This window comes from Ictalurus furcatus, chromosome 16, assembly GCF_023375685.1.
Source record: "Ictalurus furcatus strain D&B chromosome 16, Billie_1.0, whole genome shotgun sequence".
NCBI lineage: Eukaryota > Metazoa > Chordata > Actinopteri > Siluriformes > Ictaluridae > Ictalurus > Ictalurus furcatus.
The window spans coordinates 23,218,226-23,327,551 of record NC_071270.1 but is presented as its reverse complement, the minus strand read 5'-3'; the positions used below and the strand labels follow the sequence as shown (position 1 = coordinate 23,327,551).

Here is a 109,326-nt window from a genome sequence, read left to right as displayed (position 1 = left end):
TTCCTTCTCGCTCTCATTCTGTCTCTCTGTCTCTCGCTTTCTTTCTTTCTCTCATTCTGTCTCTGTCTCTCTCGCTTTCTTTCTCTCTCTCATTCTGTCTCTCTCTCGCTTTCTTTCTCTCTCTCTCATTCTGTCTGTCTGTCTCTCTCTCTCTCGCTTTCTTTCTCTCTCTCATTCTCTCCCTCTCTTTCTGTATGTCTGTCTCTCTCTCTCTCGCTTTCTTTCTCTCTCTTATTCTCTCTTATTCTGTCTGTCTCTCTCTCTCGCTCGCTCGCTCTCTGTCTCTCATTCTGTCTCTCTCTCACTTTCTCTCTCTCTCATTCTCTCTCTCATTTTGTCTGTCTCTCTCTCTCATTCTATCTGTTTCTCTCTTTCTCTCTGTCTCTCTTTTAATCTCCTTCTTTCTCTCTGTCTCTTTCTCTCACACTCTCTCCCTTTCTCTCTCTCTCTCTCTCCATTTCTCTTTACTCTCCCTCTCTCATCGTCTCTCTGATGCTCTTTCTCTCTTTGGCTCTCTTTCTTTCATCCTCTCTCTGTCTCTCTATCTCTGTTTCTGTCTGTCTTTGTCTGTCTCTCATTCTCTCTCTCTCTCTCTCTCTCTCTCTCTCTGCAGGGTGGAGTTTCAGAATAAATTCTACAGTGGTACAGGTGTCAAATTTGTCCCGTTTGACTTTTCCCTCCTCCCCTCAGTCTTCGAGCAGGACGGACTACTGTGACAGGAGCGGCTCGTCCATCGTGACGTACCGTCGCTCACACACTTCCTCGTTACAGACCTCAGCTCAGCCGGAGTGAAGAGAGCGTCCGGGCGCTTCGTCATGTCTCCTTCACGCTTTTTTAAAACCCCTCACGAGTCCGCCTTCACTTCATGTCATCCATATCAGCCTTATATCAACGCTGGTTCCATTCGACACCTCAGTCTGTTCTATTGCTCTTTAGACAGCAGACTTCAGTCCATCACCTTCATCCAGTTCCGTCATATCAGAGTTTCAAAGTGCCATCATGTATTTTGCAATAGACAGTTTTATGCGTCACATGTACTGAGGATATGACGGTTAGCTGCGGATTTTAAACACACACACACACACACACAGTATCCAAGGAAAGCTTGTGAAAACTTTTGTAAGTAGAAAAACATCACAGCATCGAGTGTATGGAGTTCACTTCCTGTTTAAAGTCCGATGGCAAATGTTTCGGGTTTTTTTTTTGCTGTAAAGACGGAAATGTGATATGAGGACTTGTTCTCCCGACATTTTTACTAGCCACAGTTGCAGATTTACAAAATCTCATTGTTGAATTTATGTCCAAGTACTACTGACAGGAAAATAACTACATACAAGTGTCATCCACGCATTCAGTGAACTTTTCATTCGTTGAGTACATTATTAAAGCATAATTTCCCAAAAAAAGACATTCCTAATGGCTGGTTATATTTCTCACTCTAGTCTAAAGCATGTGATAGTGTTTCAGTTTCTACATCATTACAGAACTTTTTTTTTTTATACCATTTGACTGAGATATTATACACTGATCAGCCATAATGTTAAAACTACCTGCGTAATATTGTGTAGGTCCACCTTGTGCCTTCAAAACAGCTCTGAGCCGTCGAGGCATGGACTCTACAAGACCTCTGAAGGTGTGCTGTGGTATCTGGAACCAAGACGTTAGCAGCAGAAGCTTTAAATCCTGTAAGTTGTGAGGTCGGGCCTCCACGGATCGGACTTGTTTGTCCAGAATGTCCCAAAGATGCTCGATCGGATTGAGATCTGCGCAATTTGGAGGCCGGGTCAACACCTTGAACTCTTTGTCATGTTCCCCAAACCGTTCCTGATCAATATTTGCAGTGTAGCAGGACACATTATCCTGCTGAAAGAGTCCACTGTCATTAGGGAATACTGTTGCCATGACGGCATGTACGTGACCTGCGACAGTGTTTAGGTAGGTGGTACATGTCAAAGCCAGGACCCAAGGTTTCTCACACTTCCTCCGCCTGCTTGTCTTCTTCCCACAGTGCATCCTGGTGCCATCTCTTCCCCGGGTAAGCGACGTACATGCACCCGGCCGTCCACGTGATGTAAAAGAAAACGTGATTCATCAGACCAGGCCGCCTTCTTCCATTGCTCCATGGTCCAGTTCTGATGCTCATGATCTCATTCTACGCCCTTGTCAAAGTCACTCAGATCCTTACGCTTGCCCATTTTTCCTGCTTCCAACACATCAACTTCGAGAACTGACTGTTCACTTGCTGCCTAATAAATATATCCCCCTAATACCCTTGACGGCTGCCACTGTAACGAGATAATCGACGTTATTCACTTCACCTGTCCGTGGTTTTAATGTTCTGGCTGATCGTTGTCTATATTTAAAAATGTGCTGCATTGGTTCGGCATTTTAATACAACATTCCCAGCTAGGCTTTTAAAACATATATATTTTTTTTAATCTGGTTTTGCGCTCTGTACAGACGACCCCATTGTGTTGCTCCTTTACATTTTCTTCAAATAACAGACCTCAGCAGACAGTTTTGTTAAATGCTGCTTTCTAAATCAGGCAACTTCATCTCAGGAGCAAAAAAGAAAATATGATGCTTCCCACCACATAACGCGTCATGTGTATCATATTGTATGATATTGTATTATAACAGGTTTTGCCTTTATTTTAAGGATAAGTGTGCTAACTCAATATTCAGTTTATTGTAAGTGTGCAGTAGAGAAATTTGTAGCTAGTTGTTTTGGTTGCTTTCAGTTAAGTTTTTGTTTTTTGTTTTTTTTTTTTTCATACGAATGGTTTAGACTTTATAAAATAGCAGACTCAGAAAGAAAAGCTTGATAATTGCGTTAGAAAGTAGGCTTTGCAAATTGTAGTTTTTATATCGCTCATTTATTTTTTACAGATGCATATAGATTTGATTCGTTAATCTGATTGTTAGCTACATTTGCCTTATAGGTCCAGGGCAAAATTAAGGACACAAATGTCAGGCACTAAACGTGTCTTGGCTATGTGACTACATTTTAGGTAAGGGGGAAATTATGTGAATTAAATTTGTTTCAGGATTGTCCATTTGGATCAAGATTGTTATAATTTTTATAGTGGGGCAGTAGCAGCACAGTGATTAAGCCATTGGGCTACTGATTGGACGCTCAAACTTCAGCACTGCCAAGCCGCCACCGTTGGGCCCTTGAGCAAGGCCCCAACTGCTCAGATGTATAAATGAAATAAAATGCAAGTCCCCCTGGATAAGGGTGTCTGCCAAATGTTATAAATATAAAGTTTTGTTTTTTTATATAGGTTAATATTTGATATTTCAGCGGTCATCCAAGGTGTTAGGAAAAATGGGACTCTCACTAGTTGTCTTCGCATCAGTACATAATTACACCATCCTGGTACATGTACAAAACAGAGGAAGGAAGGTAAACAAGAGAGAGAGAGAGAGAAATCTAATAGATAATCTAAGAGACCATGTCTACATATCATTCAAATTGGCTGAATGAGTCTATTTTTGTCTTCTAATTTAAGCACAATTACAAAACTACAACAGTTTAAAGTCACAAAAATAAGGCATCCAAAATCAAATTAAACAGGCTATGTGATGTTACTTATAACAACATTTTATTATAATTAATCTCAATACTATACAAAACAGTAGTTCATTAGGCTATACTTTTAAATGAATACTTTTAAACATAGCCCTCTTTAAATGTTACAGATAACCTTTCAAATATTAATGTAGACATTAACATGGCAAATCTATTGTTTTGTTGTGAAGCAGGAATAAATCTAGTTGAGATTAAAGCAGCTAGACGCCTTTATTCCAGCCAGATAGGGTTCACACTTGTATCCTAAATAGTATAAGGGAGAGGAATGTGGTAATTACGGTAACATACTCTCGTGGCGTACTACTTAGTAGGCTAGTATGCGTTTTTAATAACGTAGCCTGGATACATGTGGCGTCATTACGGACGGGTCCATTCGAGATTTTTTTTTTTTTTTACGACGGTAAATATTCACCAAAAATATTGTTTTAAAATGCGTTTTGAGCGATTCTCGTTTTTAAAGCCAAAAATAAGTTACGTGCGTGTAGGTAAAAAAAAAAGTGACTATGTTTAAATCAATTTTTATAATGTCGCATCGTGTGGGAATGGAATCGTCCTGTCGCCATTTTCACGCATGCGCACTGGGTTTGGTAGCTAACAGAAAAACTCAAGTCCACGAAATGGCGTCTGCAGCAGGTAATTCAAATGTTGTATGGATTCAATAAAACAAACCGTTTTTCTTTTTCTTAATAGAAGGTCATGCTAACTGATGGGGAATTTTACGCGCGATTAAATTTCGTCGATATTCTTAGTAATAATGAGCTCAAGTACGTTTATATTTATCTGCATAACCCTTTTTTTTGTTAGATTAGCTAACCGGGATGCGGTTGGCTAAATCCCAAATGGCTCCGTACTTCGTACACTAGTGCCCTACGTCGAGTCTCAAATGACTACTTGTACCCCCTAGGTAGGGGGCTACGGGCAGGTATTTGGGATTGAGCCCTTGTTATATTGGGCCGGTTGCTTAGCTGGAGAGGGATGAATTGGTCGCTTTAAATATTGAATAAGCTATCTAAATTAGTAAATCCCGAAGAGGGGTTTCTTTTGTTTTTGCATAAACGTTAGAAATGCTCTTACGGATGTAATAAACTGTGTATTTCCAAATGCTCATAACAGTCGAATAAACAAACACAAAGCGCTAGTTAGCTGGATAAGTCGGTTAGCGTTGAGCGTTTTAGCCGTTCACGTGGTTCAACAGGCCGTGTGTTGAGTGTTAATGCTTAACTGCTTAACATTTCATTTAGTTGTCTGTGTTTTCGTTTGTTTCACTCAGAAAATGTAGTATAATCAGTCACTTGTAAGTTTGTTTATTCGTGCATATGTTATAACTTAGCAACGCATTTAAAAACGACAACATTTGGTCTCTTTGTGTTCAGGACACAAAGGCTTCTGGATTTAGCCTAAATAACTTCATTTTCCAGCTTGTGATCCAGGCGTGGATTTTAAAATCGCATTAAATATCTTGGGATAAGATTTACAGTCGAAGAAGGTCGATATTTGTGTTACCTACACGTTTAAAAATACCTTATTGGGATTATAAACAACAGGATTAGTGGCGGTTATCCTTTATCAAAATGAATCTCTTTTCTTTTTTTCCCCCTAGTCGTGTCTGTTTATAATGGAGAATGTTTATGCACGAGGGGGAATAACATTCAATTGTACGTAATGTACAGAACACAGTGATTTTACTGCAACCTGTAAAGATGAACAAGACCTCGCTGTGTATCTGAGCACTAACAATAACGTTATCGCGGCCGCCATCTTGAACCGCCTGAGTCACCTTTTGTGTCTCCTTTAGCGCCTTCCAGCATCTTTCAATCAGCAGAACAGCTGCAGTACTGACCAATATAGATCCATTTAGGGGTGAGGGATGTGACACAAACACGACATGCATCACACTTTGTAGGTTTGTAAAGAAACCGCCAGCAAAACAAAAAAAAACCGTATGCAGACGCTGCTGTTGAAATTCTTCAATCTGATTGGTCAGATTTATTCTTCAATCTGATTGGTCGGGCGAACTGTAGTTCAGATTGCAGGTTTATATTAATGCGCTCGTTCAAATAACTTACGGTTTCTGTGTGAATGTTTAAACAACAGTAAAAACATCATTATTATGGAGTTTGTCAGTAAGGAGCCATTTATTGAACATTTTATGGAAGGAGTCTCTAGTGTCAGCACCCAGTTGTTTGTTTATTTATTTATGTCGCTATGGGAGAGTTGTTTATGCTTTCTGGTTCCTTGATAAACTTAAGTTTTATTATTATTATACATTTTTAAAAAAACGTTATCATGGATTGTTTTCCAAGAACAGAACCTTTTGTTGTGGTTTATTTCTTGCTTACCGTCTTCAGAAATAGACATTAGCTATATTTCCATCCAAGCTGTGGGATGGGGGTTTCAGCAGGGGGAGGTATCTGTAAAATGGAAGTTGTTGCAACCAGGGAAGCCCCTGTGGCTCTTTTTTACCCCCAATATAATAATAATAATAATAATAATAATAATAAATGACAACGCTATCACAGACCTCATGTGATCCGAGGCGATATTTGGGAACAGAATCATGTGAGACAGTTCTGGGAGTTAACTATACCAAATCATTTCGATGAGCGATTTTGGCTCGGGCGTTTCATAATGACAAAAACAATATTTTAGATGCTGTGCAACGAGATCGGTTCAGATCCAACAGAGCCAATTATCCAATCACATGATTTGTTGAGACAAAGTCACATGAATTTTAAAATATTTATTTATTTATTTTTTATAAATGCGCATCGAGGTATTTATTCGGTAAATGTGTCTTTATCATAGTTTCTGCGCATGTCGTCTTATTGGATTTAAAAAAAAATCCTCAATTGAGCGCACAAGGTGTTTGTGCATTCTAGAGATTTTATTCACATCTGGTGTTTCCATCCAGCATGTTTTTTTAAATTATTATTTTATTTTTATTTTCATGCAGTATCCTGTTTGCAATATCAAATTCATATAAAAAAAAATCAGTGGAAACAGCTATTGAAAAGGGGAGAAGTTTTGAAGAAAAAAAAATCTAATTGACTGCTTTCCATCAGCATTTGGAAGAAGAAAAGAATTTAGATCAGTGTGTCGTGACTTAATTTGAAAATACTGACTGTGAGCAGGTCTTTGGTCCTTTTGCGGTTGGTATAACTTTTTTGTTTAAAAAAAGAAAACTAACGTTGAGTGTTTTTTGGTTGCTGCAGATTATAACAGTTACGGACAGGCTGGAGGCCAGCAGGGGTAAGATAAAATTTTCTCCGTGTTTATTTATTCATTTTGCGGATAATATTTTTCTTTGGTTTACTACTGGCTCGTAATGTGTTGTCTTGCATGCTGTGTCATTTGCACTATACGTCTTTTGTCTATACTCCTGAGATGCTGCTGTTGCAGTGCTGTTTCCATTTGCTTTCCCTGTGTAGTAGTTTTATTAATGTGTGTGTGTGTTTGTACAGGTATGGCTCCTACGCTGCCCAGCCTGCTCAGGCCTATCAGCAAGGTACCCAGGTAAATCACTCTCACTCAGTGCTGTTTAGTAAAGTCTTCTTTTAAAGTGTAAGGAAAACAAACACCTCAGATCTATGGGAGATGGCTTTTAAGCTTTGGTTTTGTTTCAGGTGATGCAACCGTCTCTTAAAATGTCTGTTTTTAAAATGCCAGTTCATGGGCCCGCCCACTTTCAGAGGACTTTTGTCCAGAAGCAAATTTCCCACTCGTTTTCTCCATAGACTCGAAAGTTCTTCTACAGTAAAGAGTTTAAAGCGTCAAACCGAGACTGCTACGAGATGACCTCGTAAATTATTTCAAAGCAAAAACGTTTTGAAAAAGTACAAGGTTGTGCAAGTACAAGGTTGTGTACTTATTGTCTTTTCCAAGGGTAAGAACTACCATTCCCTTAACACATTCTGGACGATTCAATATGGATCGCTTTCCTCCACTTCTAGCCTAAGAGGACTACTAATTGGTTTCCGAGTCACGCTTCATGTTCACAAAATAAACGTTAAAAAGAAAAGGAAAAAAAGACAGAACAATCCCTCCCTAAAAAAACAACGTGATGTTAATTCACTCTGTATTCCATGTTTACAGGAAAGACTGTGGTGAATTTTTGCTTTGGTGTTCTGGGTAATATAGTATATACTGGACTTAAATATAGCTGAAATCAAACAGACGTGTATTCTACAGGAGCGTATACCATTTCGTAGCTTGTGATGGATCTCTAACGTCTTAAATTTTTCATCATCTTTCATCTTTCCAAAAAAATAGAGAGAGAGCCATGTAGAAGGACATTTCTGAAAAGTGGCCTTATCATTGGTTTGTGTGCTTAGCAGTCATATGGTCAGCAGCAGGGCTACAGCTCCTACACCCAGCCTGCTGATTCAACTTACTCCCAGAGCAGCAGCTCCACTGGAGGGTACAGCCAGCAGGCTTACGGGTCTTCATACGGACAACAACCACCAGCCAGCAGTGAGGGTTTTTATAATGCTCGTTTATCTATTCGACCTGTTGATTTGTGCTGAGATTGCTGATAAATAAGCAGCATGGAGTTGGATAGATAAGTCCAGAGTATGGGACCATAAACATGTAGAAACCTTGCTGTGTTATTAATTTAAATTGTCTGAGCATGTGTGTGTTTTTAATTGTAACCCTTCCCCTGTCTGTAGGTGGCTATAACGCTACTCCGACCGCCCCTCAGGGCTACTCTCAGCCCGTCCAGGGTTACGGAGGCAGCGGTTATGATGCGTCCTCTGCCTCCTCCAGCACTAATCAGGCCTCGTACGGCAGCCAGGCTGCGTACGGAGCCCAGCCTGCTTACACCGGGTACGGGCAGCAGGCCGCCGCTTCTTCAGCTCCTCCCAGGTACTGCAGCTATTTATAATCACGTTCTGTTCAGAATTAGCAGTGTGGTTCTCGCCAGCACAAAGTTTAGAGAGCTCGCATGTTTTATGAATAGCCATTGCACTTTATTAATCCCAAAAGACATAATACGTTTTGATGTCCCTGCTTTGAATATAAGAAGTCGGCTGTATTGTAGCCCACTTCTGGAATAAGAACATGTCCTGTCGTGAATGATTTAAACTGCATCTCTTTATTTTGTGTCAGTTACAGCTCTGGTGGTCAACAGACTCCGGGATATGAACAGAGCTCGTATTCCCAGCAGCAGCAGAGCGGCTATCAGAGCCAGCAGGGCGGCTACGGACAGCAGGGCTCCTACAGCCAGCAGGGCGGATACCAGCAGCAAGCCCCGCCCCCGCAGCAACCTCCACCTTCCAGCTATCCACCACCCTCTGGGTCCTACGGACAGCCTCCTGCCAGTCAGTATGGGCAGCAGGGCAGCAGTGGAGGTGCTTATGGACAAAACGACTACAAACCACCTAGTCAGTATCGTAGGGTGGGGCATACATGGAAGTGGTTTCAGCCTAAGTCAGCTGCAGCCACAAAGCCTAATGCTGATTTTTGGGATTGATTTATTTTTTTTTTCCTCCTTCTTTGTTTTGTTTGTTCAGGTAGTTACAGGCAGGACCACCAGAACGGCAGTTACGAGTCCGGTGGTTATGGCGGTGGAATGGGAGGGGGGGAGAGCCGCGGGCGTGGCAGAGGGGGGTTCGACCGGGGCATGATGAGAGGAGGAATGCGTGGGGGAATGAACCGTGGAGGCATGGGGTAAGTCTGTGTGTGTGTGTGCGTGTGCCACTGTCACTTTCGTTCCCTTACACAGGAGCTGTGAACGGCCATAAAGGGGCTGAGGGCTATGCTAAATACACCAACACGTTTTCTCCTGTGATTGTGTGAGCTGAGTTCAGTTACTCAGAGCAAGGCTTTACTAGAATGTAGGCCAGAGCGGATTGTTGGAAGGCTTGCTGTTGGCACTAGTGTTGGGTCCGAGTCCACCTTTGTCGAGTTCAAGTCAAGACCAAGTCCTTAACCAATAAGGTCTGAGTCCAAAAGGGGCCGAGCCGGACTCGAGTCTGAGTCGAGTCCGGAAAGTAACTAAATTGAAAAAAAAAAAGATTGAAGCTTGCATTTGTAAACTCAACACTGAGCCATTAAAGTAATATTTTACCAATCACCAACCAATGGCAACATAAATGTAACCAAAAAATACCACTACTACATCTTGCCATTGCCATTTAATATTTTTATTTCATGTCACCAGCACCTCAACTAGTTTCCTATCAGAAAAAGGTTTCAAAGGAAAAAAAGGGATATAGTTATATGTAGCACTTCTATTATATTGCAAGTGTATGAAAATGCAAATGTTTTGTTATTGGATCACACTATATTGTGTCCTTCAGCTAGAGTTGACCTTTCAGTTATTTGATGCGCCTCCCTTACAGTTATATCAGCTGAGAGAGAGAGAGAGGGAGAGAGAGAGAGAGAGAGAGAGAACATTGTAGAGTTACATTCAGCAGCATGTCATGATGACGAGCTTCATGCTTTAGTACTCCTTTTAATCTGTTTATGAATGAAGACAAACTCATTTGTAAACACAGCTCTGTTCTTGTTATTTACTACATTAAGAAGTACTTTTCACGTTTTATGTGAAATTCAAGACTGGAATCACCAAATGGTAATGGTTAGGGGCGGGCGATATGACTACAATCTTATTTCACGATAACGATACGTTTTCTCAGGTAGGTCTATCCGTAGTATTCAAGTAAGAAGTACTACGGAAATTGAACAAAGCAGTTAAAGGTAAAATAAACGAGACTTCACTGTATGACACACAGTGATTATGTTTGCTGAGGTTATTCAGGTAAATGAGTGAGTGAGTGATTTTTTTTCTTTCTTTGGTTGTTTGATTAACATTAATGAAGCAGACAGCAGCAGGTTTATTAGACTGCCGTCACTTTAAGACCGAGTGCACAGATCCAATATACTGTATTGACACACCTCCGATTTATTTATCCCCAAAAAAAAAACAACAAACTGTTTACATTCACTTAAGACATAACTGACTGTATGTGCATGAATACTGGGTGTGCTTTTCAAATGTGTGTGCGCAGAAAGCCCCCTGGTCAGGCAGGGACACATTCGTTCATTTCTTGCTTTCAGGGGCGATTCTAGAGTCTGTCGAGGCCCTAGGAAAAAAAAATTCAGGGGCCCCTTCCCTAGTTTTTGAAATTATAAATACAAAACAATAAACTTGAATGGTCAAAAGACCATTAAAAATTGTACATAAAAATACAGAACAAAATGTATAGAATGATAAAATATTTGCAAAACATCTCAAATAAAAACCATGTAAATAGTACAAACTGTATCTAAAAACTGTTGGGTTTTTCTGTTTGTTTATTTATTTTATAACTCACATTAAGGCCATCACTCATTTAAGCATTGATTCTACAAATGCTGCTTACGGGCCTTGGCTAGTGCAAATGCTGCCGCTGTGTCCTCCATATCTAAATACCAACATTCATTTGTTTACTGTTCTACAAAAACAATCGCCATTATCTGATCCAGTTACCATTGTCTTGCTTTCTTTTTTCCTCATTCTCTTTTACACTTCCTGACAGAAAAGTCCTTCACTTTCCTTCATTGGTGTTTTCTGAAAATTTTACCGCCGAAAAGTCGACGGGAATGACACGGGGCCCCTTTCAGGAGGTTTCCCACGGTCATGTCACTGCAAGTAGTCACTGCAGTTGCCAAGCTGCTCTCCTGTTTATCTTAAATTACGTTGTTTTTTTTTTTAAATTTCTTTTCATGTTACACATGACGTGCCAAGTTTGAGTACAAAATTACTCGAGTGCGTGAAGAGTCAGAGTTCGTTCATAATTGGACTCGAGTCTGGAGTCTGAGTACCCCAACTCTAGTCGGCACCTTTTTAAAACTCCTGTTGTAAAGATCATGGACCAGCAGTAATTGGCATGAAGGTTCAACTCCTAAATGAAGTTGGGTATGAAAATGGAAAGTGTCGCTGGTTTTGAATAGCTCTCAGCCCTTAGCTACATGGCCGAAGGTAAGAGGTTGCAGAACTGTTATATTGGGGGGAAAATGATCAAAATCATTTCCACATCAGTGTTTACTTATTAAAAGTTGATTGTGTGTCACAGAATGTAAGCTCTATTCTGTAAACAGAAACCTGAATAGATTTGGCTTTGGTTTGCCACATAAAGACTGGGTTAATACTAGGGGTTTTAGACTAATTATTATTATTATTATTATTATTTATTTTTTTAACCAGGTAGTCAATGGTCATATTTTTGAGGCACTTTATCACCACGGTGATATTAGATCGTGTTATTAATTTCTCTCTATGTATTTAAGAACATTTTGCTATTTGCCACCATTGCAGTTAGATGCAGAAGTGCCACAAGTAAAGCTTTTAAATTGCTGGGTATTTTTTTTTTTTTCCTCCCTGTATTTCTGTGTGTCTGCAAAATGGAATCACATCTTTTTATAAACTTTTAGATGGTTTCTAAAAATATTTTCAAAAACATAAATTAATCTAAAACTCTTTCAGTCTGTTTTTAACAAAAACGATTTATGTATCTTTTTTTTTTATTCCCCTCCAGATTAAGGGTGTATAATGGTCTTGGTGGGCAATTCTGCCAATGTTTTGGTCAAAAAAGAAGCTCTCAAACGTTTCCAAAGGGTTTTCTGTGATTTCTTTTTGTTTTTTTCAAAGGTTTTGCCGATAATCCAGTGACGAACAGGTGGTATTTGAATTTTGAAAGTGAATGCAGTGTTTAAAAAAAAAACAAAAAAACATTTTGATGCATTTTCCTGGTTTCTGGGTTGTCACCTTTTATATAAAGTTAGATGATGTCTGTAGTGTCTTCAAAAAAAAAAAGTCTAGTAGTTATTTTTAACTTTGGAAATGTGATGAATCTTTATATCAGGTCTGTAAAAGGTCCAAGAAGTGTTACTACTTACACAAGTGTTAAACATTTAAAACGGTATGTGCCTCAAATAGCCTTTTTTTTTTTTTTTTTTTTTTGGTGTAAAGTAAGGGTATGGTTTTTAATTAGGGCAATGCAAAAATATTAAACCCTGCTATAATGTTGCACTCTGCACCAGTAGTCCTGGAAATGAATCGAATGAATCAGTTCTTATCCTTTTGCAGTTTAAGCTTTACCCAAATTAGAATTGCAAAATGTTTGCTCTTAGGCAGGAGTTTCTCCTGCTTCTTTTCTTTCTTTTCTTTTTTTTTCTTTGGAAAAAAAAAAAAAAAAAAAAGTGTTTTCTGTTTTACTTCCAGAAATTTGCCCAAATACACTGCATCCATTTTCTTTTCTTTTTCTTTCCCCCCTTAATGAGTTCTGGTAAAATATCTTTTAAAAAAAATAATAATAATTTTCATATGGTTATTGCATTTGTCTCTTCTGAATGAATATGAGCAATTCTGCTTTAACATGCTTTGTCACATTTATACGCTGCAGGTAACAAAGTGAGAGCCATGTTAACACAGCAATACATTTACAGTACCGCTACTCAGTTCAGTGTGGCCCGGCAGCCTTTTCAAATGGGGACATAAAGAGTTGGTGGCATCATTTAAAGCGGAGAGATTCAAGTGTGGTTTAACCCTCACGGGGGTGCGGGATTGCAGAGAAAAGAGTCTTGTGTGTTTATTAACCCAGAAAAAAACCAATTTAACTGTAATGCTGTATTTGAATGTTTGATAGCATTGTTTTACTTTGTATAAGTAATTTCTTAAACGTATTTGTAACGGAAAAGAATGGTGTGTGTTTTTTTTAGTTTAAATGCTTTTAATTTATTTATTTGACTGAAAGTGCATGTACCAGCTTTGTGTAAGCAGATTGTTTCAGATGCAGTCGGAAACAAGACTCATTTTGGTGGTTTGAGGTGGGCGATGCGACGAAACAATCACGTGAGACTTGTACAGCTAATCCAGATGTTTAAGGGTGCTTTCACCAGTATGTAGACGGCTCAACCCGAGCCGTGTTTTCCTAGTCGACGGTAACGCGTGCGGCGTTTTAAATTACTTTTGATTCCTATTGAAGCATCGTGATTGGCTTCCACTTGAAACCTTTCTTTTCATAAGATGGATGTGGCCAGGTATGGGCGGAGCGTTTGTGTTGATCACGAACATCCAAACAGCATAACAGTGGAGTCATTTCAGCGACGATCTCAATCCTGATCAGGACGTTGTATCGCCCACCTGTATTTTTGGACTGAATTCACTTTACATACAAGATTATGCACAGGTGTTGTCGCTGCTGCTTAAAACGAACAAACTGTTCTAGCAGAGGTTTACATTTTCCCCATACAATAATCCAGCTGCTGGGCTGCATCTGAAACAATTTATTCATTTTTCCTATTTTGTGTATTCAAAAAAAAAAAAAAAACTGTGGTAGTAAAGCAAGCTCCCTGTTTTATTTAACTATTGTTCAGCCACAAACATGTAAAGTACTTTACGCCATTTGAACACCTTCTCCCCCCCTCCCCTCAAACGAGTGTTAATGAAACAGTGTTGTAACTAGTCTGGGGGGGATGTTTGGGGCAAGTTGTTGGGGGTGTGTAGAGTCAGACGTTTCCACTCTCCCCCATAACCCCCCCCCCCATTTTGTGGTACTGAAGTGGCTGTTTTAAAGGGAAAATCGCCTTCATATCTCCGCTTATTCCCCCAGCATCACTGGAGACAGAGGTGGCTTCATTAAGCCTGGTGGTAAGTTTTAATGAGAATTACCAGAGCATACACAAACTTCCTTTTGTTCCACCATATTCATGGATTATTGATATTACAGAGGGGAAATATTCCTTTTTATTTTATTTTATTTTTTTGCCTTGCCATTCAAAGACACAAGTCTGCCGGCTAGAATTTTAAGGGTTCTTATGAACAATTATTTATCGGTTGACGATGGGGTTGGTTCAGTTTAATAACAGAAATATGGGTTTAAAAATTTACGGACTCCTTCAAAGAGTTTTTCACATTTTTTAGGGTTTAATGGTAACTGACCGTGTGTCACACACAATGTCGGGGTTTACTGCATTTTTTCTATGAAATTTAAGGTACGGAGTCCAATTTGGGTTTGTGGTTTGGCACGTTTTTGCTATAAACGGCACACTTGCAGAAGCAGTTAGGTTCAGGTGTACAGGTTAATTTGAGTAGATTTAAAACTACTACTACTAATAATTTCCCCACAATATTGAAGCACAGTGGTATTTTACTTCTCTCTTTTTTTCTATTTTTGAAATACTCAGAAGAGCAAGTGTGCCTGGGAAATCTTTACCTGGAGTTGGTCATGTCAGTGCTCAGAAGGTGAAGCGTATAGACTAACTTGTTTTTTTTCTTTCTTTCTTTCTTTCTTCGTCTCTCTGTCATCATCTTTAATATCAGGACCAGATGCAGATATGGGTAAGTGCAGCTTTTCTTTGGAGCGTTCTTTTGTTTGTTCGAATGTGTCCACGTGTTAGAATAATAATAAAGTCATCAGAACTCTGGAGTAACACAAAATGGATCTATGGGAATTATGCTGTGATAAAAAAAAAAAAAAATCCAAATTTAATATTTTAGCGTCTTCAAAGTAGACGCCCTTGTTGCCGAGAATTTCCAGAAATGTATTCTTGGCGTTTTCTCACCCGATTTCTTGAGGAATTTCCCCGAGATGATTTTTAAGCAGTATTAAAGGAGTTCACACCGACGCCGGACTCTTATCGGCTGCTTTTCGGAAATATTTCCTCAGAGTCGTCCGTTTAAAAAAAATTTCAAAAAAATTTGTAAATAAAATGTTAATGTTCTAATGAAAGAAATAAATATGTCAGCACGATTATATTTTTGTCTACGACACCGATTTCACACATTTAATCACACACCTTCAGATCAAACGGTTTTTTAAAGATCATGAGAAACATTTCAGTCGAGTGTCCACAAACTTTTGACCGGTTGTGTGTGTGTGTGTGTGTGTATATATAATTATAAATATACTTTCTTCCTTATACCAACTGTGTAGTGTACAATTTATTTAACCCAGTGGTTCTCATCTGGTGGGGTGGAGGGGTCGGAAGGGGCGCAGATTGTTTTCAAGAAAGCGTGCCACATGATAGGGGATAGGGCTTGGGGGGTGTTGGTTACAAAAGTTTGAGAACCTTTGCTTTAACCCAAAGCCTACATTTTGTGTGTGTGTGTGTGTGTGTTAGGCCGCCCAGAGGAGCAGGATGACTCTGAGAACAGCACCATTTACATCACCGGCCTGACTGAAAACGCAACAATGGACGAAGTGGCCGAATTCTTTAAGCAGAGCGGCATCATTAGGGTGAGGGAACAGCGTGTGACTGAGACAGTCCATGATTGAGAAAGGAATCATCATATTAACTGGGAATGGATAAAAAGACCAACTGCTAACCAGAATCTGGTCAGTTTAGACGAATTGTTCAGTGTTCTTCAGCAGAACTGATGTGAGAATAGGAATGGGAACCACACACGATTTGCTTTTGATTGACATGGACCGTGTGGTGTTTTTCTTTTTTCTTTTCTATCTATTCATTTATTTAAATAAAAGGTATTATAAACAAGTTTATTAACATGCTGTGTATCTTCTCCCCAGATTAATAAACGTACTGGCCTCCCTGCTATAAACATCTACACAGACAAGGACTCGGGCAAACCGAAGGGTGACGCCACCCTGTCTTACGAGGATCCGCCGGCTGCCAAGGCAGCAGTGGAGTGGTTCGATGGTATGTTTTTATTACAGTTCCTTCACTCCCCACACATAAAGAATTTTTTATTTTTTATAAAAAGTGAGAAGTGCTCTAACTGAATCAACAGCTCTCTCTCAAATGACAATTGCCAGGGGGTTAGTAGCATGCAGGGAGTATTGTGTTCACCCTGTGAAGTTTGGTAAGCACACTTAACATGCAAATGATGTGCTATTGTGAAATACTCTGCACCTTTTGAACAACCTGCTGTATGTAGTGGAAAGGGGCGGAGCCGTCAGATGTAACTGCTGTTAGTTTGCTATATGGTGGCTGCACCACGTGTGAAGTTTTTGGGTTCTTCTCAATGCCGTTCTGGCAGATAGTCTACTAGGTGTTCAGTTACATAATCAACAAGTCTTTTGTCAGATTTCTAATGAATAAAACACAACAGGACATGCTGTTCTAGGAAAATAATCAGTGACTGGAAGATGCGACTGCAGACCAGGGTCAGCAGATTTGGGAATTCAGAAGCTTTAATAAAAATATATTTTTTTTATATATAAAGATATTAAACGTGTGCACAATGTTAAGAGTGTACATTACAATTTTATTTAAATGCCAGTGTCGTTTCTGTAGCAGGGGGTGGAAAAAAAACAAAAACAACTTTTGCCAATGAAGAACGTATTTTTTAAAAATATCATTTAATTTTTTAACAATTCAAGCTTTTGTCCATATGCAAGTTAAGTAGTTGAATGGTTTTTCTTCGTTCTGCGCAGGTAAGGACTTCCAGGGGAAGAAGCTGAAGGTGTCTATGGCCCGGCGGAAGCCCATGATGATGAGGGGCGGTATGCTGATGAGGGGAGAACGTGGGGGCATGATGGGAAGAGGAGGTGAGTAACCAAGAGGTCTTTAATCTATGTAAACATGGCGCTACAGCCCAGCTTTATGGCGCTTCGTAGGATGAGTAGGTACACATTTGAAGTGTCGAGCCTTATAACGAATCTGTTTTTGAACCCGTAGGGATGATGGGTCGAGGTGGTATGGGCCGTGGTGGAGAGCGCGGAGGCTTCATGCCTCGAGGTGGACCTAGAGGAATGGGCCGAGGGGCACCGACTGGTGGAAACATGCAGCAGCGGGCTGGAGACTGGCAGTGTCCTAATGCGTAAGATTTCTCCCCACCTCCTCGCCACCTTTAAATCTTAACACCCCTTGCTTAAAAATGCTGTTCTGTCATGTCTCGCTTCCCGTGTTTATTTTACTTCCTGCTTCTCTCGTTTTGCAGTGGATGTGGAAACCAGAACTTTGCTTGGAGAATGGAGTGTAACCAGTGCAAGGCACCTAAACCCGAAGGTTTCGGTCCACCTCCTTTCCCTCCAGGTAACGGCATCTTTGGAGATCCTACTTAAAGGATGGATTTATTTCTTTTAAAGGTTTATTTTTTCCGACCGGTCATTTAAATCGTCTAGAAGCGCAGACCGTAAGGCGTGTCTTTAAAACGTCTCCTCCGAGACTGAAGTTGATCTTGCTTTACTTGTTGTTTTCAGGTGGCGAACGTGGCCGTGGCGGTCCTGGAGGCATGCGCGGCGGCCGTGGCATGGACAGAGGTGCACCGGGAGGTCCCGGAGGATTCCGGGGGGGTAGAGGCGGAGACCGTGGCGGCGGCTTCCGTGGCGGCAGGGGCATGGACAGAGGTGGATTCGGCGGGAGGGGCCGAGGTGGGCCTCCGATGGACGACATGCGTGGAAGGGGCCGGGGAATGGGACCACCAGGGAAGATGGACATGAAGTGAGTTGTGAAGTGAAACCTGGTTGATGAGAAATGGGCCGAGTAGACTCGTTTCGCATCTTGCTTGGTATTGTTTTCTGGCTTTACTTTTCTCAGTGTGATCAGAGTTCATTGCTGGCGGTGTCGCTTATAAGGCTGAAGGAACTGAAGCACATTTTAGGGTTTTTCTTGCTTTAACACCTGCATTTTAACATCAGAGGCACTATCAGGTGTGCTTGAGGAGGAAACTGTGAAGTTGAATTAGCGAGGCTGGATAAGTGTAAATGACCTCATTGTTTAGAAAGTAAAAACAAAGATTTTAGCTCAAGGACTGTGTATATACTAAATGATAATTGTGGTGTTCTATTTTTTTTTCTCTCTCTCAGGGGAGATCATCGCCAGGATCGGCGGGAAAGACCATACTAAACCTCCTCACTATGATTTTCATTCAGATTTTAAACTTGTAATTCCATATTTATAATGGTTAGTGTTGGAATTGACCGGTAGTCCTTTTTATTTTTAAGTTTTTTAGATTTTGTTTTTGTTTTGTGCTTTTTGTATTTTTCGCTCACAAATCCAGATGCCATGCATGCTGTCCTGTGTACAGATCGAGTCTGTGCAAAATGTTTAATTGTGGAACAAGCTTTTGTGTTTTTGGGTTTTTTTTTTAAAGCCCTGTTTTCCTTTAGCCCACCCCTCTTCCTGTATAAATTGAATTAAAAACGATAACAAATTTGTTGTGGTTATTTTGCTGTAACGGCTCATCGTATGTGGATAGGACTTGTGTTCATTTACCACACTTGGAGAAATCAGGTATTCATGAATATCCCATAAACTCAAAAAATTTGTATCCTGAGTGTGTGTGTGTGTGTGCGCGCATAAATCTTGACTTGATTGACTTCAAATCTTAATTTCCATGGATTACTAAACTTTTAGATATGGAATATAGTGTCAAGTTTAAACATCAAATTTTTTTTATTCTTCTTCAAAATCTTGTTTAGCAAATTTCCTTATCCAGAGTGACCTATAGCTGTGCTTTGGCGTTTCTATTAGAAAAAGATCCTCATACTAGTTCACTAGGCCAAGATTAACAATACAATTGTGAACATTTTGTCAGGGTGGGGAAAGTCACTATGTATTATTGACATTAGTTAGTTTTGATGTTCATTAATTAATCATTTGATTATGACAAAAGAAATGGCGGTGTATAAGTGGAGGATGGACAGTCTGCACAGAGCTGTAAACAAACCCACTCCGCTGATTGAAGATTTCGTGCTTGATTATTGTTTTTATTATTATTATTAAATATTTTATGGGCATAGAAATGAGTCTAAATAACTTCCCTCTCTTATGTTTTGGACATGACCCTGATAGTTCATTTGAGCTCTGAGCTCTCTGTGCACTTGAAGTCACTACATGCAATGCAATATGAGCTGTGTCAGGAATGCGCTTTGCACCATACAGACAATCAACATGCACGAGTGTAAAGAAGAGACAGTGGCGGCTTGGCGGTTAAGGCTCTGGATTACTTCAATCCCCAGCACTGCCACTGTTGGGCCCTTGAGCAAGGCCCTTAACCTTCGCTGCGCCATATCATGGCTGACCCCAACTTCCTAACAGGCTGGGGTATGCAAAGAAAACAATTTCACTGTGCTCTACTGTAGATGTGACCAATAAAGACTCTATCATTAAATCTAGTGACTTTGTGGACAAACCTTAGTAACTTTCCAAATGTCACCAGTACTGTCCTGCAAGCGTGAGGTCTTGCTTTCCCGCTGCACTCTCACCTCTCTCTACGTCTGCTCTGTTCAGTGCGAGTCTGAGAGCCGGAGATTTAACAAATGTCATGGATAACAAGACGTGCCCTTCGTCCACATTTACATCATTCATATGCGAATGTTTTTAGAATGCAAGAGGAATGGAACGCAGCATGCTTTACATGTAAAACAGTCCATGTTATTACAGCCTAGTTCTCTTGTTCAAATTGTTATAGTGTTCAGGAACATTTTTGATCATTCATGTCCCATACCTGTCCGTTATATAGTTTTATAAAAGTTATCAAAGTTATTCAAAGTAATTTTTAAAAAGTACAAAAGCAAAAAAAACAAAAAAAAAAAACAAAACAACTATCTATCTATCAAAACAGATTATAGATTAGGTTACACATAGATCATCATTATACCTGGTGGAGTGCCACATGATAGGGGAGGCTTGAAGGGCTTTAGTTACAAAAGATCGAGAACCTCTGGCTTAGAGGTAAATCTGGCCTCTTCCGATATGGCGGACACGCCGCCGTGTGGCAGGAGCTAGCAACAGCTGCTGTTTGGAACACACCAGTAATGGCGGCCAAAAGTGCGCAGGTGGACGAACGCTGTAGCTTTATAACACACCACACCACACAGCTGGTCTGACAGTAACAGCGACGGAAGGAGCTCCATGCCTCCATCATCATCCGCGCCGGGAGGACATTCATCAAGCTTTAACAGAGCCACAGACAGGGTAAGGTTATAGAGAAACATGTCGCTGGGCTCCATGAAGTCGTTAGGAGGTTATTATAAGATGCTGGGGCTTTTTAAATGTTTATTTACTGTTTGTTGTTTTTCTCCAATCCGCGCAGTCAGGGTTCGGTGTGTTCACGCTATAAATGTAGACGTAACATTAAACCACAAAGTCTCTCTCTCTCTCACACACACACAACCGTTAGCTGTTTTCATATCATGTAGTTTAAAAAAATATATATGTATATTATATATATATATATATATTAACAGTGTTATGAACGTGTTATTACACTACATTATAATGATATTCATGGTGATGAGGTGCTTTTCCCGTTCCATCATGATAATACCAAGGAAAATAATAGTACATAATTTTTCATGTTATATTTATATTTCAAATCATAAAACTAAGCTTGCTAATTCATAAAATTGTACATTTTTCAACGTTCTTTGTACAATCGATGAGCATATATAAATATATATATATGGACCGGTGTTGTGTTGAGCGCGCGTGCACGAAAAACTCGCCCCCGAAATGCTGCGCTCGTACCCGTCTGTGCGCGTACCGCTGAGGTACTATGGAAAGCCGTAAGGCTCAAAACTAACGACTTTTTTTTTTTTTTTTTTTTAAACGACTTGTGTGTGTAGAATGTTGTATCCGTGAAATATGCCTTTCACTTCTGGAATACATCCTACAGATAGAAGTCATTAAAAATGTTAGTTTTGAGCCGTAAGGCTTTCCATAGTACCTCAGCGGTACGAGCATAGCATCTCGAGGGCGAGTTTTTCGTGCACGTGCGCCTTTTTTTTTTTCGCCGTTTGGGCGGAGGTGGAGTTCGACACAACACCGTCCTGGAAATGGTATAGCCCAGTGTAGGGGTGTGTGAAAGTTTCCTTTACCTGGACTCAAGTTATTGTAGTGTTTACTCGTGACACAATGTAGTATTTGTCATTTTATGAACCCAGGAACATCAGTCTTATTTATGTAGGTGAGACTCACACGCACGAGAAATACAGCAGTAGTTTCTGCGGCTAAGCTACAGGTGGCGTGAATGTGTGCACCCGGCTGTGAATGTCCTAATGCATCAATGTTTTGCGTATTATTTGTTTTGCAAAATGTTAGAGCCTTGTTAATAATAAGAATTAGGGATGCACCGAATGTTCGGCAACCGAAATGAATAATTAATAAGTGAAAAGGACGAATAAATTTGACCGAACAGTGACGTGTTTGATGACGCGACCAAGTAGCCTAGCAACCAGAGTGAGACGCGCGAAGCTTTAATTGCAGCAAACATGTCGGCAGTGTGGAAGCATTTTAAAGTGTCAGAGAAAGATGTAAGAATGGCTTCGGCCAAGAATTTTCATTTCGGTGCATCCCTAATAATAATAATAATAATAATAATAATAATAATAATAATAATGTACATGGGCGGAGACTTCAGAAACAACAGGACGTCCTATAAGCTCCTCCCACCGCCGCAGGTAACGGTTTTCGCGTGTAGTTTTCGAAAACGAACAATTAAAAATGTTGACGTTTCTAAATATATTCTTACCATAAATCGTTCTCTGTGATTCGCTAAGGCCATGTTGTGTGTATTCCGTGAAGGTTCATCCCAGTAATTCCTCTCTTAGGAAATTTACTTCCGGGTTTTAATTATTCGGAATATTTCTGATTGACCAATCGCAGACGAGATCGCTGGACAAAACAAATGTCTGTTGTCGTTCCTGAAACCTGCCCCTTCCTCATGAATAATAATATATTAATCATTATGAAAACACCTGTTGGGAAGGCAGCACGCGGTGCTTTCTGGGTCAGTTTAAGATCTGACTTATCCTCCATCCTTATTGCCTGCAGCTCAGGTTCCCAACCCTGGTCCTGGAGAACCCCCTGTCCTACACATTTTAGTGTTTTCCCTGCTCCCTACTCACCTGATTCAACTAACAGTCCTCCCTGAGTTGAAGTGGGCGTGTCTGAGCACGGAAAACACTGAAATCTAAAGGACGGGGACGGGGTGGGGGTGGGGTGGGGGTGACTCCAGGACCAGGGTTGGGAACCTGTGGTTTGAGGAATGAACGTGCTGTTATTTTCCTTCACAAATTCAAGATGCGTTTGCTCCAACAGAGCTGAAGATGACGCGAACATGATCAACGCCGATGATGGCCCCTCCGAAAGCGAGAAGACCCGGGACGCCGGGCAGAGGAGGACGCGTCCGCCTGAAAACCTGCACCTCCTGTTGGCCGTGGTGGTGTGGCTGGTCACGGGAACCACCATCTCCAGCCTGAACAAATGGATCTTCGTGGTGTACAACTTCAGATACCCGCTCCTCTTGTCGGCTCTGCACATGCTCACGGCCATAGTCGTAGGAGTCATGAATTACTGGTTTGTTCGAAACCAAGGCGTGGCAGAGCAGGATCTGACCTCCAGTGCCAAGTGCAAAGTGTTCCTGCTGAGCCTCACCTTCTGCGCCAGCATCGCCTTCGGAAACGTCGGGCTCAACTATGTGCAGCTGTCCTTCGCGCAGATGATCTACACCACCACGCCGATCTTCACTCTGGCTATTTCGTCTCTGGTGCTCGGCAAACAGCACCACATCCTTAAATACACAGCCATGATGCCCATCTGCCTCGGGGCTTCGTTCAGCATCATGGGCGAGGTGCAGTTTGATCAGATGGGCTGTCTGTTCCTGCTCGCCGCCACCATGCTACGGGCAGTAAAGAGCATCCAGCAGAGTGAGTATGAAAACCTCCATGAGTCAGTGTGAGAAATTTATAGCAACAAGACCTTTAGCGTGTACTCTGTTTTCTATATCGTGATGCGTATCATATTGTAGAAATGTCCTCAGGGATCGTGATATGATATTTTTCCATAAATGATGCATGGATAATCAAAGCTGCATCTGATTGAGCTGTGGTTAGAGATTCGCTTATTTACTAGCGATGCTTTTCTTCAAGAGCGACGAGAGATAAAGTAGCTGGTTATTTAGATGCTCTTATCTGTGATTAAAAAAAAAAAGATTTTGCTCGTTACTTAGCTAGTAATATAATATTACATCTTTAGTGTTTACATTAACTGTCAGAAGTGTTTATGTAAGATGTGGCCGTAGCAAGTATGTACACACACACACACACACACACACACACACACCAGGTATCATCATTACTCATGTCATAACCATATTTACCTCAGCGAGGCTACGTGCCAAAAGGGCTGTTTTGTTTTTTTACCCAGCTGTCAGTGTAAAGTTTCTAAACGAACGTTCTTTCCCGAGAGACGCCGTGTCCAGGAACGGAAGCCGACCGACGTATGAACCTTCTTTTTCCGTGCCCGTGACGTCCCAGACGGCTGTTCGAGCTTGCTGTGGAACCTTTTTGTCAGAGCATAGCACGGACGCCCGCTCTGTACGCGTCCCGTTTTAGACCAGGGGAGCGTAGACGTCCTGCTCAGACACTCGTCTCAGCTCCGTTCGTGTGATCGGATTTATTTTCTTTAACATATATCTCACTACATGCTGAAATTGTCGATTTATTACCGGCGCCGACGCGGAGCTGAGCTCTAGAACACTTGATGGTGTTGTGGTCACATGTGCACATACCGATGAGTCATCGATCTCATGACGGAAACAGACTAAGATAAATAACGTGCATCGTTACGTTGCCCAGCATGCTGGAATAGAACAAGCACCCTCGCAGGAAGTGTAATCTATTTTTATTCAGTATCACAAGGCGCACAGGGGAAAAACGAGTAAATGAAATCGTCCAATCCGCTGCTTGTTGCTATGTGACGTTATAGCCACGCCCACATTTTTCACACGCCGTCTATAAAGTCTCGTTTATGGTCCATGCAGTTCAGTCAGTACTCGAGTATGGTCATGATTATACAATAAACCTGTGTATACCACAGCGCTGTTGGATTCTTGCTTCTGATTGGTCAGAAGCTCAGACAGTAGTGCCGGCTATAATCCGAACCAAACCTTTTTATTAATACGCTTCTTTTTTTTTTTTTTTTCTTGCCAGTACCGTATTGTATTGCGGACGCTCCACGTAAACAGTTTAAAAACCCTTACGATTGTTGATATATATGAAATCATCTGTAAAGAGACGTTTATTTAGGGTTTATTTATGAGTGTTTTCCGGTTTCTCTATAAGACGGGTGTTTACAACTGCTGTAATGCAAGCGATAACCGGAGCGAACGTACATTTTCAATAGCTCTGATTATTTTCCTATAACAGCATTGCTTGAAGCGGTGCTTGAAACTTCATCGAATACACATTACACCGTTTAAACGTCGTTTAGGACGCTTCAGTAGAGTTATGTAATGTGGACAAATCGCTTTCAGCTGGACTTCATTATGTTAAGTGGTGTCCACAGTAGAGTAATTAAACCAGAGTTTTACACACACACACACACACACACACACACACACACACTGACTGATGTACAGAGAGAGAAAGAGAGCGAGAGACCTGGTTTCATTAAACCTTGTGTCACATGATTCTACACTGAGACACATGCACGTCTGAAACACGTTTATTAGCTCACTGCATGTGAGTTTTCCTTTTCCTGAAGCTTCCGTACAGCTGAGTAATCGGGCACAAATGCTCATCTGGGTCGGCGTGTTAGTGTCACGTTTCAGTGGGTTATTTTTGCAGGCTTGTTTACGCCGTGTGCCGTACACCAGGAAGGCACGTGTTCCAGCACACGGCAAATTCACCTGCTAATATGAAGAGATCACTGTGGCGTTTCTGTCTTCATTCCTGTGTCCTCCTTTATATGTGTGTGTATATATAACGTATACAGTGTACTGTGTGGATTATAATTCCCACGACCGTCTTAATGTACGTGGTTTTCATTTCAACCCAGCACTGTCGAATGCTGGCTTTTAGTCAGACGGTGCTGATTCATTTTCCGTATACCAAAGCACAGTTGAATTCTCACATCTGATTGGTCAGAAGATGCGCATTGTTTTTGCATAGGTTCGTATTAATACACTCACTCTAATAAGTTTCCCAAAGTCTTCAGGGCTGAGGGGTTTACGCTTACCCATGACAAGCTATAACGTAAGTGATAACAGGAAGTAACTTACCTCACAGACGAAAATATATTCGACGATGGGGTTTGCATCGATGAGTCAGCAAAAATGGCTCTTCTAGACCTGGCCTACTCAGTGGTAAGCCAAAAATGAGCAAATATTTTTGAGCTGGTAAAAGCAAGAGCCTAACGTACACTATACGGCCAAAAGTATGTGGACACCTGACCATCACACCCTTATGTGGTTCTTCCCCAAACTGTTTCCACAAAGTTGAAAGCACAGAATTGTATAAAATGTCTTTGTATGCTGTAGCTTTATAATTTCCCTTCAGTGCAACTAACAGGCCCCAAACCTGTTCCAGCCTGACTATGCCACTGAGCACAAAGCCAGCTACATGAGGACATGGTTTGCCAAGGCTGGAGTAGAAGAACTCGAGTGTCCCTGACCTCAACCCCACTGAACACCTTTGGGATGAACTGGAACGCCGACTGCACCCCATTCCTCCTCATCCAGTATCAGTTCCTGACCTCGCTAATGCTCTTGTGGCTGAATGATCACAAAGCCCCACAGCCACACTCCAAAATCTGGTGGAAAGCCTTCCCAGAAGATGGAGGTTATCATAACAGTAAAGGGCGAACTAAATCTGGAATGAGATGTTCAAAATTGACATACGATTGTGTCCACATACTTTTAAACCTTTAGAGAATGTGTGTCTTTGTTAACCTTTTGTGTCTTGTACTTTTTCAGGCATTCTGCTCCAGGAGGAGAAGATCAACTCTGTCTTCCTGCTCTACCTGATGGCCCTCCCCAGTTTCTGCATACTGGCCGTGGCAGCTCTGGTCCTGGAGAACTGGGCTGCTCTTCAGTCGCCCCACAACTACGATGGCCATCTGTGGGGCTTCATCATGCTCAGCTGCCTGGGGTCTGTGCTCTATAACCTGGCAAGCAGCTCCGTGATCAGCCTCACGTCCGCTGTCACGCTGCATATCCTGGGCAACCTGAGCATGGTGGGAAACCTGCTGCTCTCCCGGCTGCTCTTCAGCAGCCAGCTTTCTGCGCTGAGCTGCGCCGGGGCTGTGCTCACACTCTCCGGCATGATCATCTACCAGAACTCGGAGATCATCGTCGCATACGTGGATGCCCGCCGTGCACGAGCCTCAAATGGCAAGATCTGCACCAATGAGGCGGAGCCTTATCCTGAATGCACTTACGAAACTTCGTGTCTAGATTCGTCCCAGGAGCCATCTTTAGAACTTTCTTCAGAAATATGCCATTCTACAGAGCCATCTCTAGAAATTTATGATGATTCTGAACCATGGGAAGAACTATACAATGATCTAGAACCACCTCCAGTAATAGAACATGGCCTAGAAGCATCTCCAAAACTGTACATGGACCTTCAAACACCTCCAAAATGGAATCATATCCAAGAACTACATCCAGCACTTGATCATGATTTAGAACCATCTCCAGACCTGTGCCCTGACCTAGAACCATCCTCAGAAGTAGTCCAGGTCCTAGACCCATCTTCAGAACTAGAACATGACCTAGAACCATCTTCAGAACTAGACCGTGACCTAGAACCATCCTTAGAACTAGACCATTGCGTAGAACCATCTTCAGAAATAGGTCATGAGCTAGAGCCATCTTCAGAGTTAGACCATAAGTTAGAACCATCCTCAGAATTAGTCTATGACCTAGAACCTTCCTCAGAACTTGTTCATGACCGAGAACCATCCTCAGAACTAGTCCAGGACCTAGAACCATCCTCAGAGCCAGTTTATGACCTAGAAAAATCCTCAGAACTTGTTCATGACCTAGAACCGTCCTCAGAACTAGTTCATGACCTAGAACCATCTTCAGACCTAGTCCAGGAACTAGAACCATCCTCAGAACTAGTTCATGACCGAGAACCATCCTCAGAACTAGTCCAGGACCTAGAACCATCCTCAGAGCCAGTTTATGACCTAGAAAAATCCTCAGAACTTGTTCATGACCTAGAACCGTCCTCAGAACTAGTTCATGACCTAGAACCATCTTCAGACCTAGTCCAGGAACTAGAACCATTCTCAGAACTTGTTCATGACGTAGAACCATCCTCAGCACTAGTCCATGACCTAGAAACATCCTCAGAACTTGTTCATGACCTAGAACCGGCCTCAGCACTAGTCCATGACCTAGAAACATCCTCAGAACTTGTTCATGACCTAGAACCGTCCTCAAAACTAGTTCATGACCTAGAACCATCCTCAGAACTAGTTCATGACCTAGAACCATCTTCACCACTAGACCATGATCTAAAACCATCTTCAGAACTAGACCATGGCCTATACCCACCTCCAGCACTAGACCATATCCATGACCTTGTCCATGACCTAGGACGTTCATTAGAACTGTATGATGACCCTGAGTCACCTCGAGAATCCGCTCTTGAAGGCTACAGTGACGAAGAACCATCAGCAGACCTAGAACTGTTTCCAGACCTAGCTGTAAAAACTGACAGGAGGACAGAGACGGGGTTCCACGAGAAAATGGACTGAGGGCAGAAAGACAAACTGGAAATCATAAGCTATGGTCCTTCCTTACATGAAGCTCCAAGGAATCTCATCTGGAGGTTCAACTGTTTTTTTTTTCTCGTGAGCTCCTGTGACCCATAGTTACTCCTTTTCCATCAACACGGTGCCGGTGTCGGTTCAGGGAACCTCTTTATGGGATCCGAAGTTTCGGCTCCTTTTTACGAAAACATAGATATAACTCTCGTGGGCCATGAGTTGCTTTTGTTGTTGTCATGACGACAGCATGACCTCCATATTCTTGCTTCTTAATACCACTGGTCCTATTTGGTCAGCTAGGAACTCGGGGTAAAAAAAAAAAAAAAAGCACAGAACGGTTCCATCAGCACCAGTACCAGGTTGGTGGAAAAGAGCTCAATGTGTTTTGACTCCTCACTGTGCCAATACGTTTCAGTTATCTCCAAGCTCACAAAGCTCTGAGACTGTGACTCTTTGTATTACCTCCATTACATACACACCAGTTGGTAAAAAAAAAAAACACTCCTGAGTGAGTGCAGATGATCTTTATCTCCACTGTGAAGCCAAACCCCAGGTGTCTGTGGGATTCTGGGTAACACCGCCATAACGCAAGTCACCTGTGGACTGCTCAAGCACTTTTTTTTTTCTTTTTTTTTTTTCTTTCAGCGGTTACAACTGAAGAAAAGACCGCATTGATGGTTTTGAGGTACTGTTCTTCTCACTCTGCTAGTCTGGAAGGGGCTTTTATAGGCAGCTCTCGTGTGTCAGGCCTTTCTTATTTGAATTTTTTTCCCCTCAAGTACGTTTACATAAACCGCACACTGGCGAGATCGTCTCCGTTTCTGTTTAGTTTACAGTAAGGTGGACTATTAGGGGAAATTGCCAGGCGTCGTTTGTAGGGCGTCTCCGTGAAATAACCTGACATTTCTACCTATATAAATGAAACTGTATAAGCAAAACAACCATGAGTAGGTTTACTCACAGGTGTGTGATTAAACCAATATTTAAAAGTCTTCCACTTACTGCAAAGATATGATTAGTGTATGAAGATTAGCTTCTGAAGCCATGAGGCAAACGTGAAAAAATAACGGAAGTCTGTCTCACCCAGAATTTTTCGATCGCAAACACTTCAAAAGATATCGTAAAGTAGGAAGTCGATCATTTTCCTATGACAGGACGTCCTGAAGGGTTTTATTCTTTTCATACCACAGCATTTTTTTTTTCTCCAGTGATTACAATTATTCATTTATTCAATAACAAGACATCATATTTTTTTTTTTAAACTGTTTATAGATACGTTTCATGTTGTGGAACTTTCGTGGGGCGACTTAGTTCCTGTTAGCATGTGAATATTATACATTATACATCATTATTATTATATTACTATACATTATAGTGGCATAAAAGAGTCGTTCTTTCACTATCGTCTCTTTGTTCTCTGTTTTGAAATTCATAAGACAAGAATAATAATAAAAACGCAGCTTTTTACATTACGGCGAGACAGAAACGTATAAACTCCTCCGTCCTGAGGACTTTCCTGTGGCAGAAAACTTACTGACTATTACCAAACTGACACTGGAGACTCACTATGACCGCTATACAAGTCCCTGCGATTGAGCGGTTACCATAGAAACGATAAAAGCGCTTTAATGTTAACCTGTGATTTTGTCTTGAACAAGCCAGAACTAATGTCAACGAATCAACGCCATCTGACCAATCAGATTCGAGAATTCAACAACATATTATTACATTATAAATTCCAGTTTTCACCTACAGTACAGTTCTACTTGCGGTTGTTGTAAGGCGGGGCTTAGAGGGGCGTGTCCTCGTCAGTGTGCTTTGGTTTAAATGTACACCTGATGTCGATTTGTGGCACGATTTCGAATTTCTCAGTAACGTTACGAACAACCGCACCTCCAACCCTGATTGAACCGATCGATCGTCCAAGATGGCGGCCCCCGTAACGTTAAAGTGTTCTGCGATGCCGTGATTGTGTGTTTTGTTTGTGTGATTAGATGACAGAAAGTCTTCTAAACAACACCAGCAAGTCTGTGTGACATCACTGAAGAACTGGAGGCAGAAATGTACAGAAAAAAGAAAAAAAAAAGAAAAATTGGGGTGACATGGACTTCCATTATATTATCCTCACAGCTTGAGAAACAATGGCCAATGTGTTTCCTCACTATAGAATAGCTGGAACATGTTATATAATCCTCATTATGAGGTTTTATTATTAGACCAGGCCCGTGTCTCTAAGGATGCTCGGATGTCTTTAGCACAGCCGGAATGAACACCAAAACAGACATGACGTCGCGTCCAACCTTCAGAGGTTCTTGTGTTTGTTCTTTATTTATTTATTTTTTTGGTCTATGTCATGTTTTCCTTGGTGTGTGTTACTCAGTATTATTCATGGTGTTGGGATTTTTCCTGCTGTATTTCTTACTGGAAGCAGTGTGCCAGTGGTACGGTCATGCACTCACTGCCGTGCCTATGTCGCCATCTGCTGGACGGAGAGTAGATGTCGTTTTTATTTATTTTTGCGTTTATATTCCATGTACGTAAATTGCACTGGTCATTACGAGGACAATTTTAGCTTGAAGTGGATTTAGAAGTGGGTTTTAGGAGTCAGTAGGTAGAGTTACTTACTCGGTTTGGTAGCAGAGCTCGCAGCTGTCCCAAGGTCGTCTTACAATAAGTAACTGAGCGCAGAATGAACTCTGAGAACCTGAAAATTATATAACGTTAAAGCCACGCTGAATTAGTCTTGTGCCAATCATTTGCTCGAATGGTTGAAGAGGTTCATTCCACTATGGCGTCTGATGATATTTTTCGCAATTTTAGAGCCAACGGACAATTGTCTATGTAAGTATGTATATATACATGCATACGTTAATGCCAATATATTGCTAACACATTTTTATATCTAAACAAAGGAATGTTGGCCAAAATAAAATATACTGTATATCCATCAGAATCTATAAGGATTAAAGATATTCATTGGGGTTTTACATAAAATAAATAATGATGGGAAATCAGTTCAGTTTTATAGCATGATAAAATGTTTATAGTCAGCAGTATCGGTGCGATGCGGAGTAAATTTACAATAATTGATCACTTCCTTCCTATGATGCTTACGTCAGGCTCACTTTCAAACAAATTTCTTCTTAAATGATCTTCTGATTGATGATCTGTTATGTCGTTTATCTACACTCATTATCGTCTGAACACTTGAGCTTACATTAATGCAACCGTAAAGGATCTGGAATCTTTTTAAAAGCTGGAATGTTTTTCATGCTGATAAAGCTAGGTGACGCTCTCAGGAACAGTGGTGTAGTGCTGCAGGAATATATCGCGCTTTGTTATATAACACACATGATGGATAACAGGTTTTGCTTAAAAAAAAAAAAAAAAAAAAAAAGAACGTCCTATAGAAACAAGTGTGCGGTGATGTGGTAGTAACGTCATTTCATCTCATGATTCTTGAAGACTTTTGTAGGATTGAAAAAAAATATTTTTGTGCAGAAATTAGCGCAAAATCGAGCAATAAAAGAATAATTTCCTGCAGATTCAGGCCAAGACGCGCCACGTGACAGCATTCAGACGAAACCCTCTTCGATTCACGTGCGTCGAACGTGAGTACAGCTAAAAGGCCTCGTTTACCAACTAAGATCTCTGCAAAACCATTTCACGCGCTGGCAAATTCGGGTAGAAACAAAACAAAGCACAGAAAAACTCTGCAGATCAAAAATCCTCAGCAAAGTCGAGGGTCTTTGGCCGCAACGATCACAAAAAAAAAAAAAAAAACAAAACCCTCCTGTATGAAGTTTCCTGTACGGACTGAAAAACCTATCGACAAACATAAATAAGCAAATAAAAAAACTTTACTCTTAGTACAAATAGATTCGATCGACGTCAAAAAAAGTTCCGATGGAACTCAGGATACGCTCAGAGAAGAGCGTCGTGTCATCGGTTATCATCGTCATATCACCCAGCCTTAAACTCCAGCACGGCGGAGATAAAGCCGTTCACGGATAAATCCGAAGTGGCTCGAGAAGATCCTTTTAAAAGAATCAGTGCACTGTGTCTGATCACGTTTTGTTAGAGAAAAGAGGAAAACGTAGTGATGCCTGGCAACCGGCAGCTCCTGGCTCTGACTCAGTGTTTACACCTCCTCAGCTGAACGTGTCCATATGGCGGATCCGCTGTGAGTGATTAGTTTGGAGTTAAATACCTCATTATTATTATTATGATCATTATTATTATTCTGTTAAAAGCTCCTTCCGCGTATCATGGCATCAAAACAGCTCGTTGTGCTCACGTGCAAATCAGAGGATTTACAGATAAAGCAGTCGACATATAAAAACGTCATTCTCAGTCACACGGTTATGAATAAAAAAAAAAAGCGTATCGATTAAAAAAGCAATAGAAAAAGCCGTCGACTTGGTTGTCACGTCGTGAGAATCCGTTTCAGTTTTATTCGTCTTTTTTTTTGTTGTTTTTTTTGGTCAGTGGCTTGTCCTCTTCTCAGCAGTTTATTTGTTCTTGTTGAATAGCGTACTGTTGATTCATGTCTCTACTGCTTTATCTGTCCTCCCTCTGATTTGCCCTTTTATACGTTCATTCATGAACAGATTATCGATCGTCATTTGTTTGTTTTTGTTTTTTAGAACGTTAATGACGCTACCGTCGAGTGAATCAGAACTGCGCCGTGTTTAGTGTTTAGAAGAAGAGCACAGTGTGGAATTAGAGAAGGTCAGAGGTGTTGCTGGAAAACGGTTTTCAGTGACTTGGAGCAGAGTTTCTCGATCCAACATGTCCTCTTTTGGCCACACACACACACACACACACACACACACACACACACACACACACACACACACCACTATAAAGGCAGATCTGTATCAGAAGGAATTAAAATAAATAAATAAACGTTAGAAGGCAAACTTCTACCAGGGTTCAAACTTCCAGAACCCTTTTCAGGAACCACAGAGTCCCGGAATATTTTTCAGGAAAAGGGAAGCGTTTCACAACCCTTTTCAGAACTGAATATTGAACTTGAGCTTTTTTTTTTTCTTCCAGTAACTGAAGAGTTCTGGAAGCTTTTTCAGGAATGTAAGAGTTGCAGAACATTTTGCAGGAACTGAAAACTCGCACAACCCCTTTTCAGGAGCTGAATAGGTCTAGAATGTTTTCAGGAATGTAAAAGTTCTGCGAAATTATTTCAGGAACTGCGAGTTCTGCAGCTTTTTTTTTTTTTTTTTTTTTTTTCCTTTCAGGAGCTGAAGAGTTCCAGAACCTTTGTCAGGAACCACATATCAGTACCTGAACAATGTCAGAATCTTTTTCAGGAATGTAAGAGTTGCAGAACATTTTTCAGGAACTGAAGAGACCTAGGAGCCTTTTCAGAAACTGTAGAGTTCCAGAACCTTTTTCAGGAATGTAAGAGTTCTGCAATTGGTTGTCAGTTTTTGTTTTTTTTCAGGAACCAAGTAGTTCTGGAACTTTTTCAGGAATGTAGGAGTTCTGCACCCCACCCCCCACCCCCCCGCAACTGAGAAGTTAGGAACCTTTTTCAGGAACTAAATAGTTCTGGAACATTTTCAGTACCTGAAAACTTTTGGAATCATTTGGAACCTTTTTCAGGAACTGGGAGTTCTGGAACTTTTTTCAGGAACTGAGAGTTCTGGAACTGAGGCGTTTCAGAAACCTTTTCAGGAAAGTAAGAGTTCCAGAACATTGTTTTTTTTCAGGAACTGAAGAGTTCCAGATCCTTTTTCAGGAACTGAAACGTTCAGGCGTCTTCGCCAGACATTGTTCAGGAAATAAATATTTCCAGAACTTTCCTGATCGAGATCTTCACAGTTCCCGGATGAGGTTCTTGCCTTACACAGACAAGGCTGAGCGTGTGGTTATGTCGTTCTTTAGGTTTTTTTTGTTGTTGTTGTTGTTGTTGTTGTTGTTATTGTTGTATAAATATGATGTTAACATACTACAAAACACACTCCAGTCTCTCTGCAAACATTCTGCATCTTGTGAACTTCTTGTTTGATGAAAAAAGTTTTACAATTGATCGATCAGTGAAGTATAGAACGGCAAGCTCCGCCCACATCGAGAAGCTCTTTAGGAGTGACTTTAGGACAAGCGGAGCTGTCTTCTCTGGAAGTGTACAGCTGCTGTGTGTATGTTTCTCCTGTCTCTGTCGATGTAAATAATTTTTTATTCTATTTATGTATTTTACAATCATGGAAAGGCTGACTGAATAAATCTGCTTGTTTAAGGATGCCTCTAGTCTCTTGTCATATTTTGTTCACGTCATTTTCGTTTTTTTTATTCATGGCCTAATAAAAATGAGAAAAACAGTTTAACGGAAATGACCTCACGCGGAACACACAGCCGTCTCTTAATGCTCACGCTTGTCTCTAATCAGCTGAGATGGACAGGTATGAATGAAGACTAACGTTCTTCATCCTTCTTTGTCAAGAATAGCATATGACATGCATCTCGATAATAGTGGTTTAGTCATGTAAAAGCAGCTCAGTTGAGGAGTGAGAGTCCTCACCTCTATTGGGACTGCGCAGGTTCCTAACCCTTTTCCTGAAGAACTCTTAGTCCCTCACGTTTCAATGTTTTCCCCGCTCTAACACAACCGATTGAACTAATCCGCTAATTAACAATCTTGATTAAGATGAATTGAATATGCTAGAGCAGAGAAAACACTCAAACGTGCAGGACCTCCGGCGGATCTCCAGGACTAGGGTTTGAATTAAATGCTTTGTGTTGTATTTACTACATTTTAACACACGATGGCACTAAAGGCACTCTGATCCATAACCAACGCTTTCTACCGCAACATGCTTCGAACTGGACATCGGGTCAAACCAAATTTATTTCTGAACGACTTTCTTTGACCAAAAGTGGTGTACAGAGATAAAGTCGACATTTGAAATCTCTTGAATATATGGTGTATACTCGGTCGGCCATGACGGTGGGAGGACGTGTGTGTGTGTGTTTGAGACTTCTGTCTCCAGAGCTGAAGAGGATGTGTAAACAGCAGCGACCAAGCCAGGCAGCATGTGCTCCTGTTCTGCCTTAATAAGGCAGCGTTTCGCTCTCCGTAGTCACTCGGCCTCCTTACATGATCATTTACTTCTATTCATTTGGCAGGCACTGTAATCCAAACCGATATCCAAGAGAGGCTGAATCCGATCCGAGGGCAGAGCCGAGAAGTGGAGCGTTGCTGGTTGTGCTCAAGACCCAAGCGCTAGCTTTCTGGGAGTCACGAGTTTTAACCACTGACACTATACTAACACACTAATCCGTACCTCATGAACTTGATACATTTAATAATGTTAATCGCGTTAGGATATGATGACTAAAGCTGAGAACTGACGCTGATTTGTAGTCGTCGTGGATGTTTCGGAGCGTACGGATTGGTGATCGGGTCCAATTTCAATCGCTTTCTCGGTAGGTCCTTATAAAACAGAGCGGGGAATATGATATATGAGCTCGGTAAATGAAATCAGGGCAGAGTTTGAAGAATGTGACGTTGAATACAAAAACAACAACAAGAAAACGTGGGAAGGCACGGTGGCGTAGTGTTCAGCACGTTTACCTCGGCACCTTCGGTGTTGGGGGTTCGATTCCCGTGTCCGCCCTGCGTGTGCGGAGTCTGTCTGTTCTCCCCGTGCTCCAGGGGTTTCATCCGGGTACTCCGGTTTCCTCCCCATTCCAAAGACGTGTGTAGTAGGCTGATTTGCATTTCCAAATTGCCCGTTGTATGTGAATGTGTGCGTGTGATTGTGCCCTGTGATGGGTTGGCACCCTGTCCAGTGTGTCCCCCGTCTTGTCCCCCGAGGTTCCTGGGATAGGCTCCGGGCTCCCCTGTGGCCCTGTGTACGATAAGCGGTACGGAAAATGAAGATAGATGGATGGATGTTGCAGATCGAGACTCCGAAACTGAAATCCAGTTTGTGTCAACAAACAGAAGTTAGTTTACTGGCAGTTGGCTAGTGATATTTGACTGTTTGTGATGTACGAATGTTTCCAAATTGCATTTTCATGTATATTTATAGATTCTGGCCTTTTTCCAATTAAGATAAAGATGTATATTCTTATAAAAATAATGTTTGCTACAGGTGTTTTTTTTTTTTGTTTCCAGCTCATTTTTTGTATTTTGTGGTTATTACTATGTATTAAACAATCTATTATTTTACTTATCTCGTTTCTAAAGGCTCGAAGTGTCACCTTCGAAGATATGTTACATAAAACCTGCCCTCGATTTTATATGAATAATATTAGTCACAATAAAGATTTCTTTTATTGAATCATTTTGCTGTTACCGTGCAAAGCAAATTGGAAAGTAATCCAAGGAATCAAGAAATCCACGTTCTATCAATATGCAAATTTAAAACGGGTCTGAATTTGCATCGTGCAACTTAATTGGCTCGAATATTTTGTGACACAACAACATTCTCTCGTCGAAGGGGGGGGGGGGGGGATTTGCCATTAAAAAAAAGTTTAGTGTGATTTCAACATGTGGTTCGAAGGTTGAGTTTAAAAGAAGATTTTTAAAAGTGTGTTTTGGCGAACCGCCCCCCCCCCCCTCAAAAAACCCTCAAAACTCATAGTTACAGTTACAGTTACATTTATATAGCGCTTTTCTAGACACTCAAAGTGCTTTACATTGGGGGGGGGGGTCTCCTCAATCACCACTAGTGAGTTGCATCCACCTGGATGATGTGTCGGCAGCCATATTGCGCCAGAACTCCCACCACACACCAGCTATTAGTGGAGAGGAGAGCGTGATGTAGCCAATTCAGAGATGGAGATTATTAGGGGGCCGTGATAGAGAAGGGCCAATGGGGGGTATTTCGCCAGGACACCAGGGTGGTCACCGGGGTCAGTCCTCCTAGTTCAAGGAGACCTGAAACACTCGAGCCCTAGTGTATAGTATGATTAGCAAATGTGAAATAGTTGTATTGTTAATTAATGCTAATCTGTACCAGTTTATACCGTATCACCGTTTAATGATTCATTCTGATTGCTCAGAAGGTGTTTTTTCTGTAACAGCAGCACTAGCAGTAGTGCCATCTACAAACTGTTGTTTCTAATAAGTGAAATGGAGGATTCCCACATTCAGATAAACTACTGAAGAGCGATCCTCTTTAATCCTCTTAAAGTCTCCTTTAAACTATATTCCAGCAATTTCTCTAGACAAATCACTGCTGTGTTAAATCAATTAATAATGTCATCCTCTTCGGACACGTGGACCTGGAAGCTGTATCGAAAACCGTGATATTTGATTGGACGATTCTCCCGTCCTTCCAAACCAGCTTCCCTTTTCTAGCACTCATATCGTCCTCATCATCATCCTCATTGCTTCTCCTCGGCTGTTTCCTGGCTCTCGGCCCATGTTCAGCGTAGGAGGCGTCTCAGGAGAGCCCAGAAGAACTCAAGCAGTCCGACTCTGAGTTCAGTTTGGCTGATCTGAGGGGGAGTGTGTACACAGTAGCAGACCTCTTCAACATCTCCAACAGCCTCATCCTGATTCCCAAAGAAGCAAGAGCAGGAGCACCAGGTGAGTGTCATCACCTGTCCTGTTTGTTAACCTGAATTAAACTGATCTTATGGTGTTCTGACGTATTACGTCACTATATTTAACACTATAAAGGTTATTTAAGGCCAACATGCTATGCGTGAATAATTTGTGGGGGGGAAATATCATTATAACAATTTTCCTCTCACGCCAAATCAAATGTAATCGATCAGCCAAGACATGTTTGGTGCAACTCACAAGTAACTGGAGTCATTCTAACCCAAACATAGTAAAACTGCATGTCCGAGTCCTCATATACTTGCTTGAAACGTTGTTCTTTAAGCTATGCAATCTTTTTATTATTATTATTTAATAAACAGTTTGGCAAAACTAGAGGAAATTCCTCTAAAATGGAACTATGTTATCATCTGCTCCAACTGAGCCTTCAAACTTTGACGGCCTACTTTGTTACGTTCCTCAGATGGTTTCTAAAGCAATTTTACTTAATGCCTTTTGCTGTCAGGTTTTGCGATGAACCGTTAAGGTTTCCCCAGCGAAACAAAAATGAAAAACAGTTTATTGTGCTATAGATTAGACCTTCTTTTCTAACACTGTAGTCTGCGTTGACTATGTGTCTGTGTTGTGAATTTAAACTCTTATATGGAGTGATAATGGCACTAAGGAATGTGCCAATGCGCATATTTAGATTACAGTAGGTCCCATTGTGTCCTAAACCACATCAGCCCGTCTGAGTGACATCACTGAAGAACTGCATGTGGTTTGAGGCACAAATTAACAGAAAAGGTTTTGGGTGAGACAGACTTCCATTGCTTCTTAGCTGCGTTTGTGCGAAAGAAGCAGACGTCAGGCACCAAACATCTGGGCTGTTCGACTAACTTTGGGGTAAGGGGAAAAAATGGATTTTTCAATAAACTGTTCTTTTACGCAATGTCACTAGTTCTATCTGATGCAAGGATGTTTATAATGTGATCTCAGTCATACATAGTTTTGTATTATTTAGATAACACACAGCCTGTCTGTTTACACTAGAGAGTGCTGGGACTCTCAGATCACCCACTCGTTCTCATAGTGACTCAGTCTGTGTGTGTGTGTGTGTGTGTGTGTGTGTGTGTGTATGTGTGGAATATGGCCAGTCGCCTTTACACAACACGTGAGGTGAAGGCTTGTATGCCTCAGCTGCTGTGTGTTTTATTTCAGCACAGGCTAGCACACACAGTGTTTACGCTGAAATCAGCCTGCTGATAGTAGATGGCTAAGTCCATATTCAATTCTACTTACCTCTGAATGGAAAAATACAGAATTGCACATTTTATCTCATCCTATAGCTTCTTATACTGGCCCCAGTGAGGGAACTTTAGATGTGATCCATTTGCTCCAGTGGTTTCCTATACTGGCATAAAAATAAAAATAAAATTCCCCAAACTCTCAATGATCCGCATAAAAAAAAGAACGGCTGAACTGAGTTTTTCTTTGCAGCTACCTCAACTTCACGACCGTTCTGTAAATGATGCTACATTCGAGCCGGGTCGTATTTTGTGGTCATATATTGTGTTTCTGTGATTATTTTTCAGAAAACTGTGCTCTGGTATTCATCACTGCAAAAGGAAAAATCTTTAGATACGCAACACTGATGTCTCTCAGTAGATTTGGAACACGTGTAAATTGGATTAGCAGTCACTGCTGAGTGTAATTACAGTAATTTTAGTCATATTGAGTGTTTTCTTAGTAATTTATCAACAAATCTGAGGTAAATGTTGATATTCCTGGCAATTTTGTCTCATTTATACTGCCACTGTGGCTTTACATTGCCCGTATTAAAACTAAGCAGTCAATGCTAAGTTTTAATTCAGTGTACATGCAACTGTGATCTTTTTTTTAGTAATTTACCAACACATCTGAGGTAAATATTGCTATTCCTGTCCATTTTTTTCATTTACACTGTCACCGTACCTCTCTACATTGTCCGTATTAAAACTTAGCAGTCAGTGCTAATTGTAATTACAGTGAAAATTTTCCTATTGAGTATTTTTCACTCATCTGAGAAAAATGGTGATATTCCTGACTTATTTTTTCTGGCATCGTAGCCCTTTACCCAGTCGGTATAAAAGACTTAATGCTAGGTGTTGAACTAGCAGTTAAACTGTTAGCGTCCTTAGTTATTAGCCGTAACGCAATGTTGTCATTTCCATTAGTGTCACTTTTCTCTTCTTTTATCTTTTGTTTATGTTTTTTCTTAGTCATGTATCAATCCATTTGAGGTAAATGTTGATATTCCTGACCATTTTGTCTCATTTATATCGTCACTGTGGCTTTACGTTATTCGTATTAAAACCGTATTAAGGTTTGGCAGCTGATGCTAAATGTAAATTGAGACATTTTGGGTCTTTTCTTAGGAACTTATCAACACATCTGAGGAAAATGTTGATATTCTGTTGGTATTCAGCCTTTGTGCACTTTTTAAGTGGTTAGTATAAAAGACTTAACGCTAAATGTTAGCTAGTTAATCTGTTAGCCTAAATTATCAGTTGTGACACAATGTTAACATTTCCCAGTATGGAGGTTCAGAACTCAGAGAAGTTTTATTAGCACCTCTTTTTTTTCCCCGTTATGTCTTTTATTAGTAATTTATCAGCACATCTGAGGTAAATGTTGCTATTCCATTCTCATTTACACTGTCACAGTACCTCTCTACATTATACATTGATTACAGTTGATGATAAGTGTAATTACAGTGTAAAGTTTAGTCTTATTGAGTCTTTTCTCAGTAGTTTAACGACACGTCTGAGGAAATGTCGATATTCCTGACCATTTTGTCTCATTTACACTGCCATCGTGCCCCATTATATAGTCAGTATTAAGAAATTTGATTGCCATGTCTTTTGTTAGTTATTTCTTTTCTAAGACGTTTACCAGCACATCTGAGGAAAACGTTGGCGTACCACTTTACATAACATATCCATGTTAAAAATTAACAGCTGTTATTAAGTATTACTACAGTGTAAGCTTAGTCCTAGTGCAATTTGCCAACACACTTGTGGAACATGTTGATATTTTACCATATGGTTTTGTCTAATTTCCACTGTGTTTCTGCATCTACATGGTTTGTATAAAAGACTTAACCATTTTGTGCAAACTAATAAATCATTATCTTCAATCATTAGCCAGTTTAAGCTCAGGGTCTGTATTTCCCAGTTTCCCATATTATCCCAGTCAGTAACCTAGACTGGTACATCACACTTATATTCATGATGTAATTGTACAAATTATTCATTACACACATCTTCATGTTAACACCTGAACTGAGAAAATGTACATCTTGTTAAATAAAAGATAAGATACTGATTCTCAGCCTACCTGATGTCAACCCCATGTAACCCTCATTCTTATTTATCTTCTCTGTTCTTTTTTTCCACAGAAAAGGAGGGAAATACAGAGAATTAAAAAAATGTCTGCGGTCAGTGCAGGTCCGCTAACAGAGGAACAGCTTGCAGCCATCCAGGATGAGCAAGTGCTGAACGACATGGTGAGATGAGCAGCTAGCAAACACACACCGGCTTTGGATTCCAGTACCTTCTTTGGGCTGAAAATGCTTGGGAGTGTATTTAATTGCAGTGTGTGTGTGTTCTGTAAAAAAAAGATGTAACTTTATAATGCATGGGGTCAAATGAGCTCAGTGACTCAGATCCACCTCAAACAACTCCTATGTTGTTGAACATTTCTGTGTGTGTGTGTGTGTGTGTGTGTGTGTGTGTTATTCCATAGCTGGACAAGGCTACAGATTTCGAGGAAAGAAGAATGATCCGTGCCGCCATGAGAGAACTGCTGAAGAAAAAGCGGGGTGAGGTGCAGGTCATGTCCCTACAGTGATGTAAACGCTGCCCAAATCTGGCAAAGTTCTCGAGCCATGTTTTTATAGCGTCTTAACATCTATTTGTAGGGTGAGAGTCAGGGCTGTTGGCACAATCACTGTTATTAAAGTCATAGTTTGGCAGAAAATCGAATGTACACAATTTTATGTAGTCGATCAGCCAAAACATATTTGGTGTCTAAGGTTTCTTTCTTTCTTTTTTCTTTTTTAAAGTAAATGTAGCTAACACAAGAGTAATAGTTTACAAAAAAAAAAAAGAAGCAAAATTCAAACACCAAACATGTCTTTGAGGATTAAATACATTTTCAGGGAAAATTGTACTTTTAACGTTAATAAGAGCGCTAGGCTTTGTGATGTGCGGAATGGATTTACGAAATGGTGTGTTATGACACATTGTTTATCTCTCTTGTTTATCTTTCCTGTTGTCAATGCGGCTGCATCCTCAGAGCAGAGGGACAGAGAGCGTGCGGCGCGGCAGGAAAACCTGCGCCAACAGGGTGTGTGTGCGGGACCGAAACTGGCCAACGGCCCTAGCAATGTTCAGCAACACACACACAGTGAGTTCCCCTCATATAACACACATATCATACATCGTGATCACAGTGAAAGGGGTGTGGCCTCTATGCATCAGTTACAGTGAAAAAGGGTGTGGCCTCTATATCAATCAGTCACAGTGAAAAGGGTGTGGACTATATCAATCAGTCACAGTGAAAAGGGTGTGGCCTCTGTATCAATTAGTCACAGTGAAAAGAGTGTGGCCTCAATATCAATCAGTCACAGTGAAAAGGGTGTGGCCTCTGTATCCTTTAGTCTAAGTGAAAAGGGTGTGGCCTCAATATCAATCAGTCACAGTGAAAAGGGTGTGGTCTCTATATCCATTAGTCACAGTGAAAGGGGTGTGGCCGCTATGCATCAGTTACAGTGAAAAAGGGTGTGGCCTCTGTATCCATTGGTCACTATATAAAGGGTGAGGCATCTATATCAATCAGTCACCATGAAAAGGGTGTGTCGTCTGTGTCTGTCAGTCACAGTGAAAAGGGTGTGGTCTCTATACTAATCAATCACAGTGAAGAGGGCGTGGCCTTTGTATCCCTTCATGTGTGATCAAATACCACAATGTTTTGGTGGTTGGACTTCAAATACACTATAAGTATTTATTATTGGCATATTTTTATTTAGCTCCAAAACATACCAACTGTAGTTTCTTTCTCCTTTTTTTTCCTGGAAAAAAATCCTTGTACCTCACTTTGTGTGCTTGTGCTTTATTCTGTACTTTTTGGGCCTCCTTCATTGTTGCTTTCATTGTTGTTATGTTTTGTAGAAACAGCTCAAGTGAAGTCTCCATGTCCAGCACCTGCAGGCTCACTCCCTAAAACATCGGGAAGGTGAGAACTGAATAGTGAAAACCGAGTTTTATCAGGTTTAATAAGAGTTTCCCCTATTTTAACTAACTGGTAACTAACTAGCTAACTGCTATCACTAGCATTTACTTGGTTTAACTGAACTGTGCTTTGATGGCTGTGACGCTAACGATGTTAATGATTGATAGACAAGCTTGTTGGTTATTAGGCTTAATTTGAAGTTATAGTTGTTGAGTAACCTTAAAAAGAACATGTGTATTGGGTTGAGATCTGAAGAGCCACTAGTATGGTCTCTGTAGACAATTCAATAGCTAGTTAATAGCCTTCTTGCTAACCAGCTAATTAGTTTGTTTGACCCTGACATACAGTAGTTAAGGGGACGCTAAACACAGATAATACAGCTTTGCACTCCATTTCATTACGCAATCATTCTGACATGCCATTCCTCTGTGTTAAAATTGAGATATGCTTGCATTGCATTGTGGGTGGTACCCATTTTATGAACACCTGAAAATAGAGTACCCTCTCAATAAGTCGTTTTAAGTAGGATTATGTGATTTCTGCCATTTACCGTGGCTGACTTCATACTAAGAACACAAACAAGGCAGAGCGTAAGGTTGTTCTTGTCGTTTTCCTGGACACAGTGTGGCTGCTGGAGTCAGAGTACCCCGAGGCTCGGCGCTCGGCGGCCCAAACACCAAAGACGTGAAACAGATGCTGCTGGACTGGTGCAAAGCCAAGACCGAACCATACGAGGTGAGTGCGGGGGGAGCTGACTTTTACATCACCCTTTAAGCCTGTCCAAATATATTAGCACAACATGTCAAATTTCAGCTTTGTTCTGTTTTTTCTTCTTGTTTTCCAATATGTTTACAATTAAATTGAGCTCTACCCTTACCTTAAGCCAACACGGTTTCAAATATAGATACACAAAACTAGATGCAACATTAGCTAACTTCAAGATGCTAATCAGTTTCTTAATAAACATTCGATCGCTAACCTCGTTGTGTTTGTGTGTCAGGGTGTGAACATACATAACTTCTCGTCGAGTTGGGCCGACGGTCTTGCGTTCTGCGCTCTGGTGCACCGATTTTTCCCTGAAGGGTTCGAATACTGCACTCTGGACCCATACGATCGCAAAGCCAACTTTGAGAAAGCCTTCAGAACCGCAGAGTGAGAAGAAGATGTTTGGATGGGAAACCCAAATAATAGCTGCTCAGTGATGGTCCTACAGTATGTAAACAGCTGTACATTGTGTATGTGTGTGTGTACGCAGGACGTTGGGCGGCTGTCCTCGTCTGCTAGACGTCGATGACTTGCTGCGGATGCGGGAGCCGGATTGGAAGTGTGTGTACACCTACGTCCAGGAGTTTTATCGCTGTTTAGTGGAGAAAGGACTCGTCAAGACCAAACAGAAGACCCCGTAACCACATGTACACACACAGCGCCAAAGGTGAGTCACACGCAAAAAATGTAAACTGTCAAACGCTCTTGATTCCTTACAGTCCTACAGCTAGTTGATGGCTGTAGTGTGTAGAAGTGTGACACAACATACATTTCTGGAATGAGGACTTATGTAGTCATGAAAAATCCCCAAGCAAATACATCCTGCCGAAATTCTTCATTAAAGGAGAGAGATGTTTATTTACATTTATGAATGAAGAATTGTAGTGAGAGGAATTGTGTTTATGTTTATGAAGAAATTAATATTTTGGTCATCTAGATGTTCATAAACCAACCTCAGTGCGTTAAATTGAAATGCAGGTTAATGGAAAATGATGTTTAAACCCATTTTGAGTCTCTTTAATAAAGATTTGTAGTTATTTTGTATACGTGAAAGAAAACACAAATGTTCTATAGATTCATAGTGGGAATGAGAAAAGCTACAAGGAATATTTAACGTAACAAATAAAATTACTAACAGAATAATTAGGAAATAAGGAAACATCTGAATACGTTCCTTTCACCGTTGCGGTAAATGGAAGTTTGAGAACGTTGTAAGTCAATTTTTTTTTTTCGTTCTTTTTTTGCAAGAAAGTAATTCACTTCACTAATTCACTTATCTTCAGTAACTGCTTAAATAGTTCCACTGAAACCTCGTTTCATCTGAATAGTGAGATGTCATGTGAGAGTCTTATCATAGAGAAGACATTTTATTCCAGTACCCAACAAACACCACATTTCAAGTGTTTTACCGTTTTTGTAAACTAATAGAGATATAAAAAAAAATTAAATAGACTACACTTTGAAAAAAGTGGTCCGTTGCCTACGGTTCACATTAAGCGAGGATGCTCCACTCTCTTACACTGCAGCTCAGTTTAACTCCTGTATACACGTGGTCACTTTGTCACTTTAAGAGTCTCCTGTCTGATGAAGTGTAAAACACGATGTGTGCTTATGTGTGTGAGAGAGAAAGAGAGTTATGCCTCACAATCTGTACATTCCACAGAGGTTACATATCTGTATTAATCTTACTCAGGGCAGGCACCATTATAGTGTGTGTGTGTGTGTGTGTGTGTGTGTGTGTGTGTGTGCTTGGATGACTTTTTATGGTGCTGTTGCTCTGTTATGGAGGCAAAAAGTCACCCTGTCTGCTTATTAAGGACATTGGAGCTGAACCCAGAATTATATTTATCTGATGTATTAAAATATCTCCAGCACACATCAATTTTTATAAGAGCTTAAAAAATACATCATCTAAAGTGTCCTCTTATCCTACAGGAGTGGGAGAATGGTTTACAGAACTCTTTGTCCATGAATAAGTGTAGTGACGCACGTTCACGTCCACGTTGTGTTGAGATGATGCACAGGGTTAGCTTTGAGGGGCTGGAAGCTACTCCCTCCTTCACTGGGACTGACAGACACATAGGCCCCACCTCCTTTTCCAGGACTGACAGACACATAGGCCACACCTCCTTCACTGGTACAGACAGGCACATAGGCCACACCTCCTTTACCAGGACAGACAGACACTTAGGTCACACCTCCTTTACCAGGACAGACAGACACTTAGGTCACACCTCCTTTACCAGGACAGACAGACACTTAGGCCACATGTCCTTTTGCAAGATTGATAGACGCATAAGCCACACCTCCTTTCACTGGTACTGACAGACACATAGGCCACACGTCCTTCACTGGAACTGACAGACACATAGGCCACACCCCCTACACTAGGACTGACAGACACATAGACCATGCCCCCTTTACTAGGATTGGTAGAATCAGTCTTCACACTCTTGTTCTTTCTTTTTTTCTGTGTTCTATCCAGGTCTGAGTTTTTAGGGAAGTGATGTGGCCAGATCCAGACCAGAGGGAAAGACACACACACACACACACACACACACACACACACACACGCTTACTCAGGAACAGAGACACGCCTCCTTCAGTCCTGCAACATAATGCAAGCACCAAATAAACCAGTCCCCATCCTGCAGATGCTGTAAAAATTGCAAAACCACATATGACCACTAGGTGGCAAACTTTAATCTTTGACTTTTTATACCACGTTGAAGTGAGAAATGCACTGTCACTGGTTCCAACTCTGGTCAACCCACATTTGAGTGTTTTCCCTGCTCTAACACACCCACTTCAACTCAAGACAGGCTGGTAATCAGCTGATTGGTTGGATCGGGTGAGCTGGGAGCAGGAAAACTAAAATGTGCAGGAAAGGTGCTTGTCCAGGACCAGGGTTGAGATCCTGTACACTATGTTGTAACTAACTATCGTTGCCTTCAAATCCTTCTCTGAAGTTTGTGTGTACGAGTTGGGAGGTCGTGATTACGATGCTGTGTGTGTTCAGATGGTTTCGGTCTGAAAAAAAAAAAGGACGGCGTTTTCAAAAGAACACGTCTTTTTTTATATTATTTCTTTTTGTATCATCAAGACCAAGAAGTTTATTTTGCCTTTCAGAATGAAGCGCTGAACAGTTGTAGTCACGTCATTGCCATGGCGTTGAAGTCCGCTCACCTCATGCCATATTTCTGACAGGACTTGTATAGGCAGTATACAGTATATTGCGGTTCTGGTTTTTTTTGGTTTTTTTTCTTAAATAAAGTATTGCTGTTTGTCACAATGTGGTTGTCGGACCTGATGCATAAATTAGTTCATTTTCAGTTTCAAGGAAAAGTTCACCCAAAAATGAAATCACAACTTTCCCCTTACTTGAAGTAGTCTAGAAGCCAAGACTTGTTCATTGCATGAAGTTTTACACTGGAGCTACAAGCAAGTCTAGCTAACAAGTAATATTGCAGTGGTGGCTCAGTGTTGGTTAAGGTGTTGGTCTACTGCTCAGAAGGCCATGACTTCAAACCCCAGCACTCTCAAGCCACCATTGTTGGACTCTTGAGCAAGGCCCTTAACCCTCAATTGCTCAAATGTACGAATGCAATAAATGTAAGTCGCTCTGGATAAGTGCATCTGCCAAATACTGTAATTGTAAATGAGTAATAGACACTTATAGCTACCAGTTTCACACTGTGCCAACTACATAGCTGTCATCTTCCCAAATACTATTTTTGGGTCAGTTATACTGTTTGTACATAAACAGATTCTAGAGAACTAGAGCTATATTAGCATCTGATGTCCTGAATCTGATCCAGGTGCTGCGTGAGACAAAACTATGTTCTGATGAAGAAAATGATTTGGTTTCTTGATGGCTTCTATGACTGTTTTGGTTCTGCTGCATTTGAAACGCAGTTTGCACGCTGCTATATGTAAGGCTATAAGCTTCAATTACTCATCACCATGCCCAACTAATGTCACAGCGATCTGACACCAGATATGTCAACGGACTACATTTCGGATAAAGAGGAACATTGTATGAATGTCTTTTTAAAAATATTTTATAATTAAAAACACTTGGGGGCATGCTGTTATTGGAAAATAATAAACACCAGGGTGGTGTGATGCAGCTGGAGACAAACAAGAGGTAATGGTACCATCCCAAATCGTTTTATTCTTCTTATACCAAGTTGTTATTTGAAATTATTTATTAAAGAACAACATGTCATGTTTTTTTTTTATCCATTTGCAGTTACTTTTACGGACAAGTTAGTCCTTGCTCTCGTTTACATTTATTTATAGCAGCTATAAACAGTCGTTCCCTCACCAACCTCGCTGTTTTTCTCTCTTTTGAAGACAGTAAGATAAATAAAAAAGCGCAGTTTTTTTCCCTAGTATCTGAAAACTGAAAAAAGAAACAGCTTTACCTCTGACACTGGAGACTCCTTCCATAAATGTTAAATATACACACGTTTTAATCCATTGATGTGGAGTGAGTGCTTGTCTTTATAGTTGTTGCTATAGAAACGATCGTTAGAACAAATGCATTATTATAATAAATCAATGATTTGAAGGAGAGCTGCTGTTGGGGGGGGGGGGGGACGTGTCAACTTCTGACCAATCAGCATTGAGGATTCAGCAGCGCTGTGGTATAACAGTCATATAACAACCTTAACGTAAGGATTATGTCATAACCTGATAAAGTGATGGAAATCGGTGTGCTTAATGTCATCAGCAAAACATCCATCCATCCATCCATTTTCCGTAACGCTTATCCTATGCAGGATTGTGGGGAGCCTTGAGCCTATCCCAGGGAACCCGGGGCACAAGGCTGGGGACACAAGGACAGGGTGCCAACCCATCACAGGGCACAATCGCACACACATTCACGCACTACGGACAATTTGTAAATGCCAGTCAGCCTGCAACGCATGTCTTTGGACTGGGAAGGAGGAAACCGGAGGACCCTGAGGAAACCCCTGAAGCACGGGGAGAACATGCGGAGGGCAGAGTCAGGATTCGAACCACCAACCTCGGAGGTGCGAGGCAAGCGTGCGACCGTCCCCACTAGCCACCCCAACCCCCAATTAATCCCTTTAATGTGAAAATGTAAAATTATCATCATTCAATTATTCTTTCATGCCATTTTCCCTCATTATTTTGGGTTTAAAACTTTCACCCCCCACACTCGCCCAGTCTGAGGCAGTTACTGACCCTGTGGGGGCTGCATGTAGGTGTCACTCGCGCGTGCACATGCATGAGCACGGTTGCTCATGCGTTTTGGATCCCCCGCACGCGCTTTTTACAATTTTTTTTTTTGTGTAAATAAATTTGTAATCGTTGTTACTATTTGCCTTGCAGCGGTCGCAGCCTCACGAAACGTTCCGTGACGTCACTACGCCTTTCGGTTTGACAACAACAGATGTTGGATGAGATGTGACCGAGTCCCGGTCATACACACACGCTCACGCACACTGACACACAGCATCTCGCTCTCGCTCTCTCTCTCTCTCTCTCTCCACATCTCGCACGGTTGTCCGGTAAAGGTGTCGCGTGCAGTCCCTGTCCTACGCGGGGATAAAACGCATTCACCACCAAGGACAGGACAGGACAGGTGAGGTGAGGAATCCACTACATCCGTCATCACATCATACAGGTTCGTGTGTGGTGCATGTGCGTGTGCGCGCGATGTGTTTGTGCATGTTAGTGACGGTTATCTGTTTTATTGATCACGTGACCGATCTGTCCTCACGCGCGTCCCTCGCTCTGTCTATATATACGCTAATGTATTGTGCTAATTAGGCAAGACGTAAGCTTGACAACTTTGAGGGAGGAAAAAAAAAAAAACCCCGAAACTAAACAAAATCCCAATCTTTTTGTTCGACCTGTTACAACTATTAATGGATGAATGAAATTCGTTTGGTGTTTCTGAGTCCCGGCGAAAATAAAACAACAATAACTGGCTGAGGCGGTTTATCGTTTCACCTTGTGAATAAAAGGTAAGCTAAGCTACATTTCGTACAGTCAGCAGTGACTCTGTAGTGTAGAGTAAACACCATTCATTTGTGCTACAGTCTTTATTTTTTATATTAGCAGAGGAAACAGCTGTGAAGACTCAGTGCAGAGGTTAAGGTTACAACCAAATCTATTTAACTTCGTCTGATATCTATTGCGCATGCGCGGTCGCTGGGTAACGCGGGGCAGCTTTAACACCTAATTTATTCTCCTAATTTAATAATTAGGAGATAACACACACTCGTTTAGTGTGTGTTATCTCCTAGAAATAGAAATTCAGAGTAGATAGATAGAGTAGATATTTTTGAATGATGTAAAACGTTTAAACATTAAGCTATCTACTATATATATATCTTATATTATAAATAACTTTCTTAATAAAAAAAAAGGTTTTTCACATTATTTCAACATATACTACATATTAAAATCTTTAGTCATTTTTATAGTATATATATATATATATATGTGTGTGTGTATATATATATATATATATATATATATATATATATATATATATATATATAAATCCTTCATTTATATCACAGTGCTTTTGAATTCTCAGATGTGATTGGTTAATCAGGTGTTGATGGATTTTCTCTATCAACAGCTCTGACAGTAGTGCCAGCTGTAATTCGAACCTCAGCTTTATATTAATGCGCCCGTTCTAATACGTTAATGTTTCTATAGTAACAGCTCCTTCGTGGGGACGCCGGTAATAATGGATTTTAAAAAAAAAAGTGTGTTATTTTAACAACAAAATCTCATTATACTCATCAATAGGATAAGTTTTTTGTTTTTGACATTTTAACATGTATGAAAGATGTCTCCAGTGTCAGTGCTTTGTAACAGTCAGTCAGATTTCCACCACAGTGCTTTCCGGTATTCTCTGCAACACGATATTTTGTTTTTATTTACTTGAAAAAAATTTATGTTTATTTTTCTATAACAGCCCGCCCCCAGCATGATTTCTTTCGCTTATATCATTTTACATATAGGCATGTAATAATAGATATTTCAATAAAAATAGACTGCTGCTTATTTTATTTTAAGAGTAGTGTACAGGATGTCACTTTCAAAAATAATTTCATGTAAAACGCTTCCAGCCCAAATGTTTCTCCTAACAGAAGGTTCCTCTTGGTTCCACTTGCTGGACTCGGATCTGTCTGAATGAAGTCTTTGAGCATCCATGTTGTGCATACTGATCAGTATCACACTGTAGCAAATCATATATATATATATATATATATATATATATATATATATATATATATATATATATATATGACAAAAATATCATATCACAATATTTCAACACATGTATAACAATATATAGGTTTCCTATCATACTACTAGCAAAACAGTAAACAGTGTTATAGTTATTTTTATTTATTGCCTACAAAAATAAATCAACACATAAGAAAATAAGGAAATCTTTGACAATTTTAAAAATAAACCGTTACATGTTATTAAAAAGCATTTTTAAAATTATATTAAAAAAAAAAAAAAAGATCTCACGATATCACTCAGAAAAGTATATCGTATATCGTTAGTTCCCAGAGAAAGTAAGGTTTAAGAACAATAAAAGTTTAAGACTGCAGGTTGATGCATGGATGATAGCGATGGTGGATAAGAGTAGGACAGGAGGGTAGAGGTAGGGTTATCACTTTTAATTTGACACACAACAGCAGGACTGGGTATTTACAAACATATACAGGACAACCACAAACCAGGACGACAGGGAAACTAGTCTCTCCTTAGAGAGAGAACGTGGACGTTGCCAAAGAAACGAACATAGCAATGAAAAAAAACCATAAAACCTGACTGCCAAGAACATCAACCAAAAACTAGAGAACTACACTAGGCCAAGAGTCTGCCACAACGATAAGTTATCCCAATAACTATATTATATCATCAGCCCTACTATTTTCAAGGTTATGATTGTTGGCATATGGTTATAACATCCATAAGCACGTGCCGCATGTTTTTTTGGGGGGGGCGGGGTTAATATTTAGAAAAGAACAGCTGAGGTAGCATGAAGGAATTTTATGTGATGGCATTCGGTTGATTAAAATGCCGACGTGTCCGGTGTAAACGCTGAGTAAGGGAGCTCAGCGTGGCGTGTGGTGCGCAGCGTGTGTCTGGACATTTATTCACGCCGACGCCTCGCTGCACAGGCCGTGCGAGTGCTGGTTATACACCTTTATTAATCTTACAGCATGTTATCCAGAAACAACTGACCAAAATCATTCACCGTTTACAGCTTAACGTTCGTTCCATGAGTTTATCAAGTTCACAGTAGTGTAGGTGAGGTCTTTGGCCTTATTGCTGCCATAGCAACAACTTGCGATGCAAACAGAGACGGCATTAATGTGATATCCATCGCTGTTGATGTGTCTCACCGATCCTTCATTCTGACGGTACGAAGGAGCTCAATGATCTTGTACAGGTGATTACATCTCTTGCAGGAGAGACAATAAACAGCTCCAAGGAGTGACGGGGACAGAATATGATCCTTAATGGGCTGTGAATTTATTGGATAAAACAGTGCAGTAGATATAATCTGACAGATTATTTGTTTGTCTCCTGACAAAGCAGATGTTTGTGGGTTTTTTTTTTTTTTCGCCGTCTGTTGATGATAGAGAGACGGAGCATTCAGAAAAGTGCTGCAGTTTTCCAACTAGCCATGTGAGAACGGAGCTATACTGCGGACGTAAATAAGGAGCGAAAAAGTGTAGGGTGGACATTTTGTGTTGTACAGTGTTCCTCTCAAGGTTTCTTCCTCATATCATTTTAGGGAGTTTTTCCTCACCCCCGTCACCACCGGCTCTCTCATTAGGGATAAATTCACACACTTAAAATCTGCATCCTGTGTTTATATCTTTCTGTAAAGCCACTTTGAGACAACGTCCATCGTTAAAAGCGCTATACGAATAAAACTGAATTGAATTGAACTGAATCGTGAAGGTTATTGTTTGATTTGTGACGTTACTGCTCTATAAACATCTACGCTCTGGGAAATAAAGGTACCAAACGATACTTCTTCTGGTCACTGGAGGAACTACAAACATGTCATTAAGTTTACAGTCCTCAAGGTTCACTTTTGTAACTTCAATTATTTTTCAAAAGGTGTAGTATACACATTTCCAGGTGAAAGATAAATACTAACGGTACAAAACCTGTACCCTTGATGGAAAAGTTAAAGTACAGTACAGTTTGGTTCCTTTATTTCTGAGAACGCAGGTACTAGATAACGAAGTACACAGCGTAGAGAAGGGGTGCGCAGCTAAAATTTTTAACCCAGTATAGAAATGACGGAACTGTGTGTATGTAAACAGTGACCTTTTAATGTTTAACCATTGATGATTAGTCAGTGGCTATAAATAAGACGATTTGAATTGGTTATGTCACGACTATTGACTAGCGACTGAGCGGATGAGACGTCTGTTTTGAACTCGAAGCAGTGAGAATAAGCACAAACGGGCAAATCCTCACAGCCACAGCTACGCTCCAAACTCTAGTGGAAAGCCTTTCCAGAAGAGTGGAGGTTATTAAATCTGGAACTGGGTACTCTAGTTCCCTCCCCGAGTCCAAAGACATGCATTGTAGGCTGATTGGCATCTCTAAATCCGTAGTGTGTGAATGAGTGTGTGAGTATGTGTGCGATTGTGCCCTGAGGTGGGTTGGCATCCCATCCAGGGTGTACTCCTCCTTGTGCCCTGAGTCCCCTGGGATAGGCTCCAGGCTCCCCCGATCCTGTGTAGGAAAATGGATGGATGGGTGTATGGCTTTGTTCCACTAACTCTGTATATGGTGTAAGGATGCAGTGCAGGCTGTGAGATTTCTAGCATAGTGCCTACATTAGAAATGCAGTCAAGCGCTAGAGCAAATAAAAAGTGGCTAATCATTCAACAGAGAATGATTAGACCCCGAGCCAACCGTTTCACCCCATTAGTCTCGAGTCACGTGATTTCATAATCGCATTTTTATTTCTTTACTTATAAGATAGGATAAGTGCAAAATATTAGACGAAGTGTCACCAAACGTTTTATTAAACACCAAACGCAAACAAAAGCGATATCAGAATGAGCCGACAGGGGTGTACCTCAGTCTTCTGTCGTAGAAGCGTAGAAGGATGATAATATCAAGAATGTCGTTATTTTTTATCAGTGAAGAGGTCACTGAGCCTTTGTGGTTAGTAGAGAAACTGGTGCGAACCAGAGACCAAGGTGATCATCCATCACAGTCTGATATGAATAATAATATAATAATGAATAATAATAGATAATAATGTGCTAATATCCGATACCCAAGCCGATTCTTAAAGCATACGTTGTTCAATTTAGGCGTAATAAAGAGTTCATTCGTTCATTTTGCGTGAAAGGTAGGTCCATGTCGTGTCAGTCATCACATAAAACACAGCGGAGCAGATTCAGAGCGTCACATCAGACCCGAAAACAATCCAGGGTTTTAACATTGGGCCCCCGTCTGATAGAAACACAGAAGTGAGCAGAAGTGAATATATCACATTAATAACACAGGTGGTGTTTTTACAATGGATACTTTTAGAATTTTTTTAGATGAGGAATTGTTCGAATTGAATTTGTTGGAAGGGCGTAAATAATTTCGCACATCAGTTTGAGAGAAATCACTATTACTACTAAGTTTATGTCGGATTGATTTGTTGTTAGAGGGTTTTATATTTTATATAGTATTTTTTTCTTATTTTAGAGGGTGTCGTGTCTTTATTATTATTATTATTATTATTATTATTATTATTATTATTATTATTATTATTTAGGGTTTTTTTTTAAATACTGTGGATAGTATCTTTGTCTGAGCTGTGTTTCTGCATATTGTTGCATGAAAGACTGTTATTCGTTGTCTCTTTTCCTTTCTACTGGCGAGAATAAACAGCACCGCAACATCTTCCACACTTGACTTCACACCATTTACTTCCTCATCAAACACTGCAGTGCATGTGATCTCACCCGGTCTGTTTGTGAAGATCTGTCCCGAGACGCCACTGCGCAAACTCGCCGATCTGTCCACGTCGAGCAGATGGAGCCAGAGCGAGGCGTTATCTCAAACACACTCGGACACTTCTCTGGACGCGGATCAAGTCCACTGTAGGAGTAAATTACAGTCAGGAACTGTAGTGAAGAGTGTTGACTTTCTTTAATCAGTTCGATCTGACCTTTTAATGATCGGTCAGTGGGCATCACTCAATCGGTGCGAGGAAAAGTATGCCGTCTGTAATGAGGAATTATGGGATTGCAAAATTCCAGCAGAGATTGTTGGGCCATGGGACGTTGTTGCCAGGCAACGTGAAAGTGGAGCAGGAAAGATGAGGGAGGGAGGGAACGAGGGAATGTCTGTCATCTGCAGGGAGGAAGATGATCCTCACTGAGCGATAGATCTGAAAGCCTACTGATGTCAGCCATGACGTCCTGACCAGGACAGAGACGGGACATGAAATCTAAAACCCACAAACACACACACACACACACACACACACACACACACAAAGAGAGAGAGAGAGAGAAAGAGAGAGAGAGAGTGTCCTGCAGACAGCATCAGACGTTGGAAGGAGGAGGTGTGAAGAGCATACTAACTCAGCTTGCCTTCATCGCACCCTTCACACTTATCTCCTTATCTGCATCAAACAAAATACATATATTTTTAAATTACAGCTCAAATTTCATTACTGACATTTTCTGAAATTCCCACTAATAAAATTTAAAAAAACAAAAAAAACCAATGAGATCATTAATTAAAAGAATCAAAAGAATTAAAGACTGACTACATTCAATTACACCTGCTCACTAGCTTCTCAGCTTGAACTATGGACGGACATGTTTTTAATGCCAGAATGTTGAAACTTTATAATGGGCAACTTCTCACTCTTGATTAGTTTAAATAAACTTTTAAATTTTAAAAAGTTTAAAATTCAACTTCGGCTGATTAGTTTAACGTTAAAGCTAACAGTACAGCACACTTACCTAAAGAGGTTCTTAATATGAGCTCTGCAGCTGATCAGCTATTTTTTGCAAAAGCATATCAACACAGGCACCTAATAAAACCTAAGCTGAAATTCTCCATTTTCTTGTCAAGTCATTAATTAGTTCAACCTGACAGCCCACTGCCTGCTAAACGCATTTGACTAATTTAGCTCTTGCTCTTTTATGAAGAGTATATGCGACTTCTTTGCTAAGTAGTTTAAATGCACATATGCAGCTAGATTTCTGCCTCTTAGATGGAAGAAGCATTGAAAAATATCATTTGCTGAGTCTGTAACCTAACAGCAAGTTGAGAAGCATTATTAAGCTTTATTGCGTTCCTTGCATGACAGATCACAGCGATTGCAGAACGTTTTAAAGAGACATTAACAAGCGCTCCACGTTGCTCCACAGCGGCAACCATGTGTCCCCGAATCGCTAGGATGAAATTGCTAAATTTCATGAATTTCATAAAGTCATTCCCGCTGTGTCCTCAGGTGTTGTCAAGCATCAAGTATAACCCCAGGCCAACATGGCTACTGAGCTAACTAACTAATGCTAGCTAGTTACATAAACTTCCTGTTACTTATCTAAGTTTAAAAGTAGCAAGTCTTCTGGAAGATAGTCTTCCTTTAGCTGGGTGTTTGTCTCATGTCTTTAGCCTGCTTTGTTTATTTATTTATGGTTTAATATCAAGTAGGTTTTTGTGCTTTTTCTGAAGGTTGATGGATCCAGCGCAGCCTGGCCAAAGCTGCTCGTTCCTGATGCAGTCCACAGGAGCACAGAGGCTTAGCCCATCTTCAGTTCCCATCCTGCCCCCTCCGGCTTCAGTCTTAAACCCTCCAGCACTCAGCACTGCCAAGACATCAGATACGTCCCTGCAGGAACGTGGAGGCCCAGCGTCCACCTCTGTAGTGTCCGGCTCTGTTAGCATCAGCCGACCCAGGCCTTCTGCCAAATCTGGGGTAAAATCCCCCAGAACCGTGGACCCTCCTGCCATTTTACCTATTATTCCAGCGACAAGATCTACATCTCAGTCTCCTACGGAGTCACTACAAGGACGCCGCAGCCCACAGAGCTTGCAAAATTCCCAACTCAGCCCCAAAGATGCTCAGCTCAGTCCAAATGCTCCACTTAGTCCAATTCACACCCAGCGCAGCCCCAGCACCAAGCCCAACTCGTTAAATTTCCCTAGTCCTTCTGTACAACCTGGTCGGAGTGCAAATACACACTCGAGTCTCCTTCCTAAACCAAACCTTAACGCTCAGTCCATCCCTATCCCACAAACCAATCTCCAGAGCCAAACTCCAGAGCCGATCATCATAAGTCCTGGCACTGCAGAAAAAGCTCCTCACAAGAAGCCCTCCAATGATGATGGAGATTTTAGGTAAGAATGTCTCTCTTCACAATTCATAAATATATATATATATATATCAGTATTCAAACAGCTTTGGCTCAGTTTTTCTGTGGCACTTGTGAATGTGTTGCCATAGCAATTATACAGCAGCTTTTTTGCTTAAAGGTGAAGCATTAGTCTTACTAAAGATTAATGATATGCATCATTCATCCCTCCTTCTGAGGTGATCCGGTGCGCATCACGGTACGTAATCAACCATCCAGAGTATGAAAGAAACTATAAAATGATAAGATGCAATTCATTATGAGACTGGAGAAGTGGGAGGACACGCCTCCTTCAGTGGAACTAACAGGTACAGAGGCCACACCCCCTCTGTTGGGACTGACATATACAGAGACCCTGGATGCGTCTGAAATCGTGTCCTGTGACAGGACGTACTGCACGACCGTTGAAATAGTACGTACTAATCAGTATGCGTGTGTGTAGTATGAATACAATCCCAGACATACTGCATCCGCCATGTTGGCATTGTTATGTGACCTTCGACGTCATCATAAACACAAAAACCTTAAAGTGACCACCAGATTAAAGCAACAGACCTAACGGCAAAATGCACTTCAGGAAAGTAAACTGAGTTAGTAATTTCATGTGGGCGGGGTTAACAGGCTGAGATAAATTCGTTGCCTTTAGCTTTGCCGGCTAAGGTATGATTGAGATCACAAAAAAGTTTTCAAACTCTGTGACAACTGTTTTGTTGTTTAAACCTTCAACAAGTTAACAATTTATTCAGGTATTGTTAAACAAGTCCTGTTTAACCAAGGTTTAATACTTAAAGGGGTCGTATGATGCTTTTTTGACTGTGACTGACAGCTACACTGGCCACACCTTCTTGACTGACTGGCAGGTACGAGGGCAACTCGTCCTTGACTATGACTGACAGGTGCACAGGCCACACCTCCTTGACTATAACTGACAGTTATGAAGGCAACTCCTCCTTCACAGTGACTGACAGGAACGAAGGCAACTCCTCCTAGACTGTGACTGACAGGTACACACGCCACACCTCCTTGCCTGTGACTGACAGGAACGAAGGCAACTCCTCCTTGACGGTGACTGACAGGTTTGAAGGCAACTCCTCCTTGACTGTGACTGACAGGTACACAGGCCACACCTCCTTGACTGTGACTGACAGGTACACAGGCCACATCTCCTTGACTGTGACTGACAGGTACACAGGTACACAGGCCACACCTCCTTACTGTAAAGCTAAATATTGAGACAGAATATGTTCTACTAAAGAAAACCTCAAGCTTCAACTTGAAAATCTTAAGCCTAATTGGAGGCTCTGAGGATTGGGACAGGGTTGTTTTGGGACGCCGTCTCCCTCGAGTCTGCGACTCCACAGAGAGTAAAACAATTAGAGCAGAGACTGTCTGATTTCCCTGATCTGTGTCTTCGTCATGGTCTCTAGGCTGTGAGTGACAGAATGAGCTCAGCGAGCTGCACTGGCCACGTTCCCACTCACAGATATCACACAGCAGCTTGTGCCACATAATCTTCAGCTTCTCTGCCAGGCTCAGGATGGCAAAACATGACAAAACATTTTTAGTAGTAACTAGTACCCTGTGAGGTAATCCAGCATGGTCTGAACAGATACCAGCTTCCAAAACACAGACCGAGCTGCTCAAACTGCAAGATGGGAATCGTTTCTAAATGATCATCATTAGTGCAATATCATAGACATGTTTTTAAGACAACAGCACTATAATAAATGCAATTAGGAAATCTCAGGTTCATTTATTGATCAATTATTTATGAAGGTGGAAAATAACTTATCAGCTGGTCAGACCAAGCTGAATTTATCGGCATGGTAGGGCATTTATGTTAGGGCATTTATCGGCATGGTAGGGCATTTATGTTAGGGCATTTATCGGCATGGTAGGGCATATATGGTAGGGCATTTATGGTAGGGCATTTATGGTAGGGCATTTATCAGCATGGTAGGGCATTTATGTTAGGGCATTTATCGGCATGGTAGGGCATTTATGGTAGGGCATTTATGGTAGGGCATTTATCAGCATGGTAGGGCATTTATGTTAGGGCATTTATCGGCATGGTAGGGCATTTATGGTAGGGCATTTATCGGCATGGTAGGGCATTTATGGTAGGGCATTTATCGGCATGGTAGGGCATTTATGGTAAGGCATTTATGGTAGGGCATTTATGTTAGGGCATTTATCGGCATGATAGGGCATTTATGGTAGGGCATTTATGGTAGGGCATTTATCAGCATGGTAGGGCATTTATGGTATGGCATTTATGGTAGGGCATTTATGTTAGGGCATTTATCGGCATGGTAGGGCATTTATGTTAGGGCATTTATCGGCATGGTAGGGCATTTATGGTAGGGCATTTATCGGCATGGTAGGGCATTTATGGTAGGGCATTTATCGGCATGGTAGGGCATTTATGGTAAGGCATTTATGGTAGGGCATTTATGTTAGGGCATTTATCGGCATGATAGGGCATTTATGGTAGGGCATTTATCGGCATGGTAGGGCATTTAGGGTAGGGCATTTATGGTAGGGCATTTATGGTAGGGCATTTATTGGCATGGTAGGGCATTTTTGGTAGGGCATTTATCAGCATGGTACGTTTCTATCAAATTTATGCACATGATGCAAGTCATATAAGGAAAATAAGTTAATCATATTTGCTTTACATATCAATGATATTTCTCATAAGAGTTGAAGTAATGCTTTATGACACTTTTCCATTATTCATACGTAACTATGCAGGAATTAAGCAGCATTAACTCTTAGGTTAATATTGTTAACTATTAAGGAATACTAGTTAATTAACTATTGATTTTGTTTCACTATTGACTAAGCAGTAATGTCATTTTGTTAGTCTTACATTTCCCCTACAGAACTGCTAGCTAACTATGACTCTTTTATAATACCTGCACATAATTAAACATAACAAAAAAGCAAAAAAAAAAAAAAAGGCTAAAAGCATGAACGTAAAAAATTTTTAGGCAGAAAAAGTCTGCCTAGAAAAATAAACAGCGCAAAATAAGTGATTATATAATTACACATATAACTACTGTAAAACATTTTGTATATTGAATCCAACCTTTTTTATTTATTTATTTATTAGTATTCATCGACCCAAATCTCCAAAACACACTGCATTTCTGAAACCGTACAGGCAGCTCTGTGCTTTGGCTCAGTTTGTGCCTCGTGGCTCAGTTTCTCAGCTCATTTCTACAAAAAATGCTGCAACCCAAAACACAGCATGTTTGGTTCATATCCTGCAGTCGGGTCAATTCAGGGTCGAATCGCTTTCTCACTGCAACTGAACTGCGCTAGAGTTCACCTGGAAATCGAGACCACATCACTTAGACGCTCTTGGACATTTACATTTATGGCTTTTGGCAGACGCCCTTATCCAGAGCGACTTATATTTATCTCATGTATACAACTGAGCATATGAGGGTTAAGGACCTTGCTCAAGGGCCCAGCAGTGGCAGCTTGGCAGTGCTGGGATTTGAACTTATGACCGTCCGATCAGTAGTCTGACATTTGAGCTACCACTGACCCCTTGTTTGACTGACAGTTATGAAGGCAACTCCTCCTTGACTGTGACTGACAGGTACACAGGCAACTCCTCCTTGACTGTGACTGACAGGTACACAGGCCACACCTCCTTGACTGTGACTGATATGTACACAGGCCACACCTCCTTGACTGTGACTGACAGGTACACAGGCCACACCTCCTTGACTGTGACTGACAGGTACACAGGCGACACCTCCTTGACTCTGACTGACAGGTACACAGGCCACACCTCCTTGACTGTGACTGACAGGTACACAGGCCACACCTCCTTGACTCTGACTGACAGGTACACAGGCCACACCTCCTTGACTTTGACTGACAGGTACACAGGCCACACCTCCTTGACTCTGACTGACAGGTACACAGGCCACACCTCCTTGACTGTGACTGACATGTACACAGGCCACACCTCCTTGACTGTGACTGACAGGTACACAGGCCACACCTCCTTGACTGTGACTGACAGGTACACAGGCCACACCTCCTTGGCTGTGACTCACAGGTACACAGGCCACACCTCCTTGACTGTGACTCACAGGTACACAGGCCACACCTCCTTGACTGTGACTCACAGGTACACAGGCCACACCTCCTTGACTGTGACTCACAGGTACACAGGCCACACCTCCTTGACTTTGACTGTCCAGTTGACCAGAGGACCAGTTGTTATTTACAAACCCACTTTAAGTTTATAGTGTAGTACATACTGCAGTAATGTTTTCAGTAGTAGGTCATAGTGTGATTCGATGGCTGTGAAAATGCACAAAGTAGCCAAATGTTACAGGAACTCATGTGTATTTTACGCGTGGTTGTGTTTTACAGAAACAAAAGCAGTCATCGACGAAAATATTAGGCCATTAGTGTGTCGCCAGTGCTGTCAATTTGTGTCTTTCTACGATTTTATTTTTCATCCCTAGCCATATCGATGTTTTCTGGGCACTGTCCTAATTCATTTACACAACATGCTGTAGGACTGATGGACTGTAATGGCTGTAATGGCCTGCTTCTTTCTTTAATTATTCATTCCTTTATTGATTTACTCATTTATTATTAAGTAGGAAAGCCCTACAGAGACTAGCGTCTCGTTTTCAGAGAGAACGTACATGTTGACAACAAGGTAATAAAAACGTCCTTCCAAAACGGTACCCAGGGAATGCTGGAGATGCTGGAGATCATCTGGCATCATTTGGCGCCGGCCAAATGATGCCAAAATATATGTTTTTCTTTCATGAAGCAAAGATTTTATTCTAAATGTGGAACTACAACAATCAGACATTGGTCCTGATGTAGATTTAATGTTCTCCCAATGTTGTTAACTCAACAGTGGGATTTAAAAATAACCGAAAAACTAGATTTTTTTATTATTATTATTTTTATTATTATTATTATTATTATTATTATTATTACAGTTTTCTATTTCAATGTTTTAATGTTTTAATTAATTTGACAAGTTTTGCATTTAAAATGATTAACAGTCCTCAGACGTTCATTGTATTCTGAATTTTTTCCACTGGAAGGGCAAAAATAGCAAAAGTGAAATTTCCCAGGTTCTCCATTAATGTTATTGTTCTGTAATTAAGGATGTGGTTCTCTTTTAATGGCATTGTTCTCTAAATAACAGAGTGGTTCTCCGATAACAATGTAGTTCTCCATTAATGGCATTGTTCTCTAATTAAGGTTGTGGTTTTCCATTAATGGCACTGTTCTCCAATTAAGGACTTGATTCTCCATTGACGAGGTTGTTCTTTTTTAACAGAGTCGTTCTCAATTAACTTCATGGTTCTCCATAAATGGCATGGTTCTCTAATTAAGGATGTGGTTCTGCATTAGTGGCACTGTTCTCCATTAACAGTGTGGGTCTCCATTAACAGTGTGGTTCTCCATTAATAGCATTGTTCTCCAATGAAGGACATGGTTCTCCATTAAGGATGTTGTTCTTTTTTTAACAGCGTGGTTTTCCATTAACTTCATGGTTCTCCATTTATGGCATTGTTCTCAAATTAAGGATGTGGTTCTGCATTCGTGGCATTGTTCTACATTAACAATGTGGCTCTCCATTAACAGTGTGGGTCTCCATTAATGGCATCGTTCTCTAATTAATGATGTGATTCTTGAATAATAATAGTACTGTTTTCTGATTGATGACGTGGTTCTCCATTAATGTTATTGTTCTCAAATTAAGGATGCGGTTCTGCATTAGTGGTGTTGTTCTCCATTAACAGTCTCTATTAATTGCATTGTTTATGTTCTCACTGACATTGTTCTTTTGTTTGTAATATGGTTCTTTGGTTAATCATTTGATTCTCTCATTATTGACCACAATTGTTTAGTTCTTTAGATAATAAGATAGTTATTTGCATTGATGTGTTATGTTGTGGTTCTCATTTTAACTGTGTGGTTCTCTCAGTAATAACATGGCTACTGTTAACTACACACTTGTTATTTTGTGGTTCTCCATTATTGATATGGAATGATGTGGTTCTCCATTAAAGGCATGTTTCACTTGTTGATGGTGGTGTTCCCCATGCTAATGGAATCCTCCTCTCATTATTCAAATTGGTTCGTACTTTAATAGCGTGCTTTTCTTGTTTGCAGGGTTCACATCGTCACGTGGAACGTCGGCTCAGCGATGCCACCTGATGACATCAGCAGCCTTTTCAGCCCAGGAGTCAGTGATGGGAGCACAGACATGTTTATCGTTGGGTGAGACGGTTTGGTTTTTCCCCACCATGTCATGCTACGTGTCCAAACCTGCCGCTGGAGACATCTGACTCACTTTCCAATGCTAATCTGACACGCTTCTAAAATATAACGCACTCTTAAAGAGCTCTAAATTGGTGGGAGCAGGTGCATTAGCCTGAAGGGTTGGAAAGAAATTCTCCAGGGTAGTGAAGTCCTGTAGGATCAGGGTTTGTTGACTCTCTGAAACTTTGCTCTTTGTCATTGCCCTGATGTCTTTCTTTGTCACATCCTGTCTCTCTGTTTCCCCTCCGTCAGGCTACAAGAGGTCAACTCTATGATCAATAAGAGGCTGAAGGATGCTCTTTTCGTAGACCAGTGGAGTGAGCTGTGCATGGACACACTCGGCCGCTTCGGTTACGTGCTGGTCAGTGACGTGATGATTCTAGAAAAATGTCAGCAGTCAGGTCTAAAAGGCTCAGCCCCACTTCCAAGAACTTTGTCTAACACAGGATCAATATTTTACATGTTTAGTGATGTCAGAATCCTTTGTATGGAAAAATATTAAATGTTTTTAGTATGAACATGTGAGCCTTAAGGTTATCTATAAGCTAGTGCGCTCCAAAACAATGACAAAATTCACATTTAGAAGATACATGCATTCAAAATGTACTGTCTCTCTCTACCACCGATACGTATCAACAGTTGCAGACATCGTTCTGCACTTCGGCTTCTCGTCAGATTTTCTGTAAAATCAAACGCTCTCTAGACTCTGAAGTGTCCCGTCCCCAACAGTTGTAACTTTCCTGGCTGTAAGGTAGGCTAAATGCTATTAGCTATTTAAAAAGTGGGAGGAGCCACTCGATGTGTCCTGCTCTGACTTTCTGGTTCAGTGGAAATTACGCCAACACATCGAATAATACCACACGTTTCAAGGCAATTCACGGGGACTTTAACACAGTGTTAGTGTTGTCATGTCTAACATAATAACTAATACCTGATGCTGACACAGTTACCACATCTTTCTATTTTAATTGTTAGCATCCCAAATGTGTTCACGCTGATTTGGCCTTCTATTTGTGAACAATTATGGAATCGTTTTTGAGAAATATAACTTGGTAAAATTGCACTAGCTTTTGATAACTGACGAAATAAAAACCATTCTTAAAAACGATACAAGTGAAAATTTGGATCCTGCTGAACACTTTTGTAGAGTTTTATCCAAACACAAATATTTCCTGGTGTGTCTGCATACACCATAGGTGTTGAGACAAAATGCGTTTGTTTGTTACTGTACTGTATCATGGAATATTTTTGTTGAAAGTGAGAATATGTGTGAGTACTGAGTCAGAGGACGAAAAATATTTTAATATGTTGTTCCTGAGCTGCTGTGAGTCCATCAGGTGATAGTACTTCACAGTCATCATTGTGTCCAAGGTGTCAGTTTGTCATTGGCAGACCATTAGTATGCATACATCATACATCAGCTTAGATAAATCAAACATGCAAACATCTCAACAGGCACAAAATAAGTCAGACTGCAGGTGATCGGCAGGAGCCACAGCCAATCAGGTTAGAGAGAGAGATAGAGAGAGAGAGTGAGCATGAGAAAGTTTTTAAAAAAGGGGAAAGGATTCAAGACTGATCGAGTTTTAGCTTTCTTCTTTTTTTCTTCTCAATTTTATTTAGATAAATTAAGCTCGTAAACAGAGCCATATAATATAATTTGAAAACTTCAATTTTAAATCATATTTTCATAATATCAGTGTCAGGAATGCCATATAGTATACAGTATATAGGCTTTGGAGAACGCTGTTTCTTTTCTACTGTATACTTTAAACTCTCTAACCCTAACACTAACAACACAGGCACTGAACATTACTGTTCCCAAATTTTAGGCTCCCATGAAAAAAGTAGAGCCTCCCCCGCTTCCTAAATCCCAATTCAATCCTAAGAGCAACATAACAGGAAGGCGTGCGCACAGCACATGCCAACCTCCTACTACAGTGTTACATGCCAACCTGGCAAGAACATAGTTTACTAGATTGTAAGATCATTTTTCTCATGCTAAGTATTTTTGAAAGTTTATGATTAGTCTGGATTAAGTGTGTTCGATCAGTTTCGGACGTAAATTCTGCTCAGATCTCAAGCTGTTGAAGCAAATGATAATGTGTGAGATCTGAGTGCAGCTCCTGTTTTGGCCTGTAGGTGGCGTCTCAGAGGATGCAGGGGGTTTTGCTGCTGGTTTTCTCCAAGTTTTGCCACTTGCCGTTCCTGCGTGGGATTCAGACCCAAAGCACACGAACCGGCCTCGGCGGCTGCTGGGTGAGTCAGGGAACACGGGCATCATCGGGTTACAGTTTATTTACATGCAGTGTTGGTCTTGTGGGAACAATCTACAGGTCAGTCTGATTATTTGTTGACCTTCTAGCATCTATGTACTTTATGAGCATTTCTGCTGCCTGTGTAAAGTGGGCGGGGCTAACGTTGGGTAACGCTCGTGTAAACTTCGTCCTGACCAACCCCAAGGCGGACACTGCGTTCATGCAAGACCTCCTCGAGTCTGAGCAGTCAAGCAAGATAAAGCTAACCTAGCACATATAGCCTACTGTGAAGGCTGAAAAATCTGAATTTTTTGCACCATTTTGATTAGCTTTGATCGAGTGCTTTAGCTGTCAATCTAGCATAAATAATAGAACATTAGACCACGCCTACCAGGACTGTTCTCAGATCAGGCTGATCAGCTGGTGTTTAAACAGTGTTTTATTACATTTCTTTCCTAATTCTTACTTTTAAACTCTAACGGATGTGTAATATAAACGCAAGATTTGGATTATACCAACATTTGAAGAGTATTTCACCACAAACATACAGATATGTGACAAATTAAAGACAATAATTGTGGCTCTGTTATGTTTGGGAGGGGGAGGGGGTATATATTTCTTTGCCGTGGTTTGGGTCCACTTGTCATCTTAGATGGAAGCGTCATTGCAAATCAATACAAAGTTCTTCTGACTGATCACCTTTTTTCCTGTAATGAACCTTTTCTAATCTGGCGGACATGGCTTCTTCCAGGATGACTCTGCCCCCATCCAGGGCTCACCGAATGGTATGATGAGGATGAAAATGATGTAAAACATGTCCTATGGGCTTCACACTCAGCACATGTCAAGTTGAAGAATATGAATGGAGATTTCTCCACCACCATCATCAAAACACCAGCTGAGGGAAAATATTGTAGTAGAACTGTATTTAATGCTTCACTACCGATTCAAAGACTTGAATCTGTGCCATGAGCATCAGCGCTGCTCTGGCAGCTCATCGCAGCCTGAAATCTCACTAACCCACATTGTACTGACTTTAATTTTAATTTGTAACTATTTCTTATATCATTTCTGCAATTTGATATAACTTAGAAGTGGTTATATCAGTTTATTTCTCCACCACTATGGTAGCTCTGCTCCTCTCAAATGTTTGATGTTTAACATCAGAGATGTGTGTTAGGCTTTGACCCTGGTGTTTAGGAGGATCTTTGATGATTAGTGCTAGCCAGAGAGAGAGAAAGGTTAGGTTGGGTGTGTGCTTATCTGCGTGTGTGTGTCTGTGTGTGTGTGTGTGTGTGTGTGTGTGTGTGTAGACGTCACAGGGCTCGTGTACTGATGTCGTCATGGCTCCAAGGTTGTGCTGCAGTCTCCTTTGAGCCGTGTGCAGTAGGGCACAGCAGCTTGTTTACACACACACACACACACACACACACAGAGGCAGTATTTTTAACCACCTAGTGTATTAAACAAAGAGTGAACACAGTAAACGATGAGCATGATGAACGTATCACTTTTCAGCATGTTCAGTCAGGTCCAAACGTCTGCGTCACTCCTAACAACTGTTATTATTTAATTATTAAAAACAACACAGACTTACTCGACTGATGCCTACAGTAGAATTCAAAAACCCGTCATGTAAAAATGCCGTTTTGCCGGACGAGAACTCGTCCTCTGAAACTGAAATCTGATTGAAAATACTGTTACGTGTTTGTGAGCGGTGTGTGAGTGATGTCCCTCAGGGAATACAGCAGTCTTCTGTTCTGTTCCACTCCATCAGTGCTGCATTACGCCGACCATCACATCACATCACAACCCAGAGCCCTTGATTATTAACAGCAGCCCATTACATTTTTGAAACATCTGAACGCGTCATCCACCTCCACAGCTGACAGATCTATTAGTTTAATGGTAACACTTAAGGCCGTTGTTCATATGACACTTTTTAATGACAATAAAAAATGATAGTCTCAAACTTTTTGCAGCCAGAGACCATTTTAACTGTAAAATACAGGGTGTCCCAAAACTGTCCAAATATACGGGACTATGTATGCCAGCACCACGTCGGTTGCACCTTCGTCAGCGGATGTTCGTGGACGTCCACTTCTCGGTCGGTCTTCAACACTTCCAGTCTTTTTGAATTTGTTAATAAGTTTGGCAGCAGTTTCGTGTGTGATGTTCTCGCCATGTATCCTGTTGAAGTCCATCGCAAGCTTGTTATGACTTGTAATGACTTGTAATGATCCCAGCCATGAGAACGATTTCAATACGTTCTTCTTTTGTCAACGGCGTTCTTAAAGGATATCTGAAAAAAAAAATTATATGTAATATACACTAATTATGAAATAAAAAGTGTTAATTTCCCCTATGTATGGAGACTTTTGGGACACCCTGTAGATTCCATGGATCCCATCAGTAGGGGTCACTTGAAAGACCTTTGGGTGGTTGTGAGCCAGGCAGATCTGAGCATTCTGAATGCTCTGCAGAGGAGATTTTGCATATGAAGGAAGATCAGCGAGAAGAGTGTTGCAGTAGTCATGTCTAGATATTGGTAGAGCTTATATAAGTATTTGAGCAGGTTTGAATTCTTCCGATGTTATAAAGAGGAAATCTGCAGGATCTAGCGATGATGCTGGTGGAATTGAAGTCCTTCATCTAAAAGCATGCCCAGATTCTTAGACTGTGAGGGTGTTGATGATGATGGACAAGCCAGCTATTCGCTGGGAAGTGTTTCAATTTAGTTTTGTCAAGGTTGAGTTTTAGGTGATGGATCGTTCCTCCAAGTAGGGAGATGTCAGAGAAGCAGATCGATATCTTCTGATGGAGGAAAAGAGAAGTAAAGTTGTGTGTCATCTGTGTAGCAGTGATAAAACAAAAAATAGTTCTGGTCATTAAGCTCAGTATTTTAGCATAAAAGAAGAACAAGAGTGGACCAAGTACTGAGCCCTGAGGGACTCCAGCAGTAAGACTCTAAGGTGATGGGACTGAACTTCTCGATGCTGCATGGTAGGACTGATTGGAAATTCAGCAAGTGTGAAAATGAGGATCTGTTGAATGACTGGCAAAGGCAGCGAAAGGGTTGGGAGGGTTACTTTGAAAATTTATTCCGTTACAGTTACAAATTTCTTGGTCATCAGAAAAATGTCATCAGTAACATAATCCAAGTATCACAGTATGAAAGTTTATTTTTGGATGACTTCAAGGTCACATATGTAAATAACATCAAGAGCAAAGCAATATGATCTAGAGCGTATGGGGTCGGGAAGCTTTTTTTCAAAGAGACTTTAAAAAAAATTTTTTTTACATTTTTGGTTAATGCATTTTTTCAAAAGAGCCATTGCAAAAAATAAAATTTTACTATTATAAAAAACACAGGTTTTCATTTGCATTAACATTTCAATAACAGTAACTTTATTTAGGTCCATAGACAACTCAAAAACAAACAAATATGCAACAAGCAATAGGTTATGTTGCAATGTGGAATTCAGGAATTTCCTTCTTCAGGAAATCCGCAGATAGTTCAGTTGTCATACATGACTTTACATATACTCTGTCAGTAAAAGGTTTTCCTTGTCTTACAATCTCCAATGAGCCAACGTTCAGGCTTCCAGTTGCAGCTTGCAGCTGTTGTCCGGCTTGCGGTTTTCATCGGCGCTCCGCACACGCCTTCCTTCGGCTTCCCACGAAAGCAAAACGTCTCTTAACAGCTGATTGTTTTAAACGAGGCAACACGTTCTGTGCAAATCAGACACAGCAGAGCAGCAGAGCTTTCAATAAAGGCACATGTGTCAGTCCAGTCACTTTGAAATTTCTTTTCGACTCAGGACATCTGCTGCTATTGTCAAGAACTGTTTGACGCCGAACTCAACAGAGCTTCACCTTCACGCGTTCGCTGAGAGTAGGCTAACGGTTGAGAGGCAGGAATTTGGCCAATAGTTGCTGCAAGCCTTTTAGCCTTTTTTGACCAATTGGTGTGGAAGAAAGCGGGAGTTACAGAGAGGGGTTAAAGCAACGCAAACATGCGCACACATGATGCAGTATTAGACCATAAGCACATCATAATGAAACTAAAGCCAAATCCGGGACATTTTCTCAAAGAGGAAAAAGAGGGCGTATGGTCTCCCTACAAAAGATGAATATTTTGGGTTTTTTATTTTTTTTATTGTAATCCTGATAGTATTCCCTTTTATTTATTAATTTTTTTACTAAATGTACCTGTTATCTGATTACTTTGTTTTTTGACGTAACTGTAACAGATTACCAGTTTTTTGTATCCTGATTACGTAACGCCGCTACATGTACTCCGTTACTCCCCAAGCCTGGACAGCGAAAAGGGCAAGCAGGATGAAAATGTAGAGGTCTCTCGGGCTTTTCTTCAGTGGTTGCAAGAAATCCAGTCTCTGTCAAATACATAGCCTTGTAACCAGACCGCTTAGGATCCAGGAACTCGTTTTATTTTTGATATCAATACAGCTGTCTGAGAACCTTACATTTCAGGGTTATGGATAGGAATGTAAGGAGAGAAACAGGCCTATAGCTTACACATTTACTTTTGAGACATTCTGCTGAGTAATAAAGTCAAGCGTCACGTCATTGCTAGTTTTGGCCACAAAATGGCCGACCAGAACTACACTAGCCATCAGCCCTAGCACATCACGTGACCTATTGACATACAGATTACTAACACCTGTTTTGTGTTTCACTAATTAGTAACACTATTTAAATTCCAGCTTCTTTGTGGTTCATTGTCAAGGTTTTGTCGTGTGAGTCTCATGTATGTATTATACCACGTTGTTCTTGCTCTCGCTATTGTTTCTGTTTCTCAATGATCCATGCTTCCAGTTCGTTCCTTTTGTTTGTGTGTTCCTTAATAAATACCTGCAGTTGCTATCTGCCTCTCGATCCCTGTCACAAAGGCCTTCAATCATGTATTGGCCTACGCTGAAATTGTAATATATGCAGCAATGATTAATTCCATCCACATCTCAATTAAAGTGCACTTTATTTTAACAGACCAAAACATGTTTCTCATAAATCACTCCAGAGATTATTAAAGCTCTGAGTTTATCAGGAGTCTGACTCTCTGTTTTTGTGAATGTGAGAATGATTCTCTCTCTCTCTTTCTCTTTCTGTCTCTTTCGCTCTCTCTCTCTCTGTCTCTCTCTCTTTCTTTCTGTCTCTCTTTCTGTCTCTTTCTCTCTCTCCATGTCTCTCTCTCTTTTTGTCTCTTTCTCTCTCTCTCTCTCTCTCTCTCTCTCATTCTGTCTCTCTCTCTTTCTGTCTCTCTCTCTTTCTGTCTCTTTCTCTCTCTCTCTGTCTCTTTCTCTCTCTCTGTGTCTCTCTTTCTCTCTTTTTGTCTCTCTCTCTCTCTCTCTTTGTCTCTCTTTCTGTCTCTCTCTCTCTTTCTGTCTCTCTCTCTTTCTGTCTCTTTCTCTCTCTCTCTCTGTCTCTCTCTCTCTCTTTCTGTCTCTTTCTCTCTCTCTCTTTCGTTCTGTCTCTCTCTCTTTCTGTCTCTCTCTCTGTCTCTCTCTGTCTCTCTCTCTCTTTCTGTCTCTTTCTCTCTTTGTCTCTCTTTCTGTCTCTGTCTCTCTCTCTCTCTCTTTCTGTGTCTCTCTCTTTTTCTGTCTCTCTCTCTCTCTCTCTCTCTCTCTCTCTCTCTCTCCTAGGGAAATAAGGGTGGGGTAAGTGTGAGGATGATGATGTACGGTCACCCCGTGTGCTTTCTAAACTGCCACCTGCCGGCTCACATGCGGAACCTGGAGCAGCGCATCGAGGACTTTGAGAGCATCCTGCAGCAGCAGCAGTTCGAAGGCGGAGCTGCCGTGGGCGTGCTGGATCACGAGTGGGTGGGGCCAGGGGTGTAGCAAAGAGATTATTTCATATTTTTTCTAAAGCACTTTTAAAAACAACAAAATCTCAGACTAAATCTCTGTACACTGAAGTCATATTGCTCTGAGATGACGAATTTGTTTTGAAAAGTATTATTTGGAGAACTTTGGAGAAAAAATGATCACAACAAGACGATAGCCTTATAAGTTTGGTTTAACTGAACTATTTGACGAGAATGGTTTTACATCAACCACACTACAATGACCTTTAAAGGACCCTATATGAAAATGAAATATATAGCAATATTAAAGGTTTATTTATTGGAATGCATTATTTATTTTTTTATTTTACACTAGGATATATTTGAGTCTTTGTTACAGCTAACTACCAGTAAGCGTAGTTTAACTACATTAGCATTTATTTAAATAGTTTGAATAAAAATGGTCCGAGTAAAATTATGCCATGACTCCAAAACCAGGTCTAACGTTGGGCTCATGACGTGTGTTCTCTTTCTCCATAGTGTCGTGTTCTGGTTCGGTGACCTGAACTTTCGCATTGATGACTACGATATCCACGTGGTGAAAAGTGCAATAGAGAACAATAAACTGTATGTGCTCTGGGAGAAAGATCAGGTGAGGCCTCTATGACTCTCGGGTTTCTGGAACGACTGATTTCAGCCCCTTAGAGAGCGGGAGAGTGTACAGTTACATGGGTTTCTTTTGTAGACCGAGGACATGTAACACTCATTCTGGACATCATCAATGAGAAGGAGTATCTGATACGATACAATCTACTCAATAATAATATGTGGTATAATAATAGAATATACAGTTGTAATTTAATAATAATATGATAATAATCCTCTTTGTAATGGATGTTGAAGTTGATTGCAGTTCCTTTTACCTCCACAAGAGTCCACCTCATCACCACATTTTTGGTCTTAACAGGTCCGGGATAAGAACTGCAGCGTCGCTGTGTGCAAAAGTTTGCACACCCACGGTTTCAATGTTATGTTTGTTCAATGTGTTTTCCTTGCAGCTTAAAAGTAACTGAGGTTGAATAAGCAATTTTCTTTATTTGCGAGCTCAAAAGTAAGGATGTGTCGAGTATTATTAATATGTTTTTTAGTACTCGTTGATACCGGTACTAATACTGAGACAGAAATGAGTAATTTGCTTAGTATTAATCAATCAGGGGCCTCATGGAAAGCTCTGTTTATTTGGTTGCTGGCACATGCTGCTAGCAAAGAACTCATCAGGCTAAGATTTATGTCAAAGATGTTATAGCGTTTAAATAACATCTTTAATAGGGAGTGCAGTGGTGGCCAACCTGAGCACGCAGACCAGTATCAGTGAATATGGTCATTAAAAATGAGCAAAAGTTCTTCACAGAGTGTCTCATTGCTCTCACACACAGTGATGACCACACTCACTGATCCTGTTCTGCTCTCTCAAAACGGCCGTCCTCATGCTCTCGATTAAAGATACCGTTGAAACACCCCGAATATGTTTTATGATGCTGTTTTACGATAAAGATGCTCTAGTTTAGTTTAGTTTGCAGTCTGCTTTACTTCGACCATTAACTGTGAAAAATGTCCAGATCGTTGGGATCAGAAATACAGAAAATATTGAGCTGATGAAGGAGATAAAAGGATATGAAAATATTCAGGGAGACCGACAGCCCTGCTTCTAAATTGCTGCTACTAATGAAACGTTTTAGACGAGTGAGAAATTGCAAGGCATCTAGAAAACCTCGAACATTTACTGAACAAGTTAGACAAGTACTTTAGGAAGCTGGAATATGACAGTGAACTAGTCTTTTTTTTTTTTAGCTCCCTCGTGCTTGGAGTGGATTTTTCCAGTTGCCTAGCAACGGCATTGTTGTGACAGTAGCCATGTAAATGTCCAGCATTTCATACCAATCCACCTCTCATATAGAATTTAAAAACACTATTATTATACGTTTGCAATGTTGTTCTTGTATTTCAGCTCAACATAGCGAAGAAAAGCGAGTCTGTGATGGATGACTTTGTGGAAGGCCCTCTGAATTTCCCACCGACCTACAAGTTTGATGTGGGAACACACACCTATGACACAAGGTGTCTATATTTCTGTGTGAACTAAAGCAATTTTGACCATGTTGTCGTTATTGACACAAGTTTTTCTGTCTGTCTGTCAGCACTAAGAAGAGGAAACCTGCTTGGACAGACCGAATCCTGTGGCGTCTCCGCAGGACGGGTTCCCCCGTGCCGTCCCACAACTCGGCGCTGCAGCGAGGTCTTACCTCGTGGCTTGGTGGGGCCACACGGGTCACGCAGAGCTTTTACCGCAGTCACATGGGCTACACCGTTAGCGACCACAAACCTGTCTCTGCTCTTTTCTCTCTGCATGTGAGACAAAACAACGATGTTGAGTCTTAAAGACATTTATATAGAAGCCAGATGTTTATACAGCTGTGCTCTAAAACATTTGTGTCTCTACAGTTTCCCTTTAAGCTGGATATACCATTAGTCGAGCTTGAGGTGGAAAAGGAGTGGACCAAAGTGTCGGATGCGACAGCTAAGTTTACTATAGCATCGGGTTTCCAGAGAAGTTCCTGGGACTGGGTGGGATTGTACAAGGTAAGAAAGAATGCAATTCATACGCCGATCAGCCATAACATTAAACGTGAATAACATTGATGATCTCGTTACAATGGCACCTGTCAAGGGGTGGGACATATTAGATAGCAAGTGAACACAAATTGCTGAAAAAGTTGATGCTGCTATGATAGAAAGGTGTCAGCGTAGCCGCAGACCTGTCAGAGTGCCCATGCTGACCCCTGTCCACCAACAAAAGCGCTTACAATGAGCACGTGAGCATCAGAACTGGACCATGGAGCAATGGAAGAAGGTGGCCTGGTCTGATGAATCACGTTTTCTATATGGTGCGTGTGCGTCGCTTATCTGGGGAAGAGATGGCACCAGGATGCACTATGGGAAGAAGGCAAGCAGGCGGAGGCAGTGTGATGCTTTGGGCAGTGTTCTATTGGGAAACCTTGGGTCCTGTCATTCATGTGGATGTCACTTTGACATGTACCACCTACCTAAACATAGTTGCAGACCAAGTACACGTCTTCATGGCAATGGTATTCCCTAATAACAGTGGAATCTTTCAGCAGGATAATGCGCCCTGAAACACTGCAAAAATAGTTCAGGAACGGTTTGAGGAACATGAGAAGGACTTCAAGGCATTGACTCGGCCTCCAAATTCCCCAGATCTCAATCCGATCGAGCATCTGTGGGACGTGCTGGACAAACAAGTCCGATCCACGGAGGCCCGACCTGACAACTTACAGGATCTGCTTCTAACATCCCTGTGCATGATACCACAGCACACCTTCAGAGGTCTTGTGGAGTCCGTGCCTCAGAGCACTGGTCAGAGCTGTTTTGTGGCACAACAGGGGACCTATACAATATTAGTGTATGCAGGTCATCACTGACCACTAAACTTAAAATGAACTTGGGCAGCATTGCATACACAATCCGTCATCACTTCTGTGCAGCAGAACTGTTTACCCCAGCATTATTAACAGATCACGAGTTTGAATGCCACAGCTATCCGTGGCCAAGAGTCGAGAGAGCAAAACTTGCCATGCTGTCTCTCTCTCCCCCGTGAATCAGAGTGACATTAATCAGGCGTGGGAGTCTGTGAACTCTTGTTTGCCAAAGAGGGCATTTGGTGTTTCCTCTGGCGGAAGCACATGTGGAGGAAGCAGACAGCCTTCACCGTTGTGTAATAGGAGACAGCTTGTGAGGCATGTGAGCAAATTTAGAGAAAACGGAGCAGTTTTGGTGGAAAATGATTATGTATCAGGATTTTTTCCCCACTGTGCAGTTAGATCTGATTTCACCAGCACCTGGACTTTCAGTGCTACAACACTGCCAAGCACCAACCCAGTCCGAATGGGTTACAGGTTCTGAGTTTTTGATGAGTTTTTAATGAAAGTCTGTCTACTCCCCTACATTTGATCTCCATTTGGGCTCATATTTGCCAGCCCACCTTGGTGATGTGTCCATAGAAGTAGCAGTTGTGTACAGGCTCAGTCACACGCTCAGAGCAATGAACTTGAACAAAGTGGATTATTTACTTCATCATCTTATTTCCCCCAACATACGTTTGGAGAAAAAAAACTAAAAGTTAGACCATGCACACATCGTCCAAAGTATAAATGAAGGACAGATGACAGAACCTATAGTGTTTTGTTGTTTGATATTCGCATGAACACGACATGCAGCCAGTTGAACATTAAGGACTTGAAACATTGTAAAAAATTATAAAATCACTAATGCAACTCCTTATCTCGCTTTAAGTGTGTGTGTGTGCGTGTGTGTACTTTGCACCAATATTATTATAATTACCGATGCAAAAATGATATAATGCATTGGTCAACAATAATAGTTCGATTGTCAAGATATTGATAGATCTTAGGCTTTAGCTTTCCCGTTTAACCAACAGTTGTCACGTAAATTAGTCTTATTAGCTTCTTTGCTGCTTTACATTCCAAACTTTAAGACTTATTATCCAGTACATACATAAAAAACAGTGCAACATGATTAAGCTCATATGAAAAATAATGAGCATAATGAGGAGCGGAAAGGTAACTGGACCGGCCGGCTAGACATTTTAATGACATCCTTCTGTAACGTAGGCTTATTAGAAACATGCCAGGAAAGAAAGTGCTTGTTAAATACGGCTTTATGGTGTGTAACCGACTGTCAGCACATGCCTATTGTATGCCTATTGTAATGGAAAATGTGCTTTCAAGACAGGAAGTGGTTGAAGCCATAATAACTTTGTTGCCAAACACCTGAGCAATGTGGATGCCAAAAAACCTGTCACTGTTAGATATGAAGGTAAAGATTAAGCTAAGTGGGACATAACCATTAAGTGCTTTTACAGGCACTGATTATTGCTGTTATACCTATCAGTGTGTTAGCTCATGACATTATGGTGCGATCAAGCGGAATTTCAAAACAGGGTAAAGTGTAAGGCAACATGAATATAAAAAAATATTTTTATAGGACTCAACCGTTATCATTAATAATGCTTGAAGATAAAAACATTATGGCCTACTTTTTTTCCGCAAGTGGGACGAGTAAGCAATGATTCTACATTAAAGGCTAACGGTAAGCTAGGTAATTCATTACCCTTAATAGTTAGTCATTTCGCTGCTCGTGCTCAGTGTCATAAATACCAGTTACCGAGAAACAGTGTTTTTATAAATGTAACACCCTAACCGACCAGCAGTCAGTGCGTTCAGACTAATTCTGTCAAATTACATTCAAATTCACGATTTCGAAGTTGTTAGCGATATCATTATGTCCTTCAGACATGTTGGTAAATTATTAAGAAAAGACTCAATCCAGGACACTGTAATTATGCTTATCTAATCCGTTTTCCAGGAATTGCACCATATTGAGAAACTCATGACTTGCCAAAAAAAAAAACCTCACCAAGAGCCAACGTGTAATCTTCTCATTTACACAGTGAATACTCCTCTCCTCTCCACCAATAGTCAATAGCTGGTGTGTGATGGGCGTTCTGGTGCACTATGGCTGCCGTCGCATCATCCAGCTGGACGCTACACACTGGTGGTGGTTTGAGGAGATTTCCCCCCATGCAATGTAAAGCGCTTTGAGTGCCTAGAAAAGTGCTATATAGATATAAGGAATTATTATTATTATTATTACACGACCTCTAATTGAACTTTGCATGATTGCAAATGTCATGATGTGTGTTTTAGGTGCTGTTTTATATGTTCTCTGTGACCTCCTTTCTGTCAGGTGGGATTCAAACACCACAAGGACTATGCAGCCTATGTCTGGGCCAAATCAGACCATTCTACTCAGGTAATTAAAAAAAAAAAAAAAGCACGATAAGCCTGAAAAGCATTCAGACAATCTGCTTAGTGTGTGAGCAGTTTACACTAAAGACCTTACGACGGTCGAACCAGCAAGCGCCAATATCTGCTTTGTGTAGTCGAGTTTTCGTTTTGCTTCCAGGTGACTTTTCCAGAAGAGGATTTGCCTAGAGACGCAGGAGAATACGTGCTGGGGTACTACAGCCACAACATGAACAGCATTGTGGGAATCACAGAGCCGTTCCAGGTTGAGTCGCTAAGATGTCTTATTAAATTAATTCAAATTTGCCGTCGTCCTTCATTTCATCCTAATACAAGTAATGCTTTGCCCGTGACCCGGCTGATCATAAGTTTATTGCTCGTTGCTGGACATTTACATACATGGTTTCATTTCACTTTTTGGTCAGTCACCATTTACCAGAAATACACTGTTGCAACATGGAGCTGCCACACGTTTCTTTCAATTTTCACTTACACTGTTACTGTATTTAAATTCAGCATGGAAAATCCTATATAACAAGCTATTTATTGGGGTGTAAGAGAGTAATTTAAGTATTTATACATAAGACAGCACAATTCCACACAAAACAAATGAATATGAATGTATAAATATCAAATCAGATGGATGTTTTGTTTATGTGCCTAAACTGGGCTGGTGCTGAGGAAGTGTTTATAACATCTAGAAGAAACTCATCTGAGGCGATTTTGCAGATATATCATTCCGCAGGCAGCTGTGTTCGTAACCACGTCCTTGTAAGTTTGATTTTTTCCCCTCACTCTATCACTCACTTTCAGTAGCCGCTTTATCCTGGTCAGGGATGCCTTGGATCCGGAGCGTATCCCAGGAACACTGGTCATGAGGCAGGAATACACCCTGGATGGGCAGCAGGCACACACACATTCACACCTATTGGCATTTTATCTTAGCCAGTCCTCCTCCTGGCATGTTTTTGGGCCGTGCGAGGAAACCGGAGAAAACCCATACAGACACAGAGATAACGTGCATAGAAACTTCAGACAGACAATAAGTCGAGCTCAGGTCCCCACTACACTGCCGTGCTGCCCGTTAGCTGTCTTATTAGACGGTATTTTATTGAGAAGATTCCGGAGTGAAAAGCATTCACACCAGTGATGAAACACGAAATCCAATACACGACACAGTATTGTTTTTCATTAGTGACATGTAGAAAACGTACCACGTTGAAAGGCAAAACAATCATCAAGGGATTGCTTTCGCTTTTTTTAACAGTTAAACGCCGACTTCGTGTCCGAGGTGAATGTAATTTCCTGCTACATTTTACTTTCATCAGTGTGTTGTACTGTATTCATGCCAAACTGAAATGCAATCACTGTCCAATCACAGCAGTAAGCTGTACTCAGGGGCGGGGCTGTAATCAGAGAAGGGGTTATGGGCCTAAAAGCATCATTTTACAAGAGGCATATAGGAACGGCCTTTATAGTTTCTTATTGGCTCATTTTTTTTTTCTACATTCCTACTACATCGCCTGTTGAATCGTTAATCATCAAACATTTCAGAATGACTGCTAAAGCTTCAAAGTGTTATATATATATATATATATATATATATATATATATATATATATATATATATACAGTATCTCACAAAAGTGAGTACACCCCTCACATTTTTGTAAATATTCGATTATATCTTTTAATGTGACAACACTGAAGAAACGACACTTTGCTACAATGTAAAGTAGTGAGTGTACAGCTTGTGTAACAGTGTAAATTTACTGTCCCCTCAAAATAACTCAACACACAGCCATTAATGTCTAAACCACTGGCAACAAAAGTGAGTACACCCCTAAGTGAAAATGTCCAAATTGGGCCCAAACTGTCAATATTTTGTGTGGCCACCATTATTTTCCAGCACTGCCTTAACCCTCTTGGGCATGGAGTTCACCAGAGCTTCACAGGTTGCCACTGGAGTCCTCTTCCACTCCTCCATGACGACATCACGGAGTTGGTGGATGTTAGAGACCTTGTGCTCCTCCACCTTCCATTTGAGGATGCCCCACAGATGCTCAATAGGGTTTAAACCATCACCTTCACCCTCAGCTTCTTAAGCAAGGCAGTGGTCGTCTTGGAGGTGCGTTTGGGGTTGTTATCATGCTGGAATACTGGCCTGCGGCCAAGTCACCGAAGGGAGGGGATCATGCTCTGCTTCGTTATGTCACAGTACATGTTGGCATTCATGGTTCCCTCAATGAACTGTAGCTCCCCAGTGCTGGCAGCACTCATGCAGCCCCAGACCATGACACTCCCACCACCATGCTTGACTGTAGGCAAGACACACTTGTCTTTGTACTCCTCACCTGGTTGCCGCTAAACACGCTTGACACCATCTGAACCAAATAAGATTATCTTGGTCTCATAGTCCATGTCCTTAGTCTACTTGTCTTCAGCAAACTGTATGCCAGCTTTCTTGTGCATCATCTTTAGAAGAGGCTTCCTTCTGGGACGACAGCCATGCAGACCAGTTTGATGCAGTGTGCGGCGTATGGTCTGAGCACTGACAGGCTGACTCCCCACCCCTTCAACCTCTGCAGCAATACTGGCAGCACTCATACGGCTATTCATTGAGGGAACCATGAATCCCAACATGTACTGTGACATACTGAAGCAGAGCATGATCAGTATGCAGTATTCCAGCATGATAACGACCCCAAACACACCTCCAAGATGACAACTGCCTTGCTAAAGAAGCTGAGGGTGAAGGTGATGGACTGGCCAAGCATGTCTCCAGGCCTAAACCCTATTGAGCATCTGTGGGGCATCCTCAAATGGATGGTGGAGGAGCACAAGGTCTCTAACATCCACCAGCTCCGTGATGTCATCATGGAGGAGTGGAAGAGGACTCCAGTGGCAACCTGTTAAGCTCTGGTGAACTCCATGCCCAAGAGGGTTAAGGCAGTGCTGGAAAATAATGGTGGCCACACAAAATATTGACAGTTTGGGCCCAATTTGGACATTTTCACTTAGGGGTGTACTCACTTTTGTTGCCAGTGGTTTAGACATTAATTCCTGTGTGTTGAGTTATTTTGAGGGAACAGTAAATTTACACTGTTACACAAGCTGTACACTCATTACTTTACATTGTAGCAAAGTGTCATTTCTTCAGTGCTGTCACATTAAAAGATATAATCAAATATTTACAAAAATGTGAGGGGTGTACTCACTTTTGTGACATACTGTATATATATATATATATATATATATATATATATATATATATATATATATATATATATATATAATATTATGAAAACTATTTACAGCAAGACAGAGTTACGTTCAGCTGCGGAATGTGAGTCTATACTGTAGTTACTGTACTCTCTTCTTTACAGTCACACCATATTTATACTGTTTCTCTTCTCTGCATCGTCTTTCCTCTCTCCAACCTTCTTTCTCCTTTCCACTCTACTCTCTCACCTCCAGGTTCAGTTACCTGTCTGTTCCCCTCCTGCTCGGCCGTGTCCGTCCCACTCGGACAGCTCGGATGCGAGCTCAGAGGACGACAGCACTCTGGTCCTGCTGGCTTCCAGCTCGCGTAGTCCGAGTCCCAGGACACGCTCCAATAAACGCCAGCAACATAGTCACCATCGCAGTCACAGCCCGGCTGTACCCGCTCTTCAGTCCCTCAGTCTGAAACCCAGAGACTCGTCCGTTTCACCCCGCCAGGCCCCGAACACCAAGAAGGAGCGTCTGTTTTCCCCTGAGTCACCCTCACCCTCTCTTAGTCCTCTGAGCCCCGCCAATGGCATCACTGTCCCCGAAGCACTCGTTGCCGCCATCCTGGGGGAACACAGACCACCTCAGGGCCAGATCCCAGCCAAGAGTGGCGACTCTAACCGATGACCACACATCTGCTCTCCAAGACTTGTAGAATGCTAATACACGTGTGAGAGTCATGGTTTTTAGACGTAGCTCGGACCTGTTTCTGTGTCGCCCTGCAGTCTGTTTTCTGCACATTCATCTCTTCAAATCGGTGCCGGTTCGAGCCTTGCTATTGGGTCTCCTTCTGTTATTACAATCTGCTGTGCTCTTGAGCTTTTTGAGTGTAGGTAGCTAGCTTGTTATCTTGCTAATGTCTGGAGACCACTACCAGACGTTTATGATGAGAGCTAACCTGCTAACATGTCATAAAGTTTATTAGCTAGCTTGCTGTTGAGCATCAAACTCATCTGCTCTAACTCGTCGCGTACCTCCGATTGTAGTTTCTCAAGCTAGCTAGCTATTTTGCCAGCTACTTTTCTGAATACTGAGCTACTGTTAGCGTCCACTCTTCAGACACGAAAGTAAGCTAAACTAAGCAGCTAGCAGCAACTAGCAAGACTTAGTGCTTTCAAATGTTTAGCAACGGCAAACGTCTCTTTGTGGCCGGTGGACAGAGTGCTAGGTCCGTGTTTATCTTGGCAAATTGTTTCAGCGATCCAAGCGTGGCAGTTGTTATAGAACAGTTCTAGGCTGTTTATCTTTAAATATGTGCTAACTGTAGTGATCAACATACTTTTGTTTGTGTATCAAATATTAACATGTTCTTCCATCAGCATATGAGATTTTTTGTTACCCATGTGATAAAAAGAGACGGAGTTCACATCACCTCCACATCAGCACATGTACTGTACGGACTGGTGTAAATTAGCCGACAGTAGTTTCTACAGAGTTCATTAGTCTTAGGTATTCTCTTGAGGTCATTCCGAAAAAGTGCATTCTCCTATATATATCTGCTAATTTCCATCTTTTCCTTGTCGGTGATTAAAAGAGTAATAACAGCATCACACTTCCCTATAGAAACTATATACACAGTCAGGTCCATAAGTATTTGGACAGTGGCACAATGCCTCTGTACACCACCACAGTGGATTTAAAATCAAGATGTGATTGAAGTGTAGACTTTCAGCTTTAATTCAAGGGCTTTAACAGAAATATTTAGGAATTCCAGCCATTTTCACAGGCTCGAAAGTAATCGGACAAACTATCAATCATAAACATTAGGAATATTTTTAATACTCGGACGCAAATCCTTTGCAGCCAATGAACCAAATGCTGAGGTTCCTCCCGTGAGATGGTTTGCTTTGCCTTTACTGCGACCACGTTCAGAAGCCGCTTGTTTGTGGGTCTTTCCTTCAGTGTTGTCTTCAGTAAGAGAAAAGCAGCTCAGTTGGGTTGGGAGGTCATCGTACATTTAAGTACTAAACTAAACTAAGCCATTATTCGGCATGAGCACCCTTTAAAAATTCGCCTTTAAAAATTCATCGGTAGCCTCGGGTAAACTTCGTAGTATTTTCGGAGAATGTTTGCGGATACGTTTTTCTTGTTGTCTTCTGAAGACTTTGTCGCACTTGCTTCTGTTTTTAATAGATAGATAGATAGATATAGACTTCAGCAAAACTGTATACGATTGACTGCACTAGCAGGCTTCAGTTACTATATTCATGCAGTCACATGGTAGGTGTAACGGTCGAGGTCTGGGTATGTTATAGCTGACTAATTTAATAATTTAAAGTTGACTCACTGTGACAGTTGTGACAAACATATGACGTCAGTTTTTTTTTTCCTCTGACGTGGACTTTTCTGCTAACGTTGTCATTTTAACATTGATTTTGTAATCAGAATTGATGAGATTCTGTGTTTTTTTTTTTGTGCACTGTACATGATTTGCCAAGATACACACAGGCCATTTCAGTTTAAACACCAATTCACACCAGAGGCATTTCTAAAGTACATTTTTGCTCGCAAGTGAGACAGCCAATGCTTGTTTGACACACCTTCTCTCTTTTTCCTTTCTGTCACTCATATTGGTGCATAAATGAAGCATGTGCACCACAGAAATCAGCCGAACACACCCGATCACTTTTTCTAAATGTTAATGCTGGGGAATTTAATTTTAAATAATAATCCACAAAGATATCTTGACTGTGCATCGTGTAGTTTCATAGCAAAGTGTTTTACTCATAGATAACTAAATCGTTTGTTCAGTGTACCACGGTCTTATGTGACGTGTTTAGAAATTTTTCTGCGCATATCATCCATCTTTTTCTGACACCTGTAGATTTCGCCGTTCGTTTTCTTGATAAAAACGCCTGCCGTCCTTCGAGCTAGTAGTGCTGTGGATAGGACAGGCTAACACTAGCTCTGTATGGACGAGAAAAAAAAAATCAGACGCTAATAGTGCTGTGAGCTTTGTTCATTCTCGCTCAGTAATCTACTCATGCCTTGTGATCATATGCAGAATTTTTGTGATTTCTTTTCGACCCACCTAATGCAGGAGAATCTGAATCTGAACATTCACATCATGTTGTTGGTGTAGGAGAAAAAAAAAAAAAGCCACAAAGCCATAATCTACAGGATGTCTAGCCTTATTGTTCAATACAGCTACAAAACACAAGGTGCGCTGGTTAAACTGGTTTACCTTCTTTACTAGCACAAGTTCACATATTTATTTCTCAATTTAGACAAGTAATAATGAAGCTGGGAAACAACTGACCAGCTGCAAATGTGGTATACCAGTTTGACCGGATCAGCTTCGGTTTTGGTAGCTGGTCAGATTACGCTGGATTTTTCAGCATGGAGTGCTGTCCAGGTGAACAGGATCCAGCTTTTATTGATGTCTTACAGTAGTAAAGGTGAGTGCAGACGTTTGCATAGATTTATACTGATGCTCCCTCGTTATCACATGTAACAAAAATAAATATATTTCTTTTAAAATCACCTTTAGACACCTTACTTGCGTAAAGCCAAACGGGATACCTTACTTTTTGAGGTAGGAAAGACGAACGCTGGCACTCCGTGCCAGTGATAAGCATGAGTCTATTATAATAAAGGTATATTTTTGTCATTTTGTTGGGGGGGTGCAAACTTTTGCACTTTACTGTAGCTTCTCTCTGCTTTACAGCCAGACCCAAAAATAAATAAATAAAATGAAAGTATGGCTATAGAATAGTACTACTACACTGATTTCGAGCCACATGTAAGTTAATTATGCAACAAGAAATGTTTTACCTTCAACAAACCAACTTTTCGTCAAATGTTAACCAGCTAGCTAACGTAGCTAACATATCTAGCTAACGTTACGTGGGGGGAAAAAAAACTGTATAATGTACAGCATAAATTATATGTAATTTTATTTTTCTCTTACTTCTACTTGATCTTGATGACATTGTGTCTATTTCTCATTCACATACACTCTGTCATATTTGTGTTTTACGCTTTCCGTTATGAATTATCTGCAGTGTCTAAGCAGCGATCTCGCTTTCAGGGAGTGATGAAAATGTAACGGAAGCGCATGAAGCATCCTGTGTTTTCTGCACCGTTTCGTTTTTGGGAGTCACGTGAAGGTCGCGTGAGAGCTGGTGAGCGTTTGTTTGTTTTTTTTGTTGTTGTTTTTTTTGCAGTTTGAGAGCTTAAATACTCAGATTGTGCAAAATAAAATAAAAACGAATATCTTGGAAGACTGTGTTTTCATTTAGAGAAGTCTCTTCGACAGCATCCGAGATATTTTGTAATGAGATTCATCGACATGTTGATCTATATTCACTTTGGTTAATGGTTTTCGACTACTTGCTTATATGCACTGATGCAGAGGAATTTCACCACTGCTTCATCTCTACCTTCATCTCAATCTTAAAAAAACATTCAGGAACGTCGTCTGCATGGCTATTCTTCAAAACCTTGAGTTTCTTCTTCTTTTCTAAATGTAATCAGTTATATCTGGAATATCTGCTTTGGAAACCTTGGCCTTTGCGATGTGTTCTGGGGAAGAATAGACATCTGTCAGCAGATTGTCCGTATTTCTTCTCAGGAGTTACGTCCAGGAATTAAAGGAGTCCACTCTGAGTCCAAAGTCCACTCTGAAACACATGAAATACATCTATATCGAAGTATCTGTGGTGTGTTTAGTGATTGTAGTGCTAATTTATTAGTAGGTGTTGTATTCCTGTTAGAAGGTAGTGGTTCTGTGCCGCTCTCCATCGGCGGACATTTGTTTGTGTGATTTTTTTATTTAAAGATTGAGATGAAGGTAGAGATGAAGCAATAATTAAATTCCTCTGCATCAGTGCATATAAGCAGGTAGTGGAAAACTATTAACCCAAGTGAAAACAGACCAACACGTCGATGAATTTCATTACAAAATAACTCTCGGACGCTGTTGAAGATCCCGTGTTAATTATTGCGATGAATATGCGAGTCGTTAAAGGTGAAGATTTCCTTTCGTTTCATTTTCCTGCTTGCACACTGCGAGTTGATTTACAACTTTAATGTTGAATTTTTTCCTCCCTTGCATGCGTCAGGACGCAAGCTGTAAAGTGTGATTACTTGTTTCATTTGAAGAGCATTTACTGTGTAGGTGTCGGTGTATCATGTGTCCGTGTGTGTATTTTGTTAGATAAAGTGTTCTCATGGGCGATGGCTCTGCTGCCGAGCGGTGATTATCAAGCCTCACACCATAGCAACATCGTCGTTCAGAAAATGAAAGCAGCCAGCTACGAGGAACTGAACAGTGATACAATGATACAGAGATGTGTGACTGCTTTTGAGTAGAAAAACTGTTCGTACTGAGGTGCTCGGGGATGTAGAATGATATTTGTATCAGAAAGATTTGGATTTCAACTTTTGAACTTGCATATCAAGTGTTGAAGATGTGAACGATGTCAGTTGAAATCCTGTCAGTTCATCAAATTCAGATTTTAATTGACATCCAGACACAGGTTCTGAAATCAGAAGTCCAGACAGTAGTGAGCAGTCAAGAAATGATTGGCACGAAAAGATAGGGAGTGCCATTTCACTAAACTAACACTTCTTACACGTCTTGTCAGTGGCTAAATGATGCTAAGTGGTGCCCAGACATATATACACATCTCATAGGAACTCTCATAGAAATGGAATGTTTATTCTGTTGTTTATGGCCACTTTTATTGCTTTCGATTCAGTACCTACTGCTCGGCTGTTCATACAGTACGTACTGATCAGTATATGTGTGTAGTACGAATACAATCCGGACGTACTACATCTACCATGTTGGCATTGTCACGCGACTAACGACGTCATAATAACCGCACAAGCTTAACTGTTTTTTTTTTTTCTTGTTTAAATCTTCAGGTGTTACTTGTTGCCCAGGTGTTCCCTGATAGATTGAAAGTTTAAACGATTAATAGCTCCGAATATCTACTCTTCATTTCAGCCCTGGGTTTCAACTGTGAAGGCTGCATTTGTTGTTAAAAAACGGATAAACCGACATGAAAACCAGAGAGCTGTCTATGGGAGAAAAGCAAGCTATTTTGATCTCAAACCCAAATGTCTTCAGTGCATGGCAAAAACAAAAGAATCGGCCTTGCTGATCTAGCTTTCAGAGAGGACTGTATCGCGTGTATCCAGCCTCTCTAAAGAAGACTTAAACTGTAGAATAGAAAAAAAACAAAACATGTTTTTTTTCCCCTAAAGCTTGTAAGAGTTCCCATCTACCCCACAACAATCTGGATTGCCTGTACATCCAGTCCCGGGTCAACTCCTGGGCCTTCATGTTCAGGGCTCAGTCAAAGAGCTCCACCTGAGCAGGACACCTGTGGGTGTAGTAAAGAACTTTTGAAAAGGACAGGTTTCAGGTAGAGAAAGACACAAAGCAACAACAGCAGGAGACGCCGCTTGAGGAACTGGTCCATCTAAAGAAGTCCAAACTTAAAAGAACGTTCTTCCAAAAGAACTACTTAGCATTACAGATGTTTCCGGAAACCCACTCCTGATTATATTTACACATTACATTTAAGGCATTTGGTAGACGGTCTTATCCAGAGCGACTTACAGAAGTGTTTTGAAGTCTCGATCAATAAATACTTGATCTTGATACTGGTTCACAAGTCTAGAAACTCTATTGGGGAGGTAAAATAGTAAGAAAAACACACCGACAACAGGGTTTTTTTTTATTTAAGTGCTAAGTAAAGTAATTGAGGAAGAGGTAGGTCTTTAGATGTCATTTGAAGACCACCAGTAAGTCAGCTTTTCAGACATCTAGGGGAAGTTCACTCCACCACCCAGGTGCCAGAACAGAGAAGAGTCTTGATGCATGCCTTCCTTGTATCCTGAGAGATGGTGGAACCAGTCGAGCGGTGCTAGAGGATCGGAGGGAGTGTGGTGCAGTGTGGGGTATGATCAATGCTTTGAGGTAAGTGGGTACAGGTCCTTTTCTGGTTCTGTAAGCAAGTGTCAGTGTTTTAAATCCGATGCAGGCAGCTACAGGAAGCTAGTGGAGGGAACGTAGCAACGGGGTGCTGTGGGAGAACTTTGGAAAGTTGAAAACATGTCATGTGGCTGCATTCTGGATCAGTTGCAGAGGTCAAATGTCACTCAGAGGCAGACCTGCCAGGAACGAGTTGCAATAGTCCAATCTCAAAATGACAAGGGACTGAATGGTCACCTTGGACAAGCAACCGAGTGGCCTGTGTGGATAGAAATGGACGAATCCTTCTGCTGTTGTAAAGGAGAAAACACCATGAACGTGTCAGATTAGCAATGTGAGATGAAAAGGACACTTGAGTGCAGTGACCGAAAGTGAGATCAGAGAGTCGTTCAGGGAGATCGCAAGATCCTGACACTGTGATTACGTTTACAGCATTTGGCAGAAACCCTTATCCAGGGCGACTTACTTTGATCTCATTTATAAAACTGAGCGGTTGAGGGTTGCTCAGTGCTTGGCAGTGCTGAGGTTTAAGCTCATGACCTTCCTATCAGCAGTCCAAAATCTTAACCACTGAGGTACCACTTCCTTATTTAAATTAGCCTTGTCATTTGTCATGTGTCTTATTTGTGAAACTGAAAGCTAGAGGAAAGTGTGTCATAGGTCTTACACTTTAGTGTGTTTTCTTCAACACTAATCCTCAAAAGTCTTTTGTCATTTGTAAAGCAGCCAGGCGTAACAATAAAGACAGTGTTTAATCCCGGCACAGCATTTTTTTCCACAGCATGCTGCTTTTCTGCAAATCCACAGGCTAATACTCAATGCTACGATACACAAAGTGAGCATTAAAGTCTATATTTCTAAAGAAGCCGTGCCATTCCACCCAATTATGAATAATGTTTCTTATGCAAATAATCAAAATGCCCTTCTGTTAACTCAGATCTGCTAGTGCTATGACTATTAGCATGTGATGTATTGAGAAACAGTTTGGAGAAACAGACTTACCCATTTACCCACAGTTCAGATTCAGCCATTTCCAATTTTCAATTGTACTAAATCAAGCGAGATGTGTCTGGTGTCAAGTATTTGCTTCGTTTTGTTAAGCTTGAGCTACAAGGATAATGTAACTAACATTTAATGGAGGTTTATGTCAGCTAAAATTTTTACTGTAAACTTCTCCCTCAAACCACATCTGGTTCTTCCATGATGTCACCTCAAACTTGCTGATGTGGTTTAGGACGCCACAGAATTTTTTCTTTTTGTTTATAAACATGAATACACCTTAACAGTCTATATGAACACTGTATGATTATGGGGCAGCCATCTTGGATAACACTTTTGTTTTGTGCATTTTGTCATTCCACCCCTTAGCATCTGCCTGTCAATGTTTTTTAGCAGATTTATGCTCAGATAAATTTTTGAGTTTGGCACGTTTGAGCTACAAAGTAGCGAAAACCGATGACGATGAAATGAAAGTCAATGAAAGTGTGTGTTAGCAAACTATATGGTCAGTGTTATAGATTTAACCAACTACTGTATCTGTGTTGATTGGTCTAAAGCAGGAGTGTCCAATCATATCTGGAAAGGGTTGGTGTGGGTCACGTGAGTATATTGAAAGGCGAGCTCACCTGATTAAACAGGTGGAATCAGATGTGTCTCCTACTTGATTGGAAAAAAAACCCCTGCACCCACACTGGCCCTTTGTGGACACATTTGATCTAAAGTAAATTAGATAAATTAGTAAACTTTCCGAGGTAAAGTTTGGTGTTCCACAAGGTTCTGTTTTAGGCCCACTGCTTTTTACTTTATATATGCTACCTCTGGGTCAAATTATTCGTAAACATGGAATTAGCTTCCACTGTTATGCTGATGATACACAGTTGTACGTTTCAGCGAAGCCAGATGACAGACAGCAGCTGCATAAAATTGAGGAACGTGTAAAGGACATTAGACATTGGATGCTTATTAACTTCCTTTTATTTAATTCTGACAAGACAGAAGTACTTTTACTTGGCCCCACATGTAGCTAGAAGTAAGCTTTCTGATTACACAGTAACTCTGGATGGCCTTTCTGTTTCATCATGTGCAGCAGTAAAAGACCTTACATTTGATTCTCATGTACATAATATTACTAGGATAGCCTTCTCTCATCTCAGAAATATTGCTAAGATAAAAATATAGTGTCACATGATGCAGAAATATTAGTTCATGCTTTCATCACCTCTAGACTAGATTACTGTAATGCCTTACTGTCTGGATGTTCCAGTAGGAGCATAAACAAACTCCAGTTAGTCCAGAATGCAGCTGCTAGAGTCCTAACTAGAACCAGAAGATATGACCACATCACCCCGATCTCATCCACACTGCATTGGCTCCCAGTAAAATTTCACATTGATTATAAAATTATTATTGACTATTGACTTTTAAAACACTAAACGGTCTCGTGCCACAGTATCTAAGCAAACTTTTGGTTTTCTATGATCCACCACGCCTACTTAGATCAAAAGGTGCAGGCTATTTGTTGGTACCTCGAATAGTGAAGGCTACAGCAGGGGGAAGAGCTTTCTCTTATAGAGCCCCACAGTTATGGAACAGCCTTCCAATTAGTGTTTGGGACTCAGACACAGTCTCAGTGTTTAAGTCCAGGCTGAAAACACATTTGTTTACTAAAGCTGACCATGAATAGGCTTTTTTTACGTAAAGTACACAGTCTTATCTGTCACGGGATAGTAAGCATACTTAATCTCTGCCTCTCTTTACCTCCCTCTCTCCTTCTGTCGAGCCACACATGATTTTATGGAGATGCCAGTGATTCTGACCCTTTCTGCTCTCTGGACCTGCCTGATCCATACTGATGCCCTACTTTTGGATGGATCCCTCATCAACTGGAGGCTACAGCCTGGAGATTGCTTAGGATGGTACCACTTGATGTGCAATTACCACACGCTGTTTTGCACTCAGGTCTCTTTTAGTGAACAGTGGACTAGTTCAACAAAAGAGACTCCATATAAAAACCATAATGAACTTTCTTTTACTTTCACACTATCCGTTGTTACCCAGATGACGACGGGTTCCCTTCTGAGTCTGGTTCCCTTCAAGGTTTCTTCCTCATATCATCTTAGGGTGTTTTTCCTCGCCATCGTCGCCACTGGTTTTCTCAATAGGGATAAATTCACACACTTAAAATCTGTATCCTGTGTTTATATGTTTCTGTAAAGCTGCTTTGAGAAAATGTCTGTTGTTAAAAGTGCTATACAAATAAAATTGAATTGCATTAAATTGAATTAAACGCTACTATAAACTTGATTAAAAATAATGAAGTTTTATTTTATTTTCGAGTAGGAATTAAAAGTTGAGATGGTGTCATATCACAGCAAACCAGTGACTACATTTCTCATCCTGCACTGCGGCCTACAAACATGGCCGCCATGGACCGCATTTCCCAGAACACTCACATTCATTCTAATCACGCACACCTGCATCAAATTCACAGCACTCACAACCACAGTATAAAGAGACTGTTTGAAAACAATGACTTTGCGAAGTATTGAGTGTTATCACCGTATAAAGCGTTTGTACCCTGTTCCTCGTTTCGTTTCATGTTCTTTGATCCGATACAAGTAAAGTATCTCACACTGCTGCATTGATTCAGAATGCAGCAGCACGACTCGTCTTCAACCAACCCAAGAGAACCCATGCCACACCCCTCTTCATCTCCCTCCCTGGCTTCATGTAGCCGCCCGCATCAAATTCAAGGCCTTGATGCTCAACACTCTCCTGAAGGCTTACGTTCCCTCACGCAATCTGCGATTGATTAATGACCGACGCTTAGTAGTGCCTACTCAGCGTGGCTCAAGGTCCCTTTCCAGAACCTTCACACTTTCTGTCCCTCAGTGGTGGAATGAACTTCCAACCTCAATCCGGACCTCAGAATCTGTCACAATCTTCAAGAAACAGCTAAAGACCCACCTCTTCTGTGAAACTACCCCTTGAGAGAAAAAAAAAAAAAAAAACCCACTTACCCTGGCTCTTCCACCTCTACTCTGTGCACTTTGCTTCTTCTAGAACTCAATGAAAGATCTTGTACGGTAGCACTACGTGTATTGTTCTCCGCTTGATATATCGCTTTGCTTGTATTTCCTCAATTGTAAGTCGCTTTGGATAAAAGCGTCTGCTAAAGGAATAAATGTAATGTAAGTAAGGTGAGTAATTTGAGCCATCTTTCACCAGTAGTTACAGAGGTATATATTTACAGTAATGATTTTGGATGAGAAAGACATCCATTACTAGATAGCGACATTAATCTCAGTGCAGAACTACCATACTGAAACATCCAGCTTGGACTGTCCAGCTACTGAAACACAGACATGGCTGGGGAAACCAACTGGTAGCCCTACTAATGCAAGTTAGGATGAATTTAGGTCAATCAGTGCAGTTCAACTTAGCAGCATTTATTTTCTAGCCTGATAAATAAAAGTGACTTTTTCTTACTAAGCAAAAAAAGTCATGTTATTTCTCTCAGACAGTGGAAGTGGATGTGGAAATTATAGCGCTTTATGTAGGCCTTCTAATGAGTATGCAGAAATGTTTAGTTAGTGTACTGTGTTCAGTTATTTTTTTATCCTGTGTTATTCTGCTAAATTAATACAATTATTACTTAATCTGGTGAATTTGGACAATACTGAACTTTTATTAAACCCTGTAATTGTGGTTCTTGTAAGAAATAAATTATAGAACATTATTCAGATCAACATCTTAATATGTAGTCAATTTCACTGAGTCAGCTCTATTCAGAAAATGCTGGTGATAAGTTTGGATAAGAGTTTTACAAATTATATAACCAATATTGTTGCTGTCACACTCATACGTGCATGTTGAACAACCCATTCCAGATTCAGTCCCCCTCCTCTTTCTGTTATAATAACCTCCACTGTTCTGGGAAGGCTTACCACTAGAATTTGGAGCGTGACTGTGGGGATTCGTGATCATTCAGCTACACGAGCATTAGTGAGATCGGGCACTGGTGTTGGACGAGGAGGAATGGGGTGCAGTCGGCGTTCCAGTTCATCCTAAAGGTGTTCAGTGGGGTTGAAGTCAGGCCTCTGTGTAGGACACTCAAATTCTTCCACCTTCATCAACCTCGAGCCTTGAATGTTCCAAATTAGCTCCATGTTCCAGATTAGCAAACATGTCATGAAAAAAAAAGCTTTCACTCAGCCCTGAGATATATTTTTTCCTTTATCTTTAGATAGTCAAAACCTTGAGGATTTCAGAAATGTATCATGTCTTGTGATATTTGTTTTATTAATAGTGGAAATTCCAAAAATGTCCCAAGATATCTCAATTCACCCTATTTGTAGGAAAACAACACAACGGTAAGGCAGTTCTGAAAGTACACCCTGTGGAAATTGTTGGCTTTTTCTACATATTTAGACAAGTAACATATTCTAAAGAATGCCAGACTCATAATCATCCACAAACTTTTTTTCTGAAGGTCTTCTAGAACTCTTTAGATCTTGGCATGATCACACCATGCACCTCAATAGCAAAGGGAACACCAGACACTAGATATGAGAGGGGTATAAATAAGACCGGTTCCACCTGCACTCCCTAAGCAGGTTCTGATCACCGGCACCCGATCTTGAACACCTGATTCTTCAAGTTTTATGGATTTGAAGGTGTGATAAATGTAGGGGTGTACTTACTTTTTTCATGTGACTGGTCTGTTCATATAAATTGTAAAATCCGCTACGAAATGTCAGTTGTACATGTCGCTTGTCCAAATATGTCAAAATAAATAAATAAATAAACAAACAAACACCAATTTCCATGGGGTGTACTTATTTTTTCACATGACTGTATTCATCCTTCTGATAAGGCTGGAAAAATAGCTTACCCAAAACAAAACAAAAGAACACATTTTGTTTGCATGATTGAGTACATTTAGGTGAACGGGAACACTGTGTGCACTTTCTTTGGCTAAATTATGCCATTCAGTGCAAGACTTGGCAGTGATAATGTTTTCACTCGTTTAAATGATGTTCAATGAGTAGTGTGTTACAATTATAACTCCTTATATCATCACTGGCTAACCTCGTGCTTTGTGTTTACACTAGCGCGCACACGTGTGTGTGTCTGTGTGGGTTTGGTGATTCTAGTTGTTGCCAAGAGGTGTTGCTCTGATGTTCTGTTGCTAAGTCTGGATTGGTGGAGCTGAAACATTCCCATAAGGGTATCTGAGTTAACATGAGGGGTCTACTCTGTGTTTATGAGTCCTAAGGGAGGCTGATTGGTTGCTAGAGGAAATCATGTGACAGGCTTCTGGTAAAGCAGCTTGAGGACACAAACAGCTTTGTTCTGGGCTGAAAGCTGAGACTCGTTCCTGACCGTATGACTGCACGTGTCCAGTGACCTTTTTTATCCCAAAATATTACGACACAATGTTACAGACACACTTCTTTTTTTTATTATTATTATTAAATACCGCAACTCATGAAAGTGTTATTTTAATTATCAGAAGCACATCATGTGACATGAAGTGATATTTTGAAAGTGAAAAGGAAAGGAAAAGGGGTCAAGGAAAGATAATTCAGTGAGGTTTTTTTTTTTTTTTTTTTTTTTTTTTTTAGCAAAAAGTCTGCAGTAGTTTAGCAGTTATGGTTCAGACCACCACAAAGTTGTGACTTAAAATCCCTGGACAGTTAGAGAGCCAAAGTTTTGAGCATTGAACAAAATCAATACCTCAAAAAATACAAAAATGTACAAAATTCAACAATGAACTCATCTTGGATTGATATATGAATAAAAAAAAAATAACTTTGCTAACACTGTCTATGGTTTCCCCCATTTCAAACCTTTAAAGACTTCAGTTGGTGGAATGAGCTGGGCCTCAAATTACCTGGAAACAAGCCACAGAACCAGTATGCTAATCTAACTAGCTAACATAGCCAATTGTTACAGTCTGTTCTCACAGGTTTAGCAACTGTTAAATCCTAGTGCTTAGCTATCTGAAATCCTGCACGGGCGACCAGTGGCAATCTGAGCTTATTTACTAGCAGCAAAGTGGCAAAGCTCCTGCGGAAGTCACGACACAGTGTGACTAATTTCCATGTTTATTCATTCATTGTGAATGAATGTGAAATGTGTAGAGATGTTCCTATGCCATTTTAGTAGCTATTTAAGCATTGAATATTATGTAAAAGTAAACATAGAATATAACTAATGGATACGTACTGGGTATCTCATCCCTTAACTTCATGGCATTTTTGGTATTTTGGTATTTTTTGCAATTCCATTAGGTTCCACTTCATTCTTTGAAGCTGTTTTAGATCAAAAAAGTGTCTGCTAAATGAGTATATCACATAACAATTGTCATTTGTATGATGTATGACTCTGTTGCTCAGAATAAATTGCGAAATCAGCAGATAAAATGGTCATGGTCAGCAGATAAAAGTGATACTTCTGCCAAAAACGAAAGGAAAAAATTACATATCCTCAAAGTACACAGTTCAGCAACATGGTTTCTTTTGAAGTCAATAACATTTACAGAGAAACAGGACGTTTTGGATGTAAGTCCTTCCTCAGCACTGCATGTGCTGCTGTTGATCCAGGAAGTGAAACTTCCTAACAGAACAGTGCAGAAACACACGTAGCAAGAAACCTAGCAACCTTACTATTTATATTATAATAATAACTGATATTTCAGACTCGGGGGTGGGGGTCTGGGGTGTTTGATGGGGGGAAAGCATAGCTTAGTGGTTGGAATGTTTGCCTTGCAAACATCCAGGGTCCAGGGTGTACTTTGTGCCCAGAATTCCTTGGCACAGGCTCCCCACGACCTTGTGTAAGATAAGCGGTATGGAAGATGGATGAACGGATGGATGGATGGATTTCAAACCAATTGCTTGTCCAAAAGCTTTTTTTTTTCCAAGACAAAAACCCCCCATAATGAAGGCTCCTGGGTTTTGCATGTAAAGACACGATGCAAGTGTGACAGTAAAAATCTCCAGAAGACCTGGCACAGATTCTCCAAGATGCTCAGTAAAACTTACCAGCTAATTTCTTTATAAACCTACACAAAGTGTACCTGACACTACTGAGACCTTTTTTTTTTTTTAAAGCAAAGGGTTGTTTGTTTGATTTTTAAACCTAACATTGTTTAGTTTATTACTGTTTACTATTCTTTATAGTCTTTTTGTTTCAGTAGAAATGTCTAATTTTGTTATTTTTGAACCCTAACCCTTTGCATGTCCCTAAAACCTTTGCACAGTAGTGTATAGACACATACATACAGCATACACCGTTTGTGTATGTGTTTCTGGGAGAGAAAGAGAAACCTTCTAGAACATTCAGATCTGCTATCTGTGTGGTTTGGTTCAGATACTGAGTGTGCAAGGCCACACTACGAAACAGAAACTAACTTTAGACAGTAAACATATATATTTTTTTGATAAGAGGAAGTGTTTTGACAAGTCATCTTTAGCCCAATTATTGCTTTAACAAAGAATGATCTAAACACAAAAAAAAAGTGCATCAATAAAATACTTAAAGTGTTTCACTTTCTATTTTTGTACATTATGCAAACACGAGCATGCCTGTGCCACCTGCTGCTATTGTACCAAAGATCATTTCCTTGCATGATGTGTATGAGGCTTATTTATGGGCTGCTGCAGTTTACCAGATTACAAAACGGTAGTTACAGTAATTGAAGGGGTTTCTTATAAATCACACTGGAGCACAGCCATGGTGCAGTCACATGTCTTGCTTCAAGTTGCTTCAGGTTTTTTTTTAAACATGTAGAAATGAGAGAACGTCTTTCAACACCGTTCAGACAAACCAGTGATTGCTGATAGAGCTGAGTTCTCTTATAACGAGTTCACTTTCCATAATATTTTAAATAAGTTTCCTCATTTCTCTTGCTGAATAACTGAACAGCTCATAATGAAAATAAAAATGCACGGCTTCCTTCTCACCACAGATGGGGTTGATCATCCCAGAAAACCTTCATGCACCAACATGTGCTTCTTTATAGTTGTACTGGAGCTCCGAAAAGCGAATATATGCAACGTGTAATAAAAATCTAGCTCCCTGTGAGAAAAATATATTTGGCGTGGCTGTGAGTGATGACAATTAGACTGTGATCATGCATGAACTGTGCTAATTTTTGTACGAATATGCAACAATGACATGAATAGGCTTTGTTGTTTTTTTTCAAGATTAACGGTTGCCAGGTATCTGAGGCAACTTTTAATATGAATAGACGAAAATCTGTTTTGTCCTGTTGTCCGGGTTACTCAGCTTGGCAACCGTCTTAACTAAAATAACTGCAAAATCCACGTCCACGTGCTCAGCAGGACAGTGTTGAGGAAAGTTTCAGTGCTCTGAACTACCAGCTCAGCAACTCTTCACTGCGAGACACACAGCATAACAAAAGCAGTGCAAATCACACACAGGTGTATGTTGATTCATGAAATTATCCACTCCTTTTTTAAGACTTTACCCTCCATTTACAAAACGCCGCTCGATCACATGCCCACCGCCACAATAACACACTCAGAGGAAAGCGCCGTCAGCCCTCTTCCTCATACACGAGCTCACAGACACCTAAGATTGACTAGTGTTGCTCTGATTGACAGCGGAGAGAGTAATACTGTCCCCACCCACTCTTGACTCCTGGCCATGCACAGCTTCCTTGTACTTTTTATCCATTTGTAGTTACATTCAATTTTGTGGAAGGCCCACGAAACAAGTTCCTCTTGTCACTTGCATTACAGCAGCTATAAACAGTTGTTTGCTCACTAGCCAGTCTTGCTTTTTTCTGGTCATGTAAATTTAATAAAACAAAATGGAATGCCCAGAGTGCACATCCCGGAAGATTTCTGACTGTTACAAAATGCTGACACTAGAGCCTCCTTCCTAAAATGCTAAATACAACATCACCAAAACATCAGCACCAAAATATAATCCCTCCTTCCGCATGTTATTCAGGAGAGCTGGCGCAGCAGCCGGGCTACAGCTGTCTTCATGGAGAAATATGATCATCACATGGAGAACACACACCCATAATAAACCAGACCAGAGCGAATATGAAAGTTTAAAATAACTATCAGAACTGTCATTCGAGTTGAGCAATATTGCTTTTGTAATAAAGTCATAATGTGATAATAAAGTAATAATGTCTTATAAATACAGTATTGTGATAGTATTAGGGACTATGATAAGATGAGATGCAAGTGGTACAGTAACAGAGACTGAATGATGTTTTCAGGCAAAATGGTGTTCAAAACAAACATCATCTAATAGTTTTAGATAAGTATTACATGAAAACATGACATGAAGTTAATTTCACCCTTTAAAAAAATTTTCCTTTTTTTTTTTTTTTTTTTTTAACTTGAGTACATTCAAAAGTAGCAAGGTTTTTTTTTTGTTTTTTTAGGAGTGTGTGTGTGTGTGTGTGTGTGTCCATATTTCCACTTTCAATTGAGTCATATAATGACATATTATCTATACTTTCACTTAAGAGTTATTCCTCTATATTTTGTCCAGTGCTGGAGGTCTAAAGTTCACCTCAGACAGCTGACGAACTTGGATTATGTTGATGAAGCTGGATTATATGTGCGTAATCAACAATTTCTGATGAACTCTGGACATACAAGATAACACACAAGGGATTTTTCCCCATTTTCACATCCTGTCAGACATTTTAGTAATAAATATAACCCAAAACAAAACAATTCACTTGAATAACATGAGAAGTAATCACATGAACTGATTTCCTTATCCGTTTATTTAGTCTAAGAGAGAACTAAATAAATATATATATATATTTATTTAGTCTAAGAGAGAACTAAATATATATATATATATATATATATATATATATATATATATATATATATATAAATTTATTTATATATATATATATATATATATACATATATATATATATATATATATATATATATATATATATTCGTTATGTTTCATTCATAACGAAACAGAAACAGGATTTTCATTTCTTTGAAATGACTCAACAGCTTGCGGTGAAATGTTAATATATATATATATATATATATATATATATATATATATATATATATATATATATATATATATATATATATATATATATTAACATTTCACCGCAAGCTGAGCTTGCGGTGAAATGTTAATATATATATATATATATATATATATATATATATATATATATATATATATATATTAACATTTCACCGCAAGCTGTTGAGTCATTTCAAAGAAATGAAAATCCTGTTTCTGTTTCGTTATGAATTGTTTACGTCTCTTGGTGGAGACCGTTGCATCCTGAGGTTGAACGTGATTGGTTGGTGAAACTGACGGACGTCTGTTTAAACCAATCAGATTTGGATGTTTGGCTCGCATAGGATGAATATAAGAGGCGGCGCCACTAGCTGATATTTATTCAGAGTTGAGTCTCTATAGCAAGCGAGGCTGAATTTAACAACGTTCCTGTTGAAGTAACAAACCGACAGTCATTTCGCATATTAGCTAAATTTATTCACTAGAAACATGAACTGCCACGGTAAACGCATCTCCGATGATGATTGCTTCCTGTTCACTTCAGAGTCAGTCGGTGAAGGGCACCCTGGTATGTATATCTAAACAGTATGGAATTTTTTATTTGAATTAACGTGAAAACACGCATTTAAATACAGATTTTCGGCCATGGCGACGAGCAGCTGACAAACCGAAAGTGACCCAAGCGCAATGCGTTTGCGCAGTTAGCATGTTAGCAAGCAATAGCTACGTCAGTCGGTTTAATTTCTAGCGCTTGTTTGTTTAGGAAATAATTACTTAACCGCGCACGGAATTTTAGCGTTAGATTCCAGAAACCCTTACATATAACCTAAACAAAGTTTTGGTCAACATTTAAGGTGCGATTTGTTCGCCGGTATCCGTTAATCTCGACCACGCCGTGCGGATGGAGGCCGAATCAGTGCACGCGCATGCTACAGGATCTAATAATAATAACAATAATTATGAAAAATAATATCGTTTATATTGGATGCGTGTGTAATATATAAATGGGAACGTGTCTGTATGGAGGTTGTTTTTGCTCAAATGTGTTTAGCTGGTCGTATATTAAAGCTAAATTAATTACTGTGAAATGATGGTGAAATCGTGCGCATGCGCAGTACGGCGGGAGGACAGCATGTGGCCAGAGCAATGCTCAATGGAAAGGTTTTGTTTCTTTAAACTATTTCTATAAATCTCTTATTTACACAGCTTGTTGACTGCGTTATGTTTAATAATAATACATTTATACATCCTACCAACTTCTTGTTACGAGTCCAGTCTAAAAAAAGTAATGATGACTTAAAAAAAAAAATATAGCATCTATATTTAATATTGTCTGTATTTTCTTTGACAGTCCTAGACACTAACAAAAATAAACACATTTAGTAGTAGTGTATTAATGAGCATGAGTTAATCCGCGTTCTTATTGCATGCATTTGTGTCTCCACGTGTTTGCTCTGTTGCGTCAGCCTCCTTCTGGGTTGCCAGATTGGTATGAATTCCCTTATCCCCATCAAGCAACCAAAGGAAAGCCATGCGTATGTCTTCTGAGACCTAGATATGTTCATATAAGGCATTGTATGAGAATGTTGTGTGCACTGAGCGAGTATCCTTTCACTTTCTAAATCCTCCTGTGCTTGTCAGGTCATGCCAAGGTTACCAGTTTTGGGCTCTATGCCACATTTTTGCAGTGCACTGAATTTTGGTCAAAGCACTGGGTACGGTGTTAAAGACTGGGTTATCAACCCCAGTCGTACATCAAAACTCAAGCATAGGCAAAAAAAAAAAACCCTACAACTTCGAAATCGTTAACAGGTTTCTGTTTGCACTTGGAAATGAATATATCTTCATTTCTGCTGATAGATTCAAATAATCTAAACATTGTTGTCTATGTGCTTCTTACTTTCTCTTTCGTATTGAGCAGGGCTGTCCGGTTTTATCCGAACAGGCTGGTGTTCGTTCTTTAATTCCAAACAAGCAGGAGCCACCCCAGATTCCACCTGTTTAACCAGCTGATCTTGATTTTCAATAGACCCAGACGTTGCCATAAAGAGTAATTGCTTCCAAAACTGGCAACCTTGGCCTTTCAAAGGAGCGGGAGGATCCTTCATGAATGAATCACACGTTTTAGAGTGAACACATGGCATTACATATTGCCTTATATTTTTATTATTTTGAGCCACTAGAAGAAAATACTCCTGCTCACTCCCGTCGTGCACTACACTGGACGCAGCCCATTATTTTGTCCTCTTTATAGCACACACTACTGCATGCATGCAGCAGCGCAGGTTCATGCACAGGTGCTTCGAGTCCTGGCTGCATTACAGCTGATTAATACGGCTTATGTCTACTCTAAATATAGATCCCCTCCGAATGCTGCGGGGTAGTAACCCAATTCAAACACAACCCAGCTGTTCTGCCAGGCATCCGTCTGGGGTTCAGTACGTACCGTTATTCATGCTCGGTAACAGTGTAAAGAAGCAAGCTGATACAGCTGATTGAAATATGCAATTCTGGAAGACAGGATCTTCGTGACGTGGATTTACCCCCCGTGGTGTGGTGTTAAACAGTAACTTTTAGTTGCTCTTTAACAATACATCATGGAACGGAAACCGTTTGTAATTAAATGAGTAGCAGTTTCATTTTGACTAGGACTAATGCATCAGAAATTCTGACTTGATGCGGTGATGCATTTGCACTGAATCTTTAAAATTTAGATTTTTTTTATTCCTTTTTGTTTGTGTTCTTTCTGTTTCTTTTTAAGGACATTAAATCAGTTTTATGCAACCCAAAACACCATTGTTGATGGTTGCGAATTTCCTAATGCATATAACGTGTCTCTGAAGTTTGCTACGATATGATATTTTTGTCATGTTGTCCACCCCTAGTTTTCTGTGACGTTAGTGTTTACGTGATCGCCAGAGGAGACACTTAAAAGCACTGTGTGCACTGTGTTCAAGCATGTGACTTCTCAGTATAACAGCGTATAATACCGATATCCCACTCAGTCAGGGGCAAAACGAAAATAAGCTGCTCATATCTGGCACACTAGAAGGTTTGTTTTCCTTGTACGAAGCTTGTTGTGCCGCATTGTGCTGCTTCGATCTTCAGGGAGTAATGTGTTTAGTCAGGATTCTTGGCGAGGTTTATTTAATGCCGTCGGCCAGGTTGATTTACATTCCGAGCCGATGAGCAGTGCTTGGTCACGGGTTTTTCTTCACGTACTGGAAACACTGAACACAGCTTGCAGCATGAATCAGAAATTCCCTCTTTATTAATCGTGTTGCAGTAATGTGACTTTCTCCTTCCTTTTGGTGTAAATGCATTAGATTTATGCTTCGGTGCAGACCTGTTCACGGCCCTCTAACGTTAACTCTATGCGCACTGTTTCCCCAGATAAGATTTGCGACCAGATCAGCGACGCTGTGTTGGACGCTCATCTCAAGGAGGACCCCAATGCTAAGGTTGCATGTGGTACGTGTTGTAACTGCAATAGTATCATCAGTATGCTCTGTGAATACAGTTGGTGTGTGTGTGAGAGAAAAATGGTCTATCCATACCAGTATTTCAGCTTTTAAAAATGCACTTGCTTCCTTTTTACGTTATTCTTCTTAAGATCTCGCTGCAATCTTTTATCTCGTGACAGAAACCGTGGCTAAGACCGGAATGATCTTGCTCGCCGGCGAGATCACTTCTCGTGCCCACGTCGACTACCAGAAGGTCGTTAGAGAAGCCATCAAGCAGATCGGCTATGACGACTCCGACAAAGGTGCGGCAGTAGCATGCAAATGGCCTTTTGCATTTGTAGTGTTCCCTCAGTATAGTTTCGAGTCATTTTACAACTTTGTATGTCTCGTGTATAAATCGGACCGTAAGAAACAAGTCACATTTGATTTTGTTTTCATTGCTGAGCGTGATGCTAAACCATAACGTTTTGTAGGTTACACTGTGGCTTAATTAAAGTATCAAATGCAATCTCTTGCTTGTTGAGTAGCATGTTTAGTGTTTTATTCTATGCCCTGGTGTGATGTAATCCTTCTTTGGTTTTGGGGAGAAAAACCCCCCCACTGAGATTAGGCTGTAATGCTGTCTATGGTGTCCTTTGTTGTAGTTTTGAGAATCCTCCTGTTTTGGATCTGTGGCTCTAATGTACTTTTCATTGCTCAGGGTTTGACTACAAGACTTGCAACGTCCTTGTGGCACTGGAGCAGCAGTCCCCGGACATTGCACAGGGTGTCCACAAGGACCGCCGTGAGGAGGACATTGGTGCTGGTGACCAGGTGAGCATGACGAGGGAATATTAGGGCTGGGACACATCACCATACTAAAATCTCAAGTTTCGTGTAATCCTTCATCATGATATTGAGGTTGTATCGATAAATCACCCAGCCCTATGAAATGGTATTTAAAACGGCTAAACGATAGTGCAGTGGTGTAGTGCAAGCACAGTATTATTTAAAACCCAGCGTAAGATGGTATTAACTTTAGCATGAATCGGGATGACTATAGCCTGTAAAGAACATTTAAGAGGAGGCTTTTTGTTCTGAGACATGCTTTGTGGTTCTCAGGGTTTGATGTTTGGCTACGCCACTGACGAGACGGAGGAGTGTATGCCCCTGACCATCATCCTGGCGCACAAGCTGAATGCTAAAATGGCCGAGCTGCGCCGCAACGGGTCTCTGCCGTGGCTGAGGCCGGACTCCAAAACCCAGGTGAGGTGTTCGACTGACTGCAGGTCTTCAAATGTAAAATGCCTTTTAATGTCTGTTAGATTTCAGCTTAAACAATAAGGTGGATTTGTTGTTGTTGTTATTATTATTATTATTATTATTATTATTATTATTATTATTATTTATTTTTATTTTTTATTTTTTTTGTAAAAGTTTAAAAGGCAAAGGATCATGCAAATAGATGTATTTGCATGAGTTAATTTTCTGGCTTGAGTTTCCCAAAATCACGATATCTCTCCCCCCGGTTGCCCCCCCGCCCCAGGTTTTTCTGAAAAATTCCCACACGTGTACACAAACATCACTATACTGTTTTCAAGTAATCATGCAAATTAAAGCTACTAAATAAATGCTCCAGGGCAAGAAAGGCTAATTTGGGTCTAATTTGCAACGCATCACATGCTCAGCTCAGACTGGTTTGTCGAGGTAGTGTTGTTTTGATTTGGTTACGACTGTTGTGTATTAAAATTTCGGGTGGTTGCGATGTCATGGTGTCCCGGTGATTCATCACACCATCCCTGGTTATTGAACTCGAGCTCTTTGTCTCTCATGTAGGTGACTGTGGAGTACCGTCAGAACTGTGGCACGATGGTACCCTTGCGCGTCCACACTGTGGTGGTGTCTGTGCAGCACGATGAGTGCGTGAGCCTGGACGAGATGCGTGAATCCCTGAAGGAGAAGGTTGTGAAGGCAGTGGTGCCCAACCAATACCTGGATGATAACACCATCTACCACCTGCAGCCCAGTGGGCGCTTCGTCATTGGAGGACCACAGGTGAGTTGGGATACGCAAGCTTGTTTTTACCTGTGAGAGGGTTTTTTTTTTCCTTCACTTGGATTTCAAAACTGAGTTTTTTTTCTATGGGTCTTAATCGTGGTGCAGGGTGACGCTGGTCTGACTGGACGCAAGATCATCGTGGACACGTACGGAGGCTGGGGAGCTCACGGAGGTGGTGCGTTTTCTGGAAAAGACTACACAAAAGTGGACCGCTCTGCTGCTTATGCTGCCCGCTGGGTTGCTAAATCTCTGGTGAAGGCAGGCCTTTGCAAACGCGTCCTTGTGCAGGTGAAGGTTTTTAAATAAAGACCTTAACAGAAGTACCATTTACAGCTCTTTTTAATTGGGTTTCCCTTAATAATACTGTGTTTTTTTTTTGTTATACCCATAGCTGTCGTATGCCATCGGCGTGGCCCATCCACTCTCTGTTTCCATCTTCCACTACGGCACTTCTGAGAAGAGCGAGAAGGAGCTGCTGGAAATAGTGAAGCAGAACTTTGACCTCCGTCCTGGTGTCATCGTCAGGTAAATTAGGCTTGTGAGATCGTGTGCAATACACCGTTCAGTCCTATCGTGTCCTGACCGTCGCAAATTGACGATCGGATCGGTCGTGGCTTTGGAAGGGTGCAGGCTGCAGCTGGTAGACGAGGGCGTAGCCAGATTGCTGCATCACTACAAGAAGCTAGCGTTATCATTGTCAGATGCTAGCATGATCAGTGAGGAACGCTTGCTGAATGTCAGGACTGTAAATAAATAAACCAAATTGGCTGTAAGTAAGCGCTTCATAAAATCCAAGTTAATTTATATAAACTGTGTGTGCACGTGATATTTTATTTAAATTTTTTTTTTGTCTATAACGCAGATTTCAAACATTTAATATATTTTCAACTCGAGGTTTTTTGGATCATTTCAGTCGAGTGTCCACAAACTTTTGACCCGGGTGTGTAGTGTTCAGCCAGCTGCAACACGTTTCTGATCAGAATGGTGTGGAGAGTGCTAATGAGCCTGTAGTCTAATGGTTTTTTCGCTAAAACGTTTACAGAAATGTCTTCAGCATACATGGTGCTCGTAAAAGTGTTTAAAAAAATTTGATGCTTCTTGGTCGTGCTTTCATAGTTTTTTTTTTTTCTTCTTTCTCCTGTGTACTTCCAGAGATCTGGACCTGAAGAAGCCGATCTACCAGCGCACTGCCGTTTACGGCCACTTTGGCCGTGAGTCTTTCTCATGGGAGGTGCCTAAAAAGCTTCAGTATTAAACCTGCAACGGCTTCTCCTTTCGGTCAGCAGGTGTACAGTACAGAGAAATCTTGCTACCTTGAGGAGAACGATATACCCTTATACTTAACCCTAAACCCTACTCAATAAGTCCCAAAGATAAATAAATCCGTCCTTCTTTTCGCTTGTACCCGCTCTCAACACTTCTTGACCTTTGACCATGACCCTTTTATGTGTGTAGTTTAAAAAAAAAAAAAAAAAAAAAATCATAATTTTTTAACTCCCTCCGTCCCATACTCCTCCATTCTTTCCTCACTCACTCATGCTCCTCTCCTGCATCCTACTGAATGATGGCACAAATTAATATTTTGAATGCAGATTGCTATGCATTGGCACATGAAGCACTGAAGCCAATCAAACCTTTTTTTTTTTTTCCATTTCCTGCAAGTACTAATTTATGCCAGTATGAACTTCTTTTTTTTGTGTGTGTGTGATTCATTTCGGTCACTTCAGTGTGACTTTTTTTTTTTTTTAAACCTGAGGATCAGTGGAATATTTAATAATGCGAATGCAGCCAATGCAAAGAATTAAGTATGATCTAGTTAAAGTATAACTCTAGGCCTGTTTCGATTGGAGAACATATATCTTTATCAGATGGAATGGCGGTGGTTTTTCAGATGTCTGTTGTCGACGTCATGGGCCTTGCAGGCCATGTGTATTCTGGCGTATTACAGAGAAGCCAGAAGCTGCTACCAACTGTAGTACTGAAGGAATGTTGGTCTTGACTCCACCCCCTTCTTTCTGCTCGTTTTTCAGTAGATTATTTTTATAGATTAAATCTTATCTCAGTAGCTGTGTTTTCTAGACCATGGTGAAGTCTGTGCACTTCCCCCTCTGTGCGCAGTCGATGGCCAGCGTAGTTACAGAGAAGCTGAGCTTCCCTCGCTGCCACATAGGGGTCACTTTCTCCACTTCACTTGCACCGGTTTTAAACCCTGCTGTCCATACGGAAAAGTCATGGCGCCTCTAGAGCACTGGAAAGTCGAGTTCCTTTTTTTTTTTTTTTGGGTACGTCAAACTTTAAAAAAAAAATATTATCCTGAGCAGCAGTGTAGCTGCGTGCCCAACCTGCCATCCTGCGGCATCCTCAGCGCGTCGTACAGAAAAGCTTTGAGGCTCTGATGCTAGGTGGCTGTGGAAGCTGTGACCGTTGTTGCCTATTATTATTATAGAGAAGTCTGACCATTCCCTGCACGTGTTTTATTACATGTTGGATGGTCTGCACTGCAACCGAGACAGGAAGCAAGACTCTGGCCAGTGTTGTACAGAGAAATTGGCCTTGTTTACGTTGCTCTGCTCGGTAGCGGTCAGAGATGGTCTTTTTCATTTTAGTCTTTTTCTTTTTTTTATTTCTGAAAATGCCAGCCAGTGGTGCAACATACTGGCTACTGGGAGAGCAAACGTGCCTTTTTCTGGTTTTCTCCTTTCCTTCCTTGCCACAGTCCCCCTCTTTTCTCCTTGGTCCACCCTCTGTAATGTTTGTACCTGCTGCAAATCCTAAATCCTCAACTGCCCCGGTCTCCTGCTTGAGTTCAATAAAACTTCTGCTCTGATCTCCCGAGTTCATCTTTTTTTTGAGTCTTGTTGTTTTTTCACCCAGTTAAAATCATTTACATTTTTAGAAGAGAAGTTTTTGATTTAGCGGGCCGCCATCTAGCAGCAAACTGGCCATGTAGTAGCGTTGTCCGTGTGGTTTGCTGCATTAAACAGTGCGATTCTGGCATTTTCTTTGCTAGGTTTGGGTTTTTTGAAGAACGTGTTTAACCCTTGACGTACCATGTATTTACAGGGTGCGAATGAGAGTCCTTAAAGCCTTTCATGTTAATTCTTTATTTTAAAAAAAATAAAAAAATAAATTTTTAACTATCATCTTATAAAACCAATTGTAGGCATTGAGAGTTCACTTTGAATGTGAAAAATGATGATTCCAGCCCTCCATAAATAATTTCCCTAGTGGTACTTGCACCTAAATAACCCCAGAAGCACTGAGGCAGATGACACACCTTAACCACTCTTCAGTTTGGTAATCTATAATATGCAGATGTCCATTATGACAGTTTAATCATAAACTCTGCTGAGCTACTTCGTATGTTTAATCCAGTGAAATGTCAAGCGCAGTCTGTTAGGAACTTTTATTTTATTTTATTTATTTTTTAAAAGACATATAAAATGCTGTTTTGAATTTGTATTCTAGTCAATGAGTGCGCACACACACTGTAATACTACAATAGGATTAGATGTCCCAGGATCACCATGCGAGCCGTTCTGTTCATGACTGGAAATGTTGAAAAACATAACTGACATCACTGTTTAACTTCCTGAACAATAGGGAATGAGTTAACTTTTACTGTGTAAAGTTGTGGATCAGCGGTCAAAGAGCAGAGCACTGCATGGCCATTTGAACAGCACCAGAAGAGTTTTCCTACACACATGATAAATTAGTAATATACTTTTTTTGGGGTGGAGGGGGGGATAATTTGCTGTGGGATTTGGAGTTACAACTTTTAATCCTCCTGTTTTTTGTAATTTTACTTTAGGGGGGTATTTATTAAAACAATTTACCTTGTGTGCTTTGAGACGCTGTTGACACCATCTTGTAAAATGCATCTTTTTACTAGAAATTTGTTACGTTATGTGTAACGACCACATTAATAAAGAATATTATTCATTAATTCAAGAAGAATTTACAAAGCGAAGAAAAACAGCTTAAGAAATTCTACCGGTCAATAAGTCAACTTGTTTTGCGAATGACGACTCCTGTGGTTAGGAACTTGTACGAAAAAGTACATTGTAACACATTTTGTAGCCAGAAAAAAAGCAACATCTGGTGTATGATGTGTTTATAAGGCCGTGTTGAGTAACGGGAGGGGTGCGTGTGCAAATTACCTGATATACCTGCTGGGTTTTTTTTTTTTTTTAAGCTGTGGGTGAGGAACTGGTAAATAACTTGATATGATATTAGGTAGCTATGTTCTTGTATCAGGTGTCACTACAGCTATAGTACGTTCACCTTTTATATCTGAGAACTAGCTAGTAGTATTCACTTTACTTAGATACAGACCCAGACGCACTGTAGTTGCATTGAGTTACACCCTTAATGGTGACATTTTATCATTTATGTAAGAATACCTGTAAGAATCAGTACAAGATTTCACTGAGATTTTTTTTTTTTGGTGTTTGTTGCGACCAAAAATGCTTGATCTTGCTGCGGCTATTTTCATGCTTTAAATTTTTTATTTTTTTTTATATAGGGAAACTACTTGAATTGGTGAAAGTGCAGTTGCATTCAGTTGTCTTTCGCAGCGATGTTTGTTGGTAAATGAGAGCTTTTAGCTGTGCTCATGATCGACAGACGTGACTCGAAGAGGGCTTTGGCTGAACGTGTGTTGTGATGAGGTCACGTGACGTGTCTTGCCCCAAATCTGCAGGAAATCTGCTGTAAGTGCCAAAAAAAAAACCCCAACAAATTCATGCAAAAGTTGCAAGCGCCTCCGAATATTGCTGCGTTTGCTTGATTTTGTTAATTTCTACAACTGCAAAATCCTTGATTATTTGTATTTGAGACCCGTTTTTGCTATAAAGTATGACGTATCACAGCTCACAGTACAACATGCCTGGTTAACGAGCTATAATAACTGTAGTATGCTAGTTCAACACTCTATTGCTTTTGACAGGCTTTATTGTGTTAGAAAGCTTTTATCTGCTTCCTGCCTGTTAATGTGAACTGAAAAGACGTCGGAGAAGGTTTCAGACAGAAATCCCCGTTACTATTATCAAAACACCAACTGAGAGAAAATATTTTCAAGGAACAAAATTTTGTTCAGGGCTCCAATACATTTCAAGGAGCATTGAAGCTGTGTTGGCCAAACACATTATTAACACAGTTGGTGGTTTTTTCCTTTTGTTTTGTAACCACTGGCGGTCCAGAAGTGAATCAGCACCATGGGTAGGTGTGGTTTCCATAGAGAGCAGAGACTTTGAGTAA

General features: G+C 40.7%; 6 protein-coding genes and 1 long non-coding RNA gene across 13 annotated transcripts in view; 6 read left to right on the top strand and 1 right to left on the bottom strand.

Moving 5' to 3' along the window:
• LOC128620071 (V-type proton ATPase 116 kDa subunit a 2-like) overlaps positions 1 to 792 on the top strand; it is a 22,130-nt gene extending 21,338 nt beyond the window's left edge. The window contains exon 15 of the mRNA XM_053644722.1: positions 691 to 792. Coding sequence (XP_053500697.1) covers positions 691 to 792 — 102 coding nt within the window. The remainder of the gene's footprint in view (positions 1 to 690) is intronic.
• A 3,402-nt stretch (positions 793 to 4,194) lies between these two features.
• Positions 4,195 to 18,694, top strand: ewsr1a (EWS RNA-binding protein 1a). 4 transcript variants are annotated; one of them, XM_053644583.1, is made up of 16 exons: positions 4,195 to 4,225; positions 6,805 to 6,841; positions 7,054 to 7,105; positions 7,927 to 8,062; positions 8,260 to 8,455; positions 8,699 to 8,973; positions 9,103 to 9,259; positions 14,188 to 14,225; positions 14,898 to 14,915; positions 15,698 to 15,813; positions 16,105 to 16,234; positions 16,972 to 17,085; positions 17,216 to 17,357; positions 17,478 to 17,572; positions 17,740 to 17,980; positions 18,346 to 18,694. In XM_053644583.1, exons 1-16 carry the CDS (start codon positions 4,210 to 4,212, stop codon positions 18,383 to 18,385), a joined length of 1,803 nt encoding a protein of 600 aa, XP_053500558.1. In that variant the 5' UTR covers positions 4,195 to 4,209; the 3' UTR covers positions 18,386 to 18,694. The 4 variants fall into 4 exon arrangements, with proteins under 4 accessions (XP_053500558.1, XP_053500559.1, XP_053500560.1 ...); XM_053644584.1 differs by having other exon boundaries at positions 7,924 to 8,062; positions 8,705 to 8,973; XM_053644585.1 differs by having other exon boundaries at positions 7,924 to 8,062; positions 8,699 to 8,940.
• A 980-nt stretch (positions 18,695 to 19,674) lies between these two features.
• On the bottom strand, positions 19,675 to 21,501 carry LOC128620007 (uncharacterized). Its single transcript, XR_008388054.1, has 4 exons — positions 21,361 to 21,501; positions 20,548 to 20,597; positions 20,142 to 20,436; positions 19,675 to 19,778 (listed from the first exon to the last, which is right to left on the bottom strand). It is a non-coding gene; the product is annotated as an uncharacterized LOC128620007 (long non-coding RNA).
• On the top strand, positions 20,320 to 34,302 carry slc35e4 (solute carrier family 35 member E4). Of its 4 annotated transcripts, none has more exons than XM_053644575.1 (3): positions 20,320 to 20,458; positions 22,583 to 23,190; positions 26,238 to 34,302. In XM_053644575.1, exons 2-3 carry the CDS (start codon positions 22,602 to 22,604, stop codon positions 28,028 to 28,030), a joined length of 2,382 nt encoding a protein of 793 aa, XP_053500550.1. In that variant the 5' UTR covers positions 20,320 to 20,458; positions 22,583 to 22,601; the 3' UTR covers positions 28,031 to 34,302. The 4 variants fall into 4 exon arrangements, with proteins under 4 accessions (XP_053500550.1, XP_053500553.1, XP_053500551.1 ...); XM_053644578.1 differs by lacking the exon at positions 20,320 to 20,458 and adding an exon at positions 20,465 to 21,339; XM_053644576.1 differs by lacking the exon at positions 20,320 to 20,458 and adding an exon at positions 20,465 to 21,795.
• Positions 34,303 to 37,301: 2,999 nt separating this feature from the next.
• Positions 37,302 to 46,882, top strand: smtna (smoothelin a). The gene is made up of 9 exons (XM_053644596.1): positions 37,302 to 37,598; positions 40,993 to 41,100; positions 41,340 to 41,415; positions 41,892 to 42,002; positions 42,767 to 42,830; positions 43,451 to 43,562; positions 43,828 to 43,979; positions 44,083 to 44,259; positions 46,078 to 46,882. Exons 2-8 carry the CDS (start codon positions 41,023 to 41,025, stop codon positions 44,231 to 44,233), a joined length of 744 nt encoding a protein of 247 aa, XP_053500571.1. The 5' UTR covers positions 37,302 to 37,598; positions 40,993 to 41,022; the 3' UTR covers positions 44,234 to 44,259; positions 46,078 to 46,882.
• A 2,113-nt stretch (positions 46,883 to 48,995) lies between these two features.
• LOC128619996 (inositol polyphosphate 5-phosphatase K) lies at positions 48,996 to 85,705 on the top strand. The gene is made up of 13 exons (XM_053644579.1): positions 48,996 to 49,591; positions 56,325 to 56,990; positions 63,176 to 63,283; positions 63,578 to 63,686; positions 65,468 to 65,584; positions 71,247 to 71,422; positions 71,930 to 72,041; positions 73,398 to 73,507; positions 73,588 to 73,798; positions 73,892 to 74,029; positions 77,234 to 77,299; positions 77,453 to 77,557; positions 80,770 to 85,705. Exons 2-13 carry the CDS (start codon positions 56,329 to 56,331, stop codon positions 81,187 to 81,189), a joined length of 2,334 nt encoding a protein of 777 aa, XP_053500554.1. The 5' UTR covers positions 48,996 to 49,591; positions 56,325 to 56,328; the 3' UTR covers positions 81,190 to 85,705.
• A 13,239-nt stretch (positions 85,706 to 98,944) lies between these two features.
• mat2aa (methionine adenosyltransferase II, alpha a) lies at positions 98,945 to 106,894 on the top strand. Its single transcript, XM_053644590.1, has 9 exons — positions 98,945 to 99,134; positions 101,960 to 102,037; positions 102,210 to 102,332; positions 102,731 to 102,843; positions 103,132 to 103,275; positions 103,846 to 104,064; positions 104,173 to 104,355; positions 104,459 to 104,592; positions 105,220 to 106,894. The coding sequence occupies exons 1-9, from the start codon at positions 99,056 to 99,058 to the stop codon at positions 105,320 to 105,322; spliced, it is 1,176 nt and encodes a 391-aa protein (XP_053500565.1). The 5' UTR covers positions 98,945 to 99,055; the 3' UTR covers positions 105,323 to 106,894.
• The last annotated feature ends 2,432 nt before the right edge of the window (positions 106,895 to 109,326 follow it).

What these genes read in the sequence shown, in the direction of transcription:
- LOC128619996 (XM_053644579.1), top strand. Translation starts at nt 56,329, where the DNA reads ATGGATCCAGCGCAGCCTGGCCAAAGCTGCTCGTTCCTGATGCAGTCC. An exon ending in CTGCTCTTTTCTCTCTGCAT is followed by an intron (nt 73,799 to 73,891) that starts GTGAGACAAAAC and finishes GTGTCTCTACAG; the next exon opens with TTTCCCTTTAAGCTGGATAT. An exon ending in AATCAGACCATTCTACTCAG is followed by an intron (nt 77,300 to 77,452) that starts GTAATTAAAAAA and finishes TTTTGCTTCCAG; the next exon opens with GTGACTTTTCCAGAAGAGGA.
- mat2aa (XM_053644590.1), top strand. Translation starts at nt 99,056, where the DNA reads ATGAACTGCCACGGTAAACGCATCTCCGATGATGATTGCTTCCTGTTC. An exon ending in TCGTCATTGGAGGACCACAG is followed by an intron (nt 104,065 to 104,172) that starts GTGAGTTGGGAT and finishes ATCGTGGTGCAG; the next exon opens with GGTGACGCTGGTCTGACTGG. An exon ending in GCAAACGCGTCCTTGTGCAG is followed by an intron (nt 104,356 to 104,458) that starts GTGAAGGTTTTT and finishes TTATACCCATAG; the next exon opens with CTGTCGTATGCCATCGGCGT.
- smtna (XM_053644596.1), top strand. Translation starts at nt 41,023, where the DNA reads ATGTCTGCGGTCAGTGCAGGTCCGCTAACAGAGGAACAGCTTGCAGCC. An exon ending in AGCAAGTGCTGAACGACATG is followed by an intron (nt 41,101 to 41,339) that starts GTGAGATGAGCA and finishes GTTATTCCATAG; the next exon opens with CTGGACAAGGCTACAGATTT. An exon ending in AAAGCCTTCAGAACCGCAGA is followed by an intron (nt 43,980 to 44,082) that starts GTGAGAAGAAGA and finishes GTGTGTACGCAG; the next exon opens with GACGTTGGGCGGCTGTCCTC.
- ewsr1a (XM_053644582.1), top strand. An exon ending in CCTATCAGCAAGGTACCCAG is followed by an intron (nt 7,106 to 7,923) that starts GTAAATCACTCT and finishes TTGTGTGCTTAG; the next exon opens with CAGTCATATGGTCAGCAGCA. An exon ending in ACAACAACCACCAGCCAGCA is followed by an intron (nt 8,063 to 8,259) that starts GTGAGGGTTTTT and finishes CCCTGTCTGTAG; the next exon opens with GTGGCTATAACGCTACTCCG.
- slc35e4 (XM_053644575.1), top strand. Translation starts at nt 22,602, where the DNA reads ATGATCAACGCCGATGATGGCCCCTCCGAAAGCGAGAAGACCCGGGAC. An exon ending in AGTAAAGAGCATCCAGCAGA is followed by an intron (nt 23,191 to 26,237) that starts GTGAGTATGAAA and finishes GTACTTTTTCAG; the next exon opens with GCATTCTGCTCCAGGAGGAG.